This window comes from Gigantopelta aegis, chromosome 3 (genome assembly GCF_016097555.1).
Source record: "Gigantopelta aegis isolate Gae_Host chromosome 3, Gae_host_genome, whole genome shotgun sequence".
NCBI lineage: Eukaryota > Metazoa > Mollusca > Gastropoda > Neomphalida > Peltospiridae > Gigantopelta > Gigantopelta aegis.
Genome location: NC_054701.1, coordinates 71,225,416 through 71,341,630, shown reverse-complemented (window position 1 = coordinate 71,341,630; position 116,215 = coordinate 71,225,416). Strand labels below are relative to the sequence as shown.

Genomic DNA, 116,215 nt, shown 5'->3' with positions numbered 1-116,215 from the left:
GTTAATTGAATATCTGTTCTAAGATTAAAACCTACAACCATGGGTGATAGCATACCACAGTAAAGTAAATATTAAACAGTTTTTGTAAGAAAATTTACCACATTATTCGGCTGCACATATGGCCAAAAAGGTGGGCGTCTCTATCAGTCTCAGACTTCGGTTTTTCAGTTGAATGAGCATGTGTGAACAAACTATCAATCATATTGTTTTTAAAGCAGCAGTTTTGAATAATGATCCCCAATATATTCTCACCATATAATCCCTTCAAATTGTGGTCGTAATTAGGACTTGGTCGAGATATGGTCAGTTTGCCCTAATACGAATTTAAATGTTGTAATCCAGATTTGGTCACTTTTGTTCAATTCGGGGGGAAATCAGCCTGCACCAACCCCTATAAAAATCGGAGCCCGTACGCCTATGTTGCTTGGGATGGTGATACGAAAGTGTCTTTTTATTCATTGCCAATAAAGATGTTATATTTTGTTGGGCACCCAGCCATGTAACTCGAGTCACCCTTGGGAGGTGACTCGAGCTACCAGCCATGTTGGCATTAGGGAAGATGTTGCTGCCAAGTCTGCATTGAATTTGCCCCATGTGTTCCCGTGTTTCCCCTACAGTGATTTTAAATTGCATATTAACCAAATGTACACGCCTTTTCGACTTGGCAAGACGATTGGGATAGTGCGGTCGCGAACAAACTTCATTCTGTCAAGCCAGTCTTGGGAGAGTGGCATTTCTCCTACAGGAAGTGCAGGAAGGATGGAGTTGTATTTCGTCGTGCCCGCATCGGTCATACATATTTGACGCATTCATTTGTTTTAAAGAAGGACTCTCCTCCTCAATGTGAACATTGTCAGTGTACACTGACTGTGCGCCACATTTTGGTAGTGTGATTATCTGAAGCCAACGAGAAATGATGTATATATTTGGTAACAGAACTGTTTGGGAATCTTTTAAATTCAACCCAAAATTAATTTTAAAGTTTTTAACGCACTTTGATTTCTGTACAAAGTTTTAAAATATACTTACACTGATATTTGTATTGTATTATACTTTTCTGCACATCTCCTTACACTGTGGTATTACTAGTGCACGGGGCACATTAAGTCAATACTTTACTTAACACTTTCTATGTCCCTCCGAACTATGGTTTTACATCATTATATAAATAATATTTTCATATACACAAGTGAAACTTATCAAGACTGGACCCTCTTTGAACCGGAATTCCCTCCTAACCAGACGTTTTACAGAGTCCCTTTTTGAAAACCAGTAAAGAACTTAACCTTTCTAAACCGGATCCTTCTTAATACCGAACATTTTATTGGTCACAAGGTGTCCGGTTTAGAGGGGTTTCACTTACCTTTTGTGACACCCAACAGCCGATGTGTATTTTTGTGCTGGGGTGTCGTTGAACATTCATTAAAAAACAAAAAAACAAACAAATTCATTTATACTTATTTTCGTACTTATATCCAATTAAGGTTTAACCACGCTGTCCTGGGTACACACTTCAGCTATCTGGACTATATGTCCAGGACAGTGGGTTAGTTGTTAGTTGTTAGTGGATGGGAGCTGATGCCGGGAGGCGAACCCAGTACCTATATCGTTCTATATAGTAATATATCGTTCTAAGTGGAAGATGTTATGTGTGTGTGTGTGTGTGTGTGTGTGTGTGTGTGTGTGTGTTCGCGCACGTGTGTATGTGTTTGTTTACATTATTACATTGACCAGGACAGTGGGTTAGTTGTTAGTTGGTTAGTGGTTAGTGAAAGAAAAGAGGGTGTAGTGGCCTTACACCTACCCATTGAACCTTTAAGGACTCGCTCTGGGTGGGAGCCGTTACCGGGCTGCGAACCCTGTACTTAGCAGCTGAGCCTGTAGTCCTATGGCTTAACCACGACGCCACCGAAGCATTGAAGACGATTACAAAATTACACGCAAAACGAAATAACTGTCTGTTGGTGTTGTTTGTTTGTGCGTTGGGTGGGGGAGGTGGGATTAGTCATCTAATATATCATGTTACGTGTCCTGGGAAGAAAATATCATGTTACGTTTGTTTTTTTCCTCCAAAATAATTAACCAGCCCTCATTACCGTTGTATTTATGGAAGTCATCTTTGTATGTAATATTTAGCACGGGGCGGAATATATATTTATTTACAATTTAAAAGGCTGTGAGTATTGTAATTGCTCAAAAGAGGAGAAGCGATCAGAACGATCGGAAACTGTTAAAGGGACAGACCCTAGTTTATAAACACTGCAACATATTTTTCACTATTAAAGCCGTTTATGATTACTGAAATCAAACATTACTTATATTGTATTCTTTAAATTATTTATTTCCGTAGAACCGAAGTGTTCCTGGTCATCTTGGTGTTTGTAGTACCAAACATTGCATTTTTCATATTTTTAAAAACACACGTGCGTCTGAGAATTAGCAGTTTATTGAGTTGAATTGTAGTCTGTTTTTAAGGATATTTCCAGTTTTAATGCCACAGACTCTTCTTTCACTCTATTGTAACTTTATCCAAATGAGTTACAGGTTTGTAAATTAACTAAACTTAGTGTCCATTTTTTACGGGTTAAAACTAGGGTCTGCGCCTTTAAAACTGTCTTGCATATTAGCCTATATTATAGATTCTTACAGGATTTCACTTGCAATTATAAAATAGATCGAATACTTCTATCATTTGTGACAGATGATAGTCCGAACTTAGTATACGTAACAGTGCGTTTTTGTAACCCAAGTCTAGGATATGCATATGATGTTAATGGTAATATGTCGTCATGATGTTCTGCTATTGAATATGTTGTGTTATTGAATGTAGCTCCTTATTCAGTTAGTAATATGTATATAATGTGCAAAGGCCACTATAGTACAATAAAGTATATTCTTTTTCTTCCGTTTAATTTGGTAATAATATAAAATGCGAATAAACATTGTTATCTAGAATCGAACATTTTCGCGTAAAACCTGTACATTCTGGCAAAAACCAGTCTCCCCCTGAATATACAGACATTATTTTGTAAGCTTATACTGCTTACAAAAAGTAGGAGATATTGAACTATTTTTAACATTAATTAATATTACGAAGATATTTATTTACAATTTAAAAGGCTGTGAGTATTGTAATTGCTCAGTCACTTGCTGAATTGTAACATTGCACCGACTGACATTGGAAGAACGCCTTGGAGCCACCGGGATGCTACATGCTGGACAAACACAGACTTACACAGTTTATCAAATGAATGTCTCACAGTACGTCATTAGCAGACTATGGGAGCGACACAGAACAACCGGTAAAGTGCAAGACAGACCACGAAGTGGACGTCTTAGAACTGCTACCACCCGATGTCAAGACGGGACTCCTTGTCAACAGAGCCCCCCGTAATCGGCAAATCAATGAACCAGCAACGTTAACTCCAACAGGCATCAGGGATCTGAGTCTGTACACAAAAAGTTCGTAGACAGCACATTCCTTTACCTTTAACTGCAAGGCATCGCCATACTTGGTTGGAATGGTGTCGGTATTATCTACGATGGACAAACGCTCGTTGATCAAATGTCATGTTTAGTGACGAATCCAGGTTTAATATGGACTTCAATGACGGTCGTGTAAGGGTTTGGAGCAGGCTATGTGAATGTTACCAAGAGGCTGATATGGTACCTCATGATCGGTACTGGAAGTAGGTCAATAATGGTGTGGGGTGTCATCGCCATGTCACGCAGAACAGATCTAGATCTCCAAATTTGTGAAGGGAGAGGCACAGGTCTGCACTAGAGATAACATCATCAATCATCATGTTCTGCCATTTGCTCGTCGTCATGGCGCAGGATATGTGTTCCAGGAAGACAATGCCAGCGCTCACCGTGCACATGTTGACACAGATCATCTACAGAAGCATCAAATTCAGACCTTGCCTTGACCAGCAACGTCCCCTGACTTTTCGCCCATAGAACACGTGTGTGATATTCTTGGTCTACAGACGTATTCAGCAACGTCAACAACTACTACGAACGCTGGGAGAATAGGCTTGGGCTCTGCAGGTAGAGTGGCACCAGGTTCCACAAATAACGATAGGCCGCCGTATAACAGCCATACACGATAAAGGTGTAATGCATGTAGTGACACTAGAGTAGGACAAACATATTAATATACATTTGTGTATTGTGATTTTAATAACTCCACCCCTGACCGGCATTGCCTTTATTGTGGGACCTAAAACATCTTGTAATCCAGTGAACATTTATGTATACTAGTATGTTAATGTTGTATGTTAATATATATATATATATATATATATATATATATATATATATATATATATATATATATATATATATATATATATATATATATATATACATATATATATTTTATTAGTTATGTCTGTTCAGCGTTTCTGCCAGAAATTATTTGAAATGTTTGGGTATGGCGCTATGGAATTGAATGCAACCACAGTCAACAGGGGATATGGGGGGGGGGGGGGGGGGGGGGGCTTTTTCAGAAAGAAAATGAGTTAAGTTTAGAAATAGGGTTAAGAAAATCATACAGTAATGATAAGAGTAATTAATTATGTCAAAAAGTTAACGTTAAAAAAATAATCTGCAAAACAATTTAGGTATGGCGCCAGGTACCCGTTTCACTCTCTGGCAGAAACCCTGCTGTTCTAACAAATTAATTTAACAGTGGTGTACTGCATCATTCAGAGGCCTGAAAAAAATCTCAGATATGATTTACTAGCGCTAGTTATCCTAATCCCATCAGACATGGGGGGGAAAAAAAACCCACCCACCTGGATAAATCCGTGAATAAATATATAACCGGTTTCTGGTCAAACCGAAGTTGCAAAATTGATGCGGCGACGCAGTTTGGGTTTTGGGTTTTGTCTTCTTTTTTTAAAGCATGGATTGGACAAAAAAGGTGTGTATATACTTTTTTCGTTTTTTTTTTAAATGTCCTCTGCCTCTGCTTTGGTTCCTTCTGTTACAGTGGACGAGAAAACTAGATATAGTATTACCTTTTTTTGTAAACTGTCCGTTTTTATGAGGATCTTCGTTTTAATTTGTTCCAACATGCTCAGTTATGTTGTAAATTTTGTTTATGTTTTACCTAATTTAGACAAGTTATGTATTTTAATGTCAGAGCCTAACCTTGGATTTGTAACAGCCAAAATCTGGGGTTTTTTTTTATATTATACAACATCGTAGAGACACAACAGTATTATTATTTTAATTGTACATACTTCTATTATTTAACTATACTGTCTTTCATAATCCCATAAGGAATGGCTTATGTACTTTTATGTTTGTTTTATTTAGTATATATGTGATGCACATTAGGTGAGACGTTAATAAATTACCTGTTAATAAAGTATCTGTTTGTCTATATTGTGACAGCACACTGCACCTGTATGGCTGGGTTAAGTTAATACCAACGACTTTAAGTTATATATTTACTACATTACAATCAGCATGAAATTTAAGCACATATTTTAACCGATTCTGTATTAATATACTGACAATTATAGACCTATGGCTTTTATATTGTTCTGAAAATTATCAATGTTTTGCAAATGCTTAGGTAGACTAAATAAAACTATTGGGATACTTTCCAAGCGTACGTTTGTATTTAGCTATCAATAAACTGATTAGTATTTTACATAATCACCTAAACGCATTAAAAAAGAAGAAGAAGAAGAAGAAGAAGAAGAAACAGAAAGAAAAGAAAATGCGCTAATGCAATACCACATTTTATTTTTAAAAATTTACAAAATATATAATCACATTTTATTTACAACAACATGTATAGCCCTTCCCACAGGGAACGTATTTTTTTTAATACTACGAAATTTACTACAAATCATTTATTTCACACAATTGCACACAAAAATAGGTTTTGTTTTGTTATTTCCAAAACACTTTTACTTTTCTTCTTAAACCAAACTAAATTTATTTACAAAATAGGAGGATGTGACGACGGACTATAGGCCTATGTAACAATGTTAAGTCAATGTGCTACCGGTAAGTAATCACAGATTCCTTACAAATCCATTTTCATATTCACACCAGCATGTCAAATGTCTGTTTGTTTTATTTACACTCCTACATCCTGAACTGTTGAGTACAGAGGTGGGTAAATTTGGATCGTTGCACCCGTGGTTTCCCCCCTGTCCTTTGCAAAAGCATTGGCCCACAGACGTTTTTTAACCTCGTCTACGGGAAATATTAAAACTTTTAACTTGCTGTCTATCATCATAATATGATGTGTATTGCCAAAGGTTGCTCAGGTTTTCGGCATTTTCAATTTGCGCGGACAGAAGTCCAGTAATTAACGATATTCCTCTAGTGCTCTCACACAAATAACGTTTTGTTTTCACCCAGTCCCGTAGTCGTCATGGTAACTGCGGCCTGCTACCATGTGGTTTGTCGGGATGCGCGAGCAACCCGAATCGGAGAAATTGATAATTAGATTTTCTTTAACTCAAATATATTAGAATAAAACTTAAATATATATATTTTGTTTCTAAATTAAGATTTGAAAGCAACACGAATACAACAACCTCGTAAATTAAATTCGTTGATTAATCGGTAACATTTAATTTAGTTAAGAAAAAATCACGTGACCTGCTATGCAACGTTTTGTAACCTGGTTATTCAATGTATATGTAAAATGAACGTATTTCATCGGTTCTGAGATATGGAAGTGTTGTTAGCGTGGTGTGCGGCGCCGCTATGTGTATCGAGCTCGACTCCCGTTTGGCTCTATACTTATAGCGACGGCCTATCTTCGTTCACAACACTAACAGATCTTTGGAGCTCAAGAAACCTTTTTGTGTTTGCTTTTAAAGTAAATGAGTTGCACAGTAATAACACTGTTTAATACTTTTATTTCTTTAATTTATTTTTATCTAATAATGACACTTTGTGCTGGATTATTCTTCTTCTTCTTATTATTATTATTATTATTATTATTGTTATTATTATTATTATTATTATTATTATTATTTTAATGAAAACAGTTTCATCTAGTTCATGCATATATTTAAAAAAAAGACTTTAAACAGGAATTATGTCAACAACTATGACGCAGACGCATGTGCAGGAATGTTAGCACTGGGGTAGGTTAGGGTGTCTATAGTCCGTTCCATCCTCCTAAAAAAATGTTTTTTGTAAATAATTTCAGTTTTGTTTGACTTGAGATGAAAAGTAAAAGTGTTTTAGAGACCCCCCCCCCCCCCCCCACACTTTTCGACATAAATGGAGGAGAAAAAAAAAGAGACTACTTAATAACAATAGGACAAACTGATTGAAATCAGCTCTACTGGTCTACCACGGGTAATAGTTATAGACCAGTGGAGCTGAGTTTAATCAGATTGGACAATAGGAAAGACTAAAAATATACCTGCACAAAATCAATGCAAAGTTATACTACTAGTACCCAAAATGTCATGGCTAATATTTGAAGAAAAAAAACCCCACCCCAAAAAACAAAACAAAAACCCAACCCCAAACAACAACAACCAACAATCAAACAACAACAACAAATGTAATCATCTTTAATAGTGATGAGTATTTTCAATATTATTGTATTGCGATATATTGCGATACAGAAATCTGAATTGCGCTACGCCGACGCCATATAACCGTAAATAAAATGTGTTGAGTGCGTCGTTAAATAAAACATTTCTTTCCTTCTTCCTTCTGAATTCGATACGCAACCACCATATATTGCGAAGACTAATTATCAATTATTGTAATTGATAAAGTGCTCTAATTTCGTGTACATTTTGTATAACTTAATAAAATATTACACCAGTGAATCAAAATTTGTTCCCAGCGAGTGAATCTATTGTTTCTTTTCTTAAACTGATAGTTTGTGTTTGAAAATATATGTGTGCTCTAACACACGTACAAAATACGTAAGCGCAATATACTGGTACGCTAGAAAATATTGTACGTATTGTTCAAAATTTATATTGCGCATTTCTATCTTTAGCATTTCATAAGACTGCATAGCTCACAAATATAATTAGACATAACTTAAAACATTTATTTAAGGAAAATTGCAGTTACTGGCTAAAACTAGTTCCTACTTCACCCAGAAGTGTCACCATCATGCAAAACAAATTGTCATTGTCTAGCAATTATGTGTACATAGTTTCTTTCAATTACAGTTACTGTAATGGGTAGGCTATACAGTGTCTCAGATGGTCTTAATTTCTCAAAAAATAATTTGAATCTTTTTGAGGTTTGAAATGTGTAGGGCTCACCCTTTACAACCAGTTATAGAAAACAAGGGATTACTACAAAACATTTGGAATAATCAGTATCAAAGGTATTATAGTTTGTATTTAGTATTATACGTTGTGACACCACAGACGAAACTGTACATGCTTCCATGACATTAGATTGACATATATAGGCCTACTATGCCCCTTTGATTTCCACGTTCGCTACTATATTATATATAGTGTGTACCCCTCCCAATTCAACTCGATTTTTGTTTAAGTAGTTATGCAAGTGTGCCTTGCACCCCATCCTTACAACTTTTCTAAAATATGGAATCGACGTGTTTAAAATATTAGGGCATTATGATTAATTCTTTGAAACGAATTTCACACACACACACACACACACACACACACACACACCAGGGCCGTACCTGGTTGGGGGGAGCACTACTTTTTTTTATAAACAAATGAAACACTATATACAAATGAAATCCTGAGATGTGTATGCTATTTTCTGGAGTGAAAAAAGAGGTGAGATTCTCAGTGGGGCAGCTGCCCCCTGCCCCCTCAGAGGGTACGGCCCTGCACACGCGCGCGCGCACACACACACACACACACACACACACACACACACAAACACAAACGTAAAGGTATGACTATTATAAATGTTTTTATTTAAATATTCTTACTTATGTTTTAAAATGTGCCACGTTCTTTGTATTATTAATATATAAAGAAATAAAGATCAATCGATCGATTGATTTATATATTAAATTGTGTATTTGATGCACCAGGGGTTGGATCTACCTCAATCGGTAGAGCGCTCGCCTGGGCGCTTACATCGTAAGATCCAGTCACCCCAGTGAACTCATTCTGTGAGTGCGTTTTTTCCTTCCCAACCAGTGCACCACGACTGGTATATCAAAGGCCGTGATGTGTGCTGTCCTATCTGTAAGAAAATGTAGCGGGTTTCCTCTGAGACTTACCAAAAGTTTGACATTCAATAGCTGATGGTAAATAAATCAACGTGCTCTAGTGATCTCGTTTTAACAAAAATCAACTTTTAACTTTTTGATAATCTAGGCCTACTTCGAAGCGCCCATTAAGTCCGTGTATTAGGACATCCACTAGTGCGTGGGCTGAAGGCCTTGTTATCGAGACACGGAAGCTTTTGGAATTTTTCACTTTCGGTTTCGTGACTCGTCCAGTCAACATTGTTGTCTACAATAACGGAAGAAACAACAAATATTTCTGCTCATGTACGTAACTGAAATTAATATAATTACTGATTCACGAAGGAGGTGGAGGGTAAAACCTTATAACAATCGTCAATCTTTATTTCTTTAAATGTGAATAATACAAAGAACATGCAATGGCGCATTTAAAAGTTAGTAATAAAACATAAGTAAGAATATTTAAATAACTTAATAACAACAGTATATTTATGATTTTATATATCGTATTATTTGATAATGCCACTAATGGCATAGTTTATAACGTTTATTTATTGTTGACCATAGACGTTTATGTTGATGAGCAATTAATGACCTAGCTTGTCACAAGCTTTGTGTGTCCTTAAGCCTAATTTTATTTGAATCAATTTTGATAAACAAACAAATTGTATACAGAGCACTGATAGAGGCCCCTCACTTTCAAATACACTTCATGGGCCCCCAAAAAGTGCTTTCTAGTAATCACACATAAACAGGATGCAACTAGGGGACACATGAGCAAATAATGGTGTAGGCCTATTCAGAGATGAACGTTTTCCAGACTAATTATAAATTCCAGATTTTTTTATTGTCTGTACCGTGTTTTTGGGGTTTACCACAAACTGACCAAAATATTCCATATTTTCCGTCCAAAACTTATATGATATGGTTCAGGGTTGAAAATTAACATGAAATCAATGGTTGCCAGCAGGGCCAGTTGAAAACAAATCTTACTTGCCCGTCTCAAATTCAACTAGCCCTCCAATTATCACATTGAAATTTAACTGCACAGCCAATGTCAAAAGTTGAATGTTCTTTGTTGAATAATAACCATGTGCTCACCGTATATAGTCCATTTGGGCGAAAGAAAACTGATGAATTGGGATAATGAATAAAGTTAAAATTCATATAAAAACATGTTATTAAGTTTAAAACCCATACCAACTCAAATAACATTTTTTGAAGAAAAAAATCCAGTATAAATAAAAATGTTTCTTTACAAATTAGGATTAAATTATACAGATTAAAACTCATTTTTAATACACGGGTGAAGACAAAATGCTAGAACAGCCTGGGCATGCAACATGACTTGTATTGTCTCTGAAGTAAAAGATAATGTAGTACCACAAAGAGACTAAAGACAGAACTGTGCATGCTTTAGTAAACTAGTCTAGGAATGGCAGTCCTCATTGTGGCGATATAAGATGGATGAAATTTTCAGTAAAGGATTTCCTTGAGAGTGGCTAGCTGTCCTCCCAAAGACGAGGCACTAGATATAGATCCATGGAATCATCCACTATTTTGGCAAATACTCATTCAGCTTTGCATTGTGCAGAGATACGGCCCTGATTTACAGTGATTATGTCATTTTGTCTTTCAGGTTAACTTGGATGTTCCATCAATTGCTTTAAAACCTTTATCAGAAAAGAAGAAAAAACTTATGCAGTTTTATGGTAATTTGTAAAGAATTTTGTTTTTTAAATTTACATAGAACTTTTCCCGCCAAAAATATAAACTGTATATCGTCGCTGAACTAAGAAAACCTTATATGTGCAGTTTTGGCGATTTTGACTTTTTTATTCTTTCAGATGCAGAAATATATTTTCTTTTTTGTTGTCAAAACTTCGTACATGTCCAGCCAATGGAAAGTATGAAAAATGTCAAATAAGTAAAACATGTATTTGAAAACCACTGTTTATCTGTTATGAAAACCTTGTATCTACCAACTGATTATTTTTATCATCATCATATTTCAATCTTTTCTATTGGATAAAGGTAAATTTTTGGTGACCAAAGTGTCTATATTGTATATATGTACATATTATGTATTCAACTGGTGGTCAAGAAAAGCTATCATACCAGAAAAAGAAGTGTAGGCCCACCAGGTATTTCCGTATTTAAGGTCCAAGCTTAAATACACACAAAAAAACCATCTTGGAGAAGATAAAGGTTTATCTAAAATTAAGTCTGGGACTTACATTAAGAAGTTGAATTTTTTTTATCTATACATGGACATATAATAACTAAAGGAAAAGTCCAAGTTAGGATAGCAGCAGACAACATACATGTAATATCATTCAATGATAAGACAACACATGTTTCAATACCATTATGTAGGACAGGAGGAACGGTTATTAATTTTAATTTTAAATGATGAAGGGCAGTGCTTATATATATTCTAGACACCTAGCCGTTTCATAGTCGAGGAAAGGGGAGGAGGTACACCCGATGCCTATAGATATAACTGGGTTATTTTAATGGATAGCTGATGTTTACTTCATGTAAAATTTCAGTTTTTAGGTAAAGGATTCTTTGGGAAGCCACTGCACAGGTTTCACAATATCGAGTTATTATATACGCAACAATGATGTATGGTATCGATTAATATGTAGGTTTATTTGTTTATTTTATTTTATTTCATTGTTATTGTTATTTATGTAAAGAGAGCAAACATGATGATGCATCTTTATTTAAAGTTCTTTTAAAATATCTTGTTATAAAATTTCCTCCAGTTACACAGTAAATAAGATGTCATTTGTTAGCCCAGAGAACATTTCTATTAAAATAGTATCCGAATTTATGCCAATATTCTTAAATGTGGTGAATGTTCCTGTTTTTAAACCTATGGGCTTCATTTCACATGAATCCCAGTAACCGTGGGATGAAAAAAATGTTGAACCTATGAATCATGTCCCAGATTTTAAACATTTTAGTTTTTTCCATGAGACAATTATATTCAGCTGAAACGAAAGGTATTAGTTTGAAAATATTTGTGGATAATCTCCTAAAGAACACATTGTCTAAACCATTGATGAATATTCTTGTTAGTTAAATGGACAATGAACAATTCACATACACATTATATTGTTATACACCCTAAAAAGTGGCAGACAGGCACCCTATAGGAAACCTACCATGTAACTTTTAAGATCTAATATATAAAGTTGATTAAAACATTGACACACCTAATCTATTGGTGACCCGGGGCCAGTTTCACAAAGACATTTACTGTAACCATCTGTTAAGCAATCGCTAGTGAAAATGTTTTCTTTGGTAATTTTTTAAAATAAATTCATTATTGTGCCACATTTTTGAATGTAGCACACAATACTAATGAACAATACAAATCGTCATTTCTAGAAAATACAGTTTTAAAATTTGACCCTTACATGTTGCAGCCTTGTCAAGAAAGTGTGTGGAGAGGAGGCTTTGTTGAACTGCTCCTGACTTAAGCGATTTAAAAACAAAATATTGTCCGGAGAAGTGTTCTCTAAACATCACTTACCACAGTCTAGGCCCCCGCCCCTGCATAATGTCCTGCATATGTACCTGCAGGTCACTTTCACTTTTTTTTGCCAACAGCAGATAAACTGAACAACCTTTATGCTGTTGGTCTCTGACTGATTGGGCAAGACATGTTTATTTTATTAATTTTAATGAGGAATTTCTGGTCCAGCAAAGGACACCTGGCCATGTTTGTGACTTAACAGTTAAAAATGAGTACTAGTAGACATAGCAAGTACGCTAACTGATTCAGGGCCTTGTTCCATGAAGCGATCTTAGTGTTAAGATCACCTCAAGTACATAATATAGTTATTCACCTAAGGTGATCTTAGCACTAAGATTGTGTTGTGGAACAGGGCCCATGACACAATTGAGACTGGGAGTGTTTATAATATGATACACGTTACATGGCTAGATTTAAGTATGAGGGTAATTTGAAAAACAATGTAGGTCTACTGGTCATATTAAATGAAGAAATTATTAATATGAAAAACTAGTAAGTAAAGTTTAATTCAGATTTTCACAGTGAAATACTCGTAAATGACATTTCTGTAATTCAAATTCAGTTAGAAAATTAAATACTATTCATCAGTTTAAAATGGCTTTATTCACCCCACCCCACTTTCAAATACTCTCTACAGGCCCTGAAGTATGTGTATTATAGTGGGGTGGGTTTTTTTGCTGTATATTTGTGTATTAAATATATAGTTACATAATTTTATTTTTTATTTCTATTCCTAGAGATATAGAGGGCAGAACATAATCTGTATAATAGAGGCAGAGGGTTTCTCTGAATTCTACTCGTATCCAGGTAATAATTTTTTGCTTAACTTTAACTTTTGTCCATCATCTTTTAATTACATGCAGTTTGGTTTGTTAATAATAGTTATGGCTTCTACCCTGCACTGAAGGATCCAATTTTATCTTCACAACCACTTATTTGGGAGGTGTGTGCAGGATTGTTTCATTTGATCCATAGGAATAATTTAGCATTTTTATTATTTCTAAACCAGTCAGCTAATCTATCCCAAAGCAAAGTTATTGATGTCAAATCATTGGGAAAAAAAGAAAAAGCAACAAAATCCACCCAAAACAACAAAACGAACAAACAATCAAACAAAAAAATCCATAAAAGTTGTTGAGTTATTTGAAAATTATAACTTTGAAATGTTCATTCTTAGAACTAACAAAAAACATTGAACTGTTAGACAAAATACACAAGTGGGAAATATTTTCTGTATTTCATTTTAGCAATTTATTTCTTCATTTTGATGTTGGAAAAATAATGTCACAAAAGTCATTGTATATCAGTGCTGTCCTAGATGTCCTGAATTATTACACTCACCTATATAGATCATCTTTAATTACACACCTTTTAAATGTAGTACAGAAAGTATATATGATCTTTATCAAAGACTGAGAAAGGGGGATGTAGTGTAGTGTTAGTTTCCTAGAGACATAATGGCAGTTATTATGACATACCTTCCACCCAGAACTCACATCTTGATCACTTAAGTTCATAAATTTACATAAATTGAACCTTTTGAATAACAGTCTCAAATCAGTTTATTCTACGATAATAGCATATCAATTTCTACCAAATTCATAAATTTACATAAATTGAACCTTTTGAAATAAGTCTCAAGTCAGTTTATTCTACGATAATAGCATATCAATTTCTACCAAATTCATCTTTTATTCACATCTGTCAATTTTACAAATGACATTTTAAACCCTGCATGTAAATGTAGATGTGTGCATGTTTTCAAGATCAATGACCACAGCTGGTCTTAGGCTGTGGTATGTGCTTTCCTGTCTGTGGGAAGGTACATGTCATACAAAAGAAAAAATGTAGCGGGTTTCCTTTCCTCTGATGACTATGGGGAGTGGGATGTAGCTCAAGCGTTAGCGTGTCCACCTGTGAAGTGGTTGGTCATTGGTTCGATCCTTCTCAGTAGACTCATTTGCAGTTTGGGCTATTTTCCGTTCCAAACAGTGGTCCACAACTTGTTCATCAAATGCCATGGTATGCACTGTCCTGTCTGTGGGAAAGTGCATATAAAAGACCCCTTGCTGCTTATCAGTAAGAGTAGCCTATGTGGCAGCAGCAGGTTTCCTCTAAAGAAATATGTCAGAATGACCATGTTTGATGTCCAACAGCCGATGATAAGATAAAAATCAATGTGCTCTAGAGGCATCGTTAAATAAAACAAACTTTACTGATGACTATGTGTCACAATTACCAAATGTTGACATCCAATAGCCGATGATTAATTAATGAATGTGCTTTAGTGGTGTTGTTAAACAAAACAAACTTTAACTTTCCAAGATCAATAAAAATGTAATATGTTACAGTGATTAGATAAATTTCTAGTGTTTTGTTTGTTTGTTTGTTTCAGGTTGAGTAATATTAGTTTCTGTAGGCTAATGGCTTCATCGAATAGACGGTCTTCTCGTCGGCATGGTAGAGACATTCCAGACACTGCGATAGCTAAAACATCAGATCAGGACATTCAAGAGATAGGTTCACACACTGCGATAACTAAAACATCAGGTCAGGTAGCAATGAGCATCCTAAATTTCTATCCAGTTATTTCTGTAACAGACCAGAAGGGCAACGTCTACCCACTTTATTCAATCTAATTAAAATTAACTCCACTATTAAATGTGGATCTAACAGCAGCCCGTTGGAGCTCATGTCCAGATGACCTTTCATTCGACCAACCAAAACAGCAAGTTCACCTATTGCATAAATAGTTTAACCTGATATTTTTAGAATTTGTATGCTCCCAAATAACGCTATAAAAGGCGAAGTGTAATTGGTCGATATTTAAATTGTTATTTATAGATGAAATGTCCACGCAATGCTGATAGATCTACTGGATCTACCAAACCAGTAGAGCTAATTTTAATCAGATTACCACTTTATTGTGCACAGCATACTGGAAATGACATACATTGTATTTGAACACCTTTTATTCAAAATTTTCTGAGGGGAGTATGTTCCCACCCCCACCTCCGGGTCATCAGAATGAAAATGCTCCCCCCCTCCCTTCAAATACACCCCATGGGCCCTGAATGGATTGTTCTGAAACTTAGCACAATGATCCTCTGGGGCAGTCTTCACAAACTCTTCTAAAGTTTTGATTGAATTGTTCTGAAACTCAGTACACTGATAACGGAAAGGTATTTTGAAAATTTTGAATTCATTAACATATTTAAATTAAATTTTTAAAGTTTAAAAGAACATATAATATTAAAATTTTATAAGTCTATCTTGTCCTAGAGTTTTCATTGCTATAATTATTCCAATGGACAGTCTCTACAAACCATCAGAGAGATATTGTGGAAAATTTGAATTGTATTCATTTTTTTGTTTTCAATTTTAATTGCAAATTTTAAAGTATTTTCTAAAAGTTTTGATCAGATGGTTCTGAAGATTGGTACTATGATTCTCTGGGGCAATCTCAACAAAACTGAAATATTTTGAAATTTTAGCATTTTTATGAATTTAAAAAATATTTTATTACAAATTTAACATTGAAAATGTGAACGTCTCTATGTAGTATTAGTAGTAGAGCCAATTGCTATACTGATGCCATTCAGTTATAAATTGCTTCACATTTACTTTGTTTGATACCTAATAGCCAATGTATTATTTTAACATTTTATATGTATATATATATATACAGTCAGACCTCGTTACAACAACCATCGTTACTACGACATTTACACCATCAGACCACAAATTGTTGGGAACAAACGTACACCAATGTTATTCTGTTCATGACATCGGAATTCACACCTTCCGACACCGACAGAGCAAATTAGGAACAAACATGCATCCTACATCTGAAAACACCTCTTTACAAAGACATTACCTAATCACAGATATTGTAGCACACTGACAGTACACACAACCATTTGGCATCCTTGATCTCGTCACGTGCCGACAGTGTCAAATGATGTGCAAGTTACCGATGTCACCACTTCATGAGCTACTCTTTTTGATTAGCAGCAAGGGATCTTTTGTATGCACCATCCCACAGACAGGATAGTACATACCACAGCCTTTGTTACACCAATTGTGGAGCACTGGCTGGAATGAGAAATAGCCCAATAGGACCACCAATGGGGATCGATCCTAAACCCACCGCACATAAAGCGAGCACTTTATCACTAGGCTACATCCCGCCCCATCTTCAAACAATCAAGTCTAATAGTTTTATAACATTTTATAAACAAAGTAGGTACCAGTAGGTACCTTGATGTCTTTCGCCAAGGAATGATTAGATTGACAGTGAATGTGTCGTGATTAATAATAATATATTTAATAATGGTCTGTGATCAATCCCCATTGGTGGGCTATTTCTCATTTCAGCATACACCATGACTGGTATATCAAATGCTGTGGTATGTGCTATCCTCCCTTGCTACTAATGAAAAAAGTTTTCCTCTATGTGTTAAGACTATATGTTAAAATTACTAAATTGTGGACACCCAATAGCCGATGATTAATAAATCATTCTCTAGTGGAGTAGTTAAACAAAACAAATTTTTATAATGGCAGTTTTGATATACCAGTAATGACAATTTCAATATTTAACGACAAAATTACCAGGGACGAATGTGGTTGTTGTAACGAGGTTTGACTGTATATGCTCAGGGGGGCAAGTGAACCAGTGTATTTTTGCTGGGTGCCATTAAATATTGATTGATCGATTGGTTCATCCATCCATCCATCCATCCATCCACCCACACACACACACCCACCCATCCATCATCCATCCATCCACCCACCCACACACACACCCATCCATCCATCCATCCATCCATCCATCCATCTATTTGTGCATTCATTTGTTTGTTTGTATGTTTGTTCGTTCATTCGTTTGTTCATTCATAATTTCTAATCTCTTCATGTTTTCTTTAGGCTGGAAACAGCAGCAACAAAAAGGTCATCCACCAGGTGATAAGAGCATGCTTTTTATATGTGTTGAGGTTTTTTATATATAAAATTATGAGACCATTGAACTGCTATGCATAACTTATAACATGCTTTGTGAATGAAATGAAAATGCATGTTAAGTTATAAACTGCTCATCTTACATGTATCTCTGTCATAATTTTGAAACATATTAAGTACATCAAGAAAAGATTTAAAATACCGTAATAGAAACTGAATGCTTTCCAAATCAGCAGATAATTGAGTCCATATGTTTAGGATTTTGTAACCATGTCAACAACAACTATTTATTTTTATTTATATTATTATTATTATTACTACAGTGAAACCTCTCAAAACCAGACTCTCTGTAAACCTGAATTGGGAGAGGGGGGTGTCATTCAAACCCCCTGAAACCCACAGGCAGGATAGCACAAACCATGGCCTTTGTTGAACCAGTTATGAATCACTGGTCGGTGCATAAAGTATAAAGAAAGACTTAAGTCTACAAACAGACATAAAGTCTAGAGTGAAAGAAAACAATGTACCATAGTTATCTGGTAGGATTTCATAAATGTTTAGAAATAATGCTTTAAAAATCTGTAGATTGTTTTTGCATTTGTTAAAAAAAAAAAATGTTTTGATATTGCAGCCGCTAATATTGTTCTTATACAAAACAATGGACAACTTCAAATTGGAAACCACAATATCATGTTTGGAGCATTCGAAGATTCTGATAGTGATGACGAAGGGAATTTCACTCCCAGCGAGAAAGAGGAACTTCAAAAGATACGCAGTGAGAACCTAAATTATATTGTATTCTGCACGTCATATGTATTATGTGTTACACTTGACAAAACAACAGCAAACATGTTCATAGATATAAATTTAGACGTCATGACATAATGGTGACAAAGCATATAACAAAGCACAATGTTTATAAGGTATGTTAACTTTATATACTTTGTGACAAAGCACATAACAAAGCACAATGTTTATACAGTACTGTAACTTTATATACTTCATGTCATAACAAGCATATAACAAAACAATGTTTATAGAGTACTGTAACTTTATATACTTCATGACATAACAAAGCTCACATGTTTATAAAGTACTGTAACTTTATATACTTCATGTCATAACAAAGCACACATGTTTTAGAGTACTGTAACTTTATATACTTCATGTCATAACAAAGCACATAACAAAGCTCACATGTTTATAGAGTACTGTAACTTTATATACTTCATGTCGTAACAAAGCACATAACAAAGCTCACATGTTTATAGAGTACTGTAACTTTATATACTTCATGTCGTAACAAAGCACATAACAAAGCTCACATGTTTATTGAGTACTGTAACTTTATATACTTCATGTCGTAACAAAACACAATGTTTATAGAGTACTGTAACTTTATATACTTCATGTCATAACAAAGCACTTAACAAAGCACAATGTTTATAGAGTACTGTAACTTTATATACTTCATGTCATAACAAAGCACATAAAGCACAATGTTTATACAGTACTGTAACTTTATTTACTTCATGTCATAACAAAGCACATAACAAAGCACAATGTTTATACAGTACTGTAACTTTATATACTTCATGTCGTAACAAAGCACATAACAAAGCTCACATGTTTATAGAGTACTGTAACTTTATATACTTCATGTCGTAACAAAGCACATAACAAAGCTCACATGTTTATAGAGTACTGTAACTTTATATACTTCATGTCGTAACAAAGCACAATGTTTATAAAGTACTGTAACTTTATATACTTCATGTCATAACAAAGCACACATGTTTTAGAGTACTGTAACTTTATATACTTCATGTCATAACAAAGCACATAACAAAGCTCAATGTAAGCATATAACAAAACAATGTTTATAGAGTACTGTAACTTTATATACTTCATGACATAACAAAGCTCACATGTTTATAAAGTACTGTAACTTTATATACTTCATGTCATAACAAAGCACACATGTTTTAGAGTACTGTAACTTTATATACTTCATGTCATAACAAAGCACATAACAAAGCACAATGTAAGCATATAACAAAACAATGTTTATAGAGTACTGTAACTTTATATACTTCATGACATAACAAATCTCACATGTTTATAAAGTACTGTAACTTTATATACTTCATGTCATAACAAAGCACACATGTTTTAGAGTACTGTAACTTTATATACTTCATGTCATAACAAAGCACATAACAAAGCTCACATGTTTATAGAGTACTGTAACTTTATATACTTCATGTCGTAACAAAGCACATAACAAAGCTCACATGTTTATAGAGTACTGTAACTTTATATACTTCATGTCGTAACAAAGCACATAACAAAGCTCACATGTTTATAGAGTACTGTAACTTTATATACTTCATGTTGTAACAAAGCACAATGTTTATAGAGTACTGTAACTTTATATACTTCATGTCATAACAAAGCACTTAACAAAGCACAATGTTTATAGAGTACTGTAACTTTATATACTTCATGTCATAACAAAGCACATAACAAAGCACAATGTTTATACAGTACTGTAACTTTATAAACTTCATGACATAACAAAGCACATAACAAAGCACAGTGTTTATACAGTACTGTAACTTTATATACTTCATGTCATAACAAAGCACATAACAAAGCACAGTGTTTATACAGTACTGTAACTTTATATACTTCATGTCATAACAAAGCACATAACAAAGCACAATGTTTATAGAGTACTGTAACTTTATAAACTTCATGACATAACAAAGCACAATGTTTATAGAGTACTGTAACTTTATATACTTCATGTCATAACAAAGCTCAATGTTTATACAGTACTGTAACTTTATAAACTTCATGTCATAACAAAGCACATAACAAAGCACAATGTTTATAGAGTACTGTAACTTTATATACTTCATGTCATAACAAAGCTCAATGTTTATACAGTACTGTAACTTTATAAACTTCATGACATAACAATGCACAATATTAATATTTATTACCCATGTGATATTTATTGTCTCTTCACATTGTGGAATAAGCCTTTTGAGAGGTCATGACCTCTGATCAGGTCATCGACTGTGTCACACAGTATAACTCTGCATAGATGTTCATACAGTACGCTTACGCATGATTTTTTCAATTCTTATTTTTATATAAAAAAAATACTTGATGTCAATTGTTATAATTAATGTTAGCAGCATAATTGTAACCAAATATATATTTTTTTAATTTTGTTTAGCCATTATAGCCATGAATATGTTTACAATATTATTTGTGTAAACTGCATTGATAGATATGTGGTGTAGGAATGCAAAGTTTCATTGATAAATTAGCTAAATGAAAGTGACCACAACATGATGACATTTGGTAAGTGGCCTTTAATCTGAGCATTTTTATGCCTTGTTTATTTATTTTGGAAATCAATCTGTACACTTTTTGTTCATTGAGGTAAGGTGTAATAAATTAAATATCATAGTTGTTCCCATGTGAGACCATTTATATTACAACCCATGTCTTTTTAATTGTACATCACTTGCTTTTGCTCGTAATATACGATTGAAAACACACTTCTTATAATATAAACAGTGTTACATGGGAACTCGTTTAGTATCCTCTATATACTTCATGATATATTAAACACATATGTTTTTAGCTATAACATTCTATACATCAGTGCATGGATATTTTGCAAAAGGCATTTTTAAAGTCGAATGAGAGTAAGCTCATTTACTATCCTTAGTACAATACTAATTTCAGATTGCAATGATGAGGTAACCAGAAGTCAACTACAGGACATTGCACAGAAAGTTGGTGACCCTTGGAGACTACTTAGTGAGTACTTAGCCTCAATAACTAAGTTCCAAAACATATATAGCTCCCCCTTTCCATATATTTGGCAGACCGATAAAAAATGCGCCAAATTTCCTTCATTCAAATTGCGCACCTTTTTCCCTTTGGCATTAATCCAACGGGACATTCCAAATTCCATAACACCAAAACCAACCCCCTACTTGTTACCGACCCCGGTCAGGCTGCTGGTGCTCTCTTGCACCTGCCAGTGAAGGCTGTCCCCTCTCCCACCCACCCCAACTTGTTCCTGTCCTGGATGGAGGAGCCGGCTGAGGCTGGCACCTGTGCCCATGACAGGCGTGCTCTGAAACAGCTTGCTCTGAATGTGCACGTTAATTCCTATACCATACAATAAATTTCAACTGGCCTCAGTGGCATAGTGGCTAAGCTATTGACCGTAAATCTGGTGGGTACTGGGTTCACCTCTTACCTAGTTTTAATCACTCACTGGAAAGGAAAGAAAGAAACACACTCAACACATTTTATTTATGGTTATATGGTGTCTGACTTATGATTAAGGACCATACAGATATTGAGGGAGGAAACCCGCTGTCACCACTTCATGGGCTACTCTTTTCGATTAGCAGCAAGGGATCTTTTATATGCACCATTCCATAGACAGGATAGCACATACCACAGCCTTTGATGTACAAGTTGTGGTGCACTGGCTGGAACGATAAATAGCGCAATGGGCCCACTGACGGGATCGATGCCAAACCAACCGCGCATCAAGCGAGCACTTTACCACTGGGCTATGTCTCGCCTCTTACTGAAAAGGTGTATAACCCACTACACCAATATCTCTCTCGCTATTAAATAACCACTGACCATTAATCTCTGCCATAGACAGTTAGCTGGGATGTGGGTCGGAGACAGCATACTTGAACATACACGTATACAAGCATGACGATCAAGCTGAAATGAATGAATGAATGAATAAAGTTTGTTTTGTATAATCACACTGCTAAAGCACATTGATTTATCAATCACCGGCTACCTTTTCACTTAGTAGCAAGTAGGGTCTCCACGTTGTGTTTTAGGCCCAGGTCTGTTATTTCACACTAATGGCAGTTTTCTGTTATCGTTTTATTCAAGATTTAGGTTTTCAGTTCAGTTTTATGTTTGTGAAATATCAAGTTAAAGTTCAGTTGACACATGCACATTGTTTTTTAGGCCTAGATAAAATATTTCACACTAATACACAATAATTTTCTGTTACTGTTTTATTCAGGATTTCGGTTTTCAGTTCAGTTTAAGTTTATGAGGTTTAATTAACACATGCCTCAGTTATCTGTCTACAATAGAGGTTAATGGTTAGTAATTAATTGTTATGTGTTTAACACTGGGATCGGTGGCGCATTGGTTAAGCCATCGGACTACAGGCTGGTAGGTACAGGGTTTGTAGCCCAGTACTGGCTCCAACCCAGAGCGAGTTCTTAAGGGCTCAATGGGTAGGTGTAATGCCACTACACCCTCTTCTCTCTCACCCACTGTCCTGGACAGACAGCCCAGGTAACTGAGGTGTGTGCCCAGGACAGTGTGCTTGAACCTTAATTGGATATAAGCACGAAAATAAGTTGAAATGAAATGAATGTGTTTAACGACACCTCGGCACTCTGGAGTCTCTGGAGACTTAACATTATTATTTCAATATTTTGTCTATAGTAAGAAAGGAAACCCACAGTACTTTCAGGGCTTCTAGATTATGGTAGCCCCACTCCCATGGCTAGTGGTATTCATTATTGGGCTAGTAAATAACTACTATTGCCATGCCCGACAGTTAGTGAACTTTTTTTTCAAATGTTGCAGTTAAGTCTATTTTGTAAATATGAATATCCTGCCCCCACCCTAACCCCCCTCCAATGTTAGTGTTTTAACACACTATCTCCCTCTTCAGGTGACATATCTGATTATTACTATTATTTAGTTAAATTTAATTAAAGTAAAAGTAGGGCTAGTAAATTTTTAAAGTCACTGATCCCATGGCTAGTGGATTTTATAAAAATTCTAGAAGCCCTGGTACTTTGCTATAGACAGGACAGTAAATACTGACTGGGTTGTGAGTCACTGTCTGGGTCATGTGGCACTGACTGTTGTGTGGCACTGACTGGGTTGTGAGTCACTGTCTGGGTCATGTGGCACTGACTGTTGTGGGACACTGACTGGATCGTGGGGCACTAACTGGGTCATGTGGCACTGACTGTTGTGTGGCACTGACTGGGTTGTGTGGCACTGACTGTTGTGGGACACTGACTGGATCGTGGGGCACTAACTGGGTCATGTGGCACTGACTGTTGTGTGGCACTGACTGGGTTGTGGGGCACTGACTGTTGTGTGGCACTGACTGTTGTGTGGCACTGACTGGGTTGTGGGACACTGACTGGATCGTGGGGCACTAACTGGGTCATGTGGCACTGACTGTTGTGTGGCACTGACTGGGTTGTGTGGCACTGACTGGGTCATGTGGCACTGACTGTTGTGTGGCACTGACTGGGTCATGTGGCACTGACTGTTGTGTGGCACTGACTGGGTTGTGTGGCACTGACTGGGTCATGTGGCACTGACTGTTGTGTGGCACTGACTGTTGTGTGGCACTGACTGGGTTGTGGGGCACTGACTGTTGTGTGGCACTGACTGTTGTGTGGCACTGACTGGGTTGTGGGACACTGACTGGATCGTGGGGCACTAACTGGGTCATGTGGCACTGACTGTTGTGTGGCACTGACTGGGTTGTGTGGCACTGACTGTTGTGGGACACTGACTGGATCGTGGGGCACTAACTGGGTCATGTGGCACTGACTGTTGTGTGGCACTGACTGGGTTGTGGGGCACTGACTGGATCGTGGGGCACTAACTGGGTCATGTGGCACTGACTGTTGTGTGGCACTGACTGGGTTGTGTGGCACTGACTGTTGTGGGACACTGACTGGATCGTGGGGCACTAACTGGGTCATGTGGCACTGACTGTTGTGTGGCACTGACTGGGTTGTGGGGCACTGACTGGATCGTGGGGCACTAACTGGGTCATGTGGCACTGACTGTTGTGGGACACTGACTGGGTTGTGGGGCACTGACTGGGTCGTGGGGCACTGACTGGATCGTGGGGCACTAACTGGGTCATGTGGCACTGACTGTTGTGTGGCAATGACTGGGCCGTGGGACACTGGATCGTGGGGCACTGACTGGATCGTGGGGCACTAACTGGGTCATGTGGCACTGACTGTTGTGTGGCAATGACTGGGTCGTGGTGGGGCACTGACTGGATCATTGGGCAATGACTGGGTAGTGGGGCAATGAAAGGGTCATGGTGGGGCAATGACTGGGTCGTGGGGCAATGACAGGGTCATGGTGGGCAATAACTGGATCGTGAGGCAATGACTGGGTCGTGGTGGGGCACTGATTGGATCATTGGGCAATGACTGGGTCGTGGGGCAATGACAGGGTCATGGTGGGGCAATGACTGGATCATGGGGCAATGACTGGGTCATGGTGGGGCACTGACTGGATCATTGGGCAATGACTGGGTCGTGGGGCAATGACAGGGTCATGGTGCGGCACTGACTGGATCATTGGGCAATGACTGGATCGTGAGGCAATGACAGGGTCATGGTGGGGCAATGACTGGATCGTGGGGCAATGACTGGGTTGTAGGGCACTGACTGGGTTGTAGGGCACTGACTGTTGTGGGGCACTGATTGGGTCATGGGGCACTGACTGAGTCATGGGGCACTTAGTGGATTGTGTGGCACTGACTGGATTGTGGGGTACTGGCTGGGTCATGAGGCACTTAGTGGATTGTGTGGCACTGACTGGATTGTGGTGGGGCACTGACTGGATTGTTGGGCACTGACTGGGTCATGGGGCACTAACTGGATTGTGGTGGGGCACTGACTGGATTGTGGGGTACTGACTGGGTCATGGGGCACTTAGTGGATTGTGTGGCACTGACTGGATTGTGGTGGGGCACTGACTGGATTGTGGGGTACTGTCTGGGTCATGGGGCACTTAGTGGATTGTGTGGCACTGACTGGATTGTGGTGGGGTACTGACTGGATTGTGGGGCACTGACTGGATTGTGGGGTACTGACTGGGTCATGGGGCACTTAGTGGATTGTGCGGCACTGACTGGATTGTGGTGGGGCACTGACTGGATTGTGGTGGGGCACTGACTGATTCATGGGGCACTGACTGCAATGGGGAAAAGCTTCATGGATCCACCAAGAGTGACCCTTCATGCCCAGGCACACATTTTTCTTTAAAACAATATACTGTGGATAGCTGTATCGTATTCATATATTTTACATATCACGTTTAGCAACAGTTGATCAGTTTTAAACGATTGATAGATTCCAAGCTTGCACTAAGTTTATGCCAGTATTTTGTCCTAAATTGTCTTTGCTGTGAATAATAAATATTTGAAAAAAACGAGAGCGGATATTTATGTTAAATTTGACATCTACTCTTTGTCACCAAACCACTGTTGATATTAATGTTACCTAACAGTTTGTCTTGTTGTTCTGGTTCTAGTGAATTGTCTTGGCATCCCTGGATACAAAGTGGACCAGTGTTATGAGGAGAATTACCATTCAGGCATGGATGAGGTTAAATATCAGTTACTGCGACACTGGAAGCAGCAAACCGATGAACCAACAGTGGCCAAGTTGTTGAAAGTGCTGGAGCAAGCAAGACTGATTCATTTGTGGGAATGTTTGAAACCAGAAGAGGACTAAATGTTCCAACGAACGATAGCGCCAGGTGTTCCAAATGAAGTTCCTGACCCATGTCACAGATGAAACATTTGCTACAATGTCAATTTTTCCATCTTACACTGGTGTAGTCAGCAGGACATCGTGTCTCCATTCTAATTATACAGAGCATATGGAATGGAGAACATGCCTAATTCTAGGCTGTGCTATAAATAGTTATATCTACTTTGAAATATACCTTGCAGGTTTGACATCTGAAACCTTTATAGCGAATCGTGATGTGATACTGAACAAAATGTTGCCTGAAACTGTACATAATAATAATTATAATGCTTATTTTTTGAAATATAAATACATAAAGTGTATTTCGTGAAGATTTTTAATATAAAAATTTTTACGAAGCAATATGTGAAAATATGGCTTTCAACATTGATGACTGATAATGGGTGATAGATTATATCACTGGTTATTTGGTTTAATTTGGAATAGTTGTTAATGAAATTAATGTTGTTGTGACTTGCATAATAATTCATAAGCTTTTTTAGACATTAATAGTTTACAAGGATGTAATTCAAGCATGAATGTGTTCCATTAAACAAATGTTTGAACTCTACCATTCCTATAATTGTATTAACCTTTTGAATGTAAATATTTACCCTGTAAAATAGCTGTACATCATAAAGCTGGATAGATTGTACAAAGTGACCAGTCTGTTATTATAACCTTTCAGTTATACAAATGATGTACAAGTGTAATTCACGGGGTTGGATACAAAGTTTTCTATGGTGGGGGTTCCAGTTTGAAACAAGAGCACCAACCAGTATAATATTCCAAAGTATTATGTATATCAACCAAAAAACCCCATCAAGCCAACCTAGATATTACATGCTTAACTAAAAATTAAAAAAGAGAAGATTTATTAGTGGAGGCACTTTAGAGTTCAAAGGAAGCAACTGTAACAGAAAAATAAACCTCCACTGAGGAGATTTGAACCACAGACTCTCAGTATGAGAGTCCAGCGCTCTACCAATTGAGCTAATAAGGAAATTCCCACTAGCTACTGCCAGTAGGAGCACTTTATACCAACACGACTACACAACCATTTCTGAATCTGCACCTGTATACAGAACCTGCATAAAACCAATTTTATTTCGTATAGACCCACTAAAACAAACTGGTGTTAATACAGGGACAAATACTACAAGTTAAGGGCAACTATTAATTTTCACCCTAATATATTTGTAAAAATATCAGGATAGGAAGGAAGGCAGGAAATATTTTATTTAACAATGCACTCAACACATTTTATTTACGGTTATATAGCGTCGACATATGGTTAAGGACCACACAGATATTGAGAGAGGAAACCTGCTGTCACCACTTCATGGGCTAATCTTTTCGATTAGCAGCAAGGGATCTTTTATATGCACCATCCCACGGACAGGATAGTACATACCATGGCCTTTGTTACACCAGTTATGGAGCACTGGCTGGAATGAAAAATAGCCCAATGGGCCCACTGATGGGAATTGATCCTAGATCAATCAGGCATCAAACGAGCGCTGTACCACTAGGCTATATCACAACAGTGACAGATAAAAAGAAGGTTTCAGTCATGGCTAAAACATTGTTGCAGATTGCATGTCCATCAGCCTTTACTCACAACTTGTTTGGTTGCTGGTGGAAAATGTGCTGATAAAAAAAATCCAAAATTGTTTGACTTTCTAAAACTGTTTTTCCTGATTAAGCAGACACCTGTCTGAGAACTGCATGATGCATGTGAAACTCATTTTTTTATGTTAACACTTTTCATGTATGAATTGAGTAGGGTGGGTATAAATTGTGTTGGAATATTGCTTTGGATAACCAATGTATATTAACCATGCCACAAGACATAAACTGAGCATTCTGGACTGTGACCGAGCCCTGCCATGGCTGAATGATGGTGTATGCATGAGATAAGTAGTGAGGTGCCTGCAAGTGGGTCATTCCATTATCCATTAACTGCACAAGCATTTCCATACCACTGGTACCACTGGCACAGCAGATTACATGTAGCTACCCCACTCCAAATGCAGTGTTTGTGTGGCCCTTAACTTCTTGTGACTAGTGATCAAACAAATGGATAAATTAACATTCTTGGATACTGCAAAAATGACGAAACCACTTTGCCTTCTTTCAGGATTCAAGGATATAAACAAATTGTTTAAAGGGACAGACCCTAGTTTCAACCCGCGAAAATTGACACTAAATTTATTTAATCTACAAATCTGTAACACATTTGGATAAAGATACAATTGAGTGAAACTGAGTCTGTGACTTTGAAATGTTGAAATACCCTCTAAAAATAGACTAAACCTCGACTCCATAACTGTTACTTCTCAGATGCACATGCAGTTTTAAAAATATGATAAATACATTTTGTGATATTGGAAACACCAGGAAGACCAAAAACACTTCGAATGTACGGTAATTGATAATCTAAACCATACAGTCTAAGTAAAGTATGATTTCAGTTATCAAAAACGGCTATAATAGTCAAAAATATGCCTTAGTGTTTAAAAACTAGGGTATGTCCCTTTAAATGTAATAGTAAAATTGGAGGCATGTATTGACTAAACATCATGTTATAAAAAATCACATTCGGATTCCACGACCACTACACACCACCTTATGTCATTTCTAATTTTAAGGAAACGAGAGAGAGAGACGGAGGGGAATTTACCCGGTGTAATTATGTTTGTAGTGTCACTTAACATTAGTCACTAATTATATAATATAATATTACCTTGTTTTAAAGCTGCTGGTCTTAGTTTTACAGGAACGTGCTTTTTCTGTTTCATATAAAATGTATTTTGAGTCATTACAAACCCCGTGATTTGCAAAAAGTTGTAAAGTTCTAATGTGTAAGTTAATGGTAAAAGAAACTTAACAGCTGATAATATTTTACACTGCCTAAATACTAGGATCAGTGGCTTTAACTTTGATTTTGATCTGAGTTTTATTACAAAATAAACAAATATTGATATGTATGTATGTAAATGGAATGTGAGAAATAAACAATACTTTTGTTTTCAATTGTTTTGCTGTTTTGGGGATAGTTTTATTAGGGAGAGAGAGAGAGAGAGTTTTATCAGCCCTCAGGAGAGATGTGCACCTTTCTGAACATGTCACTGAATTATGCATTTGGGGGAAGAGCAAATGTTTTGCTGAAGAGATTTGTGTAAGGTTACCGGTATGTAGGCTATACATATATATTCATATGATTTATGCAAGTTAAACATTTAGGAGAATTGCTGACTGCTTTTATTTAACAGAATTAAGTGTTTGAACATGGGAGGTCATAGTCAAACATATTTGAAGAAACTGACATACTAGTACTTAAAGCTGCAACCTCTAGTACATATACATTGTATAAGCATTTAGAATAGATTGTTAACTTGTGTTTTTATCCTGTAATGTACCATTCTTTTTTCATTTGGACCGTATTTGAAACCAGCCTCGGTGGCGTCATGGTAAGGGCATTGGTCTACAGGCTGGTAGGTACTGGGTTCGGATCCCAGTCGAGGCATGGGATTTTTAATCCGGATACTGACTCGACCGCACATCAAGTGAGCACTTTACCACTGGGCTACGTCCCGTCTTAAGTCTTTTGTCATTGTAATATGTTTTGGAAAACTGAGCATTTTCAGCAACATACGTTTTCTTGTTTAGAACATCAATATCTCGATATCTAATGTGAATTTAACCTCACAATACTTTCGTACGAATGAAACACTATGTAATAGGAGCTAAATGAAGTTTGAGCTACCTCAGACATTAAGCTGACCAGAAGAATGTAAACAATGAATTAATATGTAATTTAAATCATTAAATGGCGGTGAATTCGGGATGGTCCCTTCAATTTAAATGGCCGGATACATGCAACAATGTAATGACTACCAAGTCAGAAACGGGTGCGCAGGATTACGCGCATCAATATAGGCCATACCGGCCTTGGTGGTGTCGTGGCAGGCCATCGGTCTACAGGCTGGTAGGTACTGGGTTCAGATCCTAGTCGAGGCATGGGATTTTTAATCCAGATACCGACTCCAAACCCTGAGTGAGTGCTCCGCAAGGCTCAATGGGTAGGTGTAAACCACTTGCACCGACCAGTGATCCATAATTGGTTCAACAAAGGCCATGGTTTGTGCTATCCTGCCTGTGGGAAGCGCAAATAAAAGATCCCTTGCTGCTAATCGGAAGAGTAGCCCATGTAGTGGCGACAGTGGGTTTCCTCTCAAAATATGTGTGGTCCTTAACCATATGTCTGACGCCATATAACCGTAAATAAAATGTGTTGAGTTTGTCTTTAAAACATTTCTTTCTTTCCTTATTTGAATCTAGATCACATTTGAATACCTGGTACACTAATAATAAAAACTAAAACAAGTTTTTAAAAGAATTACAATTTAGTTCTAAAGTTGCCATAATTCAGCATCTTATGACCAACTTGCATGGGAAAATAACAGTGTTCATTTATATTGGTAATAAAGGCCATGGTATGTACTATCCTGTGTGGGATGATGCATATAAAAGATCCCTTGCTGCTAATCGAAAAGAGTAGCTCATGAAGTGGCGACAACGGGTTTCCTCTCTCAATATCTGTGTGGTCCGTAACCTGATGCCACATAACTGTAAATAAAATGTGTTCAGTGCGTCGTTAAATAAAACATTTCCTTATATTGGTAATATATAGTGATTAAAAGAATACAATTTTTATTTGGTGTGTGTGCATGAGTGAGTGAGGATTACAGTGATTAAAACAATACAATTTTGTTGTTTTGTATTAAAAGTTGCAGAAACTAGTTTCAACCCATAAAAATGGACACTAAGTTTGGTTAATTTACAAACCTGTATCACATTTAGATAAAGTTATAATAGAGAGAAACAAAGTGATGTTGTAATGTGGAAACACCCTTAATAAATAGACTAGAGCTCATATCCACAAGTTTTACTTAGAACTCCGAGGTATATGCATTTTTAAAAATAACAAAAATGCATTTTGTGGCATTATACACACAAGGATGATCAAAAACGGATGTACGGAAATTGATAATCTAAACAACAACCAAAAAAGTGGTGTTTAAAAACTAGGGCCCATCACTTTAAAAATGGTAATTTGATTTTTGATTATATCTGAAGACAGCAAAAACACGAGTTTATTAATTCTGAGGTTGTGTTTGAATTTTGTATTGGGAGCGAGACTTTTGCTTTAAGTTTAAATGCTTTTGTGCTGACGAGTGTCATTTTAAGAAATGTGTAAGATAGTAAAATGTGTATAATGTTATTATAATCATATATAAAAGAGTAAAATGTTTAATCCCCTGGTCATGTTTTATATTAAATTAAGGAACTATTTTGCCATAAAAAAGCCGTGTATATAATGATTCAGAAATATACGGCTGCCGAGCATGTAGCCACAACAGTAAATGAGAGTTATCTCCCCAAGTCAAAAGTGACAACATGGAAGATGAAAATGCACATTTTAAATCGAATCTGTTAATTCGATATTTTAAAAACGAATTCTAATGGTATTATGTTACCTAATGAATGTGCCCTTCACTATATAGGATATTTAGTTTTGCTATCTGCCTGCATGATGTCCACGGTTAATTCTAGGGTTAGTGATAAAGGCAACTGCCAACTTAAACTGGACAGGTCTTTGACTATTGACAGTATTGTCCGAACCAAATTTTTAACAACTACACAAATCTTGAAAAAAACATTACAATGACACAGATTCCACATACCAGATGATAACCATGTCACCTATATCGACTTCACTGAGAGTCCATAGGGAAAAAAGCATGTAATTTTGTATCAGCTGCCATTTTGACTTTTTATGGAATATTCTTCAAGAGGGGTGAAAGGATAGGACTTAATCTAACAACGTCATAACATGTTATGATATAAAAGCAAACGTGATGACATCATATTATTATTTTTTATTATTATTACTATTATTATTATTTTAATGATACCACTAGAGATCATCGATTTCATAGTAATTGTGTCATACTTTGGAGGCTTTCACCCCTCTTGAAGAGTATTCCATAAACAAGCAACATGGCAGACTGGCAGAAAACTGCATGTATTTTTCCCTATGCAATCTCAGCAAAGACAATATCGGTGACATCGTTGCAGTCTCGTGTGTGGAATCTGTATATTTGTAGTGGTTTTTTTGTGATTTGTGTCTGGACAAACTTTGGAGGAAATCTAACGGCAATTAAAGGTAGGAGAGTAATTTTTTGTAGTTGTTAACAATTTGGTTCGGACAATAGACACGACACGCTGACATCGACACGGTCTTCTGTTTAACCGAGACATAGTCGAAAGTTTCCGTTACAATACCGTAACTAGTCTTTGACGAGTCCGAGTGGCGAGTCTGTCACTGTGTCAGTCAGAACTGCAAGTGCGTCTGTCATTCAGTTTCGTTGTTTGAATTTAAATAATACTGTCGAAACATGTCAAAAAAACTTAACACAATATAATTGTTTTTAGAGTTTCTGTTGATACAAACTGCTTTTCACAGCACCCCATGGATGATGGAGTCGATGGACCCTACTGTGGCCTACAGTGACGTTTCATGTTTGTGTCAGGTCAGGTCAGGTCATAGGGTTTTACGTGCACATTCAGAACAAGCTGTTGTAGTGCACGCCTGTCGTGGGCACAAGAGCCGGCTCTTCCGTCCATGACAGGAAAGGTGGGGGGAGGGGAGAGGAGGGACCGCCTGCACTTGCAGGTGCAAGGGAGCACCAACAGCCCGATCGAATCGGTAGCAGGCGGGTGGGGGTGGTGGTGGTGCTATGGAATTGTTTGTGTCCTCAACTAACCACTAATACAGTCCATCTCATTCTATTAAAATGGGTTTTAAAAAAAAAAAAAATTGTAAATCATTTAAGTTTGTTTTGACATAAGAAAAAAAGTAAAAGTTTTTTGGAAATAACAAAAAACACACAATTTTTGTGTACCTGTTAAAAAAACAATCGGCTCAGAAATAAATAACTTTTAGTAAATTCAGTAGTATGAAAAAAGGCGTTCCCCATGGGACGGACTATAACTCAATTCACCTCTAGCCCTCCCCTTATTGGTATGTTGTAGTGGAGGGCTAGAGGGGACTGTGTAATACTTTGGCAATCATCGACGACCAAATGGTAGCCAGCAACAATATCTAAAATACCAATTTTTTCCTAAATCTGATGCCACAGAGTTTTAGTTTGATTATTCTCGAGTCCAGTTATGACATTAAACTTACATGTTGTTAACTAGTACCAACGTTACACGAAGAAACCTGATGCCACTATGCAAAATGAACCAGTACTTTACTTTCTTGTGGTGACGTAGAGCAAAGTGTGTGCCCACGAGTTAACAACATGTAAGTTTAATGTCATGACTAGACTCAAAAAATAATCAAAATAAAGCTCTGTGGCATCAGAATCAGAAAAAAAGAGTGTATTTTAGATACAGTAGCTGGCTACCAGTTGGTTATCGACGATTGCCAAAGTATTACACACAGTCCCGTCTAGCCCTCCACTACAACATATTGATAAGGGGAGGGCTAGAGGTGACTCGAGCTAAACCATCTCCTGCCATTTATATGTCACAATAGATAAACAGTATTCTTGTTAAAAACAGTACTATTAAATTAAAAAACCTTTTAGGAGAGCGAAAAATTGATCGCCTTGCTAAAAAAGCCAATTAATACATTTTATTTAAAACTTCATGTGATTGCTTGCCTAACACTATTTCATTTTGATTTTGCTCTTGGCAAAGACTGCACACTGTTTCAAAAATTTGATGTCACACACGGTTAGTTTTGTCATTCTGGAGTTCACTCATAAACTTAAAATTGTGTTGGTGACTAGTACAAAGATGCAACAAGAAACCCAACACCCTTATCCAAAACTGTCAGTTGGTTTCGGATAGGGGCATTTTTTTTTTTTATTGTAGTAAAATTTATCTTGGTCACTAACATGTAAATGTACGAGTAAATAAAAAAAAAAGGATCAAACTAAATGTAAAGGTCAGAGGTCTGTAATATCAAATTTAAAAAACTGTATTTTAGACACAGTACTTGTTAATCATTGGGTCATTGAATTTGAGTTTTAAAACTTAGTATGCTGTAGACTTATTCTCACATGGTAATGCTAGAGAACTCTTGATGACAGTACGTTGAGGCACCATTGTTTTGGTTTCCTATACAACATATATATCTAAGCATAAGTTTCTGATAATAGGTTTTTTGGTTTTTGGCTGTTACAGAAATGCAAAATCTGAAATTTTTTGTGCCCCCTTTACACTTATAGCATAATGTAACATTAAGATACCCCACTCCCACCCCACTAAAATTATGTAATGCTCTTGTCAACACCCCAACCTTTCAGTGGAAATTAAACAAATATTTGTTTGATGACACCTCAGGACATTATAAACTATAGCTATTTGATGTCTAACATGATTATTTTGACATTTGGCTGATAGAGAGGGAACCTGATACCACCACATAGACTATTCCTATCCAGAAAGTAGCAAGGGATCTCAGTAAGTACTTTCTCATGACCTTTGATGTACAGTATCGGTCATGGTGTGCTGGTTAGATTGAGAAAAGACAGTCCATTGCTACAACCCTCCCCTCCTTTCATGTGATGTACATGTACTGGGTATCATGATCATTGAGTCTATGTTTGTGTTTTTTATTTATTTCTTTGGTATTATTTTATATTTTTTTAAAACAACTTTAATCAGCTGTAATAGAAAAATGTATCACTACTACCTGCACATGAATTTAATTTGAGTAAACATGACATACCGGTATTGTTTTGAAAATGTTAACATAATTTTTGACAAACACCCCCATCCCCATAATATGTTGTAACACATCTCATGGAGTCCCTCCCACCCCCTGAGCATTACAGGTATGCAATTGTTAATGGTAGAGTCAACTCAAACAAGAGCCTTATGTGTTGGAAAGATGCATACCTGGACCACCAACACATACTGACACTTTAACAAATGAAAAACGCGTAATTTTAGAATTAATAAAAAAACTTGATTATTCCTGCTAACTGGGGGCAGCCATTTTGTTTCGTTTTGTGACGTCCGGTGGTATAACTTGTTTCAGGTTACATCAATAGAACGAAATGGAGTTATAGTATTTTTCTTTTTTTTAAAAATCCAAAGAAAAAAATGCATACTATTAGGCCTATTGGTAGGGCACGTTCGAGCAAAAACTACCACTCATGATACCCAAGTGATACTTTTCTTTTCTTTGGGATGACGTAATTGGTCAGTTTTGTGATTTTAGATGGGAAAGTCTACTTAATTAAGGGTTTTACAGAATTACTTACAGTAATAAAGCAGGGCGGTTGGTAATGTCCATTACGATTTGAGGTGTATCCGTGCTGTTATCACACAATACCCTGTGATCTTCATAAAAGAGGTATGTCTTTTTAGTGCGTCTAGACACAGTGTCTTGGGACCGTCTGAATATACACCTGCCAATCAGGAACCACAGAAAGGCCACGAAAAGAAAAGACCAATTAACCAAGAAAACACTTCGATTATTGTTTCAGTACGTGGGTTAATTTATGTACGAAACATAATACAGTTATTTCAACACTTTGACAATGGTGGTTTGTTTTGTATTAAAAAATAATATATAATTGGTACTGGCTTACTAGGATGGATATAATTACAGAACATTGCGATGCATCTGCAAAAATCAGGTATGTTTTGTTTCTTCAGTTCGAAGACTAATTCCTGACGTGACACATTAGGTATTATGTAACCACCAGCTCGCCAGATGGCGTATTCACTGAGATGGTACAAAATGGCTGCGCCCGTTATAATAGCCGTCACATTTAACCGTTTTATTAATTAACTATACGATTATACTTGTTGATATTAAGCAATAATGTGCATTATATATCATTGAATATGCATACCAGGCCAAATGCCTTAATTGTCCCCTCCTTTAATCTGTTCAATATGGAACTGACGGATATTTTGAAAAGAGAAAAGGTAATCTAAAAATCATCCTCCTATAGATGGCAGATTTGTAATGTTCATCACTATTCGATTAACTTCAAAACTTTGCATATTCGTACAGTAATAAACTAGTCAATGACTCTTCCATATTTAAAGTTTTGAAAAACGTTCAGTGTAAATTTACTATTGGACATGTTTTCTTTCATGATTATGAATACATCAGAAGTCCAGTTACGGTAAGATTATTTGATATTTATTGTAAATACAAAGCCAAAATGTGTTTTTTCTTTTCATGTGTAAAATGTTACAGGATGCCAATGGGGAGGGGAGATTGCAGCTTTAAAACAAATCTTGTCCAATTTTTACTATGTGTACACAATTACTACATTTCTGAGATTGGAAAAAATTACACGAAATCATTTAATTTTTAATTTTAATTTTATTATTATTATTTCTTTTTTAAACTAATTTTATTTTATATTTGTCAGGTCATTCCCAGCCTAGAAGACACAGAACTTAATACCTTATTCAGTGTACATAAAACTACGACAGAACTACATCAGGAAAAAATAGGAAAGAATAACATGTTTCTTAATGGTTTAGGAATGAATGTTTCACCACGGTTACAAGAATCGAAGCTGCAAAAAGAAGAATCTGTTACATCGAAAATACCAGTTAAAATTTTAACATTGTGGTGGAAAATGTTTTCTAGGATTTTCAATTCTGAAAATGCTGTTCAAATATTGAACAGAAGGATAAGAGAAAGTGATATTTCTGTGTCACAATTATCAAGTGAAAACCATAACATATTTAAGGATAGTCATCTTGAAGTGCTGACTAGTAATTCAAATGACATAACCGTTGAGAAAACTAACTTCAAGTCTTCCCAAACAAGAGACCGTCGTGATACTTTCGCTAATCCAAGTAAGAAAAATATTTCTGAACATCATTTGAAATCTGATTTTGGGAATAAAAGTTCCACTGCCGTGAATACGACTTTCTTCAGGGATTTGATTCGTAAGGTGACTCTTGAAGCAGAAGTGTGAGTGTGTTTTCAGTCCCACTGTCATACAGGTAGCAGGATGTAGTCATTGCCTGAGGTGAGAGAATCATTTCACCTCAGAAGACCTGTTTGGTCCATGCTGTACACAGTATTATTGGCCATTCACAACAAAAATGGGTTAAAAGTTAAATATTTTATTGGCAAATCCATTCAGGACTATTTATAATAAATTAAATACTACATCGAATGGAATATTTCTGAACATCATATGAAATCTGATTTTGGGAATAAAAGTTCCACTGCCGTGAATATGACTTTCTTCAGGGATTTGATTCGTAAGGTGACTCTTAAAGCAGAAGTTAAATATTTTATTGGCAAATCCATTCAGGACTATTTATAATAAATTAAATACTACATCGACTGGAATACAAAAGGTTTAAAGTTTAAAGAGAATAGTTTTCTAGAAACACTGTACAATAATTATAGTTAAGAATTACAGGTTTTTGCTTAATATTAATTTTTTCTAAACATTTCTTTTATAATGTATATATACTTAACTCCAAAAGAAACGCGAAAATTTTAAAATATTAAAAAACCCACATTTGAATAAACTATGTACAAATCGATTAAGTTGACCAATAGCCATCTTGTCAGCGTATCCAATTCCACATAACGCATGAAAAAAACGAGTACAGTGTGACGTCACGCACGTGCTGAAATTGACGACCAAAATCGATCTGGAATGCAAAACGGGTGGATCATGAAAGATGCGAATTGCACGTGAAACACTACCAGGCCTGGGTATAAAAGAAACGCCAGACAGCAATGTTCAACTCATTTTACGAGTAGCGATACAACGATGCCACGACTTAACGCTGATTCCAGACATAGAGCTTTGGGGAATTTGGAGGCCGGAATGGATGCCAGGCAGGTTGCACGTACTTTCGGTGTCCATGTCTCGACAATCTACCGTCTCATAGACCGATTTCTACAGAACAACAACGTCGTCGACCGTCCACGTTGCGGCCGTCCCAGAGTGACGTCACAGCGCCAGGACCGTTACATCGTCCGAACTCACATGCGTGATCGGTTCGTACCAGCCACCACAACAGCCCGGCAGACAGTGGGAACCCACAACCGCCCCGTTTCCTACACCACGGTACGACGTCGTCTGATCGCCATCCATCTGAACTGTCGTCGACCGTACATTGGACAACGTCTCACACAGCGACACCGCCTTGCATGACACAACTGGGCTGTTCTGCATCGACAGTGGCGGAACCGACAGTGGCAGAACATCGTCTTCTCCGACGAAAGCCGCTACTGCTTAGATAGGGCCGACGGTCGTATGAGGGTGTGGAGGCGTCGAGGTGAGCGCTTCACAGATGCGTGTGTTATGGAGAGGGACCGTTGGGGAGGGCCTTCCGTCATGCTGTGGGGTGCCATATCCTGGGGACGTCGTGTACAACCTGTCATCTTCGACAACAACGGCCGAGGACGCGGCAGGGGCGTCACAGCACAGCACTACATCGACGAAGTGCTCACGCCTGTGGTGGTGCCTTTTTTCGCGGGTCACCGTCAGATGGTTTACCAGCACGACAACGCCAGGCCACACACGGCACGGGCCACCCAGGCATTCCTGGCACAGCACACAACATCATCACAATGGACTGGCCAGCTTTAAGCCCGGATCTGAACCCCATCGAGCACTTGTGGGACGAGGTTCAGCGCATGATGAACCAACGCCCTGCTCCCGTGGTGACACAGCAGCAGCTCTGCCAGGCCGTCGTGGACACCTACAACAACGTGCCCAGGGCCTTCATCAGGAACCTCTTCCTCTCCATGGGTAGGAGGTGTGCGGCGGTCATGGCCAGCAATGGCGGACACACCCGCTATTAGTGGACATGTTTGAGTGGCATGTGACGCCATTGAAGAAGCGCCATGGCCTTGACATTTCAAATGACAATGCGACCTCGATTTTTAACATGTCAATAACATGAAATCTCATCTTTACGAATTGTTTAAGTTTTTCATAGAAACGATTATTTTAAGAACTTTGGGACGTATTTCAATGAGTGCACTCAAAACCTCCAATCTACGTATTCGCGTTTCTTTTGGAGTTAAGTATATATAGATCATCAAAGCAGGTTTTCTACCAGGGTAAAATTATGTATCCTGAAATCTTGGAACTTAATGGATATACATTGTATATGTTTTGTTTAGATAAATGATAGTAAAAGAACTGCAGTTTAAAATTTGTCAAAGTGCAGTATTCAGTTTCAAAACATTTGAAACCTATATCTACCTAGTAGGGACAATTATTTTTATTTTATATTTTATTACGTACCCTTAAATTATTTTCTGGCAGAAAGTCTGCAAAGTACCTACTAAATTTGGAATTAAGAGCATGCAGTTGCTATATAGAAGCACCATACATGTGCAAGATTCATCATAGGCTTTAAGTTTATGGGAATGGGAAGCATCTACGTGCATGTCATACAAACCAACCCACCCACCCCCCCTCCCCCAATAATGTTTGATTTAAATATAGAAAACGTATGGTACATAATTTATTAGAAAGTGGTCCTACTGGGGCCTATGAGTCCAGTCCAGGGGCTGTCAATATTGATCATCATGTGCGTATACAATTTCCTTTAACTCTTCAATTCTTTAACACCATGTTCAATATTTTGGGGAGGGGGAGGTAGTTCTTCATTTCAAAACATTATTTTACATTTTACCTTTGTTTTGTTTTAGGAAGCATAGTGCTCAGATTGCATTTCTTTGCCTTACTGGGTTATGTTGTTTGATGACCTGGACTGTGTGGTACAATGGAATGTGCAGGAATCGTACATTAAAATACATGTACTGGGACCGACAGAAGACGGTCACTACCGATATAAGAGGTGAGCACTCTAGGATTTCCGGAACCAGATCTCTCTCCTCTACAGATTTAAGGGTGTATACTACCAAATCAAATCCCATAGACGACAATAGTAACATATGTGGCTAAAACTCCTACCTGCAACGTATCAACCGACATAAACGTCACGGATATAAATACTACCACCCCTCACACTTGTGAATCAGAAAAAATTGGGGGTCAAGCTGCTCGTTTCTGAGATAACCGGTAGCGTCTATGACTACCCTAGTTCCGCACAAAATTCGAGTACTTTTTTTTTCACAGGTACCCCATACATGTTTCAAGCACAAGGCTACTTGACACATTGGTACTAGATGAAATAAAATTGCATATTTTTTTTACCCAGATGAAACCATTATTTTTTACAACCAACACACTCACATTTATAACCAATCACAGGACTTGTGGTGTTCACTTCTCTATCAAAAGTTCAGTGCACCTCGAACTTTGACCCAGCCGTAAGTTATTTGGTTTAGTACTACCTTAAAAGGCATACTGTCACGGATTTAAGGACCTTATTTCTCTAAAAATGGATAATAAATAAAAATTACATTAATTGTTGGAAACCAAATCTAGCTATCGCATCACCGTAACTGAACCATGATGGAGTGAAATCCATGTCATCCCTCTCTGCAATTTTAGTTTTTGAATTATAGACCATTGCCATAATTCAATTATATTTACAAAATGTCATTAATAAATGGAATATGGTGGTTATGAAGATGATTGAATAAAGTACATTTAGGGACAAATCAAGTTATTTTTGTTTAGGTAATACTTTGTTGGACCATTAAATAGGTCAGTGGTCTGTGACAATATGCCTTTAACTTGTTTTTTAACCTCTGCACTTTCATTATTTTTTAAAACAATATTAAAACTTCAGACTTAGCATAATTTTTTTTATTGGGCTGAGGGTACAAAGCCTCTTATTGTCTACACACATGTAACTGTATATTTTTACAATGCTTAAACACCTGCACCTTTAAGAACAACAGTGTTTGTAAATTCAACCCATTAAAGGGACATTCCTGAGTTTGCTGCAATTTTTAAGATGTCATCGACTAACAGACTTTTTAACAATTGTACCGGCTCCAAACCCTGAGTGAGTGCTCCACAAGGCTCAATTGGTAGGTGTAAACCACTTGCACTGACCAGTGATCCATAACTGGTTCAACAAAGGCCATGGTTTGTGCTATCCTGCCTGTGGGAAGTGCAAATAAAAGATCCCTTGCTGCTGATTGGATAGAGTGAAGTGGTGACAGCAGATTTCCTCTCAAAATCTGTGTCTGACCCATATAACCGTAAATAAAATGTGTCGAGTGCGTCATTAAATAAAACATTTCTTTCTTTCTTTTTTAACAATTGTAATTACATATCAAATATATTTTTCTGCATAAAATATTAGTGGCTGTGTTTCTGATCGTTTCATTTGTCCTAGGTTAAATTTTATTTCCTAAAATAGTATTTTTTCGTACGTATGAAATTATTTGAAAACAAAAAACCGGATTGGGCTTCTTACAAATATTAAGACAACCAGAAACACATTGAATATACAGACATTGATATTCTAAACAAGAAAATATATTTAATATGTAATTTTAATCGTAGAAATATTTTATTAGTCAGAAACATAGTATAATGCAGCAAACTCAAGAAATGTCCTTTTAACTTTTACATAAAAGTAAAATTAGGAGATAACCCTACAGTGCTTTCCCATTTGCCGATGAATACTGGTGGTTTTACTAGTGCAGTTTATGTCTTAGTTTCATTGATGACACAGGAAGAAAGAAAAAGTTTTCTTAAAAATCACTTAAAAGTATTATTCACTTTTTCAGACATCTTGTATCGACGAGGAAAATACCTACCCATGTTTCAAGATGAACAGTACGATGTGGTGTATGTAAAAGATAAAGGAACAGATCCATAAACAGACATGATATTTAAAAAGGATTCACTTCCATGACTCACAACAGTGGCTTTCAAATTTATTTTACTATCAGCATTTTTGTAATTTCTCTGTGTTATTGCAAATGCATCAGTGTTATATTATTACTAGATGCCTTTGACAAGATATTTAAATCTTACAACAGTGTTTCTGGTACCAGCATCTCACCACATTTCACTGACAATATATTTAAATCGAGGTATTTGTATCTCCTTACTACACAAATGTACTATATTACCGTTACGGTATGAATGCCCAACAATGTGTACTTGGATACCCCTCGTTTCTTGTGATATCATAATTTATCAGCACACGTTTATAAAAGTATGCCAAGGATTTTTATACTTTTATCAACGATTGCTGATAAAATATATCACAAGACACGAGGGGGGTATTCTTTTTATCATCCATGATCATTCTTTTCATTTGCGACAATTGTAAACAATGTCAGTAATGTGGGTTGAATGTCACTATATATTTGGCAGCGATAGACTCGTTAACTAACAAAACGATAGTGGCTTGACGTCACTAATGATGGGTTTAGTGCTGACGTAACAAAAAGAGCAATATCTCCTAGGAGAATACTGCAGGAGATATCGCAAATTATAGTACCAGTGATATCTCCTACAAAAGCCTTTAATGGATGATAAAATTACTTATTAATCCTGAAAAACATCTTCATCCCCTAGTTCTGTAGTTGTAGGCAAATAGTTTAATGTAAGTAGCTGGTGATAGGTGTAGAGATTGGTGACAGGATGTAAACATCGCTGTAGACATTAGAGTTGCATGCCATTATCGGTATACCAACAAATGGTAATATATATACATTTATTATCCATATGGTTCAACATAACCGAGTTAATAATAATCATACGAAGCACACATGTAATAACAAGTGTAATGACGTAATTTTGGGAAGCGATGTCATAACATGGCGTTGCTTCTTCAGTCCTAGCTCAGACTGAATTTGAAATATGACGTCATTTCGTCGTCTCCTAGTTGTGGCTGAAACATTTTGAGTTGGGTCTGTTATTCATAAAGAAAACAACAAAAATATGGATAATAAAGAAATTATTACATTCGCTTGTGAGTCGTATTGATTTTACGAAACTTGTGTCAGGATTAGTGTATAACCCTGGCTCTCGCTTGGGCAATACAAAAATCCTGACACTCATTTGTTAAAATCAGTACGACACAAGCTCGTTTAATAATCTCTATGTATTATGATACACCCTGTACCTTTACTGAAAAACTTGATAATTTCCGTATTTCATGTTTGTTGTTATTCAGAAACTCTGATCTTTGGGAAATTAAAGTATCATGAAGTTCAACATCTAAACATCACAGTGCACTTCCTAAGGTGGTTTCTAAATTAATCTTTTTCAATTAGCAACAATATTTATCAATTTATTCAATTTTTATGTATGTAAAGTTTCTTTTGGACACCAGTATAGTTCATGGTTTCAAATTATAAGCTTTTATTCCTGATGGTGCTGTAAATAATATATGTATCATGATACAGGAATTCCATATTGCTATACAAAAATTATTATAATACCCATCCCAAGTAGACATGACAGCAGGCACTAATCTAGGTTTGAACAAGAATAACCCATTTGTCATTTTCAGTCAGATTTGTTAAGTTAATATTGATCAATATATCAGAGGTATAAATATTCCAAATATATAGTGAACTGTAATGAAAATGCACCAGTCAGGTTTTTAGTTGTAGAAGGAATGAGAACAAAATTGGAACTGATTTTGTGTAGGCAAAAAATAACCCCAAATTGTATGTACAAGGGTTAAGAGTTGGTGTGTGTTTTATATCAACCTCACACATGCTGTACTAGTGTAGCAATAACAACTGAAAATTGGGTGATTCGTTTTCAGTTCAGTACATTAAACTTTACATTGTTTATTTTAAAACAAAACCTCCACACAAACCTTAAACTATAGCTAGTCAATATTGACACATGGTCAGTTGTGTTGACACATGAGGAAAACAAAACGAATAAATTTTTTGCCATAAAGGCTATTCCTATGAAATGCATAGAATTTATCGGTATTCTCCCAGATATGAAGATGCATACCTCAGCCAATGATATACCAGTTCTAAGACACTAATTGAAATTTGGTGTGTGCGGGGGGGGGGGGGGGGGCAGATATTAAGTCCAAGGAAGATTGATCCTTTATCCCAGAGCACCTCCGGCTTTGGATATGGCGCTCTGGAATTGAATGCAACCAGTCAACAGAGGGTATATGGAGGGAGAGTGTGTGTGCGTGTGTGCGTGTGTGAGGCCTCTCCCTGAAAGAAAATGGGTTAAGTTTAGGGTTAGGGTTAAGAAAATGATATAGTAACTTCAAAAATAAAATCTGCAAATTCTTTTTGGTATGACACCATACCGGTTTTACCCTCTGACAAAAACTGGGCAAGGACTCCACAACTTTGTTAAATTCCATTCAGTGTTAGAAGTTAAAAACTATGTGTGAATGGACGGAGATTTTCTGTGATTGGGGCATTAAAATCTTGGATATATATTTACTGGTATTCTAAGAATAATTCTAATGTTCATGTTATCTTTATATTAAAATGTTATAATGGTTTTCTGGATTTCTTTGTTATTATTTAAAAACATTTTATTTTTTATTGCCAGGTTTTATTGTTAGCATGTTTGTGTGGATTGTTTATACACGACAAAAGGAAATTTAAAGGATATTGATTTTTCTTTACTTCCAATATTTGTTATATTAAAATGCATTTTAATTTATGAATAATTAGTTTTACCAATAAGATAGGGCAATATTAAATAAACTTGCATTAAGTGCTATTGTATTATGTTGTTTTCTGTTATTAATTTACTAAAGGATTGTCCGTTATTTCTTTAATGTTCATCGGGGTATGAATAAACAAATTCATCCGCAAACTGAATCAGCAAAGCTGTTCTCATATATGTTTGCAGATGATTTGTGTCTTTTTTCATACCCAGATGAACGTAAAAGAAATAACAGAAAATACTTATAATTAAATTGGAAACATGCTTGCTAAGAATAACACTAACACTTCATACTTGATTTTGAATTATTTTTGATCCATAAACAATAAGACAATTTGCCCATATAAAATGGCGTCATCAGATATGACGTTCCCCAACGACATAATTTTTATGTTCATCAAGAATTGAACAACACCTGTTTGCTACGTCTGGTCCAATGGGATAACGTTATATTGTAATGAATGTAACAGAAACTTAATTATATATACATAAATTGGGTAATCGCTACAATAACTCAAATATGGTTCAGAGTTCATGCAATCCATTTTACTGTACAGCTTCACAAAATAAAAATTTAAATGGGGTATTAAACTGAAATAACTGAATGATGGACCAACTCCTGAAATAACTAATTAAGGTTTGATTTGGTATTGTAAATTTTTATAGTTGTAATGTATATAACTGCTCAAATTAGGAGATAACTATTATGGAGTTTTTAGATTTGTGAAGGTTATTGTCTATTTGATCGTGTAAATTGTCATTTTTGACCGAAGGGGTTAGCCTGAGGTCAAAAATGAAAAATTTGCATGCATCAAATAGACAATAACACACGCAAATCTAAACACTCTATATGGTTATATCCATTGTAAACTGAATCATTTTTCTATGGAACTAATTGTATATTTGGTATTTCTTGAGAAAAAAACCCTGGCTACAATCTAACTGTAGACCCTTGAATCGTCAACTTCGCCTGTTCCATTTGCTAATGATGTCACTTTCTAATGACGTCATTAGCTTTCCGAGTGTTATTTTCATTTGATCTCGAAAAAAGACTCACCATCAATTTACAATACATTACCTTTGTACACAAAGCAATTTTAAGATAAACAAAGTCTGTCCCTCATTTCGTGACCAGTTTTGGATACTAATAGTCCAGGCCTCTCGATGAACTGAAAACATTTAAGCCACGCCTACTACTATCCCCCCACCCCCTACTTTTGTACAACAAGCCAGATTATTCTGGCAACCATATTTAGATATTTTGACGAAAACATACGTGAAAACTACAAAAGCAATTAAAAAAATTAAATAAATTAATGAAAAATGCTATAGCAGAGTAGACATGTAGATCTATATGCATGGATTTAAAACAAAAAAAAAACCCTTTGCTAATCATGAAATGAGACTCCGTCGGTGGCCAAAGAAATCACATAGGAAACTTCACGCCTGTAACTTATTTGTAAGCGATGTTCTACAGATGTTGGCGAATATTAAACGGTTCCACCGATAGCATAAATGTTGCACGTTCCCTTCAGTCACTTTCATAAACTATAAACTAAACATGAATAGGACAATTTCTTCCAATTTAACTAAATGATCCATAAAAATGCACAGCAGCTAGAGGAAATGGCATCGCTTATCAAAATTACGTCATTTACAAAACATCACCCGATTCAAATAATAGTGAATGAACGTTTGCATTCTTAAGCGACATCAGTATCAATGAAGTTTACACAAACAATACTACAGGCGTATGTAGTGTATACAGTATGCATATAAATTTAATTATATGATCTGACCGCAATTATTTTTTGGTTCATGCATGTATGAACTGAAAAAAAATAATTGCGGTCAATTCTTAATTAAAAAAACATGTGACTTGTACACCTAAAACCATTAATGTCACTACATATCCATGTCCTTAATATATAGTAGTCCTAGAATGAAAACAAACCAAATATCAATATAAATATATTTTAATTCATTTACAGATTTTTCACAATCTCTTGTTTTGTTTAGTGTTAATGAAGAATAAAATTAATTCTTTAAGTAATGTTAAATACTGATTCTGAAGATAAATTCTTTCTAATTATCTAAGCTCAAGAATAAAATATATCACATCATTATGTAGTAATATGTTAATATTTGGTATAATAAATACATATTCCTCTTTTAGTGGTATAATAAATAATTCTTATATGTAACTATGGAAGGTTTAAGCACACGATAGAAAACAAAATTTTACTCTTGACAGTTTTGTTTTAATAATAAAATTCTGATTCACTTTGTTAATGTCGATGAACCTAGTTAAATCAGTAATTGGTGTGTGTGTATGTTTTACTCATGGGAGTGAATCCTAAACCTACACTAACTACATTTGAATATCCTTGCTAAATGAAAATTGCTAAAATACTTAACCAGTACAAACATCACAGGTAGCTCTGTCTTCACTGCTAGTAATTTCTGACATTTTCCACACTGTTCAGATGCAATACAACTATGTTCTGAGGTAAATTGGCTTGGAAGGTGGATCACCATGACTTTTACTATTTACATTAAAACTGTCACACCAACTAAACTTGGTTAAAGGGCATATTAAGAAAAATCTAAGTTTTTACAACTGAAAGACAGTAGTGTGAACTGAGTCGATCCAGTTTTCATTTTCCTCTTTGCCTCTATTGTGGTATTATAGTGGTCTTTGTCGACCTTTCCCATTATATCTTGAGCATTCGAAACGAGTCTTCGGTAGGCCTATTAGAGCAGTCTTCGTAAAGCCATCTCATCAAAGCATGTTGCATTAAAGCTTGCTTTCTAAATCTTTCCAATCCAACCTGTGAGAACTTGCTACACCTTTTCCATCTGTAGAATTACAGCTGTTTTCCCCACACCTTTCTTATACAGGTTACAATCCACCTGTTCCAAGTATCAAAGATCTTCAGTCAGGCTTTCATCACCCGAATCGCTCTGCCATTCATCATCGTCGTCCTCCTCCTCATCGGCCTGTGCTATTTCCTCGTCGTCGTCCTCACCAGCTACCCCATCATATGAGAGCTCTCGATCATCATGTAGCTGTCCACCATCTGGCGACTCTACACGGTGTGGTTGGTGTCCACTACCAAGAGACTGCGCACTACCAGGAGACCGTGCACTACCTGGTGACCGCCTACTACCAGGACGACCAGGTGACCGATAACTACCAGGAGATTGACGAACACCAGCAGACCACGCACTACCTGGAGACTGACCACTACCTGGTGATTGACCACTGCTTGGCGACTGACCACTGCTCGGTGACTGACCACCAGTGACCATGAACTCGGACTTGTACATGTTGTTGGCTATGCCTTCACTGATGTCCTCCATCTCTTCTGCGACATCTCTAAAACATTCGTCCATCAGCTGATCGGTGATCCTGAAATGTTTCAATACAGACATAATAAGTCTTTCATAGTTGTCTGTAAGCATGTAACTGTAAAATAAAATATATTATAGCTGGTCCGACATTCTAAAATGTTCACAAAGACAGAATATGAACTTTTTCAGACAGGACTACATACTACCCCTTCCTAAAGGCGATTCCACACGATATGAGTACCTCGTATAATAAGAACAGCCGATTGTGACAAAACCAACATTAAGATTTAATCGGCTGTGATGTAATCGGCTATTCTCGTATGAGGCACTCATGTAGTGTGACATTGCCTTTAGTGTCTTCAACCGAATTCTGCACTTACTCTTCAACCAGCTTCCAGGGATCGAACTTTCCAAATGGATGGTGAGACATCTTCTTGAGGTGAAGCTCAAAGTCTTCCTTGTTGTTGACGATCCGCTCCACAACAGTTTGTGGAATTGAGAGCTGTGTCTTCAGTCGGCGAAATGGCGGAACCGTCTCTGGTTCCATCTGTGAAGTCTGCTGCCTGTCACGAGGGAACCTTTCTTGCCAAACTGTCGCTGGTTGTATCTTCGTGAAAAGAACTGGTGCTGCCACAGGCTGTGGTGGAAATGACCTGACAGAGGAAAGGAATGTGATTTTTAATGACTCCTGTATCATGTAGTAATTCCCCAAAACAAATAAGCAATGAGAAGAATTTTTCTTATTTAATTGATTATCAAAACAAGGGCGAGCCTGTTACAGAGTTATCGAACCTAGCCAAATAACCACAATATCAAAATGTTGTATCCTGATTTTTTAAAATCCTATAATGAAACCCTGTTCAAGTTATATTTTTGTAATATATGTTTTAGTCAAAAAAGGTATAGAAACTACTACCGGAAGTCGGATAATAGCAGGCGCCCGAAAGCATCATGGGAATGGTATGGTCAGGCAGACAAGTTACCTATTTCCAAATTTTAAATAAAATACTTTGATTATATTTCGATGTCTGTTGTGTCACAACATTACAATTTAAAAAACATTTCTATATTAAAAAAAACCCACGAGTAAAACGAAGATCTATCACTAGTTGCTAATGACTGTGATGTTCCAATGTAAACATTCTTTGCAGAAAGCTACTTGCATTTGTTTTAAAATGTTCAAGTTAAAACGCTGGCTGGTTCTCAATGGGATCGGAGAAGGAAGAATTGGAAAATACGAGGTCATATGTTACGGGAACTATAAATATTATATTTATTTAATATACAGTTTAACTATTATTGCTGTAAATGGATGTCTGAAAAATGAGGAAACAATCTACCTGAAAATTGAGCAAGCAACTGTCATGCGCAAAACTCAATTCCTACTAACCCACTTTAATACACAGAATTCATTTCCTAGTGATTATCAGGCAGTGACATAATTAGGGGTGGGGTTATCAGGTCACAGGAAATATGGTTGCATGATAAAAATAAATTAATTACATTGCTCGTCCTTCAGTGCCTTGGCTTCTGATCCTTGTCACTTCTATTGCGGGAGGAGATCGTGGCCGGTCTGATAATAGATCTTCTGAAAAAAGAAAGACATTGAAAATCTCATCATATACTTTTTCTATTTTCCTGCAAAATAACCACGATAACTCCAAAAATATCATACTACCAAATCAAGACAAGGCAAGGTGATTGATCACTCATGATAACCGTGAACATCAAATTAAATTATTATTATTATTATTTTTTATTATTATTCCCATTGCTCTTAATCGTGCACGTGTCATTCGCATATTAACTGTTAAGTCATTTTCAGTTGATGAATACTGCCACTGGTATAAATGAATCTTACAGCATATTGGCAAATGAAACAAATAACAAACTCATCATTCAGATTTACTGACAATCCAGAGTTGCAAACATGTTAAAAATAAAACTGCCGTGGACATTATTTTTCCGCTGTAATTTTCTTACTTGCAGGGGTTGCCTGAATGACCTAGTTTCTATCTTCCAGTCAGCTGGTGTTAAGAATCTACATTCTACTTTAAGGCTTAGGAAGAAATGAGAATTAATCAACTAGCCTGTTTCTACTTGGAGAGATTATCCTACTTATACTAGACTTACTGGTGGTAAAATAATTAGTCTTTGGTTCTGGGTTTTCAAAGACCACCGACGCCCATCTTCTTCGAATGTCATTTTGTTCTTGCTGTCAACCAAAATGAGAATTAAGTTAGTAATAGAAGAAATGTTTTCAATAACTGTATAACAAAAGTAAGTTATCGTCAAATGGCTTCTGTATTCAAATCACAAATAAAATCACAACTCAAAGACAACAACATTAAAACTGTTACTAGACATGAATCGTAAGTCAACACAGTTCTCAAAGAAGAGTTTAACCAGGGGCACAATATTGGTATTATTAAATTGAAGAAAACTTTGATCCTTTTCTCTTTACATGAATAGATAACCTAACCTCTCACCAATGGCATTTTCCCATTATTCACATAAGACTGCATTCAACAGCCAATCAAATGCCTAAAACCTTCCAAACAGCCATGGGTATCCTGTTCAGTCACATGATAACTACTTCTCTCTCCTTCACTTATGTGGTCCACATAAAACAGATATAGAATTAAAAATCTATTGTTACAGCATACTAGCACGATTGAAGTGCTTGGCGAGAGACGGGTTACAAAAGGTTATTAAACACCTTGTACTCCTACTTAAACATAATAAGAAAAGTCTAAACTGAAAATGATCCAGAATATATCTAGAGACTCTTTATTTTCAAGAGTATCTTTTTGATATGATTTAGTCTCACCTCCATCTGTTCCAGTCTCGTGTACAGGTTGTTGAGAGTCGGTCTATCCTGCAGACGGATTGCTTCACGTGTCGCCTCCTGTTCATGCTCTAACCTCTGTAATTCGTGAGTTGTGTCGGTAAGAATATCATCCAGGATCATCAGATCAACGTCATTGTCACTGTCATCATTCTGAAAATAACCAAAAATGCACAACATTGGCATTCTTTCCTGATGAAGATAGTTTTGTAAATGTGTTATTGTACAGAGGGTGTTTAAAAAATCTGTAAAACTATACTTGTAAAATCATATGTATTTAGGAGAACATGCACTGAATAGTCTTCAGTGCTACACAGTTACAATGTTGGTGACAAAAGTAATATAAACCAAATAATAACAAAGACTAAAATTTCACAAGTATGAATGTTTAACAACACCACTTCACAAAAACTCATCAGTTATTAGATGTCAAACAAGGAGAGTTAAATTTCACATGTTGGCATGCCAGTTACACAGCTGGCAACTCGTATAAAATCAATTACCAAATGCAATGCCAGGTTCTCAGAAAACTAAATAATAAAAATAAGTTAAAAGTTAAAAACAAAAAGAAATTTTTTCATTAAACAGGAAGGAAGGAAATGTTTTATTTAAAAACACACTCAACACATTTTATTTTCGGTTATATGGCGTCAGACATATGATTAAGGACCACTCATATATTGAGAGAGGAAACCCGCTGTCGCCACTGCATGGGCTACTCTTTTCGATTAGCAGCAAGGGATCTTTTATATGCACCATCCCACAGACAGGATAGCACATATCACGGCCTTTGATATACCAGTTATGGTGCACTGGCTGGAACGAGAAAGAGCCCAATGGGCCCACCAATGGGGATCGATCCCAGACCGACTGCACATCAAGCAAGCGCTGTACCACTGAGCTACATCCTGACCCTTTCATTAAACACGACACAACACGACTAACTGGTGGTTTTAAAATTCTGTACTTTATGAGCTATATTCTATATCACAATTTTAGTTCTGACACTAGAACCATATCACAAATGTCTGAAGAGAAGATAAAGTACCAAATGCTTACCTGATCTTGAGGCCGCCGAGTGTCTGATCTTGGTCTGAAATAAAAAATAAGCAATGGTTAAACAAAAAAATAAAAATGGTTTCCGAGATATCTAAATCAGCAGACTTATTGTGCTAAAAAACTAGTAACTGTAACTCCATAATGTGTTGTGTTGGTAGATTTAAACCATAACATGAAACAAAACAGATGATATTCATGTATTGTATTATCACCTATTACTAAAAACAACATGATTATTAGGTGAAGTCAACAAAATGTATCCTAGCCAATTTAAAAAATATTATAGACAAAAACTGTTCCACCTGCAAACCAATATTATTATAGATTGTTATTAAGTTGTTTTTTAAAAGTGTTACAGACATTAAAGTCTTAAGTAAACCAAGTAAAAAGGATAGATTGCTCAGATTACAACGGAGCAAAAACCCAGGACATCTCAAACCATAAGAGCGAAGAAAAAAGAAGAAAGTTAGAGTCACATGACTGGGACAGGAAGGGGTGCACAGCAGAAGAAAGTTAGGTCATCCCATTGGCTGTTGGGATGTTCGAACCAGACTACTATCCTTAGGGGTATATGCACTAGTTTGAGGACAGGTGATGTTGAAAAGAAAATGTATGCATTTTATAAAACTGCCAAATGGTATTATGATGATTCGTTCAGTTTATGTTTTATTATTTGTTTTAAGGCCACATTTTAAAACCTAATTCATTTTCATGTAAGTACATACCTTAGAGTAGTTGAAGAGCTGGATGGTGACAACTCTGGCTCTCCCCTTCTCTGCAAACATTTTGAAGAAAACACCAAGTTATGAAAGAAAGAAATGTTTTATTTAACGATGCACTCAACACATTTTATTTACGGTTATATGGCGTCAGACATATGGTTAAAGACCACACAGATTTTGAGAGGAAACCCGCTGTCGCCACTACATGGGCTACTCTTCCGATTAGCAGCAAGGGATCTTTTATTTGCGCTTCCCACAGGCAGGATAGCACAAACCATGGCCTTTGTTGAACCAGTTATGGATCACTGGTCGGTGCAAGTGGTTTACACCTACCCATTGAGCCTTGCGGAGCACTCACTCAGGGTTTGGAGTCGGTATCTGGATTAAAAATCCCATGCCTCGACTGGGATCCGAACCCAGTACCTACCAGCCTGTAGACCGATGGCCTACCACGACGCCACCGAGGCCGGTCCCTACCAAGTTATGAGACAATGAGAACCATTAACTACAAAGCTTTAATTTAAAGTAAACTAATTAAAGATATATATACTAAATAAGTAAAATATACACATCACAGTAACATCTATACATTTATATGTGACTAACATTACTGACACTTCTCAATATTTGTTATCTGTCATATTATGAGTTTTGTCAAATTTGAAAATATTACAATGCCTATGTTCAGTGCTAGTTGCTACTAATTTAAAAAACGTTTTTACACCAACCTTAAATTGTTCTATGTCTTCTCCCCCAAAAAGTCGTCTGAAATAAATTAATGGTAAAATCATGTTACCTTTAGTAAATATAAACATTTTTCATTAATGTCTTAAAAAGTTTTGGACCTATATCAAAAAGTTTACATCATTTTAAATGTTTTAAAATGGTTCCAACTTACAAAAAATGGTTTTCTTTTGTTATTCTGTGCAGTACAGAATGCACTCACACACACTCCACCCTCCCCACAAAAACGAAGAAGAGTAAACTAAAAAACAGCTGGGTTGAAAATTCAACAGATAAAACGTCTAACCAAAAAAAAATCTGTTACACAAACAAATCTATACAAACAAACCAATAATAAAACACATATAAATTCATCTGACAGTCAGTAAGCTTCATGTAAAATGGATCATTTAACAATATGAGATACAACATCAACATGATTCCTTGATATCTAAACAACAGACAATCAGATGTGACATACTTCACGGTGTCTTGATCTATATCACGTATCACAACTCTGTTTGATCTAGCAGATCTTCTCGCTGTATGCGGGGATCGACTGCCAACCTTACTGGCAGATTGTCGACTAGGGGAAGACGGTGGGGTCGATGTGAAACTCCGAGATGTGACAGGAGAAGGTAGGCGATGTCTTGAACCGTATGAAAAACTTTTCTGCCTGCAATTAATGAAAATATAAAAATAACTCAAATCATATTACCGTATATCTTCGCCTGTAAGTCGATATCGGCTATAAGTCGAGTCCCTAATTCCAATCAAACTACATAGCATCAAAACGAAATATTCCCTTAGTAGATAGTGAAAGCTGTTTGACTGTTACCGTATGGCACTGTACAGCATGGTTTTGTGCACAGACAACAACTTTATTTATCAAAACTGGCAACAGATCACTATGATAAAACTGAAAGTATACTGGGGTACCACGATATCGTGGAATTTGGAAAAAATAAAGAAATGCACTAATATATATGAAGGTAAATATACTTGGGTTGCAATTTTTGCTGTATCTGCATCATGTCCATGCTATTGTGTTGACAAATAAATGCAGTTCTAACATTAAAACAGTTGATGGAAGTACACCATAGCACTGGCTTCCATTCAAGGGAGGTTACCATGATATCGCAGTAAATCGCAAACGTTACAATACGGTGGACAGCACGGGTCAAAAATGGCTCTTTTTGTAAACACATTTGAAGTAATGTCTAGTAAACAAACTTCAACACAAGAACGAAGAAAAATCAACGTAAAACGCTTTGTTTTTCAATTGTAGTAACATATTTACATTTTCCAATGGAAAAGTTGGTAATAATAATTCTTCTTCTTCTTCTGCAAGAAAGTGTGGGCATTTAAAAAAATTGTTCATCATATTAGTAAGATTCAAGAGTTATATAATCAATATTTATTGAGTGAAACCAAGAATAGAACATATTAAAAGTTATGTGTTTTGTTTAAATTGCCAATAAATATAGGCATGACCCGTAAATGTTTCCATACTTTTCTGGAGGTCGCGATTTCTAAATATAGTAACACTGTGACAGTGTATAGCCTCGTTTTGATTGTCACCGTGTCCGGTGTATCGGCGCGTCCGATGATTCGGCGCACTTGGTATTTTGCTTAAGTATGCTTAGGAAGTTGTCATGTTGTCGGTGTTTTTAACAAATTAAAGTTCAATTCCATTTCCAATGGTTAATCATGTATCAACATATTTATTGTTAAGGGTGCAATTTATTTATTGTTAAGGGTGCAATTTATTTTTATTTTTAGAATTATCAATAATTATATCATAATTTCAAAATAAATCATTCACCTGTTTTCGTATATATAAACGCGAAGTAGGTCAGCCTTATTGATATTAGGAATGTTAAAACCAGTCTAAAAACACCTTTCCCGCATTTTTAAATTATAGGAAACAGTATAAATGTAATTATTTTTGTTTGCTTATTTTTATTTAAACTGAAAAGGAAAACATAGAGAAATGCAAAGAAAACGAAAATTTTACACCTTAATTGACAGTCATTCCAGTTCACAATTGTCACATTGTTATAAAAAATAAAAGCGAAATAAGATCCACGTGTGTGCACAATCTACCCGAGAAAAATAAAATCCATGTAAGCATCTTAGCCATGCATGACAATGAACATGTATGCATCTGCGGTACTGTGCCACTCAAGAAAACGATTCCGAAACTAATCATGAGATGGGTCACATGTGATCGTTCATTTTCATAGTAATATTTTTACACCATTTTAAAATGTTTATTTACTACAGACATAAAACAATTTGTAGTGCATTTCAGATTATGCACTGCTTCATTGGTGAGAGACACATTTTATTAAGTATTTCACAGTGTTCACATAGAAAATGGTCCTTGAATGCTTAGGTGCGCCGATACACCGGAGAGCACTGTAGTCCTACTTTTTAAAAAAACTTCTTTTTTTTAAAATGAAAAACGGCATATTAATATTCTGCTATAACAACAAATAAAATATCTCAACAGCGAACAAATTGTTTTTACATAAAATTGCAATGTTTGAACAGATATGGCCTTACTAACCTCTAAATTAAAGCGTCAGTATGTTATCAAGTACAGATGCAGAGCCACCCAAGTTTGCCGGTAGATCTTTTCTTGAATTATTTGTTTTAATAAGTCATATAACAATTTTTAAAACCGCTTGTTTGATGTAGTATGTTGTAACAACTACTGACTGTGATCCATTAAACAATAATACCGGTACACCTTATTTAAAACTAAAATATTTCCTCGTATGCAATACTGAAGATTGCAATGAATTTCATCACCTTTTAACAACCGTTCTTTTTATATGCTACGCATTAATAGGCCGTGCGTATTGTATCGATAGCTAGCTAACGACTGACAGTCTACGCAACCTGCACGAAAAAATAAAACTTTTAATTTCACTGGGTTTGCGGGTGTATACAGTTTATATTTTATATACTAATATTGCTAACGACTAACAGCTATCTCACTGTCCTGGATATGCAGCCCAGATAGCTGAGGTATATGCCCAGGACAGCGTGCTTGAACCACGTATAAAAGGTGTAGAACTTTACATTTAATAAGGGGCGGGATATGACGGGGGGGGGGGGGACGTTATGACTGGTCACCCACCAATGATATCACTCACTGAAACAGGTTACATAGTTAACAATATTTACTGCTGATGCATGTTAGTTTTTTACGCACGTGTCGTAAACTTAGCTACTTAGCAACCAGGTTAGTGCTCATGTGAAGCGTAGAAATACTGATAAAAAGGTAGGTATTTGAATAACAACTGTCTGTTTATAAATATTGATATACTTTAGAACTGAATGCTTATGCTCACCGAAACTGATTCACCGGTGATACATATATGAGACTATAGGTCTGAGGAAACAGCAACCTTGCTTAAATATTGGAATATTTTTTAAACTACAATATAAATATAGTACGCCTTTAACGTAACAAGAAGTGTAGAAATCTAGTTCTTCTGCTACATTAAATATCAAATTTTGTTCCATCCGTATTTTACCAACACCCCCTTAGGGCATAAAGTTTGTTTTATTTCGGTAAAAAAATAATTAAAATTATTAATTAGGTAATAACTTAAACTATGAATTAACAGAAAACTGCACCAAAAGGCTCTATGTGGAATGAATTAACTTCCCTGAAAGTTTCATTAGAATCTATCTAAAATTAAAAAAGTTATGACACTTTCTGTATTAAAAGTTACTGGTAATTAATCGAAAAGGTCACAACTTTTCTTTTGTTTTATTAGTAAAAGAAAGCCTAAAAATGGGCGTGGGGCCACATCTTGAAAATGTCATAACGTTTTAAATATTGAACCTGGAACAAAAATTAAAACAGCATTTTAAAGCATTTCCTGGGCTCTGTAGAATAACTGATTTATCTCTATCTTTGTAAGTTAAATTTTTTTGTCACACACCTAGGCATACAACCGTGTCCGGTGTATCGGCGCGTCCGATGATTCGGCGCACTTGGTATTTTGCTTAAGTATGCTTAGGAAGTTGTCATGTTGTCGGTGTTTTTAACAAATTAAAGTTCAATTCCATTTCCAATGGTTAATCATGTATCAACATATTTATTGTTAAGGGTGCAATTTATTTATTGTTAAGGGTGCAATTTATTTTTATTTTTAGAATTATCAATAATTATATCATAATTTCAAAATAAATCATTCACCTGTTTTCGTATATATAAACGCGAAGTAGGTCAGCCTTATTGATATTAGGAATGTTAAAACCAGTCTAAAAACACCTTTCCCGCATTTTTAAATTATAGGAAACAGTATAAATGTAATTATTTTTGTTTGCTTATTTTTATTTAAAATGAAAAGGAAAATATAATATGAAATGGTAACGAGTTTAATATCTTATTTATTACCCATAATCTCTCAATTGACGTTCCTGTAAAATTGTAGTGCACCAATTGATGACGTCATCATATGACATCGAAGTGTTACGTCCCACTCCCACTTGGCGTTCTAGTGGGACGTATCACTTTGATATGTACCAATATATTTTTAACCATATGGGTAATAAAACCCTTTAATATACCAGTCACTGGTTGGGACAGAAAAAGCCTCACTGGGTGCACAGCGGGAAATCGATGCTTTGATCTGTTACATCTCAGCCAAATGCTATGTCACTGAACTACAAATTACTCCCAACCTTCCCGTGTTGTCACAGAACAGATACACAACTTAGTGATACAAAATAAGATTTAATTTTTTTTATTTAGTGAGCAAATACAATGGTGGCTTGTCTAAACAAATGAACTAATATTAGTAACAGTAATATTAACAGACTACTGGAAAGGACAGCACAAAACATATCAAGAATAAGGAATTAAAATTGTCATTAAAGAACACACCTGAAGCTGGCAATGGGAGAATAATACAGATAATAGTAACAATGAGCAGAATTTTTTATAATTTTTTTCCAAATACATTTGAAGAAACGGTGTTACCGTAGTACTCACGTTGAAACTGGGATCTTGTTTGTTTGACTTTATCACCTCCTTTTACAGTCTTTTTAAAAACTCCTGCAACAGTAACATAATTGGTATGATTTCAAAACAAAACCTTGGTTAGCTGAATATTGTATTTTTATTTTTACGTGTTGATATGCATACATGTACTTTGGTAAAAGATGTAATACACATTTAAAATTAAAAGCTGAAACAATCTTTGAAAAGTTGAAAATTTTGCATCATTTTGCTTCGAAAAACCCCATGAGCCAGTTATAATCAAAAAAAGAAGAAGCTGAAATCAGATGGAAAGCTAAACAAGAGTACCGGTGAGGCACATGATAAGCCTGTCAAAAGTTTGACTGAGAATCATAGATATTATGTGAAACTTTTGCAATGGGATGGATGAACAGTATCTTTTGGACCAACTTCTGATGATACTGTATTCACTGAAGAAGGTGCTGTCTGATTAATGAAGTTATTGTTCTTAATTAGAAAGGGAAATTTTGTTTAGCATTTTCTTCAAACGATAAACAAGATTTTCCTATGATATTCAGAATATAGACAAATTATTTGATTAATTTGTATCACAGTGACCTAGTAATTGTATGCGACACATCACCATCCCAAGTTGTTCGGACATGTGAGGTTAGATGGTCCTGTATGCATCTGTATGCAACTTGCAAGATGTGATCTGGACAAGGATTTACTGTTTTATGCTGTAGGTCGTGAAAAGTAGGTCACAGTGACCTAGTAATAGCACACAACACTCCGCCATCCCAAGTTGTTCCTACATGTGAGGTTTTATGGTCCTGTATGCATCTGTATGCAAGATATGGTCTGGACAAGAAAAAGTTAACAGACGGATGTACGGACAATGCCATACCATAATACGACCCAGATGGGCGTATAAAAATCACATCTCTGATTGGTATAAAAATAGCATTTCATGAAATGGCATACATATTTAAAAATATGAAAATTACTGCTTTACCTCTTGGTTTGTTTTCCTTTCCGTGAGCTTTTATTTGCTTTTGGCAATACTGTCCATCAGTCTGAAATGGTGGCCGACTAACTCGAGAACAACTTTGTTCAGACTGCTGTTGTTGCAGTGAAACCTGCATCTGTTGACACCAGGCAGTATTTAATTTCTACAATATCATAGAAACAGAAAACCAACTTACAGAAAGTACAATAAAATAAAATCATATTTAAAAGACATTACAGTATAAAATTATAAACAGGGAATAAAAGGTAAACAATAAGCAAATGGAAGAGTAAAGGATGATAACTAACAAAATTAATGGTTTTAAAAAAGAAATATTAATTTTAATAGTTGCATAATTCACTTTTCATATTTATCTCTATTTTAAGTGAACAGATGGTAAACAGTTAGTCAGTCAATGCATGTGGATGACACATTTAGAGCATCATGTCTTTTCCATAGATACTCAACATTTAAAAGGGCAGACGCACTACGTATCTACTGTTATTTGTTGAAACTATCTGAACATGCTCAACAATTAATTGCTTTGCTTTAACAGTAACCACAATTTTAAGTCAATCATTCATTCCATTTTATAAATGTGATCATGAAAATAATCAACTTTAAAATTGGCTTTTATCAACTGTCTTCTTTGAATAAATATTCATGAGTTTATATGGTTCTGAGAAACGCGAATATTTGAAGTATTTGGAAGTCAATCAAATCTCACCTCAACATTATCCAGCATGTTGGTCAGTTCCTGCTGCACCTTGCTGTTTTCTCCCTGTTTAATCTCCACACTGAGCTGTGTCAACTGCCGGATTAGAAGAGCCAGTTCCTGATAGGTTGATGGAAGACCTTGTCTCAGATCATGGTTTGGCAGCTGCATGACAAATGTCTGGATCGCCCGAACTGCACCTCGGTGTGCCGAGGCCAACTTGGCCATTACCTGACTCTGAAAAAAACCCCAACAACAACAATCAACTGATTTAAAAAAATATTATTAACTAGTGATAGTTTTCATTTTTAACTTTTTCATGCCTATATCCAATTAAGGTTCTAGCACACTGTCCTGGGGACACACACACACACACCTCAGCTATCTAGGCTGGCTATTTATGACAGTGGGTTAGTGGTTAGTTGTTAGTGAGAGAGACATCTGTGCAGTGGTCTTACACTGAGTCATTAAAACCCACTCTGAGAGGAAGCCAGTACCAGCCTTAAGTCTAATAGCTTAATCACTAAACCACTGAGGCCGGTTCTGACTAGTGACAATAAGTAATTGAATATAAAAAGAGGTATGTGCAATCATACACATAAAAATAATTTCATCAAATTATTAAGATTAATTAATGTGGCAGAAGTGGGTTTCATCTTTCATCTTCAAATAATATGTTAGACACCAAATAGACAGAGTTTAAAATGTGCTGAGGTGTTGTTAAACAAATATTCTTTTCTTTTCATTCTTCCATGTATATTATTTAAACAACAAATATCCAAAGTTAAACCACATACTAGGGTGTCTTTAAAACATACATTCCTTTTCTTTTATGATAATTATTTTCTAACAACTAGCAAATCACAATAACTGTATTCAGAAGTTATATGCTATTTAACTGAAGTTCAGGTTTTACCAAAATCAATATGTTTGAGTATTTTATCTTAAATCTCTGCATGACTTTCTGATAGAGATGTATTTATATATAATGATTTTGTTTTAAAGTCACACCTTTTTTGTATGCTTAGCCTTGTCTGGTCCAAGAGTCATAATCTCTCTCTGGATCTGCCGCACTTGCTGTCGAAGGTTGTATATATTCCTCGCTGCTCGTGTCGCATGTTCATCTGCTCTGACCATGCGACGTCTGTCATCTTCTTCATCGGAAAGATACCCATCCTTTTTTTTTGTGCGTGGTTGATGGAGGAAAGCCACATTTTGTTCTAAAATTTAATATTATAATGCATGTACACAGATTTAGATATTTTACTACTATAAAAATTATTGAAAATACTGCATTAAAATTGCTTTTTGTCCAAAAAAGAAAAACAATTACCATGGGTTAACTCCCTTGAAAATTGATATGATCAGTGAAATTTTTTCATCTGCAGCTGTGTCATCCTTATTTTCAAATAAACATGGGGACATTGTGTAAGATGCTTTGTAGTGCCTTTTTGTTAACAGCAAAAGTTAAACTAACATTTTTTACTTGATACTTGGACAAAATATGAATATTATGCTGTCATTCTTGAATGAAGCCTAAACCAGCAGAAGGTTCTGTGTGTGGAATTCAGATAAACGTACAAGGTGGGCATTAACTCAGACATGCGTTTAGGGCCAGATATATCAAAAATACTGTTCAATATCTGTATTGTGTCAACTCCGAATGTCATACTACCGGTAATGCCAAGCTAAATCACCTACAAAATACCAACACCGAACCAGAAGTACCAATACCGCCCAGCTCTAATGATGTGTATCTGTCCTACCATTGATGGCTTTCTCTTCAATGACCTGTATCTGGTGAAGGTAGTTTTCCATTTCCTGTTGTAACTTCTCCACCTCATCGGCAGGCTCTTGGCGATCTATCACACACTTGTGAGATGGGTATCTGTCTGTATCTCTTGTTGGCGGGCTGTTGGTGGTCACTACAAATGTAAATGGTGTTTAAACAAATAACTACTGCACTGTACAGACTTTATAAAAATTGTTTGTCAAAGAAACCATCCAATTTATAACCAGTGTTTTCATAAAATTATGCTAATTTTCTGATTTTAAAAACATATTTCAAAATATAATACAATTTAAAAGACAAAACAATATATACGACATCCAAGATATTAAATGAAAATACATGTTCTGTACATTCAGAGGAGGCGTTTTTGTAACTGCAGAATGTCAGCAATTGTATTTAACCACCGAAAAGGAACTATGTTGATGCAGGGAAGTATCCATGCTGTTTGGTACCATCATAGCTACAAACTACTACAAAACCCTGCACTTATAAACTTCGGATTTTTGTCTGGTAAATACATCTATCTGTCAACAAATCACTCATGTTTAACAAATAACAAAATAACTCAAGTGTCTAGTTAGTCACAATCCGGAAGGATAACATAAATCAAATCTAAACAGTGAACTACAACTTGTACAAGTAGTTTTAATTGTCAAAAAACTATTTTAGGACTAACCTGGTAAATGACTTCTTGTGGACAATCTAGGAGTTTGGGTTTGTACCACCTTAACTTGTCTATTTTTATCATGTTCTTTTGCACTGAGAGGCTTCTTGGTTCGCGACTGCCACTTTCTCTGTCTATCCCAATATTCCTTCCCATGAATGATCTTAGTTTTGGATCTGGATACCTTTGGGGATAAGGAACGACGTTCTGGTTGAACATTCTGACTCTGGTTCTTTCTCCTTACATCTCTTTTTGCCAGTTGAATAGCTAGAGACATCCTTTCTTGAGAAACTGAAGCCAGATTAAACTGTTCACCACCATTCATTTCTGTTGAGCTGTTCTGATAAGATTGCTTGTTTGCGTCGATGTATCTTAACTTTTCAAATTTGATCGGCTCGGGTTTGTGAAATCGTACTGCAAGTCTTGACGCCATTGGTGGACATGCAAGGTTAAACTGAAGCTGATTATGACCAAAAGCTGCCATTTCTAATTAAACTGAAAAATAACATTAGTTTAGTAATTTAATAAAATAACTTAAAGGTACAATTTAACCAAATTGATATGTTAGTTTTATTTAGTGGAATAGTCATGCATGTTACATTCATTCTAAAGCTTGCAAGCAAAGATGTCACATTTATCAACAAATGAAGAAATTATACTTCCTGGTCCATTAACAGAATATGTCTAAAATGAAAAACATTTTAAGTCAAAAGTGGGTTATAGTAAAAACAACTTGCTTAAATGGAAAATGAATTTGGCAGTAGATATTAATAACAGATAATGTGTTAATATACAGCATTGGACAAACCATAGTCCATCCCATCTTCGTACAAACATTTTTTTTGTAAATAATTTCAGTTTTGTTTGACATTAGATGAAAAGTAAAAGTGTTTTGGAAATAAGAAAAAAAACCCTATTTTTGTGTCCAATTTAGAAAACAGTCGGCTCAGAAATAACTCGTAGTAAATTCCATAGCATGAAAAAAAGGCATTCCCCGTGGGACGCCCTACAGTTATGTAAATAATATTTATTTTATTGCTTTTCAGTTACACTTGTTTACTTTACTGTTTGTACTTAAGTGCGTGACTATTTATTACTCCAGGATATCTATATTGTGCATGTGAATGCCTTTTCAGGCTTGGGTCATTTTAAACTGACACTTATTTTATTTTTAAGGGTATGAACAAGTGCTATTAGTAAATGCAGGATGTTAATTGTGAAAAAACAGCCCTAAAAAGGTTTTTGGGTGCGTGGTTAAGGTAGCTCAAGTCACCTCTAGCCCTCCTCTTATTGGTATGTTATAGGGGAGGGCTAAAAAGGACGGTGTGGCATCAGGTTTAGGAAAATTATTTTATTTTAGACACAGTAGCTGTCTACCATTTGGTTGTTGACGATTGCCGAAGTATTACACGCAGTCCTCACTAACCCTCCCCAAAAACATATTATTATCAATAAGGGGAGGATAGATGTGAGTTAGGTTGGGGTTATCTGTAGTTCATCAAGATAAACGTCTCCAGCACGATATTTATTAGTCAAAATGTTAAAAAACGGACCGTAGATGTTTATCTTGGTGAACTAGGGTTATCTGTAAATGAATTTGGCTATTCTAAAACAAACAAAAAAGTGATACAGCTATGCAGTGAAATATATATTTATATATTGTAGCCTACACAAAGCCAACATGATGGTACTTATGGTAATGTTATTTTTTTAAATTATCAAGATAATGCAAGTTGCAACCAGTGAACCACAGATTGGCACAATGATTTGATACTTCACTTTTATAAACTAAGATACACAGACTTATTATTGCACCGCACAACACTGCTTTAATATATTGTTTTAGCAGAAAAGATAAAGACCTGTAATCAACTAGCAATCCTAATTTGTATTTTAGAAAAAATAAATGTCTCTTCTCTCAATTTATGTTTACATTTTCGTACGGTTCCCTCCTGTGCAGTTGCGCCCTCTACAGTGCAGTTCCAAAATAAAATGTTTCTAACAATAAAACGTTATATTCATGGTTAAAAAATCATAGAATAGAAATACAGATATAAAGCAAAATTAAATCGCCACATTTGTAAATTACATATGTATTTAATTAACGCTTCAATAACATATGGGTCAATATTAACATGCATCAACATGCTAAGTTGGCGAGCATTAGAGTTGTCTACCCTTATCACATTCCTGAAAAAGAGTCGTTGACAACGTTTACTTTTAATTTTCTTAGTTCGTTAATTATGACAGGGGAACCGTTGTAGATTTTATATACTGATTAAGTTGAGCACGTTAATGCATTGAAGGTTTTGGATAATGTTGAGCTGACGCTTATTTTAATTTTATGGGTAATAACACTGCCAGTCAATAGCCTACAGGAAGTGAACTTTTCCAGTAGTGCCCAGTGTCCAATAGAGACCACTGAACATATATTTGCATAACAAACAGGCTGTACATACCACTACACAAGTCTTTTGTAAAATGAAATAACAAACTAGTGGTCTGGATGTACCGTTTTACTACGACATGATATAGTAATAACAGTATGGTTCTTTGATGAACTTACTTGAACATTTGGAAGAGGCTGTGAGAGGAATATCCAGGTATTATAATATTTCATGTTTAGAAGCTAAATAACACTTAATAAGTGAATTAAAACTGATAATGAACACCATTAGTCATATAAATATTCAGAGAAAAATTCTTTGTGTGTGTGTGTGTGTAGAATTGTAGCCTAATTAACCTTTGTGTTCATATTGGGTTTTTGTCTGTAATTTTATCTGCATATCTGATGATGTTGATTTTATAATAAGTTGATAGAATTAATTTTATTGAAATCGTTAATAGTATATGTAATTGTAGATATTAAGGCACAAAATACATTACTGGACAAATAATTAATTTGAAAAGGTTGTTGAAAAAATGTGAAAGACTTAACAGTTGGAGAAGAATCTGTCTGTAGCCAGATATAGTAGAATTAATTCTTCCCTTATATTATAATGTATTTAAACAATAGATGGCATCAGATTATATTTGGTGGCTATTCGTATATTATCCACCTCCCGTTAGTTATAGGAGTGTGTGCCAAATCATGATGGAATATGAATATTTATGTATCATATTATTGTTGTTAAATATTTAGTTTCTGCCAGCTGATACAAACATTAAATGCATCACAGATGATAATGATTTCTCCATTTCCTTTTATTTTTGCTATTATTTTAAAAATGAAAATAGCAAATTCCATAGCCTTGAACACATTTCCTGGAGAAATTTGAAGAATGTACCTAGACAGGTGTGCTTGAACCTTCGGTGGATATAAGCATGGGTTAAATGGTTGATTTATTGATTCAGTGAAAGTGCTCACCAAGGCTGCAAATAAATCTTTTTAAATTTTATTGTATAGGTGTTGGATAATATTAGGTGGGTTACCCCAGTCTCCTGCAATCCATCTCATAAAACTTTCTTTCAAAATGCAAAATACACTACAAGCAAATTCCCAATTATGTATTAATAAAAGACCTACTATAATTATTGTCATAAGACTGAACAATTACAGGTCATGTTGTCAGGACAACACCACCAATTAGTGCCGTAGGTCTTCAAGTAATTACATGTACTTAGCAGGTGTATATCTGTTAAGCTGATTTAACCTATAACACAATTATCATTTATGTCACGGGGCATTTCCTTACAATTTTTCTGTTTACCCTGTACAAGTTCCACTTATTCATGTACATAATTGGTACTTGAACAGTTCAGTGTCCGTGTGTCACACAAAGACAGCTAATCCACTGGAGTTTGATCGACCTAATGCCATGTACAGTAATGATTTGAGTTTGACATACTTAAACAGGAATATGTTGTTCAGGTACTGATGTATGTTGACAGTAATATTTTAATTTAATTTCATTTCATTAAAATTATTTTTGGTCCATGAAAGTATACTTCATGAGAAAGCACTTCTTATCAGATTATAAATATATATGTTCCACTAAAACATTTAATTTTATGAAAAACAAAATTTTCCTTTTTTTATATTTAATTGGGCAATTCCACGCTAAAGTGGACATGGAGTGAAAAAATCAAATCATGTTATTCCTTATATATTAAGATTGTTTTTAATGTAAAAATGTCTGGAGAATCCAAATCTGATAAGTAAAATATTGTAAAATAAATGGATGTGTTTGACTTTAGCTATTTTATGAGGATACCGTCACACTAAAAATATGACACTTCCGTAATACACACTATGAATTTATGTACAGCAGCCATGTAATTGAAGGTAATATTCTTTTTATTAGTGTTTTTGTTTTACCACTAACAAAGTACTACACTTCATAATCCACTTTAATGAACAAAATTATTTTTTTAGATTTAGGGGAAATTAGAAAACATAGAATCAGTTTGTAATTCCGTTACCGAAAACAAACAAAAAGTTAGACTGTATTATTCATTTATATGTAATCAAGGAATCAACTCATATTCTCTGAGTATATGTTAATGAACATAATCAGACACATTTACTTTCAAATTCATACATTATTAGTAAAATTATATAGCTGTAAACATATGTAATTCCGTTACCATAGGTATGTAATTCCGTTACCGTCTTTGGTATATATTGTCAAGAAACACTTCAATATAAACCTACATAGTACTAAAATGCTACACTCTTATCCATATACACCAATACATCAAGTGATGTAACAATAGGAAGATATACAAAATCTTTTTAAAAAATCCATATGGTAATAGTACTAGTAGTGGCTCCAAATGCATTTGCAGAACACCCATAGCAAATATAAATGTCATCCATTAACAATATAGAAATTAAGGAAATCTGATCAACTTTAACCAAACAGTACTACTTAAAAGCTTCATTATGCTGACTAAACATCTGCAATATCCATGACAAAATTCAAGTTATAATCGAAACCTACTAGAATTATATTGGGGCTCAAAATATGAAGTAAAATATGGCCTGCCATTATGATTTTTTTTTAAATAGCATGCCAAAACAAGAAATATGGCTTGTTCTGAAACAAAAATGGCCTGCTGTAAATAAGACAGCACAACGTGAATGTAGGGTTTGGGACAATGTGTGGAAAATTAGGACCTCTGATGTGTAGTTTAGAGCATTATAAAATTAGAATGTAACAGAATTAAGAGCTCGGCCTCAGCTAAATAGAAGTTGAGATGATCGTATGTACATCTTTTTTTTGAAAAATGAAGTGATTTTGAGTTAATTTTAGCAGGTTATTTCACTTGCAAGATTTAAAAATAGACTTCTTTTCACTTTTTACAGGCCACTATTTCAAGCCCTGTACATATATCTTTAAACATATATAGGGGACAGAAAGTGGAAATGTAACATAACATATCTACTTGAAGCAAACTTTAATGTTACTTTATCCAAAGGCATTTATTGACTACATGTATTTAATAATTTATATTTAAATTACAGGATATCCAGAAAATGGAAAGTATCATTCTAATTACCAACATTATGCCTTTAAATGTATATAATGGGCAAAAAGAAAGCAACCGTTTTATAGTGTTAATCCTGTCTTTACAAGGAAATCTAATCTGAGTAAAATTCTTAAAATGGAAAGATGGCATGTTTGGTTGGCCAAAGAAGAAAATACTGGTGTTTTGAATGTTGTCATGTATGTTACCATATTATTTTATTATTAGGCATAATATCTTTCACTTATCGTAATACAATCTAGATGTTTGACGGTCAGTCTATATAATTTTAATTGGCCTGTGTTCCTTTGACCTGGTGTAATTCTCTTTGTTATTAACAATGTCACTGTTTAATAATTTTTTTCAATTGCTGTCAAACATTTTAAACATTTACTATGTAGTATGTACACAGTTTAGCGCTAGTTTAAATCTCCACTCATATACATGTACGTGTACATGTTACCGATATTGAAACTAGTTATCATTTGAAATATTAATATGAATGCTTAAAACAAGTATACTGAATTATTATTTAACTTATAAAATTATGCAACATATTTGCAAATCAAATTTAAAGTAAATAAATATTGTTTTTCAACAGTAAATTCAGAGCGGTAATTCCGTTACCGAACTGTGTAATTCCGTTACCGGCATTCAATGTTGTACAACAAAATTATGGAAAGATAATTTGTAATATAATTTCTATTTTGTTAATCACAAGTCATTAGGTCATCATTCCATCATGAAGATAAATAATTATTTCATCATACTTCACAGAGTTTGTTGATGTTTTGCGGTGCCCGTAAAAATGGTGTCCGTTTTTACGTAATTCCGTTACCAAACTTTAATTAAGTACTCATGCACTACACCTTGCAGTAGGGAGTCTCACTTCTGCCCATGACAAGCACTAGTGCAGTACTAGCGTATTACATAGTTACATCATTATGATAATTTTTCTTATGTTGACTAGCTGAGTTTAATGCCTGAAATATCTCTCCAACTCGTAATTCCGTTACCGTGGAATTGCCCAATTAGAAAATAATATATGGACTGCTTTTAAAAACTGAATGACAAAGTTGGGTTAGTGATGCAGGTGGACTACTGGGCACTTTTGACCAAAATCTAACTTTAGATGAATGAATGAATGTTTAACGACACCCCAACATGAAAAATACATCGGCTATTGGGTGTCAAACTATGGTTTAGATGGTGCACCTTGAATTTTTCTTGTTTGAAACATAGGCTGTAATAGGTGTTGTTGTTATTATTATTTCTACATCAGGTATATAAATGTATGTTGTATATAAATTGAGCCATTAATAAAGACAGGTAAAAAGAAGGCTGGGTACCTATCATAATCTACCACTAAATGTGTTAAAAATAAAGAAAAAATGGATGGAAAGCTGAATATTAAATGAACGTGTGTTGCAAAACTTCAAACGGACTTCAAGCAAATAGGTTAACCCTCTTCCCATTGTGCCTATGACTGATGATAGAAAGGTGGGGGAGGGGTACATCCCTGTTACATGTCATGCAGCCTGACTGAACCAACCTTTTTCCCTTTTTTTTTTTTGGTTTACTATTTCAGATTACAAAAAAATGTGATACATGAAAATTATATTGAAAACTGGCTGAACACGAAGTAGGGAAAGGATAATGATTCGACAAGGACTGGTGCAGGAGAAAGTTGCAGATCTGGCTATGGGCAGTCAGCTGCCTCAACTCAACAGTAACTACCCACAGTGGGCGCGGGTCAACACGCTGGACAAAGCCAGATATCCCAAGCCATTTGTCAAGGATCGACTGATGGCCAGCGAGGAGGACAAGAAGGACGAGGATGGGTTTGTGATAGACAATTCGGAAATGAACCCGACACAGAGGATTCTCTATCTGGAGAGGAGCCTGCTGTTCCTCAGGCACCAGCACCAGGACGTGTTGAGAAGTTTGCATGAAGAGATTGAATCCTTGAAACGAGACAACAAAGGTACATGCAGTTTCCTGTTGTCTTGTGCAGGGAACATTTTGTTTTCCAAATTTTGAAACATTTACTATCGGCGACAACTGTTTAATGTTACAGAAATGTGTAGCGATCTCTGAAACTTATGTCATATGAAAATTTGCAGGCTTATGTCTAATTAAGCGTGAAGACCAGGAACACAGAGAAACAGGAGATAAAAAAATTAATCTTTACTACTTTGTGTTCATTTCAGTACATCACTTTTATATAGAAATTTGAAACTACATTCACATAATACTAATAGAAGATACTCTAAGTGAAATGATATAACATAATGAGTAATTAGTTTTGTATGCATATATTCTACAAAGAATAAGTCTGTTATAAACACAAACATACATTTATTTTGTGCATCAGCTGCCAGGGTTTCTGCCAGAGGATAAAACAGGTATGGCACCATACCCAAATTTTTTGGCAGACTTTAATTTTTGTAAGTTAACTTTTTGACAAAATTAATTATTTCTTAACCGTAACCCTAAACTTAACCCATTTACTTTCTGGGGGAGGCCCCCCATACCCCCTGTTGACTGGTTACATTCAATTCCATAGCGCCATACCCCAAAATGTCTTTCTGGCAGAAACACTGGCTGCTTTATCATTTTCTTCTTTTTTTTAAATCAGAGATTAAGATATTCCAAATATGGTACTGATTAAACATTTTTGAAAAAAGAAAATTTATCTTAAAAAGTTAATAATTTAAACATAGTGTAATTTTTCAAATTGTTTTTGTATTTATGCATGTGCATTAAGAATTATTAAAGCAATGTGTAAATCATTATTTCATCTTGTATGTTCAGATTTACAGTTCAAGATTGTGATGAGTCAGAAACCGTACCGTAGCAAGAAGAAAACTGACGAGGACCATGGAGCTGATGGGAAACACGATTCTCTAAGTAAAGGTACAGATCTGGGACCAATGGCAAACTACTGGAATTGAAAAGAAATAGAAAATTTAACAGTGCTTCTTATAAAATCCATATCGTTTTGGGCACTGAAATTAGGGTAACTGCAGTTTTAAAAAATCAGTGTTCATTTGACTGTTTGCTTTTGGTGGTACTGCATATGTATGTCTGTAATAATTAATTGATATAAACGTAGTGCTGATTTCTAATGTCATATGGTATGAAATAATCATTAGAATTAATAGGACTGATTTTAACTTATTTAGATCCTGCTGACATCGTCATTTGAATATTTGAATAATTTTTCCTGAAATGTTACATTATTGGATCTCAGAGACATTGATGTATGTCTATATTTGTTGATGGTGGTATGTTTATACTATGTATTTATTTATTTTTTAGATTCATCATTGGATTCATTTTCAAAAGATGATGATGACTCTTTGAGGTCTAGAGGTAAGTCATTTTCAATAACCGGTACTTTGCCAGTTTGAAGTCAGATTTAGCTCACCCAAAGTGTAGTAAGGCTAAAATATGTAGTATTCCCACTGTCAGCACTGACTTAAGGCCATTCGCAATTATTACATTTGTAAAGTATACAAAGCATTCTCTTTTTTTTACTACTTATTTTTTTTGGGGTGTATATTAAAAATGTCAATTTTGCAAGAGAGACATGTACATGTAGTTTTAATCAACATTTTTGTTTGTTTCTTTAAATAATATGCACCATCACCATGCTCATGAAATGTTGATACTGTTATAAATCGCCCCTTACAGTCTGGTGTATAAACTGCCAACATTCCACACTCACACTATTTAATACCAACTTACTGTCTGGTGTATAAACTCCAAACATGCTTCACTCCCAACTATTTAACCCTGACTTTTGGTATAAATAACATTTTCATCAGTGACTTATAATCGTAAGACCTAAACTGCTGAACATCGCATAATATACACGTATGCATGATGTGTAATTAAAAGTTCCAAAGGTAGGATTAATATAGTAATAAATCTCTAGTATAATTTTGTTTTTCTCTTGTTTTTATGTATAGATGAAAAACTGGATGAAATTAAAGTGGTGTTTTTGGAAGAAGAAATTAAGGAATTGAAGCACGGACTCCGAGAGACTCGCAATCGTAATACTTACCTCACCCAACTTCTTGAACAGTCGGAGGAGCAGAGAAAAAGACAGTCAGTACCATAGTCACATTCATTTTTAAACCCAACTCCAACCAACAAAGCCAAATAATAGGATGAGCATAACATTTTGCCAAATTATCTATTAAACTTAAAAAATAAGCAGAAATCCAGTTATTTTTTAAAACAAAAAATCCAATTATTTCTGGACATTTTTTACCAAATTAAGATAAAATTAACCAATTGGTTTTAAAATTTGCAAATGGAAAGTTTGGCAAGTACTAGAGCTAGCCTTGTCACAATTAAAAGGTTGTGTACATTTTTTTTTTTACAGATATTAATATATCCTGTTACAAATAATATTGAAATCCATATAAAAGGACATTAAATATTGGTCAACACCACCATTACCCCCACCAACAACAAACCAAAACAATTAGAACTTAGTTTTGAGCCACCGACATGCTGGTGACTGTCTTTTGATATCACTTTCAGACAAGCCTCAATGGATACAATGAAATACCAATCTCCACAGGAGAGCAACCCAACAGCTAATATATCAGATCAGATAACCACAGGAAATGGCTTGCTGCAGACAAATGGCCGTCCTCTGACATTGGCAGAATGTCATGCCATTATACGGCAGCAGAAAAATGTTATGGAACAACAAACACATGAGGTACAAATTAAAATACTTTTCTTTTGTAATCGGATCATAGAATATGTGGCATTATAATTTTACCACATCTGCCTTGCCTTTAACCTAATCTAATCTGTTGCTTAGATAATCTCCATCTCTCTTTTTCTTTCTCTCTCATTGTTACCAAGCTTAATTCTTAACCTTTAATGAAGTTAATTTTGAAATGCCTACTTTGTTAAGTATTGCCTATTGATAAATGAAGTCATTGAATGATTTGTTTTAAATTTGATTAAAAATAATTAATGTTTGTATAAATTAAAAATAGAACTGGGAACTTACCGTCTTATTGATCAAAGTAAATGTCACATGAAAATTAAAAATATATAGCAACTATATGTAGATTCATTCCTAACTACTGAACCCTTATTATAATAGTACCAGTAATGTGCATAATGACTCCATTTATTTGCAGCTGGAATCGTTAAAATCTGACCTCCGGGATGTTCTATACTCTCACAAGTGGACGCCGGATGCCTACCTCCTTGCTAAGGCATACATTGCCGCAGATGATCTCAAACACATGAGCACCAAATCAACACTGCCCAGGATACAACTCAAACAACAGACTAGAAAACTGTAATGATAAAATCACAGAACTTCATTGTCATTCAAAGTATACTATGCAATCTCAATGTCTTTCGGTTTTGACTGAAGACGTTTTACTTTCAGAATCTTTACTTAGTGTCTGCTTGAGGTGCAGTTGGTCCTGGAATTGGTTTCGCTCAGTTGTTTTGTTAAGTTATTTTATGTTCCATGTACATATATTAAAGTGTAGTTTGTGTTGTTTAGTCTGAGCAAGTGATATAAACAGCCTTTGCTGCTTTTCGAGAGTGGCTTATTGAGGTTAAAGACATTGTTCCCTAAACCTGAATTAAAGTTGAATTTGGTAAATGTATTTCATTAATAATTCGCCAAAAAGCTTCATTTAAAGTTGCTTGTAATTATTTTTTTACATTTTTGTTGTATAAATACACTTTAATATTATTATATTTTGTGTAGCCAATTGAAACTTAAATTTGGCTCCAACTTTTCTGAGCAGATTTGTTAAACTGCAAATGACATTTTGGTGTCCAGCTTAAACCTTGCATGACGGCAACAGGTTTTTTGTCCCATTGTCTAAAACAAGTTTGTAGGCCACACTTTCGAAAGAATACTCTGACACTGAAGTTTTATCACGAAACCTGAAGATTAGTTATTGTACACAACACATAAGACTTCTCTAATAGTGCCATAAAATATCAGAAATCTAGGAGTACCCAAATTCTTCAATAGTTTTGCAGTTTTCTTTTTATGCTAGCAAAGGAATTTGTGTATGCCATCCAGATAATTTGTTTTGTTTGTTGGTAGCAATGTGTTGCATTAGCACCATATCATAAATTGATATTTTAATACAGTCTTTTAATATGTCTATACTGTACATGTTTAGTGATATTGGGAAAAAAGTATTATATAACTGACCTAATGTTTTCCAGACCTGAAGGGGTGTATCTTCAAGACACTCTTACCCTCCCTGCCCTGAAGCAGACGGTCAGCAACAAAGCCATTGAACGAAGGAAAAGAACACAGATTCTGCAGAAGGCACGGTTGAGGAAAGAAGTGTTGCCATAGAAACATGCCATTTTAGATATATATTTAGAGTTAAACATGTAGAGGTTCTAGTTATGAGAACGGTTAGAACTTTGCCCACACTGATTCACCATCCGATATTAATCTTGTTTTAATTATTTTCACCGAAGCAGTGTTTTGGAGAGCTGTTCATTACTATTAAAACTGTTGTCAATACAAGAAATAAGGTGGAAAACAAAAATTACGTTCAAGTCACTGCCATAATGAGGTTGAATATATCAAGTTTATAGAAATATTGTTTTAATGAGCAGGGAAATACTATACATATATCCTTTTGCAGTTTATTTCAATTAACGAATCATTGGTATGTAATCTTAAATCGGACATTTCCATGGCGGATTTTAAATAAAAACATGAGCTGAATATCTTGCATAACCTGGCAAATAATGACAAATTATCTCCCTTTAGGACAGGTCACTAGGAACATTTAAAATCATTTTTAATGGGACACCAGTGGGAATAAATCCAACAGTGTTCCTTGTAACATCTAAGTAACTCATATAAACCAGTGTGGAAAACTCTAATCTGGGTTTGATGATTTTAAACCACATTGTTTCTGTAACTATCCTAGTGTATTGTGTTTAATATGAGTCTAGGCAAGGGTGCTTTTTAATCTCATTTTAGGTGTCGGGGGTTTTCTGTCGTACATTGCACTCATCATCAAGACCATGGATGGCACATTCTAAATGTGCGATTCACATTGCAGATATTAAGTACGGAGGTTGTTATTATTATTAAAATATAGCTGTGAGTGATGTGAGACATCAGTAAATTTAATTGTTTGTAGATGTAGCTGTATGAACATTATTGTGATTTCACACACACATTCATGGCATTACAATATTGCCCAATAAATTAAAAGCAAATCTCCTGTCTCCACTTTTCAATTAATACAGATACTGAATTCTTGTTGGTCACATGGTTTTGTTGTTTTTTAACTTACCACAATTTAAACTCTACAAATTTGCTCTCCATAAACTATTTTAGCATGCATAATTTAAAGTAAATACCTGGTTACTTTTAGTGAGTAAATGTTTTAACAAAATGTAGGAGAAATTCAGTTTAGTAAAGAAAAAAGGAAATGTGTGCACAGGCAGATTACATTTATCAGCTACTGGATACCAATCCCAATTATTTGAAGAGTAAATTTAATTGTAATACAAAATAATACAATGTAAACTTCAAGACCTAAACAATTTTTTTTGCTCATCACTACCAGTCACATTTTCCCTTTTGTAGTTCTAAAATTGTAAAAATGCATTTCACACTAACATTTCTTTAATAATTTTAAAATTATATATTACATTTTGTACAGGTTTAAAATACAAAAAAAACTAAATTTATCTGTGATAAAATACAAAAATTGACAAACAGCTAAACTTTACATTACAAAAGACCTAATTTACAATTGGCAAATTTCCTCTCATGAATAGAGATTATGAGTCTCTGTTGTAATAACTCTACACATAATACAGTTTGGATGAATAGCAATTGAATGAAACTCATGCAAGCGTGTTGTGCAGTTATTTGGGTTTTGTTTTCTGTTTTTTTTCTTCTCCTTTTGTTGCCGTGTACTTTATGCTTTCCTCTTAAATGTCACTGAAAGACCGTCAATGTTTGAGGCCACATAATAAAAACTGACATAACAAATCACCCTTTGCTGCAAACAGTACTTTACACACCACCTACAAAGTAAGTAATTATTAAGTGCCCCCACCCATCATTTGTCACAGCAAATATTGCTTCTTAAACCTGTGAGTAAAGGGCTCTCGGGCATGTACATAACAATCTTTATAAGCCGGTTGTCTTAATATTGAAGTAAAATATATCTTTAAATGAAGTACATTTGCATTCATTCATTCATTCATACCTGTAATTATAAAATGTTCAGCCTGGAATTGCCACAACAATATCTGCTGTATGTTTTTTTTCATTTGGATGCAGGTTATACTCTATACTCCCTTAAGTGCTCTTAACTGAAAAGTTAGGGTTTTCCCCTGTCCATCCATTTAAGAACCATTAGTTTTTATCATTATTGTGTGTATACAGTTTGTTTTATAGATTCTAGTAGTCAACAGCCTGACATTATGAGGGTTTTGTGAGTTTAGTAAAGTTATTCTTATTATTGTTGTGTATATATTGGTTGAAGTTCTTTTTTATTTAATTAGTCATACTGAATGCTGTGTCTTCATTAGAAATGATTTTATAAGATAACCTGGTATGTGGTTATCAGTATATAATCAAACCCCCAAACATTACCACCACCCTCCCATCAAATAAAACCATTAACTGACTGGTCTCGAATAACAACATTGTCTCAGTACGCCACAACAAAGTGTACATTGGAATGAATGGCACAAACGGGAAGTGACTGAAAGTTTTGTTTTGTTTTTTCTTTAGTTCAGTTGTATTGTGACAGAATTTCTATTTCTCACTGTTTATTTGTTTAAATACATTTTCATGTACAAGTATGTCAGCTGAAGCAATCAAATAAAATAAAATTAATTTGAGAGGAAACAAAAAGGTTTCTTGGAATTTATTTTTAATTAGTTGCATGTAAACCTTAGAACGGACCACCAGCCACCTGTCATAAGATTATGCCACTACTATTACCAAGTACTTGTATCTGTGACAATGTCCTTCCCAGATGAATTTACAGTGCCGCTCCTGTTATCCCATCTAGTAAAGTTTGTTTTATTTAACGACGCCACTAGAGCACATTGATTTTTTTATCTTATCATTGGCTATTGGACGTCAAACATATGGTCATTCTGACACTGTTTTTAGAGGAAACCCGCTGTCGCCACTTAGGCTACTCTTTTTACGACAGGCAGCAAGGGATCTTTTATTTGCGCTTCCCACAGGCAGGATAGCACAAACCATGGCCTTTGTTGAACCAGTTATGGATCACTGGTCGGTGCAAGTGGTTTACACCTACCCATTGAGCCTTGCGGAGCACTCACTTTATCCCATCTAGATAACGGAATAAATTAACCTGTCTCAAGACTGACCACTACTATTACCAAGTTCTATTATCCCAGATAAATTAACCTGTATTAAGCAGTCACCTGTTTTAAGACACCAAACTTTGCTACCCCACTTAAATGGCTGTTAATACAGCTTTGGTTGTACAGTATTCAGAGATGAAACATTTTCTTGATTTATAATCCATCATACTTTAAAAGAGCACTGTACCACCCATTGATGCCAGTGGATAAATGTTTAGCATGTAAAAATTAATACAATAACTTCTTTTTTTTTACATGTTATTTATTCTGCCACAATGCTTCTATTTACTTGGACAAGCTTTTGTAAATGCTTGTTAATATTATGTTATGATAACATTTTTAATAATTAATCATGTGAGAACAATTCAACTGAACATAACGACTTCCATGTTTTCAGTTTCTAACAAAGTTTTTTTCTTCAAATGTTTTGAAAAGTATAGGCACTTGATCCCCTTTGAACAAATCTACCAATGAGATAAACGCAGAATGCCAAATTGATCCTTCGATGACTATTAAAACAATCTAAAGGATGAGTCCAATACACATTTACCAGTGCAATGTGTGTTAACTACTCCAAGTTATTTTGAACCTGCATAAAGATCACCTAAGATTTCAGTGTGTTGATCAAAACTTTCATCATACTCGTCAACAGAAAACAATAAGCAAGCACAGAAACGGTTGGAATCATGATCAATTATACTAGACACTTGCAAATAACAATACTGGTAAATCAAGAAATACCTGAAATTATGGCAATCACCAAGAGAAGATAGAGTCAGCAGGTAACCAGAACTAGAGGGAGCATACAGTAGAAGAATTTAGGCCATCCCATTCTTTTGGGATGTTCGGACCAGGCTACTAGCCGTAGGAGGGAAGTGCACTTGTTTCAGGACGGGTAATGTTGAAAAGAAAATGTTTTACTAGAAGGTTGTTGTAAACTGTATAGTCTTTGTATCACCTTACTGCATTGCATAAAGAACACCTATGCTCCCATTAACAGGAATGGGGGTGGGGGAGGGATGCTGCTTGTCATCTGCGCGATCTTTCACTATCCAATCTTTATATTTAGTATCAACAAGCCACTCATCCCGAAACTTGCAACTTCCATGTTGACGAGGCATGATTGAAAACGTTCCAAGAAACTTCCAACATGTGCGAATTAAAAATCCAAATGGCGTCGCATAGAAAATAAAAAGCTCTTGAACGAACCAATAGAAAACGTAGCATTAACCTATATCAGATGGCGCCATCTACTGAATCAAACTACCACTAATTCATCAATTCCCGGATCTCCGCTATTTTGTTTAACACAATTCACCGATTTTTTCATACAAACATTAGTAATGATTGTTTGACAAAATGCCAATAAATAATATCCCGTCATACAAATTATTAGTTACATGCATGAAAATTCGTGAAAATCAGATTCAATAACATCTAGTCAAATTCAAGAACATTCGAGGGTACTCGGAACGAAAAAATCTAATTCAAGAACATTCGAGACTTTCGGCACCCTGTGCAAAGCCCGGTTTGAACTGTATTTTAGATACATCCAGTTACATGAGCACAAGACAAAAAAGAAGACTGTCAATTTGGCTTGTTAAGTATATTGCACCAACTGCAGGGCACAATGTTTCAGGAGAACTGTTGTTCTATTACACATCTTTAAAATCATGAGAACTGACGATCGGTTTTTTTACTTAGTGAACAATTACATTCTAAATTTAAAGTACCACGTATCAGTAATGAAAGTGAAAATCAGTTTGTTTTTGAACCACCAGTGTAGCAGAGAACCATAGTTTAAATGTTTTAGGATTAGGTAGGCCTAACTCATTGTTACAAGAACAATATTCACGTAACCCAACAATTGGTTACAAAGTAAAACTCGTGGGCACTGAGTTCCGGTTACCTCTAAAAAAAATTAAATACTGTCCCCTGGACTGACTTCAAACAGCCATATAACGAAGAACTGGAATGATGGCACACCCACAGATTACCATTATTTTAAAATGACAATGTAGTAGATTTGGAATATCAGATTTCCTGACGACATCAAGATGTGATGGAATGCACATGGACAGACTAGAGTTCATTTAATACACTTGGGAATAGTTATCTTCATGTCTTGGGAATGATATTGTCATGTTGCGGCTCACCCCATCAGTAGCCAAATTAGCCATCTTTGCACCCTGAAATCAGCCACGTGTCGATGTTTAACGAAAATACTTCAAAATTGTGAAAATGGCTCAGACTGAATTCGTATATCTGTGAGCCCTGCTTGTTGAAAACACTTGACAACAGCTGGTTTCTTGATGGTGTGCACCAAGAGAGGATACAATTGCTGAACATGTATTCAGTTCGAGTGTCACTGAAAGGAGTTTGGAGCAGATGATTTCTTGCACAAGCGAGCCAGCATGCCAGCCATTTGTAGCAGAGAATCCATCCCTTCTGCTATCCTCATGTGAGTGTAACCAATTTCCTGAAAAAATAAATACAAAACCGAGATTTAGTAAACAGAAAAAAGTGAAACAGTCATTAAAATGTTCCATAGAATTGCTACAAATTAAAGATATTCATTATTAGCTTGAAAAACCTGGCTTAAAAAAAGAAGAAAGATTTTAGGACTTATTTAATTTTGCACACACAGAATAGTAGGTGGTATGGAAAATCACTGGAAATTATCACTATCAATCAAATATACTTGACCACTCTCAAATATTTAATGCATGTTCTCTTCTAACTGTGACATCTTAAAAACAAAGAAACTTGTCAAATCAATTAAAAAAAAAGAAGAAAAGACATTACTCTGAAATATATATTTTTTTTTACCTTGATAAATTCCAGCTTAAGAAATTCCGGCATGGTGTGGTTTTTACAGACTCTGAACACTATGGTGATGATGTCCGACGGAGAGTAACCGAGACGCCACAAGTGTGCCATGATCTTGTAGGCCTCGTCAATATTTCCTTCAACACAGTGTTGTAACATGTCTTTGATTAGCACTGGGTGAGGTTCATCACACACCTACAGTGATAAGAAATCATGTTACTTTAAGCTAGGTGTCCATTTATGCAGTTGCCAGTAGGGTTTTGTATCCAGTTTTATCCCGCAATCACTGTATTCATTGGCAAGATGTGATGACAAGATAAATCTCTACATTTTCGGTCATTGACCAAAAATATAGGTCATGTGACATAAGCCTGACTAGACTCAAGTATTTCAGAGTAGATTTTCAATAAACATGCTCATTAAATAATTTGTTTTAATATAGTAAATACAAATAACTGAGTTTTGTGATAACAATGCAAAACTTGTATGTGACAGAATGTAGCTAGTGCCTTACAAAGAATGACGTCATGTATCTTGTAGGACGTCATATGGCAATAGCCTTGTTAGATTGACGATACTCTATTTGCGTACACAAAAATGGAATAAATAATGATTTTCCGGCTGTTCCTGTAGGATTGCAGGATAAAAGAAAGAACTGGTTACTGTCTTAAGATAAAGGCTTTATCCTGCTCAGGTCGAATGGCGAATGCAGCTCGGCAGAGCCTTGCTGCATTCACCATTTACATCTTCGCAGGATAATGAATGAATGAATGAATGAATGTTTAACGACACACCAGCACAAAAATACACATCGGCTATTGGGTGTCACAAAATGAGGCCAATATCTTAAGACAGTAACCAGTTATTCCCTATGTGTGTTTTCGTATATATTCCATATCTACTGCTACATGATGAGATTCTACACCAGAAAAATGGGCCCTCTTATGTTATTTCATTGTGTGTGATTTTAGATGCATTCCCACATGCAACTTAATTAGAAAATGTGTTTCTAATTTTCATTATTATTCATACTTACCTAGTACTAGCACAACAACAATGCTATACGACCCTGAGTTATAACCTCCACTGCAGAATTATCTCCCCTTGCCGGATGTATAACCTACACCCGCGCATGGGTAGACCGTATATCCTCGTTATCGATTCAAAGTCCGGAATGACTGAATAAAAAAAGACCTCCCTCGGGGCAGGTGGGAGGTAACGGTTGTTGTGCTAGTACTAGGTAAGTATGAATAATAATGAAAATTAGAAACAAATTTTCCAATAGTCTTATTCAACTTACCGTACTAGCACAACAACAATGCTATAACAGACGTGATATAACACAGTTAAAGCACGAGAATTTAACATTAAAGGGAGGAGGTAAGAAAACAAGGAGGACTTACCCATTCAACCAGTAGTGTTCGTCTCAAGTAATGATACAGTGAAAAAGCAACCCACATCATACGAGGTATAAAATGTCAAAGTGACTTTTAAATCGAAGAACTACAACCCCAATTAAAAGTAAACCAAGTTAACAAGGTGAGGAAACCCGCACACCAAGTAATGGTAAAAGACACTCAACTGCCCCAGATAGTCAACCATCCACCCCCCACTCTCCAAACAGGAGGTGGAGAACCATCTCCCAGAAAGACTGCCACTAGCAACCGGACGAAATAAGGGTCGCCCCCTACTCGTGGCCCTGCGCACCGAAACGACTTGCTGCCCTGTAATGACTGATTGAATCCGCCGAGTTCTGTCCGGACCAACAGCCATATCACGGAAATAAAACCGGTCAAACGTGTGTCGACCTTGAAAATGTCCAAAGAATCATGGAAATTAAGGGAAGCAGAAATCACCCGAATCTCATGAGGTCGAACGGAGAAATTCCGCAGAACATGATCACCCGCCTTCTCATATGCCAGTTTGACGGTTGCAGCAATCCATCTCGACAAAGCATTCTTCGTAATGTCTCCTGGTTGGCGTGTGAAAGAGATAAACAGTCTCTTAGTGTTTTGCCGGAGATTTCTAGTACGCTCCAAATAGAATTTCAAAGCCTGCACCGGACAAAGAAGTCTATCAGAATTATCTGCAGAAAGCGTACGAGATAAACACTGAATGATGGCCGGAGGAAACTCTTCCCCTGGCACCTGGTTCTTAGCCACGAAAACAGGATCAGTACGTAACTGACCTGTCCGTATTGTAATCCACCAAATCATGCAAAAAAGCATCAATCTCACTAATACGACAGCAAGCCGCTAGTGAGACCAGAAACAAAGTTTTCCATGTCAAATGGCGAATTTCAAAGGCTCGTAGGGCTTGCCTTTGAGTGCATGCAGAACCAGAAAAACATTCCATTTAGGCAAAATGGAAGGCTTCTCAACCGTGTTTTGCAATGACTTAAGCAAGTCATGCAACACGAGATTCGTTGAGAAATCTTGAAGTCCACACTGCCTCAGAGTAGTGAAAATGGACGACCGGTGACTTCTCACTGTTTGAACCTTCAGCTGTCTTTCTTGGACAAGAGCCAGAAAGTACTCAGCTAAGTCATTAACAGTAGGCGACAAGGGATCCATGTCCCTCTCAGCCGCCCAACGAACCCAAGCGCGCCAGTGACACTGGTAGACCCTCTCCGTAGACTGGCGCTTCGAAGAGGAGACGAGCTCCGCAGACTGGCGCTTCGAAGAGGAGACGAGCTCCGCAACCCGTTTAGAAAGGCCTCGGTTTCGGAGGGAAACCCCGACAACTGCCATGCGTGAAGTCGGAAAACCTCCGGCTTCAGATGCCACTCTGTCCGACGCAGTCTCTGACTGAGCAGATCAGGTATCAACGGCAACCGCACCGGCTCCTGCACTAAAAGTGACAGGAGCGGAGGAAACCAGGCTTGAGCTGCCCAACTCGGGGCTACGAGCGTGACACGACAAGGTTGCTGTCTGATCTTTGCCAGAACCTTGCCAAGCAGAACCGGAGGGGGAAAGGCGTAAAAATCCAGTCCCGTCGAGTCCATGCTCAACGCATCGTACTCCAGTGCCAGTGGGTCTGGTACCGGCAATACAAACACTGGCAACTGACTCTTCAGGCGAGTGGCAAACATATCGAGTTGAGGACTCCCCCACAACTGAAGAACTCGATAAGCCACCGTCCGGTGCAACATCCACTCTGTCTGTACCGGGGAACGACGACTCAAAGCGTCCGCCAAGACGTTCATGGACGAAGGAATGTGTTTGGCCGATAACACCACTGCCCAATCGTCGCACCATTCCAGAATCTCCAAAGCCGAAAGACTCAATGACAGGGATTTGGTGCCTACCCACCGATTGAGGTACGCAACAACCGACATGTTGTCCGACCTCAACAAAATTCGACGATGTCGAATAAGTCCTAAAATGGAGACAAACGCGATGCACTGCTTCCATCTCCAACAGGATGATGTGACGACTCCTCTCTGAAGGAGTCCACACCCCTGACAGATGTTGATCCAAAAGATGTGCACCGAACCCCTCGAGGGAAGCATCGGTAAACAGGACCAACTCTGGAGAAAGTGGGTGTAAAGGAACGGCCTGGGACATACAGATGGCCTATCAACACATGGAGCGTGCGCACCGACGCACTTTGCTCCACCAGAAGACGTCATGAAATTGTGAAGTCGCGAATCACGTCGGAAGAACGGATGCCTCCACAAGGTTGAAAACCACCCCGAGATAAGTGAAAACCTGCGTTGGCACTAATTCCGACTTGACCCAATTGGGAATAAACCCCAATCGGAGAATCATGTTGATCACGAACTCCACGCCCACGAGACATGCCGTCTGTGAAGCCGCCGGAATTAACCAATCGTCCAGGTAATTGTGCATCTGTATACCCAACAGATGTACACGCCCCACCACTGCCTTTACTACCCGAGTAAAGACGTGAGGGCTTGTGGCCAATCCGAACGGCAGAACTTGAAACTCGTAAGCTCTGCCGTTGTAGAGGAACCGCAAGTACTTCCAAAAATCCCGATGGATTGGAACATGCAGGTAAGCATCCTTCAAATCAATGGACGCTGCCCATTCCCCCACCTGAAGCAAAGCGCGAACAGACTGAACCGTCTCCATCTTCATAGATGGAATAACAACGTAAGAATTCAGCGGCTTCAGGTTTACAATTGGTCGCCACTCGCCATTCTTCCTCTGGGCGAAGAACAGATGGGAATAAAATCCCAGAGTGCCCAAATCTACCTCCTGGATGGCTTTCTTGTCGAGAAACTCTACAACCATCTTCTCCACCAGTACTTGTTTGTCGACAGACGGTACTGCAGGTAACCGGGGGGAGGACGCTAGTGGAGGGGGTGATGAAAACAGAATTCTGTATCCATTGCAGAGAACTGACAAAACCCATGGGTCCAGATCTGGCAGTTCGCACCAACTTTGAACAAAATGGCGCAATCTGCCCCCCCACAGGAAGATCTGCTAATCGAACCTCCGTAAGCAGATGTCGATTGTCCGCGCACCCTCATCCCGGCTGCTTCCCACTCCTGGGCGCCTTGCCCCGAGCGGAACCACGAAAACGTGCCGGCTCCCCCCGAAAACATCCCTGTTTCGATGAACCACGGGCATTACCCGACTGCACGCCCGAATCAGACACCACAGGGATCTGATAACTGTCAAGAAAAATCGATTTCTTACCAGGTGGAGGCTTAAAAGTAGACGCTGCCTGGCGCTTACGAGCAGTTCGGGACTGAGCAGCAGAGACGAATTTCGCCGCTTCTTGGTCCATGACCAAGTTAAAATTGGTCCCAAAAAGTAAGGTTTCTCTTACTGAGCGACGCTCTCAGTCCTGCCAGGTAGTGATCCCGACACAGAAGTAGACTGTTGGCAAAAACCACCAGGTAGTGATCCCGACGCAGAAGTAGACTGTTGGCAAAAACCACCAGGTAGTGATCCCGACGCAGAAGTAGACTGTTGGCAAAAACACGCCCAGCAAGCTGAGCGACATGATGAGAGACTTTAGAAGCCGCCAACAAACAACCCTTAGCCATCGGCGGAAGACCCGTGACTGCTTTATCTAACCCAAATAGGAACGTACCTAAATGGTTATTGACTTGAAAAAGAAGTTTAGATAACCTCTCCAAAGTCTCTAAATCCGTGAGTGGCACACTGACATTAGGTGATGGGTGGCAGTCTGCCTTCACCCTAGCGGAAACGACCGCTGGATGTGAAAGGAAGGAAGCTCCCAATGTCTTATACGAAGACGTGGACAAAACCTTCGCCGCAGACAACAGTTTCCCGGTAGCTAACGCTGCCGGAAACTCTTCCACCACCGCCCCCAAAATACGATCGCTACCCGCAATCAAAGCATCAATCTCCGCAAAAGATTCATGCACCGCGTGCGCTAACGGCAAGCCGAAATCCTGCCACGGAGTGTCCGTCGCTAAAGGCCGGTTTCCAAACGAAACACCCTTGTAAGACTGAACAGCCTCCTCTGACGGAATTGCACCCGTGCACACCAGTCGGACCTGTTCCCGTACAAAACCAAGAACCGCCTGGTAATCATAATCGCTGTCTGGCGTACCATCGGCCAAATTGGGAATCTCATCAAGCACCGAACCTGGTGCCGACCTTTCCCCCAAACCACACACTGATTCAGAGGGAAAATCCTCTTACGAAGAAGAAATTTTCTCAAACGACGTGCCATGCGCTGACCGTAACGGAAACGAAACTGCATGGGCAGGACGATGCGGAACGGCCGAATCTGCAAACTGGTCCAACCCCGGTCTCGCTGGAAAACCCGACGGTGGAGGGACTGGTGGAGGCGATTCCCCTAGCCAGGCCATTAAACATAGTTCCCCCCGAGTCCGCCCCTGAGTCGAGGGATAACGCCTGGAACCTCTACCCCGATCTGACAGGTCCAGATTGACCATCGGTGTAGACACAGGCGCACCCAAGAAAGCTGCAGTTTCCCTGATCCCTGCCAAAGCAGACAACAGGACTGGTGGTGTCGGTTGAACCGGACCGTCAGGAAATTCGTAAACGTGCGAATCCTGCACTGAATTCTGAACCCAACGTACCACGTGTGGATTAGCCAACCCAGTTGACGTAGCCACATGCGAACGATCTAAAAGTTGATGACGCTGTACAGGCGCCCCAACAACAGAAGGGACGCCCACTGGCGTCGCACCCGAAACAACGCCACCCAGCTCCGTGACCGAGACTTCGCGATTTCGCCAAGTGGCTCGATCACCGAAAGACGCGTTGGCCGAAACGGCGCCCCCGGACGCCACAACCAACCCTGCACCAGAAATCTGGTGAGACAAACGGCGCCACAAAGCGGACTTCATTCTAGAGCTAATCGACCCCTCCACAGAAGGACCGATAACCCTGCCCCCATCAGCAAGATGGGGAGTCGGAACTGAGAGACACAGTCGTTCCTGCCACGACTGCACTCCCTCCGACTGATGCCCCCGTTACAACCGTAAAAGGCGCTGCCTCCACCGACAGAGGCAAAAGCAAATCCTCAGGTGGAACGGAGCCCGACCTGGAAGAAACCAAGCGGCACTTCGGGTTTACTGGTATCACCATGAAGATGGCGAACAGACGAGGAGGCGCCCTTGCGCCTACCACTTGTCCGCGAGCTCTTTGAACTGGACACCGACTTGCTGACCGACTTCAAATCGGTATGGAGCACGACCCCGGAGGTTGCCACTGTGCTCCGCCCGTCCCGTTCACGTCTAATCATCCTCTTACGCTCGGCGTCTTTTGACAGCTTCTTAGCCTTCCCCCACGTGGAGGGGGACCAATTTACACAGATATGACACTGGCATTCAAAACAACAAGAACGACATAACAAATGCTGATCAAACTGGGGCAGTCGTTTAAGACAACCCCCCTTGGCACACACAACAAACCGGTTGGAGCCCGAGGAAGCCGTGTCAGGCATTAAACCCCTGTGTTAATCACCCAAAAGACCTCGTATGACAGAGTAAAACAAAATTACAAATTAATAAACAATTTAACCAAATTTGTTACTACAGAACTCGAACACGACTGCAATGGAGGACTGCAGAATCAAAAACGAGGATATACGGTCTACCCATGCGCGGGTGTAGGTTATACATCCGGCAAGGGGAGATAATTCTGCAGTGGAGGTTATAACTCAGGGTCGTATAGCATTGTTGTTGTGCTAGTACGGTAAGTTGAATAACACTAATCATATATCATATTGCTATAAATATATTTCACTGGATAAGTGTAACAACAATCTGTTTGGATATCCATGAAAAGAATACACCAGATCAACCATATTGTATTCTGTAACCCCTCTGACTAAAATGAAATCTTACTTCTGCTTTAAATTAGATATACTTTTCTTTTAACTAGTTTCTTTTTTTAATATTAAAAATAAAATACTAAAATGAGTTAGAACCAATACTGATTTTTAAATGCTGACTTTCAATACAAAATTTTAAATATTTCCCTCAGAGAACAGAGGAGGTAACTGGAAACTTGTGAGAAAAAGAGTTAAGGTCCCATAATAAATAGATTAGGGTTTAGGATCTCATTAATATCATTCAAATAGTGCAGTAGATTCAGATCAATATTAAATACATCTTTCAAAAATAGTTTTTAGTGTTTAATATTTTTGGAGTCGACAAGTCACTCTAAACAATGTTTGCTTTTAAAAGTTTGCCGTATCCATTTTATTACTATGATACTCATACCACAAATTCCACAGAATTAAATGTATCACCTACCATAAACTTTTTTGGTGCCCTGTGATAAACATCCATAGATGCAACTATAAACCAAATTTCACTGACCTTGGACTGGAACTTAGTTTGTGAAAAACTAAGTTAAACATAAATGCAAAAGTTGATGCCATTGCTATTCAGGGTTTCTGGCAGAGGGTAAAATGGGTATGGCGCCATACCCAAATATTTTGGCAGATATTACTTTATTTTGACAAAATTAATTACTCTTATTACTATACGATTTTCTTAACCTGAAGCCTAAACGTAACCCATTTTCTTTCTGGGGGAGGCCCCCTCATACCACGTTGACTGTGGTCGCATTCAATTCCATAGTGCCATACCCAAAAATTTCTTTCTGGCAGGAACACTGCCAATGGAAAAGTAACACTTATATCTCGTTATTTTACTTCGTAAAGGTGGAACAATAATACTGAAACAGCAATGTTACAGGCAAAGTAAACTTAAAGCCTGTTTCCATTCTCTTCAGTACATAATGTATTACCTTGAAGACATTTTCAGCTGTAACATGGCCGAAGCCTTGGTACGTAGACTGCAGGTTGTTGAGAGCTTGCCTCATGTCGCCCTGTGCTGTGAATATGATTGCCTCCAGCCCATCATCCACATAGCTAACCTTCTCCTTCTCACACACTTCAAGCAGACGTGACAACGTTTGACTGTCAGACAGCTTGGAGTACCGCAACACAGCACATCTCGACTGAATGGGTTCTGCAAAATAATGATCATGTATAATTCAAACACATCTGAGATGGGATCGTTGTTTCGTTCTTGCAAGAAAATAGCAGAAAAAGGTGATAGTGAAAAGAGTATTATTCTTCAACTGAATAATTGAAAAGCTATAGGATTTAATTCTCAAAAGTAAATAAGTTTGGGGTTTTGAACAATAACACACCGTATTACAATAATTGGTCGAATGGTGCATTATTTTTTATCATTGATATTGTGATGAATCGGAGAACAATAAAAGCTATGTCCAACTGCACTCCTTTTTTTGGTCCTATTAGCCCATCTCTCGAGGTTAAATGCCGCAGATGGAAATGGATTGGACACGTCTGCAGAATGCCACTGACATCCATCCCAAAAGTGGCGACGCCTGGTGGCGAGACCCAAAGAGACCTGGAGAAGATCAGTGGAGTGGGAGATGAAGACTCTTGGGTGGAGTTGGGGCCAGGTGACGAAGCTTGCAACGGACAGACAACACTGGCGTTCTTTTGTGTCGGCCTTATGTGTGACCACACACAAAGAGGATTAAGTAAATAAGTATTAGCCAATTTATTCAGGCAATTAGACATTACATTGAACAGTCCACAATAAATACATTTATAGATTATATAAGTACATTTTATGTTATACTCTGTCAAAAAAGAAACGCATAGGCGAAATAGTCATGGAATTATCTCTTTAATACAAAGTGGCATAATTTCGTTATTTATGATCATATTACAGTCATATTTGACATGAGTATGTGACAATGTCCTTGCTATGGACTGACGGCAGTGGAGGCGTTTTCGTCACCAAACAGCGTCACACGAGGGTGCTGAAATCAGTACCGTGTGTGGCCACCAGCAATCATTGCGCGACATCTCCTTGGCATAGTCTGAATCCTGCAGTGCATGTGACAGTTGCGGAAGCGTCTGAGGCTCCGAGTCACGCTGGCGTACACGTCTGTCCAGTTTTTCCCATAGATGTTCAATGGGGTTGAGATCTGGCGATCATGATGGCCATGGCAGCACATTAACGTTCTCATTCTGTAGGAAATCCATTGTTACACGTGCCGTATGCGGCCTTGCATTGTCCTGCTGAAAGATCCAAAATGGGAAGCATGTGACGGCTAAGAATTTCATCCCAGTAGCCTACAGCTGTCAGGTTGCCATGTACGAACATAAGTTCACTTTTGTCGGTGTACGAGATGGCTCCCCACATCATGACACTCCCTCCATCGAATCTGCCAACTTGGGTGACGCAGTTGTTGGCAAAATGTTCATTGCGGTGTCTGTAAACACGTTGTCGCTGTAGAAGGAAACGTGACTCGCCGCTGAACCATACTCGCCGCCAGTTTTCCAAGTCCATTCCCTGTACATTCGTGCACCAGCGAACACGTAAATGTTGATGTCGCAGGACGGGGCCAACATACAGTCTCCTAGCCCGTAAACCAGCTTCTCAAAGTCGGTTCCAAATGGTTTGTGCAGACACCCTTCTCAAACCAGGTATGCATCCAGCAGTGTTCGTTGCTGTGGCAGTTCGGTGACACAAATGCAGAACCCGGATGTAGCGATCTTGTGCTGCAGTTGTTATGCGAGGTCTTCAGCTGATTGAAACTGCTGATACCTGTCCCAGAGACGTGAAATGTTGCTCTGATGGACATTCATGTGGCATGCGACTGCTGACTGCGATTCACCTAATTGGAGATGGCCTATTGCATGTTTCAATTCGGCACGCTTAGTCTTGGCATCTTGTAACTCGTCTATATTCGAAATGGAAATGAGACATCATTGCAAGCATTGTAGCTTTAAATACCCATCACTACCCCAATCTTAGGGCTTCTAGAAATTGTATAAAATCCACTAGCCATGGGATCAGTGATTTTAAAAGATGTACTAGCCACGATTAAAAATTCACTAGCCCTACTTTACTCTAAGTTAATACAAGTTAATACTTAATAATCGTAATAATCAGACATGCTACTTAAAAACAAATATAGAGTTTAAAAACACTAACATTGGGGAGTTGGGATGGGGGCAGGATGTTCAACATTTACTAGCCACAATTAAAAATTCACTAGCCCTACTTTAAGTAAATACAATTTTACTACTACTAATTACTGGATATGATACCTAAAGAAGGAGATTGGGGGTGGGGGGCAGGATATTCACATTTACAAAATAGACTTAAATGCAGCATTTGACAAGTTTTTCACTAGCCATCAGGCTATTTACTAGCCCAACATTGAATATCACTAACCATAGGAGTGGGGCTACGATAATCTAGAAACCCTGACAATGCACTCAACACATTTTATTTACGGTTATATGGCGTCAGAGATATGGTTATGTCCCACACAGATATTGAGAGAGGAAACCCACTGTTGCCACTTCATGGGCTACTCTTTTCGATTAGCAGCAAGAGATCTCTAATATCCACCATCCCACAGACAGGGTAGTACATTATTTGATATGCCAGTCATGGTGCACTGGCTGAAAGAAGAAATAGCCCAATGGGCACACCGACAGGGATCAATCCCACACATCGAGTGAGCGCTTTACCACTGGGTTACATCCCCACCCCCCCCACCCCCCGTGAGCCACTGGAATGCACAGACATAGGACTATGAAGTGAATTTTTTGTTTCTGTTTTAAAGCAAAAAAACAATATGTTATTTAACCAACTGAACAAGTAAAGCCTACTAATAATTTTGTTCAAAGAAAAGTTACACGCCAAAGCAAAACTAAGTTATTTTACCAATGTGTTCAGCCAACCCATTTTTTTCCCCCAGAAGAGTTACAAGCTATGGCAAATCTTAATTATTTTACAAACGTGGACAGCCTACCAATAATTTTTTCAGAAGAGTTACATGCCAGGGCAAATCGTGTTGTTTTCGAGTAAATTTCCATTGTTCGTCTCAGAGCTTGCTGAGCACCTTCTGTCATGCTGAAAAACCCCAAAACAAACAGCATATTGTAGAACATATATATATATTTTTTAGCCTAAACTTAACACATCTCTTTAAAAAGAAATCAGTGAGATTACAGTAACAACTTTACAATCATACAGTAAATCAATTGAAAAACAAATGAGGCAAATTTATGAAAAATTATCATGGTGCGCCCATTTCAGAGGCATTTAATTCTTAACTGCAGACCAAACTAAGATGTGTATATGTGGCTAAAGAACTAGATTTATCGTAAAATAATTAAATTTTTGTTACCGGTAGTTATTACAATTTAATGTCATCTCATTGGTCCAGCCAAAAGCAGTGTGATTTTATTCATTACTCATTGAACGTAAAAGTTACACTGTCATATCTGATGACATCACTTATTAGTACTTTGCATTATTGAGCGTTATTTAACCCACCAACCCTCCTTCCCCCTGAAAGAAAAAGAACAACAAAAACAGAATTCACAATAAAATATGATTTTGTTTTTTGTCTTTATTAATAAATATGTTTAAAATTAAATTATACGGATTATCTGTTATTTCGTTTAGATTTATCAGGGTATGAACCAAAAAAAGCAAATGTTTGCTTGAACAGCTTTGCCAACAATTATCATTCTCCAAAGAATCTATAGGTAGTACTAAACCAAATAACTTCCAGCTGGGTCAAAGTTCGAGGTGCACCGAACTTTTGTTAGAGAAGTGAACACCACAAGTCCTGTGATTGGTGCTAAATGTGAGTCTGTTGGTTGTAAAAAGAAATAGTTTCATCTGGGCAAAAAATGTATGCAATTTTATTTCATCTAGTACCACTGTGTCAAATAGCCGTGTGCTTGAAACATGTATGGGGTACTTGTAAAAAGAAGTACTCAAATTTTGTGCAGAACTAGGGTAGTCATAGACGTTGCCCGTCATCTCAGAAATGAAAGAAAGACGTTTTATTTAACAACGCACTCAACACATTTTATTTACGGTTATATGGCGTCAGATATATGGTTAAGGACCACACAGATGTTGAAAGGAAACCTGTTGTCACCACTTCATGGGCTACTCTTTCCGATTAGCAGCAAGGGATCTTTTATATGCAACATCCCACAGAGAGGGTAGTACATACCACAGCCTTTGATATACCAGTCGTGGTGCACTGGTTGGAACGAGAAATAGCCCAATGGGCCCACCGACGGGGATCGATCCTACACCAACTGAACGCTGTACCACTGGGCTACGGCCCACCCCTCTCAGAAATGAGCAGCTTGACCCCCAATTTTTTCTGATTCACGTTAAGGGTGAGAGGTGGTTGTATTTATATCTGTGGTGTTTATGTCGACTGATACGCTGCAGGTAGGAGTTTCAGCCACATATGTTACTATTGTCAGCTATGGGATTTTATTTGGTAGTATACACCCTAAAAGAAATAAAAGCCAATCCTTAATTAAACATCCCCGCCTGTTTTAGGAAAAACACAATATATTGAACCTGTCTGCTTCATCCAGAATAATAATCTTGTGTCTGCCCTTTGGCAGTGTGACTTTTTGTTGAGCAAACATCTTTATCTTGTTCCGCACAACATCAATGCCTCTGAAAATTAAATGATACAAGATGATAATAAATATCACAAGGGATCTTTTATATGCATTTTTCCATGGGCCTCATTTGAAAGAAGTTTGCTTTAGCCAGTTTTCAGATTTGTTTAATATTTGTTTTAGCAAAATTACCAAAGAACGGTAAATTTAAATAAAATTATAAAATTCAAATACTAAATTTTGTAGCCACTTTTTATAAAATAAAAAAATGGGCTAATCTTTTTCAGACTTGTTTAATATTTGTTTTTAGCAAAATTACTGAAAGACGGTAAATTTAAATAAAATTTTAAAATTCAAATTCAAACTTTTGTAACCACTTTTTATAAAATTTTAAAATTGGTAAATCTGGCAATGAACAGGATGAGTCATATTTCCAATAAGACCAGACAGCACACACCACGACAGACATCGAAATAAGCTTAATTCCTAGTAACCCACATAAATCTTACTAATACATGTACCATACATTACCATACAATGGTTATGACCAGAGGTGGGGAAAAGTCCCTTTTGCCCGGTCTGGGACCGATTCTCGATCTCTGAGACCGAAATTGTTTTTTAAAAACGAGTGTTTGCCGGTCCCACTTTTGTCATTCTTGTCGGTCCAAAGCATCTGTCCATTTCTATTATTGGAACAAATTCCTATCGATCAAGTGGACCGGCCAGCCCAGACATCGGTATCTCGTGCATGGTTTAAAATAATAAATAAATAGTGTTTCAGACGTTTGTGATTTTAAAGTCTGCCTAAGTATATCGCCAGTCACTGAAGTCGGACCTACAGTAGTGTCAGTCGACTGCTACTAGGCTAATCTCGATTGAGATTCAAAACTTCTACTGGCGTCGTTTGACAGTAGAAGTTTTGAATCTCAATCGAGATTACTACTAGGCTAGACATTTGTCAAAGTCGCTGAGCCAGTCAAGAGATTACACAGACATTAACGATAGCACCATTCTTGGTTTAGAGAGCCATCAAGGTATTACACTCCAATTAAAACAAAGGACTCAGAATTTGCAACTCGTTACAATCAACACCTATGTACGGAGCTATGTCGGGTCGAGTGTCCTAGTCTGAAGCAAGAGGCTTTTGTGCAATACAAACTGCTTAAAATAGCATAAAATATAATGCAATAATCTATAAATGTATTTATTGTTAACTGTTCAGTGTAGTGTATCCAATAATTATAAAGGATTTTAAAATCAACAAAAGGTTTCCACCTTTTTTTTAACAAGTGGGAGTAAGCAGAACAGCTACATGTACTGTTATCTCAAGAGCCAGTAGAGGTCAAATTCATCCAATCAGTGATGACTTTATTACTCTCTCTGTCTAAATATGTGCTAGCTCAGGCTGTCAAACGCTTCAACGGTGCCATCTTTTATTAATTTTCAGGATACAGTACTGAATACTCGTACTTTTTATACATATATGGGAATTAAAATTCATAACTTTTATTCCTTTTTTTATATTATTTATTCTATTATGTAAAATATATACAATTTGTGGGGGTTTTCACTGATCATATGATTATATATATTTTTTTCATGTTTTCATGTTTATCGTATCACGTTCATGATTCAAGATAAAACTATACAAATATCACTATGATTTTTTTTAAAACTATTTGGCAAATATCGTTTTTAATATGTTCTTCTTCTTCTTTTTAATTCCTACCCCCCCCCCCCCCCCCCCCCCCCGACAGGAAAGCACATACCACAGCCTTTGCAGGGCATAAAATCAGATACAAATTAAAAGGTTAACTGGCAACAGTAATCAAATGAGAATCTAAGATGGGTGATTTTCATAGCTTTTCTCCAAATTCTTATCATAAATACTAAATTATTATTATTATTTGGTATGCTGGGACTAACTTGAAAGCTGCCATTTACATTTCAGGACACTACCCCATCGGTTCTGTTACAGGGGAGTACTTGTTGGCGCCAAACAATAGTCTGAACAAAACAGGGATTTCAGCTTCCGGGTCTGAACGGAAAGACCTGATGTTCTGCGAATCCTCGATCGATCCAATCGATGCTGCAACTCAGTGTTTCATCATGTTCTAATTTCCACTTCGTTATTTTAAAGTTCCTTATTAAACGTACTATTTTCTTCGCTGTGTATGTCATATTTTAATAAATTGATATAGCAAGGGTTGTGCTTGTTTTCATTACAATACATGTTTCAGAATTAATGCATATAAATCAACGTAACCACACAGGAGTCAAAAAGTAAATAAATATACAGAACTTCACATACAATTTCTTTCGCTTCCTATTTATTGCACAAATTTACTGTGCGCAAGAATATTTACCACGAGACCTAGCTTCACTACGGATAGCCACAAAAGTGCTCTATAACTGTAGGCCTGCATTGTGCATCCCATCAACCCTCCATAATAAACAAAATAGTACAGTTGTGAATGTCTGTTCCACCATCAGTGAAAATGTTCATGTAATATACTCAAAAAGTCAAACCTATCATTGGAAGCATTCAACTCGAGGACGGCATCACGATATGATGTCCCTAGTAAGGCTCGAGACAAACATAAGATGCTTGTTGTTTTACCAGTTCCCGGAGGACCCTGTGGAAGAAAATAGGTTCAAAATAAGACTTGTCTCAATAGAACACAGACACATTTAAACTACTGTCAAATGGAAAGGGTGATCAATTATGACTTAGAAGTAAGTTAGTTATCTTGAATAGATCTGAAATCTCTAGCAAAAGATTTACATTTTAATTTTTATCATAAAAATAGACATATTAATGTTTACTTTTGGAAGGTATCAAGATATCAGGGTTTACCGTACCCATGGCCAAATTAGCCAGTTGCTAAATTTTATTCAAAGTGAATACATATTTAGTATTTAACTCCTAAAATCGTGTTTAAATTAGCCACTTTTCAATAGTTTTTAAACATTCTACAAATCTGAAAAGTGGCTGAAACAAAATTCTTTCCAGTGTGACCCCTGCAATACATTGCTGGGCTACCAAACTTTAGGTACTCGGTATCAGTCAAATGTAAATAATTTCCAACTCAAGGAAATGAATTCTAGTTTAATGTTACTTCAGAACATTTTAAACAGTGAACATTTGGAATATATCATTGTTTTTCTGACACTTTGTTGAGAGGAAACCCACTGCCACCACATACACTGTACCCTATTAGGGATCTTTTATATACATGTACCTCATCGGACCAGGGGTGGGAATTAGTGAACTGTAAAAAAGAGGAAATCTAAAGGGGTCCCGGAAATCCTTGAATTCCTAGGTTAAAATCTGTGCCATCTGATACATTTTGGAGGAAAGGACAATTAAAATGCGAGGAAATGCAATGTTCCATGAGAGGAAAACAGCGGATCCGAGGAAAATTTGCACCCGTCAGACAGAATAGTACATGCCATGTTTTTTTTTATTTACAGTCATATGGCCTTGGTTGGCTATGACATAAAGGTTGACTAAAGCTAATGGTGATAAATGACATGATTGGTAAATTAAAAAGGCACTCACAGCAATGATAACATTTGGGACATTCCCATCCCGTGCAAACACCTCCAACCGACTGATAGTTTCTTCATTGCCTACAATATCTCGCAGTTTTGTTGGACGATACTTCTCAACCCTGCCAAAATAAAAAAAAGTACGCTGAAAAACCTCTAAACCATCAACAAAGGGATCATGTAAAATGACTGGTTCATGAAGGATAACCAGGAACAGTCGAAACTATTGCCAAAATCATTGCACATCATTTAACAAAAATTATTCAGCATTTAACTTCTAAAATTTAAAAAACAGAGCACATTAGTTATTGTGAAAACGAGTGATAATTTCCCATGAACGCCAAGTTGTTCGCCCCCCCCAAAAACTGCTAAGTCGTACAGGTGTTTCTGCTGTATTTTCACAAACATATGTTTTCGAGTTTCATTGGCTGTCTATTTTCATCCTTGTTATGGTAGTGTAATGTCTATACTACGTGTAATAATTTACATCAAAATTTTCTTTTGAAAATAAAATCATAAAATGTTTGTAACTTGCAAAAAATATTGAATAATTTTCAAACCAATAGACAGTGTTCACTGAAAACATATTTATGTTATGTTTTCGTAATAGGTTAATATTAGTTAATATGTAATCATCTTGTTCTACGTATCAACGGTACCAAAATTCAGATTGCCACTTTAAGTACTCTGACAGAGGTACAGAACTATATATTTTCAAAAAATCTAATTCCACCAAACCACCTTTATTTGTAGTAAATGTAAATGCACATGTAAAACATGCCACCAGAAATTACCGAAAAGAACTTTGCTGTGAATGACATAAGAGGTAACCCAACCAGCCTTCCATAAATTTTATTGTTCAGTATAATTATTGTGTGGTATATGGTCTAACTTTGGCAGGTCAGACGTCAGTGTTGCAGACGATAACTTTGCAGCTTTCCAGATGTTTCGTCCACTGTACAATTCGTCCACCCACCTCGGACTATTTGTCCACTCGATTACAAAATTTAGACCAATAAATCTAAAATGTTATTTCTTAGCCATTGAAATGGTCAATTATATTTGTTTTGTCATAAACTACTAGTATATGAAACGGAAAAATATCCGACCGGTCCCCACCATCCCTAACCCTAACTAAAAATAATATGGGGGGGGGGGGGGGGGGGGGGGGGGGGGGGGGGGGGGGGGGGGGGGGGGGGGGACCGAGCCGATATTATGTCAATTCCGCTACCAGGTTCCAGCTAAGTTCTAAATATAACTATAAAAATTATAATGGACGAATTGTCCAAGAACAATCTGCATCCCGATTTGTGATACATGTACCTGGATTTCACTATGTGAGGCAATTCATTAGTATCAAAATATAGCGTTAGCAATAACTAATAACATGCACACTATTTATCATCATGATAAATATCCTGGCGTCATATGTTTTCGATACGATATAATAAAAACAATACTTTGTAAATACAATACTACTTTACTTTCTCAAGTCCAATTAGTTTATTGAGAAAAACTGATAATTTCCTACGAATGCCAAATTTTCTTCCCAAAACACTAGCTGCTAAGTCGTACAGGTGCATCCGCTATATTTTCACAAACATCATATGTTTTCGATAGCTTCATTGGCTGTCTATTTTAGTCCTTGTTATGGCAGTGAAGGGTCTATACTCCATGCAATAATTTACATCAAAATCTTCATTTGAAAATAAAATCATAAAATGTTTTTAACTTGTAAAAAATATTGAATAATCTTCAGACCAATAGACAGTGTTCACTTAAAACATATTTACATTATTTTCGTCATAGGCTAATGTCTAATCCTCTTGTTATACGTATCAACGACACCAAAATTCAGATTGTCACCTTAAGTACTCTGACAGAGATACAGAACTATATATTTTCAAAAAATCTAATTCCACCAAACCACCTTTATTTGTAGTAAATGTAAATGCACATGTAAACATGCCCCCACCAGAAATTACCAAAAAGAACTTTGCTGTGAATGACATAAGAGGTAACCCAACCAGCCTTCCATCAAGTTTATTGTTCAGTCAAATCAGTGTAGTAATGATCACGTGGTATATGGTCTAAATTTGGCAGGTCAGATGTCAGTGTTGCTAACGATAACTTTGCAGGGATTTGTGATACCTGGATTTCGCTATGTGAGACATTTCATTAGTACCAAAATATTGCATTATGAAAAACTGATAACATGCACACTATTTATGGTATTATAATTAAAACATAAAGTTGGCAGCTTGACTTGAAGCATTTTTAATATTGTGAGAAAAAAAAGACACTTCGTTGTTTATGTTCAGGCTGATAGTGATGTAATATCTCGCAATACATGCAGTTACAAACAATGTATCGAAAACATATGTCGATCGAAATTGTATGACGGTACGCAGTGTTCTCGCTGCTCCATTTAAGCGGGGTGGCCCGCCCTGCTATTGCATTTTGCCGCCCTCCTTTCACGTTCTCCGCCCTCCTTTATTTTCCAGCACCTATCTCCGCTATTTCCAAATGCACACATTTTTTCACACATAAAAAACCCCACAAAAGCAACTGACGAAACATTTACGACAGTTATCGTAACATAATTTTAGTGGTTTCCCTAGCTTGTTTTAGCATGGTGCGGCACCATGCCTCAGTAGTCTAGTGCCATCTTGCCTTAATCAGCACCATGCTGCCCTGAGATTAAAGAAGCCTTTTTCAGTAATTAATTCTAAAATAGCTTTTATAAAACACCAAAAAAGGTATTATTAATTAATAGAATATGCCTTTTATATCTTTTGCCATTCATTTATTAAAGCAAACACATAAATTACATTAATTTTTATTTCAATTACTTTTTGTCTATTTTTAATGAAATACAAGTGCCCAGAAAATGCCCCACAAGTGTTTGGTCTACCATGCCTTGCCAAATTTCTAAGGAAATCACTAAATTTAATAGTATTTTTAACAGCCTCTATTTTGTCCCATACCTGTATTCATTTGTATGTTTAATACAAACAATAAAAGTTATATTTTATTTGAGCAATGAAAACATTTTAATTTTTTATGAATTCTGCAATCTCCGACTGAAAATCCCCCCACTTATTTGGTACCAAATTTGTCACGTGATCAGAACGGTCACTCTTATCTTTTGTTTCCACTAACTGTCGTCTGATATTTTGTCCTCAATTACAGATATATAATTGATTGTAACTGACGATTTTTACTTTGTCATTTCACTTTGTTATAACATATTGTAAACTTTTCATTTTGGGGTGATATATCACCGCTTATAAAATCAACGGAAGTGGTAGTGTTTAGCATTAAAATCATTCATCTTGGGTGCCAAATAATATATTCACCGCCACTACAAAACAAAACTACTTTTTATCAGTTGGCGATAATATTTTATCACAGCGATCGATTCATTCGATGAAGATGGGAATAACAAAACAAAAATTTGACATTAGGGGATCACACAAACATCTTTTTTGTTTTTCGTATATCTTGAAATCTTTATTAAAATAATAATATTAAAACTTTGATCGTTTCAGCAAAACCGGAACTAACAGTCAAACCGGTTCAATTAAAAGACGAGTCTGCTTGTATTTTGTATAAACTTTTTGTAATCAAAATAAGGAACCGGCTTCGGTGGTGTCATGGTTAGGCCATCGGTCTACAGGCTGGTAGGTACTGGGTTCGGATCCCAGTCGAGGCATGGGATTTTTAATCCAGATACCGACTCCAAACCCTGAGTGAGTGCTCCGCAAGGTTCAATCATGTCAATGGGTAGGTGTAAACCACTTGCACCGACCAGTGCTCCATAACTGGTTCAACAAAGGCCATGGTTTGTGCTACCCTGCCTGTGGGAAGCGCAAATAAAAGATCCCTTGCTGCTAATTGGAAAGAGCAGTCCATGTAGTGGCGACAGCGGGTTTCCTCTCGAAATCTGTGTGGTCCTTAACCATGTGTCTGATGCCATATAACCGTAAATAAAATGTTTGAAGTCGGTTAAATACCACATGATACGCTTGGGTAAGCACAATAGCATACCATGGTGCTTCGTATGTTGAGTTTCCTGACCCACTGCTAGTGGGTTTTGTTTCTTTAACACTCGTATTGTCTTTCAACGGAGGATCAACATCCATCGACTCAACGTCCGCCATATTTAGTTTTTATTTCCCGCGAAATACAAGGGACGTAATTAGTGTTAGACGGTGAACTTTCGTTTGTTATGATCATTCCTCCTCTCTCCGGTGAAGCACCAAGTGAAGTTGTGAGATCTATCAGCTTTGCAACATGTTAGCATATTAGTGTCTACTGTAGTCATTTCGAGACTTGAGTGAGTGAGTAAGTGAGTGAATGATTATTTGATTGATTGATTGATTGATAGTGTGTGTATGTGTGTGCTCAGAGAGATCCGTGACCCGTCCCGCCCGTTTGAATTGCCTGTTTTAATATTCATCATATACCGGCCTCGGTGGCGTCGTAGTTAGGCCATCGGTCAACAGGCTGGTAGGTACTGGGTTCGGATCCCAGTCGAGGCATGGGATTTTTAATCCAGATACCGACTCCAAACCCTGAGTGAGTGCTCCGCAAGGCTCAGTGGTAGGTGTAAACCACTTGCACCGACCAGTGATCCATAACTGGTTCAACAACGGCCATGGTTTGTGCTATCCTGCCTGTGGGAAGCGCAAATAAAAGATCCCTTGCTGCTAATCGGAAAGAGTAGCCCATGAAGTGGCGACAGCGGGTTTCCTCTCAAAATCTGTATGGTCCTTAACCATATGTCTGACGCCATATAACCGTAAATAAAATGTGTTGAGTGCGTCGTTAAATAAAATATTTCTTTCTTTCTTTCATCCACAATAGGCCTATACAACACAAACTTGACCTGAAAACGCGTCTCTGATGAAAAAAAAAGAAAGAAAAAAAAGAAAAGAAATAATAATAAATAATAATAATAAATTCAATCCCCTATACAGAGTTCCCCTTGAAGCTCGATATATTTGCTTTTCACAAAATCAAATTGACCCTTTAAACTTAAATTGTGACCTCATTACAAAATCTTGGATATGCACCTGCACAGTGCGCTAGCTGTTTTTTTTTTTTTTTAAACTATGTTTTATTTATTTATTTATGTTGTTGGGTGTTTGTTTCTTTTTGTTTGTGCTATTTGTGGTTCTTATTAATTAATTAATAATTTATTTGTTTATTTATATTTTTTCTTGACACTAACTGCACATAGTATAAATGCGTTGAGGTGTTAAAAAACAACACCCATGCAACCTCCTGCAGTCCTCGCATGCCTTCTTTTACCTGTCTGAAGAAACCCCCTGTCACCAGTTACACCTATCAAACAGCAAAGGATATTTTATATCACTTCATTCTCCACTGACAACAGTTGTGGGACACTGGCTAAAACGGGTGCACGCCTGTGGATCCACCGACAAGGATCTATCGAAATGCTTACGCGTTCAAGATGGGTGTCAAGATGGGAAGGTGTGGAGGAGGTCAGAAAGGGTGTAAAGCCCCACCCCCGCGTCTCAGTACTCGCACATATCTTCGCTTTCGGGAAAAAACGATGGCGACGTTCGAGCAAAATGAGCTGATCTAAAACGTGTTTACCATGTATTTCCATCAATCTACCCGCAATATTAGTTGTAATTGACAGTGATAGAAATAAGCAGAATTTTTCACTAGTTCACCGGACAAACACATCTAGAAATCGACTTGTCCGACAATATTTTCAATTGTTCAAATAAATAGTTTCTTTTATTCAAGTACAAGGACGATGTTTTTCATTGCTCAAAATGAAACTTCATTGAACATTTTTACTTGTCCACTGGACAACCACTAAGGTACATTTTGTTTGTCCGAGCAATTTTCACTTGTCAGGACAAACGGACAAATGCTTATTTCGAACACTGATTGATGTAAAAATGCACAGTGATATAACTTAGATATGCAAACATGAATAAACGTTATTATCCTGATTCGGGTAGGCCTATCTTCGTTTAATTCGGGCAAAAACGAGTCTGCCACCCCCACTCCACACCTTACAACAACGGGAGCCTATAATGAGCATGAACAGTGTGAAACTATTAACGGACATTATGTACATATTCAGGTGCGTGCGTATTGTTCCACTGCAAAACAAAAAAACCCCAAAAAAACCACCCCAAAAACATTTTGTTAAAATTAGGCTACATTACCAATCTGAATGACATCAGGGCCGAGTTCAGCCAGGCCGAAGAGAAAAACGTCCGCTAGACTGGTTTATGCGCTTCGTGTTAAACCAATAGCCACGTCGGGAACCAATCAAATAGGTCTCGAACGTTAGCTGACTGAACTTGACTTGAACTAGTTATAGACCAGTGGAGATGATTTCAATCAGATTGGCCACATTACATAACAGAGATAATAAGGTCGCTTAACAGTAAATATCCCCAATTTTCATTAGGTAAATAGATAAAATATTTACATGAATGTCCGTTTGTTTCTGGTACCAGGGGCGAGTGAAACACTCAACGTACATTGTGTGCGTGCACGTGCATGTTCCGTCGTACAGTTATGATAACACTACAGTAACACGGCATTGTAATCGCACTATTACATTAAGTAAGCAAATACAATTTGGACGAATTTAATGTCCGTATGTTCCGACATCGGGTAGACAGAACTAATACAGTTATACCAATGACTACCATGTTGGCAATCAACAACAAAACTGCAGGTCGACATTGGCAACCGACATCGGGCCAACGATCCAGTCGACGATGGGCCATCAATGGTCCAATGTAAAAGGCCTGCTGGGAAGGCATCTTGTCTTTATGCATATGTTCTATATCGGATGGCCTACTTCCCCTAAAAAAAAAACCCACCCCCAAAACAACCCCCCCCCAAAAAAAAATAAAAAAAATAAAAATAACAACAAACAAAAACGATGACCCTACTGGATATAGAATTATATATACAAAAAATAATATCGGGACTGTAACTTTGATACATGCATTCCATACTCATTACTATATGGATATTTGCCTCATTCAGTGGACATTGTAGGCCCATTGGTTATATATTGTTATAACAGCAACAGATTCAATATTGTAAGTAACAAACATGCGGCGCCAAAAGCTTAATTTAAAAAAAAAAAATTAATATTTATGTTTACTTGAAAAGGTGGTCAATGTGTCCATCGTCTTGCTTATAGACTGCACTAGCATGTTTTGTTTTTATGAGGAAATCGATTTCTTCCAACGTAATTTCTTGCAAATACTATCTTATTTTGTCCTCTGGTTCATTAAATAAATAAATAAATAAATAAATAAATAAATAAATAAATAAGTAGCTTTTGACGTTTGTTTTACTTACAATTTTGAATCTGCTGTTATTTTAACAATATATGACTATGGACCAAACAATTTTCACTGAATGTGACAAATATCCATGTCCATGTAATAATGAGTGTGAAGTATTAAAATTATAGTCCCCATACGTTTTAAACAATTCCATATTCAGTAGGTTTATCGGTTTTAGTTTTTTGCTTTTTCTTTAGGCCACCCCATATATTGATTTCCTCCTACTCCTTTCCATGTTGAAATTCTACTATTATTGCTGCTTCTGTTGTTACATATTCAATGCGGAACAAAACAAATCACCAAACAGTGGTATATATATATATATAATTGACAGCTGCAGTGTACCATGAGCAAATTATGGTATATACATTATACTAATTAATAATTATAGTATATCATAATAGCAATAATAAATAAAGGGATATAATTATTATACAAGAGAATTAATAGCTAATAAAATGTGAAGGTATTATATTAAAAAAAGTAGTGTCGGAAATAGAATAAAACTGATTTTCGCGGATTATTTCTTTCATATTAAACTAACAGGTAAATATTTTGTAAATATCTATTTAATGATACTCTACCTAATTTAGCATTTACTTGTTTGGGTTCTCGCTGATGTACAAGGTGGTGTTTACTCTTGAAATTAAAAGAAAGTTGTCGGTAAACAGGTGATTTGTGTACTTTATTGGAATAGACTATAACACATTTTGATCTGCATGTGTCAGTTTCATTTACCCGTAAACAAACTTTTTATTTAAAACTGCAAGTTAACTGAGTATTTTGAATTGCTGCAGAAATTATTAATTATGATCAGCATATTTAATGAATATAAATTCAATATAAGTACATTAGAAATTTACACAATCTTGCAACCACTTAAAGGTGCTATATCATAGTTATATATCAGCGTCTGTTTGTGATAAATATTCTCCAATAAGCATGTATTTTCTACCAGAAGATAAAATTATTTTGTTTATTTGAATATCATTTATTAGCATATAGATGAAGGCGTAGTCTTTAAATTTTAAAGCAAAATTTATTTATTTATTTATTTTTTGTTTGCAATAGCTGTCATTATGCAACTTGGAGATAGCCCCTTTAACACCGATATAATAAATCACACACTCAGAATGGTTCTTGACAGTTTTGCTCAAAAGTTACTTAGAAATGTCTACAAATATATAGGGATAGGGGTAAACCGTCATCAGAGACAATGATGATCCCTGACATATTGCAACAGCAATGAAATTGACACAATGTCATGTCGATAAAAATGTGTTATTGTCTGTTCCAATAAAGTGCACAAATCACCTGTTTACTGACATTTTTCTTTTAATTCTAAGAGTAAACACCACCTTGTACATCAATTAGAGCCCAAACAAGTAAATGCTAAATTAGGTAGAGTATCATTAAATAGATATTTGCAAAATATTTACCTGTCAGTTTAATATGAAAGAAATAATCAACGAAAATCAGTTTTATTCTATTTCCGACACTACTTTAGTTCTGTAGTAGTAGTAGTATCTGCTTAGATACGTTGATCTTTCATTTGTAAAATAAGGACACTGAAATAAATAACGATATTTGTCACCTAAAGCAGTGTTACAATAAGGACATATTCTGTGTTGTCTTGAACAAATTATGGTATATATTCTGTCTTGTCTTTCAGTGTTTTGCCATCGACCAGTTTCCATTGGTAAATAATGATTACTAGTCCTGAATCGAATGTATGCAGTATGTTGTATAGTTATTTGGTTTACTGCAGATGCAGCAGCCATGTACGGTTCAGTGGCCGGTGCCCGTTTCGTTATAAATACACGACTGTGGTTTCACAAATAAAAGCATCCAAATAGCCAACGTGGGCAACAAGTTCAAGAGGACACGCCAGGACAACATGCTGTGTTAGGACAGTTCCATCAAATGATAGGGTGGTGGTGGGTGAACATATGCAATACACGTCTGAACATCTGGGTACGCACCTACGTGCGTACATACATATTCTATCATATACGCACGTATGCACGTGCACACGCACACACACAGAGAGAGAGAGAGAGAGAGAGAGAGAGAGAGAGAGAGAGAGAGAGAGAGAGAGAGAGAGAGAGAGAGAGAGAGAGAGAGAGCAAGCGGGCGCAAGCAAACACACACATACGTGCATATACACGCATCCATGTCTACGTACTATTTTGTACCAATGTTACATTTTTTTTTAAATGCTGCACCACTAGTATATCAAAGGTCGTGGTATGTGCTATCCTCTCTTTGGAAAAAATGCTAATAAGAGACAACTTGCATGCTGTTAATCGGTACGACCAATGAATACGTAGCATACATACCACGATGGCGGATATTTTGCTCAACAATCTTTAAAATGAAAGTTATTTATTATTATTATTTTTAACGACACTACAAGAGCACATTGATTTATTAATTGTCGGCTATTGGATGTCGGTTACTAACTGTAGCGTCACCAGTCAGCCTTTCCTTTCCTTTCACTTTCCTGTCTGTGGGTAAGTACATATAAAAGATCCCTTGCTGCATTAGGAAAACATGTAGCGGGTTTCCTAGCCGAGTCATAATTACTAAATGTTTGCAGGATCGTAGCTAGCGGGGGTGGGGGGTGGGGGTGTGTGTGTGTGTGTGACTGGTATATTATAACTATGAGAAAAATTATCGGTAGCCTCCTCCCCCCAAAAATAATCCGGAAAGCATTATAGAAACTTTAAAAAAAATCTCTTCTTAACCGTTTAAGGAGTTGTAGACTATTAACTACTCAGTTGGCACCCCCGCCCCCCCCCCCCCCCAAACAAAAAATCCTAGCTACGGCTCTGGTTTGACATCCAGTAGCAGATGATTAATTAACCAATGTGCTCTAGTGGTGTCGGTAAACAAAACATTTTTTTTTTTTATCAATCCCCATTTTTTGGATCATCCCTTGCAATATTTGATACATTTCTCGTAACTCCACATCACCCGAACGCTGGTTACTTAACCATAAATCTGTGTAATGCTGTTACACGAGGAATCAGGTGAGTCTCAGGTCACGGAGCCGTGACCTGTCCACGGCAAAAGTCAGCGAGACCTCACTGGGGTACGAATTAACGGCCGAGGGTCGGGCTGACATTGAACTTGTCAACCTGCACATGAACCTGCCCGTCGTTGCTCTCCGTGCACTACCGCGCGTGCACATTCCTCGCGTGAACTGTGGCTTGAACTGAGATGAACTTTTGCAACAGAGGATGGACTATTCCATGATTTTATTATCTTTCAGATGATCGGAATGGACCAGCCTAAGCTCAGTCAATATAGCTACCGATAATTCTTCTCAGTTATAATATATCAGTCATGTCGACCCCGTGTGTGCATATCGAATTATCAGTCATTAAATGTTTATTATGCATGTTTTTCGCTAAAAGAGCTTGTTAACAATTAATTTTTCTTTTCATCCTAATAGTTGTAGTAGTTAAATCAAGATTTTGTTTTTGATTTTATTCTTAATACATACTAAATTACTGGGATGGAAAATTTAGTTTTAACTACAACAAATACCAGGATCATGGGTATATAGACATTGACAAGTTTGTTTTGTTTAACGACTCCACTAGAGCACATTGATTGTTTATTAATCATCGGCTATTGGGTGTCAAACATATGGTCAATTTGACACAGTCATAGAGAGGAAACCCGCCACAGTTGTCAACTAGTAGCAAGGGATCTTTTATATGCACCATCCCACAAACAGGATATCACATACCACGGCCTTTAGTATACTAGTCTTGGTGCATTGGCTGGAACGAGAAATAGCCCAGTGGGCCCACCGACAGGGATTGATCCTTGATCGACCGCACATCAAGTGAGCGCTTTACCACGTCCCGTCTTAAGTCTGTTGTCATTGTAATATGTTTTGGAAAACTCAGCATTTTCAGCAACATACGTTTTCTTGTTTAGAACATCAATATCTCGATATCTAATGTGAATTTAACCTCACAATAATTTCGTACGAATGAAACACTATGTAATAGGAGCTAAATGAAGTTTGAGCTACCTCAGACATTAGGCTGACCAGAAGAATGTAAACAATGAATTAATATGTAATTTAAATCATTAAATGGCGGTGAATTCGGGATGGTCCCTTCAATTTAAATGGCCGGATACATGCAACAATGTAATGACTACCAAGTCAGAAACGTGTGCGCAGGATTACGCGTTAATTGTGTTATGTGATATTGTAAAACCGTGACCATATTTATAAAGTGAATTTCGAAATATTATTTTAATTACTACCAGCCAAACGACTGAACTCGCTTTTACGTGAAGGAAATGTTTTATTTCACGACGCACTCAACACATTAATTTTTTTATTTACGGTTACATGGCGCCGGGCTTTTACGTGAAGTAAAAAGTAATATAAATATAAATATTATTAATAATTAACCGAAAAGTAGATAAATGAACGAATAAATGATGAATGCTCAATGATAACCTAGCATAAATTGAGATGGAGAAAAGGTAAATAAATAAATAAAAAATAAATGAATAAAAGAAAGAAAGAAAAGAAAAGAAAGAAAGAAAAAGAAAGAAAGAAAGAAAGAAAAAGATGAAAAAAATCCAGCCTCCTCATTGGAGAAAAAAAAGAAAGAAATAAGTAAATAAAGAAACAAAGAAAGAAGAAAAAGGAAACGAGGAAGAAAATTATTAATTGTTAAGAACAAAGAGGAAACAATGGGCATTAAAAGAATAACTCATTTCCCTTAAATTATCAAAGACATCAATTACTGCATTCTTTTTTTGTGATTTAATTATCCTAAATACGAAACGAATGCACAATATTTGTATTGAAATCGTTGCTTTGACCTTACTCGAATAAATACATCCCATTGTGTGTGACAATGAAAAATCAAAAATATGGATTAGTAAGCAAACTGCCAACTTTACAGAACGTGCTCGGACAACATTGCCGATATTTGCATTTAAAGAGATGTTTAACCATGGATATGGTGTTTGTATGACTATTCATGGACTGCGAGAGTAATATTTATTTGATATGTTGGAACATTTTAAAATTAAGACCGCGTTTCTTTGAAAATGGGTTACAATCAGATGCATTGTGTTCGGGAAATAGTACGAAGTCTAGTCATGGCTGAAGAAACAATTCCTACTGATCGCTAAATGAATTAGCGTTAAAGCGACACAGACTTTGGCATTGTATTAGTTAAAAATTGCCATTGGCACCGACTTGCGAATTTTAACTTACATGTAATTATCAGGCCCATAACTAAACCAACTAAGGACTCAAGAACACTAATATAAAAGTCTTCTACAAAATTAGACAAGAAGACATTTTTAAACAAAAAAAGTATTTTTTATATTTGTCTGGATGACCCCCCCCCCCCCCCCCCCCCCCCCCCCCTCTTCCTCCAAATGGGTTCAGTCCTGATTAAGGCTTTTAAAATTGTAGATTACAATATAAAGTGTAATCGCTTTGGCTAAACTGTAATTCCATATAATATACCGTGAATCCTCGAATATTAAAGTCAGGCTTGTATTTTTTTAATGCAAAATTTTCTAACATGTAGTTTTGTTCTAAGGTCATCTTCAAAATAAAATCACTTATGTCACTGAGCAATGGAAAATACACCCTCTTTTCTGTTGTTCTCGCCATTGTGGTTATAGGCCTAAGCTACTGACAAAGTTAGAATAGTAGAAACATGCTTATTTGTAAAGCAAGCCTCTACCAGGGCTTCTATAGAATGTTTATAAAAATACACTAGCCATGGGATCAGTGATTTAAAACATTTACTAGCCATGATTAAAAATTCATTAGCCATACTTTATGTAAATACAATTTTACTGTTAGCAATAATTGGATATGTCACTTAAAGAGGAAGATAGGCCTTTAAAATCCATAGATTGGGGATGGGGGTGGGGTGGAGTGGGGGGCAGGATATTAATATTTACAAAATAGACTTAAATGCAGCATTTGACCAAAAAATATTCATTAACCGTCAGGCAAGGCTATAGTATTTATTCAGTAGCCCATCATTGAATATTACTAGCCATGGGAGTGGGGCTACCATAATCTAGGAGTCCTGCCTCTATTCAAAACATGCCTCTGTCGTGTTTCGCTATGCCCCGATACACGACCTCTACTAACCAAGGCAGTTTTTTCTATTCACTTGGGAGGCCTCTATTCAACAATCTACGGTATATGTATACTAGTATAAGTTTTGTTTTGTGTTCTGTCGAAATTATGGAATTAAGTTATTTTAGGTACAAGTTTTCTTAAGTTACTTGTTATATTTAAAGGGACAGTCCTGAGTTTGCTGCAATTTTTAAGATGTTATCGACTAACAGAGACTTTTGAACGACTGTAATTACATATCAAATATATTTTTCTACATGAAATATTAGTGGCTGTATATTATTAAACGTGTTTTTCATCGTTCTAGTATTTGTACTAGGTTAAATGTCATTTTATTTCCTAAATTATTTTTTTCGTACGTACGAAATCATTTGAAGACGAAATCCAGTTTGGGCTTCTTACAAATATTAAGACGACCAGAAACACATTTAATATACAGACACTGATATTCTAAACAAGAAAATATATTTAATGGGTATTTTTAGACGTTAAAATATTGTATTAGTCGGAAACAACTTACAATGCAGGAAACTCAGGACAGTTCCTTTAATATTACTAAATAATAAAAACATTCTTTTCGCTGTTGGTTTGCTGTTACTTGGAAATAGGTATGCATCAGATTAACCAATGTTAGCAAATGGGATTAAAGAACGGCGTGCGACGATGAAAACAATCGACGTGCATGGTCTAATCTAAATGATCAAAAATAAAAATACGCTCGCGATTGTAGCTTTAAACCAAATTCGGATTCAAAACAAGACGACATTTACTATTGGCACATTTAGTGTTTTTTTAAACACGTTACAACTCCGAATGAAACAATGTGCTGAGGTATGTTTAACATATTATATGCATACATCTTTTCCTTGCTTTTTTCAGTTGTGACACGAATGAAGGAAGGAAATGTTTTATTTAACGACGCACTCAACACGTTTTATTTACGGTTATATGGCGTCAGACATATGGTTAAGGACCGCACAGATATAGAGAGGAAACCCGCTATCGCCACTTCATGGGCTACTCTTTCGATTAGCAGCAAGGGATCTTTTATATGCACCACCCCACAGACAGGATAGTACATAACACGACCTTTGTTACACCAGTTGTGGAGCACTGACTGGAACGAGAAATAGCCCAGTGGTAACACGAATGTTTTGCAGACACTGGTGTCTTTGTGTTCTAAATGTAGGGAACGGTGTACTTTTAAACAATGATTTAACATGTACACTGAGAATAAAACAAACCCCTAAAGAATTAGGATCAACAGATATAATATTTAACAATAGTAATAATTGAATATTTGTTGGGAAATGTCTCATAGCAATGGACAACTAGGTTTTAAAAAACCCACATTAACGACACGAAAGGGAAAACAATGGCATATTATATATTGTTTTGTGGGGAAAATGCATCTAAGAATTATACATGTAAATTCCGTGCTCAAATATTAAACTGAACTGTTATGGAGATTGAGAGATCATAAGATTTAGAAAGCAAATAAAACTGTTTCGATAGATACTCAAACAATATAGGCCTTACAAAAGCCATCTTTCAAAATGTTTAATTGGTACATGTGTACATAATACATACGTTAACATGGTAATACATATATTATAGGTCTCAGCTCTTGGGTGAACGACACACATGTCTCCCGATAGATTGATATTGCGACTGAGAACCTCAAGGGTACGAACAGCAAAGCTGCTCTCCTTGGGACTCTGTTGGGTCTAGAAAAACTTATATTTATAAGATAGATAATAATATTTGTTGACACGTAATTGCCATGATTTATAGTCCTTAGCTGTTAAGCTGGGGGCAACAATTAAAATTCATAGAGTCCTTGATTACCGTAATTTAGTTTAACACTAATTTGTTGATTGCTAGCCCCTAATTAACTAAAGACTAAGGAATCGTATATGTACAACTAAATATAAAAATTGTAATTGAATACAGTTGTAAATGTTGCACTATGACATTATTTAGTACTTTTTCATTTAATTTTCAATTCAGTTTCATGCTAACATTACCTCAGTTCGCTTCCATTGTTAAGATGTTACCGACTAACAGACACGTTTTAACAACAATAAATAGATATTAATTATTTGTTTTTGCATAACACACCAGTGACTGTATATTAAATGTTTCTGATTATCATAGTGTTTGTATTAATTTTATTTCCTAATTCCTAATTTTATTTCCTAATATATATATATTTTACGTACGAAAATACTGGGAGTCGAAATCCACTTTGGGTTATTTACAAGCGGTAGGACTATCAGAAACTCATTGTATGTACATACACCGATATTCTAAGCAAGAATTTGTATTTAATAATTAATTTTAGTTGTTTCGAAATTTTATTAGTCAGAAAGACCTTAGAACGGGAGCAAACTCAGGATAGTTTCTTCTCATAATGTCAAGAACTATCTAAAAAAACGCCTTGAATTTGTATACAGCAAACTGATTACCAAAATACGATTATCTGACCATTGCCTTTGTATTGAAGTCGGGAGACGCCAAAATACCCCAAGAGAAAACAGATTATGTACACTATGTGATAATGAAACAATTGAAGACGAATTCCATTTTATTCTGAGTTGCCCTTTTTACCATGATCTAAGAATAAATTACATAAAGAAATACTTCTACGTCAGACCTTCCGTGTTTAAGTTAATCAAACTATTGAACTCGGAAAATATAAAAACTTTAAACAATCTTGGAAAATATTTATACAAGGCTTTTCTAAGAAGGGAAATGTTCATTAAAAATTAATATATTATGTTTACCCTCCTATTGACATTTTATATACTCTATTCATGTAATTTTGATTGTTAAATATCACACTATGTATATATGCACAACTGTTACTATGATAATAATATTGATGTTTATGTCGCGCCTATAGCCAGGATGGCTTTGGATAATAAAGAATTTAAGATTCAAGAACGTTGTCCTAATTATTTCGACTGTATGTCGTTCCAGGATGGGCGTCAGTTGTTAGTAACTGATGAGAGAGAAGTCCGTACAGTGGTCTTACACCACCTCAAAGACGCAGGCGTTACACCACCCCAAAGACGCAGGCGTTACACCACCCCATGGAATCGTTCAGACGCAGGCTTTACACCACCCCGATGAATGGTTCAGACGCAGGTGTTACACCACCCTGAATCCTTCAGACGCAGGCGTTACACCACCCTGAATCCTTCAGACGCAGGCGTTACACCACCCCACTGAGTCGTTCAGATGCAGGCGTTACACCACCCTGAATCGTTCAGACGCAGGCGTTACACCACCCCATGGAGTCGTTCAGATGCAGGCGTTACACCACCCCACTGAATCGTTCAGACATAGGCGTTACACCATCCCACTGAATCGTTCAGATGCAGGCGTTACACTACCCGATTGAATCGTTCAGACATAGGCGTTACACCACCCCACTGAATCGTTCAGATGCAGGCGTTACACCACCCGATTGAATCGTTCAGACATAGGCGTTACACCACCCATTGAACCGTTCAGACGCACCCGTTACTACACCACCTCACTGAATCGTTCAGACGCAGGCGTTACTACACCACCCCAATGAATCGTTCAGACGCAGGCGTTACACCACCCCAATGAATCGTTCAGACGCAGGCGTTACACCACCCCATTCAATCGTTCAGACGCAGGCGTTACACCACCCCATTGAATCGGTCAGACGCAGGCGTTACACTACCCCATTGAATCGATCAGACGCAGGCGTTACTACACGACCCTTAATCGTTCAGACGCAGGCGTTACACTACCCCATTGAATCGATCAGACGCAGGCGTTACTACACGACCTCACTGAATCGTTCAGACGCAGGCGTTACTACACCGCCCCAATGAATCGTTCAGACGTAGGCGTTACTACACCACCCCACTGAATCGTTCAGACGCAGGCGTTACTACACCACCCCACTGAATCAGTCAGACGCAGGCGTTACTACACCACCCCACTGAATCGATCAGACGCAGGCGTTACTACACCACCCCACTGAATCGTTCAGATGCAGGCGTTACACCACCCCATTGAATCGTTCAGATGCAGACGTTACTACACCACCCCACTGAATCGTGCAGACATAGGCGTTACACCACCCCAATGAATCGTTCAGATGCAGGCGTTACACCACCCCATTGAATCGATCAGACGCAGGCGTTACACTACCCCATTGAATCGATCAGACGCAGGCGTTACTACACGACCCCACTGAATCGTTCAGACGCAGGCGTTACACTACCCCATTGAATCGATCAGACGCAGGCGTTACTACACGACCCCAATGAATCGTTCAGACGCAGGTGTTACTACACCACCCCACGGAATCGTTCAGACGCAGGCGTTACACCACCCCAATGAATCGTTCAGACGCAGGCGTTACACCACCCCATTCAATCGTTCAGACGCAGGCGTTACACCACCCCATTGAATCGGTCAGACGCAGGCGTTACACTACCCCATTGAATCGATCAGACGCAGGCTTTACTACACGACCCCAATGAATCGTTCAGACGCAGGTGTTACTACACCTCCCCACTGAATCGTTCAGATGCAGGCGTTACACCACCCGATTGAATCGTTCAGATATAGGCGTTACACCGCCAGATTGAATCATTCAGAAGCAAGCGTAACACCACCCCAAAACGAAGGCGTTACACCACCCCACTGAATCGTTCAGACGTAGGCGTTACACCACCCCACTGAATCGTTCAGACGCAGGCGTTACACCACCCCATTGAATCGATCAGACGCAGACGTTACTACACCACCCCACTGAATCGTTCAGACGCAGGCGTTACACCACCCCATTGAATCGATCAGACGCAGGCGTTACTACACGAACCCACTGAATCGTTCAGACGCAGGCGTTACTACACCACCTCACTGAATCGTTCAGATGCAGGCGTTACACCACCCGATTGAATCGTTCAGATGCAGGCGTTACACCACCCCAAAACGAAGGCGTTACACCACCCCACTGAATCGGTCAGACGCAGGCGTTACACCACCCCACTGAATCGATCAGACGCAGTTTCGGTTGGAATCGGTACAGAGATGCGAACCCAGTGGCTACCAGCCTCGCGACATGAATAAGTATCTAGTAACATTTTGAGACCTCAGCGCCATGGGTACACGTGTGCCGTCATTAAAGATTGGAGTCAAGACAAAAGTTTTATAAGCATGGGCCCTAATAACTTAAACACTAAATCACAGCGACTAAAACGGTTGATATGTACATAAATATAAACAATAATACTTTGTCTGAACATTGCTTGTGTCTTTTTATGACTTACATATTTTAGTATTGCAATAAAAAAATTAATATAAGTATACTATAAGCATAAATGAAACGTATCTTTAGTTAATTTTGTACGGTACAAATCGTCGGTTTAAATATAAAAGCTCCCAACCCCTTCATAAGGAGACGATAGGTATATGATAATTTTTATATCGAGACCATTGGTGTATAAGACTGGGCTACGTGTCGCCCCCTGAGAGTGTACGTGGCTGAGACTGAGGACGTGCGTGACTCCTCATACTAAGGTCGGTCTGGGATCGATCCCCGTCGGTAGGCCCATTGGGCTATTTCTCGCTTCAGCCAGTGTTATGTGTTATCCTGTCTGTGGGATGATGTATATAAAAGATCCCTTGCTGCTAATCTAAAAGAGTAGCCCATGAAGTGGCGATAGCGGGTTTCCTCTCTCAATATCTGT

The 116,215-nt window shown here is 36.8% G+C and overlaps 5 protein-coding genes across 7 annotated transcripts; 3 read left to right on the top strand and 2 right to left on the bottom strand.

Moving 5' to 3' along the window:
- The first annotated feature begins 10,829 nt into the window (after window positions 1-10,829).
- On the top strand, window positions 10,830-26,626 carry LOC121369016. The gene is made up of 7 exons (XM_041493814.1): window positions 10,830-10,902; window positions 13,475-13,544; window positions 15,133-15,287; window positions 17,667-17,702; window positions 18,331-18,474; window positions 21,465-21,539; window positions 26,085-26,626. Exons 3-7 carry the CDS (start codon window positions 15,161-15,163, stop codon window positions 26,285-26,287), a joined length of 585 nt encoding a protein of 194 aa, XP_041349748.1. The 5' UTR covers window positions 10,830-10,902; window positions 13,475-13,544; window positions 15,133-15,160; the 3' UTR covers window positions 26,288-26,626.
- A 5,128-nt stretch (window positions 26,627-31,754) lies between these two features.
- LOC121369015 lies at window positions 31,755-44,767 on the top strand. Of its 3 annotated transcripts, none has more exons than XR_005957542.1 (4): window positions 31,755-31,925; window positions 36,781-37,392; window positions 40,053-40,201; window positions 42,054-44,767. XR_005957542.1 is itself a non-coding variant. In XM_041493813.1 (4 exons), exons 1-4 carry the CDS (start codon window positions 31,834-31,836, stop codon window positions 42,143-42,145), a joined length of 798 nt encoding a protein of 265 aa, XP_041349747.1. In that variant the 5' UTR covers window positions 31,755-31,833; the 3' UTR covers window positions 42,146-44,767. The 3 variants fall into 3 exon arrangements, 2 of the variants coding, with proteins under 2 accessions (XP_041349747.1, XP_041349746.1); XM_041493813.1 differs by having other exon boundaries at window positions 31,755-31,836; window positions 36,781-37,334; XM_041493812.1 differs by having other exon boundaries at window positions 36,781-37,334.
- A 2,130-nt stretch (window positions 44,768-46,897) lies between these two features.
- On the bottom strand, window positions 46,898-64,787 carry LOC121368823 (protein moonraker-like). The gene is made up of 17 exons (XM_041493568.1): window positions 64,670-64,787; window positions 62,820-63,302; window positions 62,118-62,276; window positions 61,363-61,571; window positions 60,364-60,588; window positions 59,643-59,799; window positions 58,661-58,723; window positions 54,809-54,875; window positions 54,125-54,346; window positions 53,649-53,685; window positions 52,924-52,973; window positions 52,199-52,232; window positions 51,122-51,292; window positions 50,425-50,506; window positions 49,795-49,879; window positions 48,672-48,944; window positions 46,898-48,349 (listed from the first exon to the last, which is right to left on the bottom strand). Exons 2-17 carry the CDS (start codon window positions 63,289-63,291, stop codon window positions 47,863-47,865), a joined length of 2,793 nt encoding a protein of 930 aa, XP_041349502.1. The 5' UTR covers window positions 63,292-63,302; window positions 64,670-64,787; the 3' UTR covers window positions 46,898-47,862.
- A 197-nt stretch (window positions 64,788-64,984) lies between these two features.
- Window positions 64,985-77,184, top strand: LOC121369014 (coiled-coil domain-containing protein 74B-like). Its single transcript, XM_041493811.1, has 8 exons — window positions 64,985-65,410; window positions 69,865-70,260; window positions 71,091-71,192; window positions 71,598-71,651; window positions 72,251-72,389; window positions 72,831-73,014; window positions 73,448-73,611; window positions 74,508-77,184. Exons 2-8 carry the CDS (start codon window positions 69,933-69,935, stop codon window positions 74,641-74,643), a joined length of 1,107 nt encoding a protein of 368 aa, XP_041349745.1. The 5' UTR covers window positions 64,985-65,410; window positions 69,865-69,932; the 3' UTR covers window positions 74,644-77,184.
- Window positions 77,185-79,260: 2,076 nt separating this feature from the next.
- On the bottom strand, window positions 79,261-101,153 carry LOC121369013 (replication factor C subunit 2-like). Its single transcript, XM_041493810.1, has 8 exons — window positions 101,022-101,153; window positions 96,982-97,093; window positions 95,949-96,055; window positions 93,373-93,474; window positions 91,790-91,890; window positions 88,727-88,950; window positions 80,499-80,693; window positions 79,261-80,148 (listed from the first exon to the last, which is right to left on the bottom strand). Exons 1-8 carry the CDS (start codon window positions 101,132-101,134, stop codon window positions 80,035-80,037), a joined length of 1,068 nt encoding a protein of 355 aa, XP_041349744.1. The 5' UTR covers window positions 101,135-101,153; the 3' UTR covers window positions 79,261-80,034.
- Window positions 101,154-116,215: the final 15,062 nt, after the last annotated feature.

What these genes read in the sequence shown, in the direction of transcription:
- LOC121369016 (XM_041493814.1), top strand. Translation starts at nt 15,161, where the DNA reads ATGGCTTCATCGAATAGACGGTCTTCTCGTCGGCATGGTAGAGACATT. An exon ending in GGAACTTCAAAAGATACGCA is followed by an intron (nt 18,475 to 21,464) that starts GTGAGAACCTAA and finishes TACTAATTTCAG; the next exon opens with ATTGCAATGATGAGGTAACC. An exon ending in TGACCCTTGGAGACTACTTA is followed by an intron (nt 21,540 to 26,084) that starts GTGAGTACTTAG and finishes TTCTGGTTCTAG; the next exon opens with TGAATTGTCTTGGCATCCCT.
- LOC121369015 (XM_041493812.1), top strand. Translation starts at nt 31,842, where the DNA reads ATGTTACCTAATGAATGTGCCCTTCACTATATAGGATATTTAGTTTTG. An exon ending in TGTCCACGGTTAATTCTAGG is followed by an intron (nt 31,926 to 36,780) that starts GTTAGTGATAAA and finishes TATATTTGTCAG; the next exon opens with GTCATTCCCAGCCTAGAAGA. An exon ending in GTGACTCTTGAAGCAGAAGT is followed by an intron (nt 37,335 to 40,052) that starts GTGAGTGTGTTT and finishes GTTTTGTTTTAG; the next exon opens with GAAGCATAGTGCTCAGATTG.
- LOC121368823 (XM_041493568.1), bottom strand. Translation starts at nt 63,291, where the DNA reads ATGGCAGCTTTTGGTCATAATCAGCTTCAGTTTAACCTTGCATGTCCA. An exon ending in AAAGGAAAACAAACCAAGAG is followed by an intron (nt 58,724 to 59,642) that starts GTAAAGCAGTAA and finishes TTACTGTTGCAG; the next exon opens with GAGTTTTTAAAAAGACTGTA. An exon ending in AAGACATAGAACAATTTAAG is followed by an intron (nt 52,974 to 53,648) that starts GTTGGTGTAAAA and finishes AAATGTTTGCAG; the next exon opens with AGAAGGGGAGAGCCAGAGTT.
- LOC121369014 (XM_041493811.1), top strand. Translation starts at nt 69,933, where the DNA reads ATGATTCGACAAGGACTGGTGCAGGAGAAAGTTGCAGATCTGGCTATG. An exon ending in CTTGAAACGAGACAACAAAG is followed by an intron (nt 70,261 to 71,090) that starts GTACATGCAGTT and finishes TTGTATGTTCAG; the next exon opens with ATTTACAGTTCAAGATTGTG. An exon ending in GAGGAGCAGAGAAAAAGACA is followed by an intron (nt 72,390 to 72,830) that starts GTCAGTACCATA and finishes TATCACTTTCAG; the next exon opens with ACAAGCCTCAATGGATACAA.
- LOC121369013 (XM_041493810.1), bottom strand. Translation starts at nt 101,134, where the DNA reads ATGGCGGACGTTGAGTCGATGGATGTTGATCCTCCGTTGAAAGACAAT. An exon ending in TCCCAAATGTTATCATTGCT is followed by an intron (nt 96,056 to 96,981) that starts GTGAGTGCCTTT and finishes TTTCTTCCACAG; the next exon opens with GGTCCTCCGGGAACTGGTAA. An exon ending in CTCTTCTGAAAAAATTATTG is followed by an intron (nt 88,951 to 91,789) that starts GTAGGCTGTCCA and finishes ATTATTTTGCAG; the next exon opens with AACCCATTCAGTCGAGATGT.